The following is a 144,179-nucleotide window of genomic DNA, read 5'->3' on the forward strand; positions in this document are numbered from 1 at the left end:
AATATTTTTAAGGTGGTAATTTAGGCACATTCTTATGAAATAAAAGTGTTTTTAATAAAAGTTTTCAAGGTTCTGTACGCATCAGAATACATTAAAAACAGTGCTGTGAAATCTCTTTATTAAAGGAGAGCAGTAGATTAAAATGCAGAAACAGCTGCTTTTTCGCTTCTGCATCAATGAGTTAAATGATCAGGAGAATAGTGAATGGACCAGTGATGGAGAAGACAAGGTCTTCATTTTCTCAAACAATCCGCATGATTCTTTATCAGCGGCTCACAGAGAGGACGCTCAGCTTGGGTGTGAATGGAAATCAGCATGTTTCATCATTAGGTCTGAACTGAGTGTTCATTCATAAAAGGTCTGTGGTGTGGATAATCTCCTCCATCGCTAAAGTAGGAGGTTCATTGGTTCATGCAGAGCATCCAACCACTGCCTGAGGTCTGGTCTGGAACAACACAGCTGTGCTGCTGCAGGGTCTCCTTGGATAAGGGCCAGTCTAGCCAGGCACTGTGATCGCTGGCCAAAGCCCAGATAGAACTGTTAATCAGAGTGTCTCCAACTCTGCCATCCATCCTTGGAATGGAAGGAGGGATCCCACCACTGCTTTTTCCCTGACTGTTAATTTGTTGCTATTCCTTGCAGAGGTACAGAATCTAGCAAACATTTTGTAATGGAAGTTTCTGATATGGCAACATGAAGCGAGTGCCATTGCAAAAGTCTAATATCTAAATTTACTTTTAAATACCAAACAGCAAAATAATAAAGGTTTGCTTTACAAAATCTCCAAAGAATTCCTGTCTTCTGTGTTAAACAGCTGTTTTATCTACTAATCCTACAAGCAAATTTATAAATTTTTCATGGTCTTCCTAAACGTAAATCTCCACCATTCCTGTTAACTATCTGAAAAACTCCTTAATAAAATGTTTATTACATTTCATAATAAAAATAGTAAATAGTTACCTAAAAAATGCAACATTACTATCATTTTTAGCTTTCTCCTGCTTGTGGCATCAATTAGTTGATGAGTGTTATTAAACTTTCATCCCCTGATCTTTTCTAAAGGTGATTGCGAACAAGCAACAGCCCTAAAAAGCCAAAGTTTCATATCATATAGTATTGTGCGGTATCATATCATTTGACATGGTATTGTTGTATCTTGGTAAGGTATTATGCAGTATCATGAATCATATTGTGTGGTATCATATCGTTTGCAATGCTATCGTATGGTTTTGTAAAGTACTGCTCTGTATAATACTGTATCATGTGGTATCACATAATTTGTTATGATATCTCATGGTTTGGTATCTTTTTACGTGGTAAGGTATTGTGCAGTATGACATCGTATTGTGCATTTGCGTATCATTTGTTATGATCATTTGTTATGGTTTGGTATCATATTGTTTGGTATCTTATGGTTTGGTATCAGATCGATTGGTATCTTTTCATTTGGCGTGGTATTGTGTGATTGAGTACTGTATCATCTGGCATGGCATCGTGCTGTATCGTATGATTGGGTATCGTATTGTGCCATATCGTATGGTTTGGTACCGTATCGTGCCGTGTCGTACAGTTTGGTATCGCATTGTGCCGTGTCGTACAGTTTGGTATCGTATTGTGTCGTATTGTACGGTTTGGTATCGTATCGTGCCGTATCGTACAGTTAGGTATCGTATCGTGCCGTATCGTACGGTTTGGTATCGTATCGTGTCGTATCGTACGGTTTGGTATAGTACTGTGCCGTATTGTACGGTTTGGTATCGTTTCATGCCATATTGTAGGGTTTGGTATCGTATCGTGCCATCTCGTACGCTTTGGTATCGCATCGTGCCGTATCGTACGGTTTGGTGTCGAATCGTGCCGTATCATACGGTTTTGTATCGTATCGTGCCGTATCAGACGGTTTGGTATTGTATCGTGCCATATCGTATGGTTTGGTATCGTATCGTGCCGTATCGTACGGTTTCATATCGTATTATACCATATCGTATGGTTTGGTATCGTATCGTGCCATATTGTATGGTTTGGTATCGTATCGTGCCATATCGTACACTTTGGTATCGCATCGTGCCGTATCGTACGGTTTGCTATCGTATTGAGCCATATCGTACAGTTTGGTATCGTATCATGCCATATCCTATGGTTTGGTATTATATCGTGCCGTATCGTACGGTTTGGTATCATATTGTGCCGTATCGTATGGTTTGGTATTGTATCGTGCCATATCGTACACTTTGGTATCGTATCGTGCCATATCGTATGATTTGGTATTGTATCATGCCGTATCGTATGGTTTGGTATCGCACTGTGTCGTATCATACGGTTTGGTATCGCATTGTGTCGTATCATACGGTTTGGTATCGCTTTGTGTGGTTTCATACGGTTTGGTATCGTATCGTGCCCTATCGTACGGTTAGGTACCGTATCGTGCCGTACCGGATCGTGGCGACGCCTAGTAGCGGATCATCCGCGCGGACGCGTGGGCAGAAAAACACGTCCATGACGTCACCTGGCTCGGTCTGACTGGGTTCGGCTCAGGTTTCCGCGGAGAGTCCGGCGTTTTTTTACAGCAAGACCCGTCCGTTTCCGCAGCCCCGGGTCCGAGCGGCGATGCTGGTTTCGGTTTAACGCCGCGCGCGCGCTCTGCTCTCGGAACCGCCATTGTTGGGCTCGGCGGAGTGATGAGGAGGAGGGCAGGACGGGGCTTCCGGTGTGAGCGCGCTGCTGCTGCTGCTGCCTTCCACAAACCAAAGCGGAGATACGAGCTTCTGCTGCTGCCGCTGCTGCTGCTGCCGCTGGCGGGGAATTTTCGAGGCTCCGTCCGCGTTTAGAGGAGATGGTGAGACGGTGGCGGTCCGAGTGACACACCGGGGACTGTTCAACACAGCGAGCCGAGGAGCCGCGGAGAGAGCCGGGGAGAGAGCCGGGGAGAGAGTCGGGGAGACGGCGAGCTGTGGCCGGGCGGAGAGGCGCGTCGTGTCTGGAGACGGAGGAGAGTTACTCCGGGGGAGAGCGGCGAGCAGCAGGGCCATTCCCGCGGGTTTCTATTTGATGGGGATGTGTTCAAGACAAGAGAGGATTCAGAGAGACATCGACATCGTGATTCAGAGGTGCAAGGCAGAGAAAGACTGCCTGTTCTTCGGTGAGTTTCCCCCCTGAACCCTGTTATTATTAACAATAATAATAATAATAATAATAATAATAATAATAATAATAATAATAATAATAATAATTATTATTATTATTATTATTATTATTATTATTATTATTATTATTAGTGGGAGCTGCTGTTTGCATTTTGTATAAGCTGCTGCTTCTTCACTACACACTCCCAATTACACACACACACAATACTAATAAACACAGCACCTGGCAGAGCTGCACGATATACAGAGTATCATAACAAAAACCTAAGCTATAGCTATAGCTTATATTATATATCATTAAATCATCTCCATCACTGTTCTTCACAAGTCAGTGATCCAACATGTCATGGAATTAGCTAATTTTGCAGCCTGTGTCTCCAGAATTGAAGTACAACAAACAATTTGGTGTAAACATACTCTTTCTCTCTTATGTCTAAAGGTTCATACAGTCACAGGCAAATGAGAACAGTGCTCTGTAAAAATCTGTCAAATTTACAATAAAAAACCCAGAATTTCACTGTTAATGGAATTTACACTGACAGATGTTTAAAAAAATTACAGTATGCTTTTTTTTGGCAATTGTGCATTTCTATTCAATAACTGTTTTGCAGGATAAGCCATATCAACTACGGCACTTATTGTTTTTAAATTGTTTTGTAATAAGTATGTTTTAACATGTCAGAACATGTCTAACTTTTGCTGTTATTTTCCGTTTGATTCCGTATTTACAGTCATATTTTTTTTACAGAAAATGAAAGCAAAGTAAGAATGTTGTCTGTTCTCACATTTTTATTAATACTGGAATAATGCTTATTTTTTTGTGTAAAAAATATTTGTTTTTATTATATATTTCATTGTTACACAGTTTTTTCAGTATAAACTTTTTTTTTTACTGCTGTGGTTTTACACTTTATTTGTATGAATGTTCCTGTTATTAAACAGCAAATAAGTAAAAAAAAAAATAAAATAAAAAACAGATACATATTTTGTGCAGCCATAGTCTATGTAAATATAGCATGTTGCAACAATGATACTAAAACAGTATAAATTGTGCAGCCCTAGTCAAGATATATATATTTAGCAGATGTTTACATTGCGATGATGATACTGAAGCAATCTGTATGGTGCAGCACTATTGTAAATGGCTAGGTTTTGTGTCAGCCGTTGCTCTTTACATCCAGGAAGAAGAAAAATATGGTGAAAAATAACAGTGAGAAAAAGGCAGACAGACTGAGCGATGTGAACAGTGTGAGGTGAGGGGTGGGCGGACAGTTAGCTAGCCTTCATCTCCTCTTATCATATATCTTTTGTCACATATGTTGATGTGTGTGTGTGAGTGTGTGTATGCTCTGCTCCACTACTAGAATAAGGGCCTAAAAATCCCTGTAGTAAAGCGGTTTCTTTCTCCTTTCTGTGGTGTTTAATATCTCCACAGTAAGCAGCATTAATATGCCTGTCGTGTAATTAGCCGGTGCTTGCTCAGCTATCAGAATGGGAAGCTCTTCTTTATATAAGGCAGATAAACACATACTGCTGCCCGTGTGTTATCCCAGGTAAAGCACACACACGAGCTCAGTGTATGCAGAGTGGTTGTGTAAATATTTATTAGCTATCAGTTTGCTCCCAGTATCCAATGTCAGTGGAAATCCCTCTTGATGTTGCCATGGAGACTACACTTGTTGAGAGGGACTTTTCATCGTGGTCCTGTTCCTGGTGAGATGTGCTCCAGGTTCAGGTTTTGTGGATATCTCATCACAGGCAGAGTTTTCCAGATAGATTTCTGATGTGTTTTGATAGAGGTGATACATGATATTGCCTCCTGATATAGCCTGTATTGTTAACAATACACTAACTGATGAAACATATATATATATATATATATATATATATATATATATATATATATATTTCACAATAATTACAATATCGACTTATCGTTCAATAAATGGACATGACCTCAATCATTTGAATAATCTTGATATCGTCCATTGTATTTGCACTTACATATATTGTGACTGTAAGCGTGATCAGGTAGTGCAGAAGCACAGAGAGACACAGACACAGGGAGTGAATGAACTCAAAACGTACCTTTATTAGGAAAAATGGCATCAACACCCAAAACAAACTTAAATAACCATAGTAATGGCACAGTGCGGCTCTAGTCACTTAACTTTTCTCTTAGGTTTGTGTTGCCTCAGCCTTCCACTCACCACCATCAGCGTATCTCTCGAGTGAAGGCTGAGGCAAAGCTGGTCCAATGCCAGCTGGGCCAGCTGGGACAGACTGGGGCTGCATGTCATGGTGTTGGGTGGACCCACAGTTCCCCTGCTTCTGCACTTACTGTAAATATGACTGTAAACTACTTTGGTTCAAGCTGGGAACAAGCTTGATTCAAGTTCCAAAATTAGGTGCATGAACAGAAATGGAAAGTTTATTGTCTTTAAAAGGGTGTAATTCCTTTGTTATGATATTATGTTATCATTATATTAGTGTGATTTAATGGTCTTAAAATGCCAACAATATCGTTTATCGCAATAATTTCTGGGACAGCATATTGTTTGCAAAACATTGTTATTGTGACAGGCCTAATATATATATAGCATATATACAGCTCTGGAAAAAATAAGAGACCACTTAAAAATGTAATATACTTAAAAGGAAGATGGATGATCACAACCATCAAGCCAAGCTGAACTGCTGGAATTTTTGCACCAGAGTGTCATAAAGGTATCCAAAAGCAGTGTGTAAGACTGGTGGAGAGGGACATGCCAATACATGCCAACCAGGGTTATTCCAGAGAAACTGATTCAGAAACTGGAGTGGTCTCTTCATTTTTTCCAGGGCTATGTATACACATATACACATATATGGGAACGCTTTGTAGTTGTATAAATAAAGACTGTATTCCACTTTCAACCTGTTTTCCAATGGTCAAGACCCCACAGGAACACCACAGAGCAAGGATTGTTTTTATGTTATACATCTCGGCAATGCTGTTACGTAGACATTCTGGTGTAACTAGTGGTGGTGTGTGTTGATCAAGTGATACGAGTAGACCAGACAGAGCAGTGCTGCTGGAGTTTTTAAACACTGTGTTCACTCACTGTCACTGTCCACTCTATTAGACATTCCTATCTATAGCTGCTCCACCTTGTAGATGTAGTAAAGTCAGAGACTGAAGCTCACAAGATGATGCCCACAGGACACTGCTCACAATTCTTAGTGCAGTAGTGACACTTGCTCATGTGTTTAAAAACTCCAGCAGCACTGCTGTGTCTGATACTCTTGTACCAGCACAACAAACTACTAACATACCATCACCATGTCAGTGTTAACAGCAGTGCTGAGAATAATAACCCACTATCCAAATAATATTACCTGCCCTAGGTGGTCCTGTGGGAGCAGAAACTAATACAGAACTACATTTTGTAATAATAGAAATACTAAATGCTTCTATATGTTTAGTTGAGGTGGAAAATTTGATAATTGGTGTAGAATAAAGGGGATGTTTAGTTGTGTCTGTAACACAACATGCCAGACGTCTCGGCATGGAGATGTTGAGGTTTCTCATGGTATCCTGCAACACTCTCATGCTGCCTGAAAATGCCTGCAGGATTTGCGGTAGGGCTGGATTGTTAATAGAGTGTCAAATAGCCTCCCACACATTTTCAATTGGGATACATCTAGTGATGTGGCTGTACATGGCATGATATCTGTGTCTTCAATGCAAGCTGTATGAGGACAAGCATTGGCCTGTTGGAACAGGGCACAAAGTAGATACCTATCACAATATTTTAACATGTTTTATATGCTGTAGTTTAAAGATTTATTCATTAAAATTTGACATTCATCTGGGAATCACAGAGCATCTCACGATACCAATATTCTCATGATACATTGGCAACAATAATGATGATATTATATATACTGTGATTCTGGGATATTTAATATATCACAAGACAATTCTCTAGGATATTTCATGGTGTTTGTATTACTGAAGTGCATGAAATACTCCTAAATAAACAAATGCCACAAATTATGTATTTATTGGTGTCAGTTTCACAGATTTTGATACCAATAATCTTCATGGAGTAATGAAACATTAAGTCACATTGAGGGAAGTTTTGATATTGGATGCCACGCATAGAGAATGTATTGCAAAGATATTGTTTATGCTTTTAATAAAAACGTGTCTCTACCCTGTACAGTATGCAGCAGGAAATAAACATGAAGGAGAGCTCAAACACTAACTGTATTAACTGAACAGCATGTGTCAAAGAAATTGCATTGTCCATTGTTTATTAAATTAATCAAATAATCGTTCACTAATTGTAATTGAGGTAAAATGTAAATAAATTGTGATATGGATTTATGTTTTATTGGTTATATATTATATTGTTTCAAGTACTACCAATATCCTACATATGCTCAAAGAAGTGAATGGCTTATTATTATAACAAAACTTACAGTAATAATAACATATGATTATATTGCCACTTCTAATGTGCTGCACTGAATCCAGTATATACAGGGTCACAAAGTCACAGGGCTTCCTTTTATTTCAGAAACTAAATATGGCGGCGTTTAAGATGGCTGCCATGATCCGGACATAGCCGCAAAAATAGGTCTCCTTTTACATTTTCTGCTGTGGTATTTAGATGTGTAATTTTTTCTTTCATTTTATTTCCCTTTCGTTTTGTTTCCCTTTCGTTTCTGAAAAAAATATCATGTGATTTTTGACTCACCCTGTTTATCCCCCCCTTGATCGTTATCACTGCTCTGAATATACTGTGGCTATCACCATCACATGGCTTTATTACAAAAAGAGCATTATTAGTCTGGATTGGGATATCTGCTTTATTCATTGTTTCTTCTAAAATTTTAAAATATTGTATTAGATTCTGCAGGATTGCTTGGGTAATTAGATTAAATTAATTAACAAAAGTGTTTGTGAGGTCAGGAAGTTGGAAGGATGATCATTGCCCCACCTTATCATCAACTTCCCACCTTATCCCAGAAGAACTGAATAGAGAGTCATCATTCCAGAGAACACAGTAATTCTTTTCTACATACTTCGTCAAGCTGTGTGTTCGTGTTTGTACATCTGTGTCTGGGTGCAACTGCTAAATGCGTTCAATAGAAGAGGTGTCCACAAACTTTCAGACTCAATTTATGCGTCCTGTGTATCAGGATTATATCTGGACAAGACCAAAACAAATAAAATCTATACAGTGTATCTGTACAATATAAATTTGCAAGTACACCAACTGGATTTTAGTCTCAGACTAACTGGAATCACATTTGATTACCAAGTGTAAATGCATGTGGTTATGATACAGTCCAGATTAAGTGACCAGGTGCAATCATGGTCATTGTATTTGTTTAAGGACCTTTTTCAGTACTGTATAGAATTTTATGCAGTAATGTGACTTTTTTTCCTTCTTTTTCATTTTCATCCAATGTTCTGGCGTTCTTGCTTGTACTCTTCCATAGTTGGTATCGTAATGCCACCACCTGTTTCTTAAGATTTCATCTTTTTGTAAGGGGTCCTGAATTTCTCTGTTTAGATATTTGCTACACAAGTAACTAGGCCTGTTACAATAGCTATATACGTTTGGTAATAAATAGTAATTAAATTAATTTTAATAAACTACAATTTAAAAAAACCCTGCCATTTCATAGTAAGAGTATCAGTTTTTAATGTAGGAAACTTGTATTCTCACTTTATAAAAAAGCCATTTTTTGTGAATAAGCAAAGTCCCTTCCTTTATCACTGCTTTCTGAGGTAGTAGCTAGTTGGTGAGCTGCACATTTTAAACTCTGTGTTAAAAGTAGCCTAAATATGTCTACATATTATCATTTTACTTATATTTTAGATACCTTACTCAAATAAAAAAATTTAGGAGGTTTCATTACTATTGTAGGTCTAAGGAAAAGGCTAACTAGCTAGTATAGCATAGCTAAGTATACCAGTAGGTATTAAAGTGAGTTAAGTTAGCTAGCTAGCTAGTTTCCAAGCTAATTTAAACTGTAGCTCAAGTTCAAGTATGCTGTTAACAGGCTGTTGGAATTGATAGTATTCAGTTTTTGCCAGATTTTTAAGCAATGAGCAGTTAGCTAGTTAACTTTTTAACCGCTGGGCAGTTAGCTAGTTAGCTTTTTAACCACAGTTATCTGGCTGAGCTGGATAGCTAGCTGAGATGTCTGGGGACCTTATTTCAGCTGTTAGAAGAGTAGCTAAAGTTCAGGTACACTGTGAAATTGTATACTTTTAAGTTTTTCAGGCATATGCAAGCCTAATTAATGTCACTGAAGTAAGTATTTTGGGTCTTTGATAGTCACAATCAAGTTAACAAGCAAGATATGCTTAGCTATGAGCTCACATTAAGCAGCCATTACTTCATTTAATTATATAAAAGAGTAAGAAATTGGTTATATCTACAGTATACATGTGCTTTATTTCATAATTAGCTGTCTAATACAACTTTATGCAGTGGATGTTGCAGTATACATGTATCAAATATGTATCAGTAATGGCTAGATATGTTTAGTCAAATAAATGAAAGAAATTATATTTGAAAAACCTCAGTGTTTTAGGGGAATTTCCAACCTATGTGGTTTTCCGTCTTTAGACAGAATTTATACATTCCTTTGCATGATTACATAGTACATGTTCTGTTTTTTAACAGAATTTCCTCATTTTGTGGTGTTCTGTTTTTAGAGCTTTATATTTACTAAGAAATTATATATTTTAAATAATGGGTCTGATTGTTAAATTAACAAAAATATTCTTAAAATTAAATAATGGTTGTGGTTGGAATTTTTGAGCTATGTGATATTCTGTTTTTACACAGTATTTTTTAAGTAAACTTACATAAAGATATATTTTGTTTATACAGACTGTATTGTAAATTGTAAAATATTTTTTTTTCAGGTAATAAAACTGCCAGTACCTTTTCCTATTCTACAGAAGGATTTTATAAAAATTTCTGTGTATATTATTGTACATTTTTGACCATTTAACGTCACTTAGAAAATGATAAAATAGTAGCATAATAATGCAATTGCACTAGCAATGGAATTTTATTAATAAAAATGTTAATAAATTGGAATAAAAAAAAAAGTCCAAATATACTAAACAAATCTTAAGGCTACAGATCGTTCACATTATTGGGCTAAAAAACAGTAATATTGAGGTTGGCAAAAAGTATTAAAGTATTGTCCATACATTGTGCGATAAGTCAGTGATAAAAAAATGATGGTGATGGACCTATTATTAACTTTTGTGTAATTTTTTCTTTTTTTTTTCAGATTTCCGATTCACCGACGCCACCTTCACGTTCACCTATTCAAAAGGCTCCAAAAGGTAAATCTATTAATAGTGACAGCAGCAGGCTGTTGTCCCTGTGGTACAGAGGTGCAGATCACGTGGTCAGAGGAAAGTGCTGACCACGTGATTTATCTTGAAATGCATCGGCCATCATTTCACACTGCAGCTGACATACATACATACACACGCTGTCTGTGGGCGTACGTGCGCCTGCCTGTTTTGCGTCGTGTGTTCTGTAGTGACTGTTATGATAATTTCTGCCTTCTGTATTTGAAATCCATTCATAAGTATCTGTTCTATATCTATAACTGTATCTCCTGATTGGAGAGTTTACACAGAACCACATTGTTTGCTCTCTGCCCAAAACATTCAGACACTGTACATATCTATATGCAAGTTTTTAGCCCCAGTTCACACTACACGACAATTCATGGTTGCATGCTAAACCACACCACTTTTATACTTTATTTTTACATTAATTAACCCACTTCTAATAGAGGTGCCCTATTTGTATGACACTGTTTAGTGTGCGGCTGGGACACAGCCCCTGTGTTCTGTGGGTGTGGCCATCTTGACATCGCCTTAAGGTAGAGAGGCAGTGTGAAGTAGAGTAAGGTAGATTGAGGTAGAGATAAATGTGATAATTAGGGGTGGGTGTTATGGCACGATATTTCAGGATATAATATCGTTCACGATATTGCAAAATGTTGGTGATATTTTTGCATACGATAAAATATGGCGTCCTTAGTAGTATCTGATTAGCTGCAGTCAAAAATGATTGACTGGTACACCACCCACCTACCCAACTCTGTTTGCTCCAGCCTGAAGCGTTACTTCCGTGAGTACCTGAGCCTGATCAGTGCCTGTGTGACTTTGCATGGAGAGGTGGCGTGTCTGTAGCACTGTAGCGGTTTTGTCTGTATATGTTACAGTGAAGCCAAAATGCTTCCATACATTATTTAAAGGATACAGGATGCTTTTCAGCTCCTTCTACTGTAGCAGCCATCACTGTTGCTGTTAACTTCCTGGAACATGCTTTGTTTATGCGCCAAATATTTTTAGCCTTTTAAACCTAAAGATTATCAGTTCACAGATCACTGGATCATGGATTATCCATGGTCCGTTATAACATACTTGTAGTCATCAATGCTCACATTTTTCTGTTCATCCTTTACTTTGGCCTGGATGTTAAGCAATGCATCCACTTGAAGGGCAATTCAGAGCCATAAGTCTCTGGGAACAACAAACATGGCGACAGTGAACGAGGCATTAGAAGAGACAGTGGAAGAGGCAGTGGAAGAGACAGTGGAAGAGGCAGTAGAGGAGGCAATGGAAAAGACAGTGGAAGAGACAGTGAAAGAGACAGTGGAAGAGGCAGTGAAGGAGGCAGTGGAAGAGTCAGTGGAAGAGGCAGTGGAGGAGGCATTGTAAGAGGCAGTGAAGGAGGCAGTGGAAGAGTCAGGGTAAGAGGCAGTGAAGGAGGCAGTGGAAGAGTCAGTGGAAGAGACAGTGGAAAGAGACAGTGGAAGAGACAGTGGAAGAGGCAGTGGAAAGAGACAGTGGAAGAGACAGTGGAAGAGGCAGTGGAGGAGGCATTGTAAGAGGCAGTGGATGAGGCAGTGGAAAAGGCAGTGGAAGAAACAGTGGAAGAAACAGTGGAAGAGGCAATGGAGGAGGCATTGTAAGAGGCAGTGGAGGAGGCAGTGGAAGAAACAGTGGAAGAGGCAGTGGAAGAGGCAATGGAGGAGGCATTGTAAGAGGCAGTGGAGGAGGCAGTGGAAAAGACAGTGGAAGAGGCAGTGGAATAGGCAGTGAAGGAGGCATTGTAAGAGGCAGTGGAGGAGGCAGTAGAGGAGGCAGTGGAAGAGACAGTGGAAGAAACAGTGGAAGAGGCAGTGGAGGAGGCAGTGGAAGAGGCAGTGGAGGAGGCAGTGGAAGAGACAGTGGAAGAGGCAGTGGAAGAGGCAGTGGAAGAGGCAATTGAGGAGGCATTGTAAGAGGCAGTGGAGGAGGCAGTGGAGGAGGCATTGTAAGAGGCAGTGGAAGAGGCAGTTCGAGGAGGTAGTGGAGGAGGCATTGTAAGAGGCAGTGGAGGAGGCAGTGGAAAAGGCAGTGGAAGAAACAGTGGAGCAGACAGTGGAAGAGGCAGTGGAAAAGGCAGTGGATAATTTTCTTACTATAAAATAGACTAAATAGGCAGTGGGGTACAAAGCATTAAACAGTAAAACAAAATTCCTTTGTAAGCTTATTTTGTACCGGAGATGCTTCTTCCTCATGTGCATATAGCAGTGTTAATGTGTGTCCGGTGGTACAGCTGTGTTTAGTCTGTATTAATATGCTTTCAGATACAGACCATATGAAAGCAGAACACAGACTGAAGGCTCTTTCTGCATCTGCATCTGTATCCATACTTAACATAGAGCAAAAATGAGCCTTTTGTTTGATGTGCATGCTGCTAAACATAGTTTGACCGAACACAATAGTAATGATGAGTGTGATTATAGTTCAGCAGGACAAAGAAAGACTATTAATTACTGTGGTGCATAAATCAGCAAATGATCACAGTGCAGGAATTACGTGCTGACAGGCAGGGCAGGTTAGTGCTGCTTTCCTTTTGTCAATCAGCCTGAAGAGACGAAATATTTTGACATGTAGTTATTAATGAGAATTAATTAATAAATAGCTAATCTCATAATAAATCTAAATAAAAAAACGTATTAAAATCTTTACTACATACTGCAGGAACCGGCTTTTTTTTACCTGTACAATTTAAAATACAGTGTTTTAATCAGACTGAAATAATTTTTTAGTGCCAACAGTGCCAAAAAAGAAATGATGTCATGAGCTTATCCACATACTCTGAGTGGATCAGCAGGCTAAGACCATATCTTGCAATATTGGGAGTGTAGAAAAATGTTGATATTTAATAATTTCATAATACACATATTATTTTGCAATACTGTATTGATTAACAAAACCACAGTATTGGTTTTGGATTATGTATTTAAATGTAGCGGTTAGAGGTTTATTATGTGTTGTGTTTACACCCTGTAACGGTAATGGTTCGTAACACATTTTTTGCTATAATGAACCCCGCCTACACAATGCGGGGAGGGGAACTGTGATGAAGTTGCCTGGGTACAGTTCAGAACAGCTTGAGACGGTTCTCACGCCAGGTCCCCCCGCAGCTAGGTGAGTAAGGAAGATGAGTGATGAAGACGAGGGTGGTGATGGGGTGGAGGTGGGTGCGAGGTCGAAAGTCACGTAGGTGAGCACCTGGAAGGTATATATATAGGACCAGGGGGAGGAGCTCGGGAAATTGAGGCGTGGTTCATATCCCAAAATTTTGTTAATTCTTAACAACACTCAAAAATGTTATAAATAAGCAGGGTACAATCATTTAAGAGTAAATAAATGGTTTTCTAAATCCCAAATTCACCAGAATATACTGAAATGAACACCAATATCTACGACTCAGTCATTGATAAATGCACAAAAAACCCACACACTAATGTGTTCCTCCAGTCTTTTACATTTTTCCAAAAGAATCTTCCAAAAAGAACTGGATAATTCTCACCACGTCTGGTTGAGATAGTCCTTAAAAACATCCACGATACAGGGTAATGTAGTGAAGGAGCGTAGAAATAATGCACCTTTTCTTTGGCCAAAAAGAAGAGGTAAACTTGTTGTTAATATTTGGAATAAGTTGACAGAGTGCAAAGAAGTGAAAAAAAAAGAACAAAACTTCAATATGTACAAACAAGTACCAAGAATTTTCTAACACAAAAATAATTAAACCACTTATGTTGAGTTTTGAACTTCGAGTTCCTTAAACAAAGGTTCATTGGTTAGAGGAATGAAGCAACAGCTTCCTCTGAACCTCCATTGTTACCACATGGCTTCTATCTTTGGCTGGGGTGAAAAAACAGTACTTCCCCCAAAGGTCAGGGTAGAAATTACAACTGTTACATGTTACTACTGTCAGAACCCCACCATATAGACGGCAGGGTTGTTCTTATTGTATAAATAATTAACTTTTATTTTACTCATGTTAGTATTTTGTCTGTCCCACTTCTTGTGCCAAACCCCAGCATCTAGTTTGAAGTGTGCACAATGATTTTGCGAGTAAATGAGTGTCCAAGGGGTTGAAATGTAAATTGGGACACTTACCATCACGTATATATGATACTTCTTTCTGTTTCTGAAGACTTTCAATTTAAGAGTCCATACATTAACTTCAGTCTCCATATAAAACGTGTTTCTTAATCCTGACCATGCGACCAACCCCTGCACTGCACAACATGTTTCTCAATTAAAGGAGGAATATAATAAAGTATCACTACTTTCTGTTGAGTGTCGTTTATAGAAAATGTATTGAAAATTTCACTTAATATATAGAACATGTGCTATATCATGATAAATATTGTTATTGGGATATTAAATGGCCTATATCAGAATATTTATTACACAGCCCTAGGTCAGAGAGACAAATAAAGTTATTCAAAAGCAGTGTGTAAGACTGGTGGAGGAGAACTTGCCAAGATGTGTGAAACCTGTGATTAAAAACCAGGGTTATTCCACCAAATATTGATTTCTGAACTCTTAAAACTTAATGAATATGAACTTGTTTTCATCGCATTATTTGAGGTCTGAAAGGTCTGCATTTTTTATTAAGTTATTTCAGCCAAAATCAGAGCATTATCAGATAAACTGATTCATAAACTATAGGTGGCCTCTTACTTTTTTCCATAGCTGTATATCTTTTGAAAACCCTCCCCTAGTGCCCTAAAATGACCTAATGTCATTTTAAAAAGTAGGGGTTTAATTGCTTCCTGCCATTTTTTTAACCTGTTAACGCTTCCATTTTCAGTGCAGTGGGTAAAAAAGCCCATTTTAATTTGTTTTTTTTTCTGAAAACAAACTCAACTGTATGAAAATGTCTTAGTCATAAACGTCTGTGCTGCACTGTAAATACAGCACAGCAGGAACAGATTGTAAAGAGCATGGAAACAAGAATGAAAAGTGGGTCTGACTCAGCCTGCATTACGTTGTTATCTTGGACATATCCAAGTGAATGGCATCGAGGGTTCATGGACCATTATTTGTTGGGAAAGCACCTCTTTTTTGGAGGCAACCAGGAAACGACCAAGAATTGGACTGCAGCCAGGTGGTTTCAGCTGCTCTGGATATTTTATTGTCTGCCTTGGTGAACAGGAGGATTATGTTTTCAGTTTTTTGTGATATTATCTGGTTGGGACAGCTGATCTGAACAGAAGTTCTATTCTGTATATCTAGATCACACTGTATCTGTTTCAGACTAGCCTGTGTGAAAAAGGATGTAGCATCTTGGGGTTTATGGGTTGGAGACATTTCCGCTTAGAGGAACCTGTGCTTTGTTGTTTTTCACGTAATAGAATTGTTGTGGGCAAGTATTTCCTTTCAATACGTTGCCCAGAAAACAAGGTGTGGTCTACAGCTGAACAGCATGCAGTCGATTCTTGTATGTTTCTCCAGTGGTCTGTGTGTGGACCAAATTGAAAACCTCTGGAATATAATTAAGAGAAAGAAGGATGATCTCAAGCCATCAAACCAAGTTGAACTGCTTGAATGTTTTCACAAGGAGTGCAATAAAGTTATCCAAAATCAGTGTGTAAGACTGGTGGAGGAGAACATGATGCCAAGATGCATAAAAACTGTAATTAAAACCAGAGTTATTCCATCAAATATTGATTTCTGAACTCTTAAAACTTTATTAATATGAACTTGTTTTTTTTTGCATTGTTTGAGGTCTGAAAGCTCTGCACCTTTTTTGTTATTTCTGCCATTTCTCTTTTTATTTGCAAATAAATGCTCTAAATGACAATATTTTTATTTGGAATTTGTGAGAAATGTTGTCCGTAGTTTATAAAATAAAACAACAATGTTCATTTTACTCAAACATATACATATGAATAGCGAAATCAGAGAAACTGATTCAGAAACTGAAGTGGTCTCTTAATTTTTCCAGAGCTGTATTATATGATATTTTCACACAAATATCAAAATATTTAAAGGTGCCAAAGAATTCCCTGTCCAATCTCTCTTCTTGGAATAACCTCGCCCCTTTAAGAAGGTACAGTAACCTTTGATGTCAGTAACAGCACAACCTTCATTCTGTTTTATTTTTAGGGGACTTAAGACACTTGCTACATATTAAGCAATTAATAACAGTTTTATAACATGTTTCTTCATCTTAAAGGCCACAATTTCTTGCCACTGTGTCGCCATAAAATTAGCATTTCTGTGGTGCTGCTCATAAGAGGTGTAGACCTGTTTTTCTCTGTAAAGCTGCTTTGTGACAACCTTTGTTGTAAAAAGCGCTATAGAAATAAAACTGAATTGAATTGAATAATAATTATTTTATTAAAATAAAAAAAATCATATTGTCTCCATACTAAACTAAGATTAAGTTTAAGCTGTCCATCCTGTTGTCTTAAAATATCAAGGTATTATTAAAAAAAACATTGTAATATATCTTTAAAAAAGAATGAGGTCATCATGAGTCATTCAACCACATTTTCATCAGATGCAGTTTTTCTAAAATGTCCAATTGTCTATAGTTTTCCATGACAGGTGAATTCCATGAAATGGTGATTTCTGAGTAGTCTAAGGTCTTCTATGTATGATGAACACTCATAAGAATGAACAATCTCAAGTCATTGTGTAATGGTTTTAATGGCCTAAAAGACACAGTATTTTGATAATGATCCTAATATTAACATTGTAATATTCTCCCCAAAGTCACGTAGCTATGATTACACGTTTATTTGGTCATTAGCCAAGTTTTTGGCTGTAATTTGTAGCCGCCGGTAGCCACAACAACTAGTGCAGTCAGTTCGTCTGCTCTGTTAAATTTGTGGGTTTCGCTTGAGGGCATTTGGATGAACTTGAAGGCTGCCTAAGCCATCGCGCACAAATGAGCTGTGTTCTAGTACTTCCATCCCCATAGTCATGCAAATTCCTCGATAAATATGCTAATTAAAATGGGGGGTGTCCAGGAATGCACTCTTCGCTCACTGGAGCAGCACCAGCGCCGATAAGAAAGTCTTGAGAAAAAGATTTATGCGTGCGGAGTTGGGGGGGGCTCTTATATTTCAATTAATTCTCTTTTAATTAGTGCAGCCCCTGGGCCTTGGCTGCATCCTCTCCAGGCCTACTGACTGATGGCCTTATTCAGAATAAGGCTTGAATTACTGCCAGTGGCTATGGTGGTGGTGTGTATGGTGGAGGAAGTCAGCTGTTGTGTGTTGAGCTTTGGTAAATATCTGTTTTATTATAGTGGTTTGTAAATCATATATTACATCAAATAAAGTGATCTGCGGATTCACATTTTTTTTTTGTTTTCTGTTTTACTGATTCCGATGCAAAACTTCCAAGAGCGATACGTTCTTATACAATGGCTTTTTATATGAATATTCATTTGTTTAACTGATTTAATATGATTATTTTTTCATTATTGTTGCTGTTGTGCTAAAAGTTGCATCATACGCCTGAAATAGAGCACACAGCATGTCCTATTATAAAAACAAAAAGTATACACAAATCCCAATTACTTTATTAAAACATATTATACCTGGGCTGCAAATGCACCAACAGTCTGTGAAAGATTCTGCTAAAAACAAGAATAAATACTTACACCACATGCTTTCTCAGGTTTGATGTGGAAGTTTTGAAAGCTGACAGCTCTGTCCGGCGGGACACATTTTGTATTGCATGAGGATGTTATTGCCTCGTTATTCCACGCGCAAGCATCCACAATTTTATTTTATTTTTTAATTCAGATAATTGTTTTTTTTTTACCAGCATTTTATTTTTTACTCAGTAATTGGGAGTTTTCCAATGTAGCTAAGTAAATTACTTGTGTCAAAATGTACTTGAGTAAAGGTAAAATTACCTATTTTAAAAACTACTTTACAAATTACAAATTACTCATAAAATCTACTTAATAACAGTAACTTGAGTAAATGTAATTCATTACTTTCCACCTCTGGGTGGGCGATATGGCCCGAAAATAATATCATGATATTTCATGGTGTTTTTGTGATAACAATACTCTTGGCGATATGACAAAACATTAAAAACTTAAAAAAAAATATTTCAAGAAGACACTACAGCAACAAAATACAAATTAAATGTTATTACTGCGTAATATACGATAAAGCACACCCCATACTCTCCTTCTCTTTTACTGTTTTATTTCTTCATTTTTCTAAATCAAAACTATGAAGCATACGCTATTATGAAGTAAACAAAAAAAAAGTGTTAATACAAGCTAAAAACATGTTTTATACTTTTGATTCTTCAAAGTAGCACCTTTTTCTTTGATGCCAACTGGTATCTGGAATGGTTCTCCATCTGTTTTAAGGTAGTTCTGGAGGTCCTGAGCTCTTGTTTACGGCTTTTCTTTCACTCTGTGCTCCAACTCGTGATGAACCACCAGGGTTGGGTGTTTTATGTCATGTGATTGTGAATGTGAAACACTTGTTTTGTCTACTACTACTGCCTAACTGCATGTGTGTTCCTGCCTAGTTTTAAAGTCTTTAATATTAAAATACAATCCAGTAAATAATGCAAATAAAGAGCAAACATTATTGAGAATATTTGTCCAAGCGTTTGACTGGTACTGTACTTCTCTGTAATCAAATTTTCAGAATTAACCTCTTGTACACTTGTGTAAAGTCTCTACAGGTATTGATTAATTAAGTTAACTATATCAAAGCCATATCTCCACCCTTTAGTGTGCTGGCTTTACTGTGCAACATTTTCAGACTAAAATATCTCCAAACAAACGACAGTTTACTCAACACAACTTCTAAGTTTCCCACAGGCTGGAGCTGCTGTAGTTAGCTTTGTTAGCTAGCTAACCCGTGATACTCTTCCAAACCTCTGCAGGTTATGATAAACTTGGAAAAACTGTTGATTGAGCCTTACCTCCAGCCCTCAGCACCATAGACTGTGTATAGCTGGACAGAGCATCATCTCTCAAAAGTGAAGCCACCACAGGTCGGGCGCCCCCTGCTGTTCGGTTTCAGAAAGCTGTGTAACCCCACCCATCCCCATAGGTTTCAATGGCAAAACAGAACAACTTTCAATCACGTTTTTTCTAAAATACTGTAATTCTACCTCCATTATTTAAATGCAACAGTTAGTGTAACCCCTGCTTATATTGTCAAATTTATATATCCCCACAGAATTCGTTTTTTAAAACATTATTCAGCTCTATTCAAAACAGGTGTGGTTATTGTAAAAGGGCTGGGTTACACCTAGCCGGGGTGGGACCATAGACTGTGTATAGCTCTGTGGAGGCAGCCCTCAGGGGCGGGTTTATTTAAATGAGTAGGCTGTCTCTCCACAGTCTTTCTCCCTCCTCTGGTCTCTACTGCGCAGACTCGGGTTTCAGGATCGCCAACATGGCGGAAGATTTTGGCTTCATTTTCATTGAATGAATGGGAACGGCGACACGGCGTCCATCTTTTTTACAGTCTCTGCTCAGCACACTGGCTTACTCACATTACACATTAGCAGTCCTGCTTTTTGGTGCTTCAACACAAAAATACAGTTCAAATAAAAATAACTTCTGTTATTTGATGCTGGGTCTGCTGTGGGTGAAGGATGTGGAACTAGAATCTGGTACAATCAGTGATGAGTCAAATGTTTTTTTGCTAGATTGCTTAAGGTTCAGCACAAGCTGCGGACTGGAATCTGGAACAGTGGAATTGGAGCAGCCTTGTTCGTCTGATATCCGATACGTTAATTACGTCGATATCAGACTCCGATGTTTTTGCATGAAAGCTGGTGGTTTAATAAGATCTCTTACATGTTCTTTACTTTTTAATGTCAAAACCAGCAATGTTGACTGTTAATAACATATGTTAGAGCATAGACTGTGTATAGCTGAACAGAGCATCGTCTCTCAAAAATAAAGCCACCACAGGTCGGGCGCCCCCTGCTGTTCGGTTGCAGAAAGCTGTGTAACCCCACCCATCCCCATAGGTTTCAATGGCAAAACAGAAAACTTTCAATCACGTATTTTTCTGATATACTGTAATTCTACCTCCATTATTTAAATGCAGCAGCTAGTGTAACCTCTGCTTATATTGTCAATTTTTATATCCCCACATAATTAATTTTTTAAAGCATTATTCAGCTCTATTCAAAAAAGGTGTGGTTATTGTAAAAGGGCTGGTTATGGGCAGGACCAATAACAGACCGTCAGCTCCGCTCCGCTCCGCAGCCTGTGACCTCGAGGCAGCCCTCAGGGGCGGGGTTATTTAAATGAGTAGGCTGTCTCTCCACAGTCTTTCTCCCTCCTCTGGTCTCTACTGCGCAGAATCGGGTTTCAGGATCGCCAACATGTCGGAAGATTTTGGCTTCATTTTCATTGAATAAATGGGAACGGCGACATGGCGTCCATCTTTTTTACAGTCTATGTGTTAGACAAATACAATGATATACCAAAAGTCATAAGATAGCAGTATTTGAACTGATCATATAGTGTTACTTCAGAGGACGGCTTGGGAACACCCACACGTGTATAGGTAGTGAGGTGTTATCTTGTGAGTGAGGTTAAACACTGGCCACCATGCTCATGCAAAGGCGATACGAATGATCTCTAGCGATTTGAAGTTGATTGAGTTCCAGATGGCTGGGTTATTACATTTCCAAAGTTGTGCAGACGATTAACATTCCTTGATTAGACTTTTCTAAGTGAATGGCACTGGGGGTTAATTTCTTGGGAAAGCACATATTTTTCTTAGAGGCATCCAGGAAGCGGCCAAGGATTGGAACACAGCCAGGTGGTTTCAGCTGCTCTGTGTATTTTATTGTCGGCTGTGGTGAACAAGAGGATTATGTTTTCTATTTTTTTGCGATATGATCTGGTTGGGAGGCTCATAAGTGCCATAACCTACCACACACAGTGGACAGCACAGTTGGTGGTGATGATCATGACCGGCAGCGTGAACAGACAAGCGATTCTGGCAGAAATAACATCTACATTCAGTGCAGGATGGTTACAAAAAGGTGCAGTTAGATTATACACAGTTAAATTATAACATGTGGGGAAACAGAAGTTACTACAATAAAAGAATAGTGTTTATTACAGTAATTAGCAGAAAATGCTACCTGCTAAAGGATGCAAGGATACAATAAGCAAACATCAGAAAATGGTTGCATATTAAAAATATTAACTAGTAAAATTAACAATTAACTAGTTTTTTTTTTCCCTCAACCCCACATATGATTGAATGAAAACACTATTCAATACCCATCTATTTGTGGCTGCTGCTCACCCAGGCTCAAATACTGTAAATACAGTTCAACTTTATCGCCTGCTTTTACCTTTCAGTCAAATTATCTGAGAGAAGCTGTTGAGTGGTGCAGTGGTTATAATACATGCCTCAATATTTAAAAAATTATGAGGGCATTTTCAAATAAGGACAGTATTTCAAAACGATGATGTGTCTGATGTGTGACAATTTTGTTCTGTGGCTAAATATGCTCTTTTCAGTATGCTCAGGCAGATTTTTGTCTAAATAAGGAGCCATTGAGGGGCCACAATATTTATAAAGGGGTTCCAGGTAAGGGCTGGGAAGGTAATTAAATTATTTTGATTAATTGAATTACTGTTTTATTGCAATTTTTTAAAATTGGGATAATGGAGATAGTACATCTTTACATATAGAATCTGCCTGATTGACTCTCATTAAATTTTAGCATCTGTCAGAAACCTGCAATTTTTTTATTATTTTTATTTGGCAGTGTTTTTATATTTTACATTTTTCCTTACTGAAACTGAAAAGGTTATGTTTGCTTCGTGTTTAGGGCAATATGGCCCTAAAATAATTTCACATAATTTCATGGTATTTTCGGGAAAACGGGTTTCTTGGCAATATGACAATAAAAATATTTTAAGAATACACTACTGTAACAAATAAAAAATAAAAAATAAAAAATTCATACGATATGATATGGCACACCCCTAACTAAAATATTAAAAAATACAATAATTTTATCAGATTTGTAACAGAAGTCAATGATCCAGAATGCCATGATACTAATAATAATAATGCACTCCAAATATCTCCATATATCCAGAATTAAAGTTAAATAAATGATACTGCCCAGACATAATCTGTCTCTAGTAGATAAATAATGAGAAATAAGAACAGTGTGATTTTTTCTTTTGCTAAAAACAGCCAAAAATAGTAGCCTGATATATTTCAGGGTATGATAACATTGACAAGTTTCAGAAATGTTGGCGATATTATTCATACGACACGATATGGCACACCCCTACTATGGAGTTCATTGTGTGCCAAAATAATAATAATAATAAAAAAAATCTGCAATTAAAATTTTAAGATTTAAAAGGGAAATTTGTAAATTCAAAACAGAAAAAAACAAATATATTGAACAATATTTGGTTACTTTTTTTCACAGTTTTGTCAGTCTTTTTCTGGATTTCTGTGGATTTTTTTCCGTTATCTCTCGTTTCATTTTTTTGTTAAATGACATAAATAAAGGAGAAAAATAGGGGTGTTCTAAAACTTCTGACCTGTAGTGTACCTGTATTACTGTTCCTATGGTACCCTACCATCCTTCAAACCACAATGGGGGTAATGTGTATGAGATTTCCTTGTACACATGCAAACTAGAAGCCAGTATCACGTTTTCCTTGTGCATTTTTTATAGTAATCACAGGTACTTGGGCTGCTTTCTGTTTCCTTTCTCACTATTACTAAACCTGACACAAAGAGTGACCAGAATGAACCATAAAGTGCAGTGAAATCATACACTTGAGAGCAGGTAGCTTTAACACATTTTTACAAAGCTTTGCAGACACCTGCTGCTTAAAATAGGACTGGGATCAAAATTATGCAGAAAGAATAATTTAATTAAATTACGCATGCAGTAATTTTTTTTCTTGGTGTGTTCTATAATTCTGCAAACTCGTTTTTAGGAGTTATTTTTGCCATGTTGAGCTTGACACTAGTGGGCAAGTTAATAGCGGCTAATATTTATTGTGTGATATTGTGAACATGCAGGTATTTCAAAACAAGAAATGTCACATTAGTGTAAGTACAGACTTGTACAGGAGTAAATACAGGCGTGTAGTTGATTAAACATTGAATCTTCATTGTGAATTAAAAACTTTGCACTCTTTCATATTTGTTGAAATTAAGTGATGTACTCTTGAGAGGGTTATCCAGTTAGTGTTGTTAAAATTCTTAATTAATCTGCAATTATTGTACAATAATAAAAACTATTTTTTCTTTTGCTCATAGTTGATTGTTTGAATAATATGGGACATGTTTCCAACCTTGTGAATGGTAGTGTAACCATTTTATGGCCAACCTTTATATTTTTATATATATTTTTAATTGTATCTGTGGAACCAGTATAACATTAGTATGACTTTCACATTTAATTTAGCTTAAACAATCAGAAGTTATGAGATTTTTAAGATCTCTCAAAAAAAATCTGGTCTATGCATTACTTACTTTCTCCTGCTTCACATAGTGCTAAAAATGGCTGTGTTTACTTCGTCTTAGCTCAGCCGGCTACAGTTGGGCCAGTTTTGGCAGGAAATGGAAATGCTGTACAGAGATTTCACGTGGCAGGTTGCATCTGGGCCACATGTGGCCCATTGTTCAAATACCATGACAAACCTCAAATGTGTCCGGCTACAGCTGGGCCTGTTTTGGCGCAACAGTACACTTTCCATTGCCATTACTGACCTGAAATGCCTTGACTTCACCTTATTTAGCCTGATGTTAAGAAGAATTAAATAATTTGAAAAAAAAAAAACGAACAAATAAAAAAGAACAGCTTGCTTTATTTATGCCACGAAATATACTTTTCACTTTTGCTGATTTAAACCCCCATATATAGCCTAATGATTGAGTAGGATTGTTTTTCTGAAATGCACAAGAATATAAATAAAAAGCCTTCAGGAATTCATGTGTGTGTGTGTGTGTAATAGAACAGATGCCGTTAAAACTGTTGCTTTTAAAACGGATTGAATTAAAGACTTGCCGTCATCTGTTTGAACTAGGTCTGCAAATGTCACACTTGTTTCTGAAGAGGTGCCATGCATCACAATCAGGAAGCTGACGGAGTGTTGTCTATGAAAGTTTGTCGCTGCGGTGTGAGTGTGTGTGTGTGTGAGTGAGGGGAAGTAATGAATTTCCTGTTGTTTTTTTTAGTCGCTGCTCTGCTGCATCTGTTAACTGCCGATCAGGGGAACACGCTGTTCGTGTTGGTGACGTAGATGTAATTAATTCAGCGTTTCTGGGTTGCAAAACTCGACTACCGAACCCCAAATACAAAACACACTTGTCTGTTTGTCATATACAAGCAAGAAAAATCACCTCTCATTATAATCAGGTCTTTTTGCACAAACATTATATAAAAATGAAGTGTTGAGAGCACTGAAGGGCTTGATTAGAAGTGACCTAATTTGGTAATAATTACCTGAAATTAAAATACTCTCAGACCAATTTGAAAGCTAAATGTTCGATGTAGGCCAGGGTGAAATGGCATAACTGCAAGGTGGGAACCCAGCCAACATTCTCATGTTAGGCTCACATGGATGGAACACAGGGAGGGTGGATTTCAGAAGGAGTATTGAGTGGGTTTGTGTGGGGTGTTTCTGGAACCTAGTTGTGCTTTCCAAATCATTATTTCACATCATTATAGCCATGATTATCTTACATGGGTTCCATCTAGGCCCATCTAGTGTACTGCCCTTTGGAACTGGTAACAAAATGGATCACATACAGCAGTACTGCTGGAGTTTTTTTTAGATAATTTTATTTCTAATTTTTATCCCATTTTCTCCTCAATTTACACAGCCAATTATCCAACCCACTCATTAAGACTGCCCCTATTACTAGTAATGCCTCAACACATCCTCAGATACATGTGAAGTCAGTTACCAGCATTGCTGAGTAGCATCATAGCGTGCTCGGAGGAAAGCACAGCAACTGGGTTCTGATATACAACCCCTGGCAAAAAGTATGGAATCACCAGTCTTGGATGAGCACTCCTTCAGACATTTCATTCTGTAAAACAAACTCTGATCAAAAACATGATACAATAATAAGGTCATTCCAAAGTGCAACTTGTTGGCTTTCAGGAACACTTAAAGAAATGAAGAAAAAACATTGTGGAAGTCAGTGAATGTTACTTTTATTGACCAACCACAGGGAAAAAAATATGGAATCACTCAATTCTGAGGAAAAAAGTATGGAATCATGAAAAACAGATAAACGATGATTCAAAATACATCACTAGTATTTAGTTGCACCACCTTTGGCTTTTATAACGGCTTTCAGTCTCTGAGGCATGGACTTGATGAGTGACAAACAGTATTCTGCATCAATTTGGTGCCAACTCTCTTTGATAGCAGTTGCCAGATCAGCTTTGCAGGTCGGAGCCTTCTTGTGGACCATTTTTTTCAATTTCCACCACAGGTTTTCAATTGGGTTGAGATCTGGACTATTTGCAGGCCATGACATCGACTGAATATGTCTTTCTCCAAGGAATGCCTTCACTGTTTTTGCCCTATGGCACGATGCATTGTCATCTTGGAAAATTATTTAATTATCTCCAAACATCTGTTCAATTGAAGGGATGAGAAAACTGTCCAAAATGTCAATGTAAACTTGTGCATTGATAGAAGAATTAACCACAGTCATCTCCCCAGTGCCTTTGCCTGACATGCAGCCCCATATCATCAAGGACTGTGGAAATTTGGTTGTTTTCTTCAGGCAGGCCTCTTCATAAATCTCACTGGAACGGCACCAAACAAAAGTTCCAGCATCATCACCTTGTCCAATGCAGATTCTTGACTCATCACTGAAGATAACTTTCATCCAGTCATCCACAGTCCATGATTGCCTCTCCTTAGCCCACTGCAGTCTTGTTCTTTTATGTTTATGATGGTTTTCTTTTAGCTTTCCTGTATTGAAATCCCATTTCCTTTAGGCGATTTCTTACGGTTCGGTCACATACATTGGCTCCAGCTTCTTCCCATTTATGCTTCACCTGTTTAGATGTACTTTTTCGGTTTTCAAGACAAATGGCCTTAAGTTGCTTGTCTTGACGCTTTGATGTCTTTCTCGGTCTACCAGTACGCTTGGCTTTAACAACCATTCCATGCTGTTTGTATTTGGTCCATATCTTGGATACAGCTGACTGTGAACAGCCCACATCTTTAGCAACCATGCGTGAAGAGTTACCTTCTTCAAGAAGTTTCACAATCCTCTCTTTTGTTTCAAGAGACATTTCTCTTGTTGGAGCCATGGTTCTTGCCACTCTAATTCGTCCAGCAGCCCTCCAAGGTGTCATGACTGCAGGTGTTTTAACTGCAGACTAATGAGCAGATCTAATCTGAGGCAGGTGTCCATTTAGGGAAAGGAAATTGACTGGGTGTGTCCTTATTTTCTACCTTCAATTTGAGTGATTCCATACTTTTTTCCTCAGAATTGAGTGATTCCATATTTTTTTCCCTGTGGTTGGTCAATAAAAGTAACATTCACTGACTTCCACAATGTTTTTTCTTCATTTCTTTGAGTGTTCCTGAAAGCCAACAAGTTGCACTTTGGAATGACCTTATTATTGTATCATGTTTTTGATCAGAGTTTGTTTTACAGAATGAAATGTCTGAAGGAGTGCTCATCCAAGACTGGTGATTCCATACTTTTTGCCAGGGGTTGTATCAGCTCACAGATGGCTTGTGCTGATCGACATCACCCTTTGGAGTGATGTGGAGAGAGCATCATCTACCCACCCAGAGAGAGCAAGGCCAATTGTGCTCTCTCGGGCTCCGGTAGCTGAAGACATAAACAGCTACATAAACAGGATTCAAACGTGGGGTCCTGATCATTGAAGAAAAGGGTGAAAGGAGGATAATACAGTATGCAGAGAAACAAAAGGACTGCTGTTTGTAATTTTAGAACTCAAACTAGATCACAATGCACAGTGGAACAGTGGACGTGAAAGGAAGTGCATACATAGGCCGAAATGGCCAAACTTGAATGCTACTTCTAGCAGTAATTACTATCGAACATGATGATTATTGGTAAAAGTGTTTGTTTATTGTTGATGTAGACCTTCACACAAATGCTGTGTAGCGTTTTTGCTTTTCTGAGTCACAGCAAGTAGGCTTACCTAAAGGTATCTATGGTACTTTATATATCAGCATTTGGGGTGGCTAATATGGTCCTAAAAGATATCACAATATTTTACTTTAAATATAGAACAAATGAGGGTGTTTAGTCGTTTTCACAGCATGACTGACAAAGAAATAAGCCTTCTAAGCCTGAAACGTGACCAGTTTCAAGTTTCTTTGTCAGTCGTGCTGTGAAAAACTACCAAACACCCTCATTTGTTTCATATTTAAAGTCAAATATTGTGATATTTTTTTAGGATCATATTAGCCACCCCAAGTGCTGATATATAAAGTACCATGGGACAGGCAGGGTCAATAACCAAATGGCAGCATAAACAAATAACAAACCAGACTGATCAGGCAAAGAGATCATACACAGGAAATCCACAATAGGAAACGTGAAGTAGAAGAGCTGTCAAGAGTCCAGGTGTGAGCAACGATTAGATGATGGTTAGCCGGAACGCCAATGCATCACGTGATCTGGCATGTCCGGAAGGTTGATGCTGGTGCATACTGGGAAATGGAGTCTTTGACTCCATACACACAGTGTGGACTTAAGTAGGTGAATAAATAAGGATACAATTCCCAAACTAATAAAATGAATAAATGATTATTTAAATTTTTGCTATATATATATATATATATATATATATATATATATATATATATATATATATATATATATATATATATATATATATAATTATAATTACTTGTTTATGCTATTCTGTTATCATATGAAGACCTTCTGATGTTTAGTTTGTTTTGTTGCACTGCAGTGAGTTTATTCACATAACATGTTGGAAATCTTGGTTGGTGATCTTATTAACATATCCTCAGATTTGTTGTTTTGCTGTACATTAAGAACATAATTAGCCATATGATCGTTCATTCAGAATGTATCAAAACTCGATACTGATGATTAAACAGAAAACTTTTTGATTGTGTCGATCAATAAAACTACATCAACAGTGTCTTTTACATGTTGTCCTCTATCAGGTCCTTGAGAAGCTCCTCTCTGTCATCAGATGAGCTTAAAGATCAGCACAACAAAGTTTTCTTTCGCTCAAAACAAGGTCTTCTGGCTTGTTTACAGCTTTATGTGTTGAGCAGGCATGCACTGTCTGTCTGAGAGGGAGAGTTTCTGAGCACTGCTCTTGGATAGCTCGTTGTTTTTGTCGTCTTCCAGTCCTTATTCAGAACAGTAGACGAAACTTCTGTGCCGCTCAGGGTCACTCCTCCACAGCAGTTGTCAACAAAAAACACTCTGATCTTACTGTAATTGTTTGTTTCTAAACTGAAAGCAGAGGCATTTCTGAGTGGAGGAGGGATAAAATATTGTGTTTAATGGTACCAGTGTGCTGTAATGACCATCCCTGCTAAGACTAATATATTTGTAAAAAAAAAAAAAAAAAAAAAAAACTGGGGTCGGGTCACTTTTTGTGGGAGTTCTTTACGTCTTTACGCACGTGCGTCACACGTACAGCCTCTAAAAGAGGGTATGGCTTAGCTTTACTGAACGCTAGCGGCTGGTGGAGCAATGGAGACTTCAGAAGGGGGAACTCAGAGCTTAGTAGCTCATTCACTCAAAGTAAAACCAAAGAAACGAAGGAGTGAAGACTTAGCGCTCTCTCTCTCTCTCTGACTGAACATAACCTGCAATCAGATTCATCCGCTCTGAAAGGAGACTGCATCACACCCGTCCAGTTTAAAATGATTCTTTATGCATGCTTTGCGCAATTACCCATTCTCACCAGAGGGGCCCTCAAATCCCAAAATTTACGGACATAAGCTTTAAGTATGATATTGAAAATAATTATAAATTACATTTTTTAGGGTTGTCTCCAATCATAGCCTATCTATAGTTATCGTTTCATGTTTTTAAAATAACAGAGGGCGATTTTAAGTGTATAAAGCTATTTTTTAATCCCTTTCATAAGCGCAATGCTATGCTGAGGTTAGCTCAGTATGAGCAGTGTCTTATATTCTTTTTAAATTAAAACAACAAAAAAAGGACTATTTTATGTTTATTTCTGATTGTATACCCCATTTTATTCCCAATATGGAAGGCCAAATAACCAATCCCTGTTCATACGAACTCTTCCATCACTAGCAAATCCCTAAACACTAGAAGAATACAAAAAAACACCACTGCTTTTTAAGCAGCCATTGATATTACATTGCTAGCCGTTTTTATTCCCTTTTTCTCTGCTGTATTGAAATTGTGGCAAACCATAGGGTCCAAACCATGATATATACTGAAATGTGACTTTTATGTACTGTGAAACCCATAGTATCTAGTGGTAGTGCTCTGAGGAGGTACATGAAAACGGACAACATGGGTGCTGGGCACCTATGGCTTAATGATATATGAGGGCAACAATGGTTGGAAGGAACAAAAATGTATTAAATAATTGAGAAATGTCTCTGAAATGATTAATGATGTTATGAAATGGAATGAAAGGAATACTATACAACTCATAGTAGCTGCAGACCACCCAGAGTGGACATGCTAACCCCTGTCCACCATACTAAGTGTTTTTTCTTTTTTCTTTCTTATATGTTTTTGAGTTTTTTTTTTTCCAATTTCATCTTTAGTTATTGTTTTTATGCTTTTTAATATAACAGAGGATGATTTTAAGTGGATAAATGTATTTTTTTGTCCTAAAATGTTTTAACTCCTGTTTTTTTACACTTCTTTTATCTTTCGGGAGACCTGGAACACTTTACCTGTGAGAATGTCTTATTGTTAGTTTGGAGGCAATTCCATTCTTTGTTTAGTTTTCTACTTTGTTTTTTGCTTTAGATTATACTTAAAAGATTATACATTTTTTTAAATTATTTTTTTGGGGTTTTCTCCAATTGCAGCCTATCTATAGTTATTGTTTTTATGCCTTTTAATATAACAGAGGACGATTTTAAGTGGATAAAGGTATTTTTTGTCCTAAAATGTTTTAATCCCTCTTTTAAGCATAATGCTATTCTGATGTTAGCTCAGTCTTATAAGAGTCTTAAAAAATGTCATAAAAATAATAAAAAAGGCCTATTTTAAGTTTATTTCTAATTGTATCCCATAATTCCTGTTTTTAACACTTCTTTTATCTTTCGGAAGACCTGGTACACTTTACCTGTGAGAATGTCAGTGTATCTTATTGTTAATTTAGAGGCAATTCAATTCTTTGTTTAGTTTTCTATTTAGTTTTTTGCTTTAGTTTTTTTTTGTTAAGTACCAACTTTAAAAAAAGATTAAATATTTTTTAATTAATTTTTGGGGGTTTCTTTAATTGCTGCCTATCTATATTTTTTTGTTTTATGCATTTTAAGATAACAGAGGATGATTTTAAGTGGATAAAGGTATGTTTTGTCCTAAAGTGTTTTAATCCCTCTCTTAAGCATAATGCTATTCTGAGGTAAGCTCAGTCTGATAAGTGTCTTTAAAAATGAAATAAAAATAATTAGAAAAGGCCTATTTTATGTATATTTCTAATTGTATCCCATAATTCCGTTTTTTAACACTTTCTTTATTTTTCGGAAGACCTGGAACACTTTACCTGTGAGAATATCAGTGTATCTTATTGTTAGTTTGGAGACAATTCAATTCTTTGTTTAGTTTTCTACTTTGTTTTGTGCTTTAGTTTTTTTTGTTAAGTACCAACTTTAAAAAAGGTTATATATTTTTGTCCTGTTTTGTCCAATAAATCTATATATTTATTTAGTTATTGTTTTTATGCCTTTTAATATAACAGAGGATGATTTTAAGTGTATAAAGGTATTTTTTGTCCTAACCTTTTTTAATCCCTCTCTTAAGCATAATGCTTTTCTGAGGTAAGCTCAGTCTGATAAGTGTCTAAAATTGAAATAATTAAAAGAATAAAAAAGGCCTATTTTATGTTTATTTCTAATTGTATCCAATAATTCCTGTTTTTAACACTTTCTTTATCTTTCGGAAGACCTGGTACACTTTACCTGTGAGAATGTCAGTGTATCTTATTGTTAGTTAAGAGGCAATTCAATTCTTTGTTTAGTTTTCTACTTTTTTTTTTTTTTTTACTTTAGTTTTTAAAATGAGTGAATCAGTGACCTCTCAGCAGGTGTTGCTCAATATTTAGCTGTGGTTACTTCCTGTTTCAAAAGAAATATTCTGTAAGTTTGCAGATAAAGTCATAAGTCACATGATCAGTAGCAGTCTGGACAGTTTGGTCTAGAGGTGGGTGATATGGCAAAAATATTGCCTCACAATGCGTGGCAATTTCACAATACACAGTATACACTACAGTACTTTTTTTTTACACAGAAATAAATATGCTATTAGTGCCAGATTTTAAGTAAAGTAAGATTTTCAGTAATTTTCAGTACATGTATTTTTAATCCAATCAAATGCAAATTATTATGTTCTTTTTAAATATATGTTAAATACTTAATATGTTATATTGCCTGGGCCATTATCTGGCACTTACTAGTAGCCCACAAACCACTAGAATGATGGCCTAGATGTGAACCGGATGTAGTTGCTGGAAAAAATCTATTAGTTGAGCATAACTTTTTTATTTCATTTATGCGCATACAGGATTAAGACGTTCATTTAGTATAAATAATTGGTCCATAAAACCACATCCAGTCCACTTCGGGGCCAACATTTAAAGTTGAATGGGCCAATTGTAAATGCTATATCACTGTATCTGAGTATCTAATGTATAACCTGAAAATTGTATTTTACTGTAATGATTGCTTTCCTTTCTGGTAAATACATCAATCCATTATTTTCTCTACCAGTGAAGTATGCACTGTGCCACTCACTGTCTGCCACATAAAACAAAATCACCATTAATACAGCCTCATGCTTAGAAAGGGTATCTTTAAAATTTTTTTTTTTTACCATTTTCTACCTAATTTCCACGGCCAATTACCCAACACGCTTATTAGCACTCCTCCTATCATAGCACATAGTAGCATCATAGCATGCACAGAGGAAAGTGCAACGACTCTGTTTCAATACATCAGCTCACAGACGCCTTGTGTTGATCGACATCACCCTTTGGAGAGATGTGGGGAAAGAGCGTCATCTACCCACTCACTCAGAGAGAGCAAGGCCAGTTGTACTCTTTCAGGGCTCTGGTAGCCGATGGCAAGCTGCATGAACAGGATTCGAACCGGCCTTCCCCTGATCATGGCGGCAGTGCTTATTCTGCTGGACCACTCAGAGTACCAGAAAGGTGATCTTTTAATGAAATTCTGAACCTTTTTCTCCAAACATAACTAGATTCAAGGCAGTCAGCAAGGTATGCTAACACTTGGCTCTATTTAATTGGCTTTTTTGACGTCATTAACACTATGAGGTTTTTATGTTATTTTTAGTAATGATCTTAATTATTTTGTGTTAATATTTAAGGCACATTATATTTGTCAATGCCCTCGACTTGGATAAAGATCAGATCCCTTTGACACCTGTCATTTTAGTGTGGGAGGTTTAATGGCTAAATTGCCATGCCTGGTGGCCAATCTTCATCAATTTCACATTGAGAGCAAAGTGTGATGCTGGCGCATCTGTGACCAAGACAGGACCAACCATACCACCAAGAAGGACCAACCACATCCAACAGGATTAACTGTGGATGCTGTAAGAGGAAGCTGTCTGAAAGGGATGTTCGGGTGCTGACCCGGATTGTATCCAAAAAACATAAAACCACGGCTGCCCAAATCACGGCAGAATTCAATGTGCACCTCAACTCTCCTGTTTCCACCAGAACTGTCCGTCACCACAATAAAACTAGGTTTCATTTTCATTGTCCAACCCCTGTACATACTATAAGACATACCTGCAGAGTTTTGCAGCATTTACAATTTACTAATTGAAAAATAATCGTTAGTTAAGTCGGCCCAACAAGGTTAACTTAGGCATGGACATGGACTTCTTTTAAGGAGAGGCCAAATCACCCCCCCCCCCCCCCCCCCCCTATTTTGTTCCACATAGGACCAAATGTTTAGTATTAAATCAAGCAATACAATCACCAGCGAATTTCCACTCTTTGATTGTCTTGCCAGAATTGCCTACAGGGGCACAGCAAAGCGTCGACAGCTACAAGACATATTTCAGCAATGGATTTTATGGGTCTTACTGAGCACTAATTTCATCAAGTCCAATTCCGGTTGCGATTATGAGCTTGGGATGACACAGGGCTCTGCGTTATGACTTCCACAGAAAGCTACAGGGCTTTTTGCTCGATTGGGCGAGCGGCTGGAAACAGCTTTAAAAGAACTGGCTCTAGGAATAGGATCTTAAAGCACCCCCTGAGTATGATGTGATATGATGGCTGCGTGCAACACTCCTGCCCCCCCCCCCCCCTGCCCCCCCCCCCCCAAACTCACACGCTCACTTCCTAATGGAACGCCATCACACAAACACAGCCTCGTCAGCACGGGCCTGAGAGGTTGCTGGAGCAGGTGAGAAAGTGTAATCAAGCAGGGGAGAATTATATCATAGTTCACAGCTGCCACATTTACCTATTCTCTTTAGCAAAGAAAGCATTTTCTACTGTCTGTCTGCTGGGTTCATTTTGAAAATTGCTTATTAAATTAAGAGTTCAGCAAAAAATCTAATATTGCAGTTGTCCCACTACCCCATATGTACTAGATCAGCCAAGGCAAGTCTGGCAACAATTGGCTGACTCAAACTGTGTTGAGCTGCTGTAGTTGTTAGAATCTCATATAAACTTGCGTTTGTGGTTTTTGACACTGTTTGTGACAAAAAATTGTCAAAATTGCAAAACAAAATCATTATAGAGTATTGGATTCTGTCTGCACTTTTTCTATTTTTTATATAAAGTCATATAGATATGAAATAAGCCATTTCTATTCACTACAGTAAAGTGAAGAATCTGTAGATGAAGTAGGCCATATGTAATATATATATATATATATATATATATATATATATATATATATATATATAATTTACAAGGCCAATTACCCAACCCACTCATTAGAACTTCCCCTATCACTAGTAATGCCCCAACACCAGGAGGGTGAAGACTAACACATGCTTCCTCCGATACATGTAAAGCACAGTGACTCAGTTCCGGTACATCAGCTCACAGACGCCCTGTGCAGCAGACATCACCCTAGGAGTGATGTGGGGAGAGAGCGCCATCTACCCACCCAGGCCAATTGCGCTCCCTCTGCTCCGGCAGCTTGATGGCAAAGCTGCATGAGCGGGGGTTCGAACCTGCAACCTCCTGCTCATAGTGGCAGCGCTTTAGACCACTGGACCACTCGGCAGCCTGTTTTTGACAGTTTGACTCACTGTTTTGCTTTTAAAAGTGACAAAAGTTTGTCAAATTGCAAAAAAATATCTGAATAGAGTATTGGATTCTACCTGCACTTTTTCTATTTTTTACATAAGGTCAATATAAATATGACATAAGCTGTTTCTATTTACTCCAGTAAAGTGAAGAGTCTTTAGATGAAGTAGGCCAGTGTTTTTCAATGTTTGTGGCTACATTTGTAACATTTGTAGTAGAGCTGAGTGGTATAGAAGTTCACCCGGTATAAAACCAGAATGCATTTTTTGAAACTGTTAACAGGAGAAAGAAAGGAATTGTTTTCTTTCTTGTGCAATAGAGCTTTTGAGAAATATGTTATACTTATACTTAAACATTAGTATTTTAGGTCCATTTGTAGTGTTTTGAGATTTTACTAGCTTTATATTCCTGCCAGTTTCAGTCCCTTTTAGAATGAGCCGTTTAAGGGCTCTGTCGCTTTTATGCAAATTTGCTGTTGCTGGCCACAGCATGTGCGAATTTCCCTTGTTTGTAGCCATAGCGCTTGGTATGTCCGTTATAATTCCAACTGACTTGTTCAGAACCACACTGCTGGGGACAATTGGCAGTGTTGTGCGTGAACGAGTTTAAAAGAATGCGTTCATTGAACACGCTAATTTTTTCGTGAAGGTTGAACTGAACGCAACACATTTTTTAAATAAAGACCTTGAACGTGAATTAGTTCACATTATGTGTCATGAACGGCAGATATCACTGTAAATGAACGTTGGCTAGAGAGCGCGGAGGGCAAGAGCGAGAGAGAGAGAGAAAGCGAGAGGGCGAGAGAGAGAGAGAGGCTGACGACGAGAGCTTGGAGAGCGAGGGCAAAAGAGAGAGAGAGATACAGAGAGATACAGAGAGAGAGAGAGATACAGAGAGAGAGAGAGAAAGAGAGAGAGAGAGAGAGACTGACGACGAGAGCGCGAGGGCGCGAGAGAGAGAGAGATACAGAGAGATACCGAGAGAAAGAGAGAGAGAGAGAGAGACTGACGACGAGAGCGCGAGGGCGCGAGAGAGAGAGAGATACAGAGAGATACCGAGAGAGAGAGAGAGAGAGAGAGAGAGAGAGAGAGAGAGAGAAAGTGAGAGAGAGAGAGACTGACGACGAGAGCGCGGAGCGCGAGGGCGAGAGAGAGAGAGATACAGAGAGAGAGAGAGAGAGAGACCGACCAATGACGGGAGTGAGAGAAAGCGCTGCAATTAAAAAAAATGGCTAGTGGAAGTGATGCACGGAGACAGACACCGATTCTCCTTATGAACATTTTCATCACCTGGTATGAAACCCACAATTGCAGCGTCATGAGTAAATGTCTACAATGAGCCGTTTCAAAGAACGTATAGTGATTTCTAGCTTGTAGTGTGAAAAAAAGTATTTATTTGAATTAGGGCTGGGGCGACGCGTCGACATAATCGACGTCATCGATTACGAAAATACATCGATTTGCATAACGTGCGTCGGCGCGTCGTAAATATGATCAGAACTATGTTAATTAACACGGTAACATAGAAGCATAGAACTATTATTTAATTAAAATGATTTTTAAGAACAGCTAAACACAGTTCTGCAAGTCAAACGCGGAGGAGTTCACGTGCGAGAGAGAGAGAGAGACACACACACACACACAGAGAGAGAGAGAGAGAGAGAGAGAGAGAGACACAGAGAGAGAGAGAGAGAGAGAGAGAGAGAGAGAGAGAGACACAGAGAGAGAGAGAGAGAGAGAGAGAGAGAGAGAGATTCGCTTGTTCTGGTGAGAGCGTATTTTAGTCCCATACATAATTATGCAGCTCCCTCAGTGTTTTCTGTCGTATTTTGCGGCTAGCGCGAGCGCTTACAACTGACACCGCGGACCGCGAGGTGCCGCCGCGTTTGTGCCGAATCCGACTCTCTGCTGAATCTGACTCCCGCTTCGCGGACAGAATCGGCACAACACCCCCGCTGTAGAACTGCGGTAGTGAAAACAGCGCTTATAAATAAATTAGTTTAGTTTCACTTTCAGTTTTCGTTATTTTTTTTAAATAAAAATATAATTAAAAAACAGACGCCTACATCTCGGACTATTTTCTGGAGCCCGGGTCGGATTTACGGGCGGGCCTCGGGTCATGTCGGGTTCGGGCAGAGAATCTAAGCTCTAGAGAGCTTGGACTCCGGAGAGCAATCTCCAGCTACAAAAAAACGCCAGCGGGCATCTAAAGTTTGGGAGCATTTCACGCAAAAGGGCAACAATGTGGTCCTCTGCCATTATGTGCAAAAGGAGCACTTGAAGCGCAAACATCCAGGAGCACTATGTCCACAGGGTCACACAGTAAGTTACCGTTTACATCAGGGTCTCCGCGGGTGTCCTTAAAAAGACTTAAGGCTGTCTACCAAAGGTTTTAAACCTGCCACAGGCAGAAATTATACATTTTTGGTTTATATTTGTGCATGGCATTTCGCAGTTTCCAGAAACAGTAGCATTATTCATAAGTTCAGGTGTTTAGCTAAGCTAGCTGCCTTAAGTTATTTTAGCGCTGCGGTGTTACACCGTTTTCTGTCACCGTCGGAATTTTGTGACCAGTGCTCACGGTTATGAGCGTTCATTGGCAAAACGGAAGCTTTCTATACCTACACCTCACCCTCAGCCCTAAACTGAACCGTTTTGGCCAGTCGGGGTAAACATTAGAAACGAACACGTTTCGAATCGGCCAGTGCACCGGTCTGCTGAGAACTAACGTTACTTGCCCGTGGTCACAAAATCTAGCGGTCACAGAAAACAGTGCAACACACGGTTGTGGTGTATGGGAGCTTATTCATTTTTAGCGTTATAGATCTAAACGTGTTGTACATGTAAGTGATTAGAAGTGTGGGGTTTGGTTTAGTAGGCTTGTGTTGTTGTTGTTGTTGTTGTTGTTATTATATATAAATATAGTAATTTATCGTTTGCTTTAAAACGTAAAATAACAATTATTTAAATATGTTTCTCAATAAATAGATTAGTCGACTAATCGAAAAAAATAATCGATAGAATAATCGTTTAAAAAATAATCGTTAGGGACAGCCCTAATTTGAATATCTCACCAAAAAAGTAAAATGAACTGAACTTTGAACTAGTTCAGAATTAAAATTGTGAACTTTGACGTTGAAACTGTTCACTTTCAGCATGTATGAACTGAACTTGAACTAGTTCAGAAAAGCTGTGAACTGGCACATCACTGACAATTGGTGTAGAATGATGCTTTGCTACATGATAATTAATTCGCATAAATGTGAGAAACTTTTAACACTGTTTGTCGCTCTGTCGTTTTGTCACTTACGGCTTGTCGCAGCAACAAATCATGTTCTTCTATAGAAAATTGATGATCGCCTATCAGTTTACATTGGTATGTTCTTAGTAGAACAATCTTTCCAGACATTCACGGTCTTTTTGTATGACTGTCACCAGGATAGTGAGGGCTAAAAACTCAAACCGACTCAAACCAACATCTGGGAGCGCAAACTCACCAGACAGTAACACCAGCCTGATATTTTTAGAGGTGCTGGAGGCATTTACAGCTCGTTTATTAAAAAAATATTAAAAATGTATTTCCTTTTTTGCTTTAGAGATATTTAGGTTTTTCCGTCTTATCCTAGTGTAAAATCTTATTGTGATATTTTGCTCTTTTTTTGCAAAATTTGTTCAAATGTGTCGGAAACCTGTTGTTACGAGGCCTTTTCAGCACTGAAACATTTGTTTATGCATTTAACACAGTAAAACCTTCACATCAAGTCAGTGCAGTGCATTGACTGAGTAGTGATGGAAACATTGTTGTCATTTTCCCTTTAGCCTGTGTGACTCAGGGTCAGACACTGAGTAACAGCACGTTCTGCTAAAAAAAAAACTTCAATAAACAGCACACAGACTTCACCAGCTAGGCTGGTACCCGTTGTACGATAGAAACTAAGCCTATAACTTGGGATGGATGCGTGGGTTATTCTGGAAACAGCCCCGCAAAGACAGTAAACTCAACTCATTTAATCATTTTTAAACACTTTTTATTTGCTAGCTGAACCTGGTCATGTGTATACCAGTCAACCATTACATTAAAACCAGTGACAAGTATAGTAAATTACATGTATTATTTTTGGTTACAGTGGCGCCTGTTAGGAATGATATACTATGCATTCGCATATTATTCAGCAAGTAAATTTAACAAGCTTGTGTAGTTGATGTTATAAGCACAAGAAAACAATTGCAAAATAATCTAAGTTGTTTTTGAAAAGAGCTTACGGCTGGACAAAATGGCCAAAACAATTTAATGCACCCTGCAATGATTGTCAGTCACCAACAGATGCTGTAAATGAACTATATTGTGATATACAGCTCTGAAAAAAATGAGACCGCTTAAAAATTATGAATTTCTTTGATTTTACCAAATTGAAAACATCTGGAATATAATCTAGATAAAGATGGATGATCACGAGCCATCAAACCAATCTGAAATGCCTGAATTTTTGCACCAGGAGTGGAATAAAGTTATCCAAAAGCAGTGTGTAAGACTGGTGGAGGAGAACATGCCAAGGTGCATAAAACTGTAATTAAAAACCAGGGTTATTCCACCAAATATTGATTTCTGAACTCAAAACTTTATCAATATGAACTTGTTTTCTTTGCATCTTTTTTGTTATTTCAGCCATTTATAATTTTCTGCAAATAAATGCTCTAAATGACAATATTTTTTTATTTGGAAATGTCTGAAGTTTATAGAATAAAACAACAATGGTTATTTTATTCAAACATACACTTATAAATAGCAAAATCAGAGAAACTGATTCAGAAACAGAAGTGGTCTCTTAATTTTTACAGAACTGTATACTGATATTGAAATATTGTATAATATCAGGCAGGTCTTGTAGGGGGTTCATAGTAAGCTGTGGCCAGTATCTACCAGCAGTTTTGACCTTGTTGCTCTGCCGACAAGGTCATGGGTGCCCAAGACTAACTGATGTTACGAGATTGATTTATGGAGGTCCCACCTCACTTACAGGATTTGAATGGATCTGCTACTAATGTCTTGGTGCCACACAACACAGGACACCTTCAGACGTCTTATGAAGTCCATAATTTGATGGCTTAGAGCAATTTTGGCAGCACAAGTGGGATCTACGCAATATTTGGCAAGCGGTTTTAAGGTTATAGAGAATGAGAGTTTATTCAGTTTCTACAGGGATTTGCAGAAGTATTCATACCCCTTAAACTTTTTCACCTTTTGTCACATTACAACCCAAAACTTAAATGTATTTAATTGAGATGTTAAGTAATAACCAACTCAAAGTAGCACATAATTGTGAAGTGGAACGAAAATGATTGAAAATGTTTAGGCAATTATCAATGATTTTAGTAATCAAGTACTCTACTGAAAAATTGATTCGATTAAACGGGCAATCGGATAAAAGATATTTCCTTGATTAAAGAGCAATTAATAATACACAAGAAAAAACAAGACATTTCACTTAATAATGAATGACCAATTGGTTTTATTTTTTAATTCACAACATACATTTCCAAATTGCAAATACAACATAAAATAGAAATAAATACCGCAAGTAATAATTTAATAAATTAAGTTAAATTATTTTCAAAAAGGATTTCTTGTAAGTATCAAAAATATATGGGCACAAATCGATAAAAAAGGCATAAACATTGGCTTAATGTTGTGCATCTTAGCTTCTCAACAGCAGAGACATTGCCAGTTCTGCATAAGTGCACTGCATTATTTTCCCACCAAGTCAATGGATTCTTCTTCTTAGGCAGGGGATGTTCTCCGAAATATATTAAGACCTGTGGAACAATTGTGAAAACAAAATAATTAAAAATGTTGCCTTTTTTGTTAATTTACATTTTACACAACTCAGGTCTAATTAATTGACATCACTAAGGTTAAATGCTATAATACAGTTCGTTTATGGCCGTGTGTTTATGAACCCTAAGATATTAAACTGATATTTTATCCATCAACCAAGAGACACACAACTCCCTGTTACACCACACAGTGTCTAAAATTGTCTTTTTTTCTCATTGGCCAAATGCAAAAATAAGCATATTGTTTCTGGCCAAAGTAACTTTAGCTCAGCTAACTTTAACATGATTTCAACATGTTTTTTTTCTTAACTCCACTGCACTGTGTTTACTGATTACATAAATCCTGTATTAAATCCAGAACTTGTCTCCGTTCTAATAAACTAACCACACATTTGACAGTATTATTAATAATCAGCACTCCACAGGAGTGTTAATCTCTTTTATTTGCTAAATTTACCTGGTCTCGGGTCTACTCGAGACCTTTTAATCAAATAAAATTCTTAAAAGTATGACATGCTTCTCTGACTTGTGCTTTTCTTGCTCGATTTCTCAGTTTGAGTGGACATCCATGTCTTGGTAGGTTTGCAGGTGTAGAATACTTTTTCAGGTTAATTTTTGGATGATGGATTAAACAGTGCTTCTTGTGGCGCTCAAAGCTCTGGATAACCTGCTTTAATCTTTTCCACAACTTTATCTCTGACCTGTCTAGTGAGTTCCTTGCTCTTCATGATTCTGTTTGTTCACTAGTGTTCTCCAACAAACCACTGAGGCCTTCACAGAACACTGAGACTAAATTACACACAGCTGGGCTCTATTAACTAATCAAGTGACTACTGAAGGCAACTGATTGCTCTGGATTTTATTTAGGGGTTTCGGTGTGAAGAGGCTGTATACTGTTCCACTTCACAATTATGTTCTACTTTGTGTTTGTCTATCACTTAAAATCTCAAATATATATATAAATATAAAATACAAATACAAGATGACAATATGTGACAAAGTTCAAGGGATATGAATATTTTTGCAAATCACTGTAAACATTTAACTGGTTAAAAATCTGGTCTGGTCACATGACTTGCCATCATCATATCAGGCACATGTGGTGCATCATGCCACAAAAAGGAGATGTGGTTGATGATGGGTTTTTAAACAATGCTAGTGAGCCAAACTGCAAAAAATTCACTATCAATTTACCTGAACCAAGTCTACAATGATTTGCCACAATTTAATAGGACAGGAACTAGTGTCATGTCTCATGACTTTTGTCATGCTTCATGGAAGCTAAAGAACTCTGTAATTACATCTGGGAAAGATGCGTGGGGGCTCCTATATTGAATGTGGATCTGAGTTTTGCCAGAGTTGCTTCTCTGTGCGCATGATGCTGCTGGTTACCACCCACTTCCCTATCTACTGTAATGTCTTTTTTTCAGTTCTTATGAGGTCATGATGCCGCAGCATCTCAATTGGGTTGAGGTCAGGACTGTCCAGAAGGCGTATTTTCTTCTGTTGAAGTCATTCGGTTGTTGATTTACTTCTATGTTTTGGGTCGTTGTCCTGCTGCTGCATCATCCATCCTCTGTTGAGCTTCAGTTGGTGGACAGATGGTCTTAAGTTTTCCTGCAAAATGTCTTGATTAACTTGGGAAATCATTTTTCCGTTGATGACTGCAGCAAAGCAGCCCCAAACCATGATGCTCCCTCCACCATGTTTCACAGTTGGGATGAGGTTTTGATAATGGTGTGCTGTGCCATTTTTCTCCACACATAGCGTTATGTGTTCCTTCTAAACAACTCAATTTTTGGTTTATCTGCCCACAGTACATTTGGCCAGTAGTGCTGTGGAACATTCAGGTGCTTTTTTGCAAACTTCAAACGTGCAGCAATGTTTTTTTCAAACGTGCAGCGGTGGCTTCCTCTGTGGTGTTTCTTGTGTAATGTTTTTCTTATTGTAGATTTGTCAACAAAAATGTTAGCATTTGCCAAAGATTTCTGTAGGTCTTCAGCTGACACTCAAGGATTCTTCCTCACCTCATTGATCATTCTGCGCTATGCTCTTGCAGTCATCTTTACAGGACATCTAGGAAGAGTAGCAACTGTGCTGAACTTTCTCTATTTGTAGACCGTCTGTCTTACCATGGACACATGAACATCAAGGCTTTTAGAGACACTTTTGTAACCCTTTCCAGCTTCAGGCAAGTCAACAATTCTTGAACGTAGGTCTTCTGAGAGCTCTTTTGTGCGAGGCATGATTCACATCAAGCAATGCTTCTTAAGAACAGCAAACTCAAAACTGATGTGTGTTTTTTATAGGGCAGGGCAGCTTTACCAACACATCCAATCTCATCAAATTGATTGGACTCCAGGTTGGCTGACTCCTGGCTCCATTTAGCTCTTAGAAAAGTTATTAGCCGAGGGGTTTACATACTTTTTCCACTCTCACTGTGAGTGTTAACATGTAGTGTTCAATAAAAACATGCAAACATATACATTTTCTGTGTGGTATTAGTTTAAGCAGACTGTGTTTGTCTATTGTTGTGACTTGGGTTAGATGTGACTTCTAATGAAGATCAGAACACATTTAATGACTAATTTATGCAGAAATCCAATTAATCCCAAAGGGTTCACATACTTTTTCTCATAACTGTAGTGCCCAGCAGACAGACAGGTGAAGTGTAGCCTTGAGCAGGAACATGTCACAATTTGGGGGCGGGCCCACTGTTCCATCACCTTGCCTTGTGACAACAGTTACAGTACATACACAGGAGTCTGAAGCGTAATCTGTTACTCCCACACTGCTGCATGAGTCGAATTTTGGCACATCAGTTTTTTTTTATTTTTCCAGTGTTCATTGGGTCACGACAGACTGCCTCAATTTTCTGTAATTGGTCTGAACATTCTAAAAAAAGGGGTTTTACACTTCAAACAAACCAGATCATGGATCAAGTTCCTTAAAAAACTCACAAATGTACTAAGAACATGCTTAATTGCATCTGTTCAATTAAACAAGCCTGTGGTCAGTTAGTTCCAGCATGAGTTTGACTCTTCTGGGGCTGCTTTTCTCTTTGCTCTGCACAAGCGAAGGACACTCTTAAGCAGCTATCCATCCAAGAGCAGAGGTGCCAGACCCTGGCAGCCATTCATTTGTCATTTAGCACCGGGAGAACCGGTGGTCTGTGGAGTACTCACTGAAAATCAGCCACCCCACCATACCTCGCACTTCTAAAAGCTAATAAATAATAAATTTGGTTTTAGCGAGAGTGACACAGATGTGTTGTAAGGCCAGCGTGCAATTTTCTGGCCTGCCCCGCCTTTCTAGCTTTAAGTCTCGCTGGTGTCAGCGTCCTCAGAGATGGGAGTTCAGCAGAAAAAAGTGAATTTTGAAAATTTTGAAGTGTTTAAAACCAACAGAAAGTAGATGCATTGGGTGCCAGCTAGCTTTGGCTAAAGTTGCATTACTACTTTACTACTGGAATGATGGATTAGTGGGCTCTCTGCTGTGGATAATAGGGTGTGTATTAATCCAGGCCAGACGATATGAAGTTTTAGAGCTGTCGCTGTCACAGAACACAGAAAGTTAGAAATGAATGATGTGCAGTATGACACAGCACGGACATTTTTAGCTCTTTCCAGATGCTGCTTTGAATAACGATGGCTGTGAACTGCTCAAGAGCTCAAAACCTCAAGAGCTCTTCTGGGGATTGAGTTTTAACAGTTGTCCTTCTCGTATACGTTGAAAATCTTTCACTTCTCATTTTAAAAGAAAGGTTTTGATTGTGTTTGAGATCATTTATTAATTGAGTGATCCAGGTTCAGTTTTCCAGACAGGTATTAAGCCTAGTCCTGGATTACACAGCATTTGCAGTGGAGACTTTCAATTTAAAGAAAAGTATGATCTATGACGAATAGGGCTGAACGATATGACCAAAATCTATATCACGATATACAGGTGTTGGACAGTGAAAATAAAACACCTGTCATTTTAGTGTGGGAGGTTTCATGGCTAAATTGAAGCAGCCTGGTGGCCAATCGTCATTAATTGCACATTGCACCAGTAAGAGCAGAGTGTGAAGGTTCAATTAGCAGGGTAAGAGCAAAGTTTTGCTCAAATATTGCAATGCACACAACATTATTGGTGACATACCAGAGTTCAAAAGAAGAAAAATTGTTGGTGCACGTCTTGCTGGCGCATCTGTGAACAAGACAGCAAGTCTTTGTGATGCATCAAGAGCCACGGTATCCAGGGTAAGAAGGACCAACCACATCCAACAGGATTAACTGTGGACGCTGTAAGAGGAAGCTGTCTGAAAGGGATGTTCGGGTGCTAACCCGGATTGTATGCAAAAAAACATAAAACCACGGCTGCTCAAATCATGACAGAACTCAATGTGCACCTCAACTCTCCTGTTTCCACCAGAACTGTCCGTCGGGAGAGTAAATTAATGTGGTCTAAAACCAGGTGTTTCAGTTTTATTGTTCAACCCCTGTATTTCTTAATTTTGGTTGATACGATGTAATAACAGTATTGAACACCTATAAAAGCCATTATTTATCTGTATGTAGTCAAGCACTGACAGAGCTGAGCAATATAATAAAAATATTAGATCATGATATTATAACACATTTTCATGATGCACAATTTTTGTAGGCCTTGTGACTGTGGGCGTGGCCACCGTGACCCGGTATTGCGGAAGCACAAAGAGACACAGACACAGGGAGTGAATGAAGTCGAAACGTATCGTTATTAGGAAAAATGCCCTCCATCAACACACAAAACAAACTTAAAGATACATAGTAACAACCCAGTGTGACTCTAGTTGCTTAACTTTAGGGTCTCTTAGTTTCGTGTTGCCTCAGCCTTTCCTCTCACCATCAGCGTATTTCCAGAGTAAAGGCTGAGGCAGGGTCTTTATGCCGGTCCAACGCAGGCCAGCTGGGACAGACCGGGGCTGCACGTCATGGTGTGGGGCGGACACACGGTTCCCCTGCCTCAGCTCTTCACAATGTGTATATGACTATAACCTACTTTGGTTCAAGCTGGGAATTTTTCGGGTTCTAAAATTAGGTGCATGAACAGGAATGGAAAGTTGATTCTCTTTAAAAGGGTGTAATTCCTTTGTTATAATATTATGTTATCATTGTATTAGTGCCATTTAATGCTCTTTAAATTCCAACAACATCGTTTATCATAATAATTTCTGGGGAACCATATTGCTCATAAAAAAAACTGTTAACATGACTGGCCTAATGCACAATATTTATCATAATATAATTGGAATGCAGACAAAATCTGTTTTTCAAATTCACATCTTTCATGCATTGTACAGTGATTTTTACTATTTTTCTTTGTTTACGCTCTCTGTAATGCAGTGTACAGTTGGGTCAGTGTTCTTTAAGTACTGATAATATTCTTTATAGGCTTAATCCTTGCCCAGGACAATGACCCCTAATGTATAGAGTGATATATCAGGTCCATTTATGGTCATTATTGTCTTACATGTTGTCTTCCAAAAAAATTAAATATAGAAGATAAAAAATGAGGATAAAACTCTTATAAAGAAATAGCTCCTTAAAATCAGTAGTTCAGTGGTTATCAGCCTATTATAGCTCTAGACCCTCATATCACACATAGGGTGTTTTCACACTTTGGCAGTTTCAGCCTCAGAAGTGGAGCTGAGTCATGGTTTCTTTTGCATTTGTGAACATATGCTAACTCTGCAGAGGTGCTTGTGTTATATAGCTGGTGTTTGCATTTTAAATGAGCTAAATAAGTGGCCCGACCTCTCATCAGGGCAAAAATGGGCCAGAAAAAGATCTCAGTTTCTTTTTAAAGGATTATAAACTTCACTCATAAAGGGAACACAAAATTGGGTGTTTTGTATACTGTTCACAAGAAGTCTGCATCTTAGCATTAATCTTTCTTAGTTAAATAAAGATGAACTTATTGTATTGTCTGTATCATCAGACTTAAAATATCTGCACAAATTATAATAATATAAGCTTTGCATATTAGGAGGTTTTGGTAATTTTCTTTTTTAGATTAGCTCCAAAATTAGTTTTTTCTTTGTCTGGTTATCACAAGCAAGCTGTGTTGTATTGTAAGACTTTCAGTCAAGCTATATGCAGCTCTGGAAAAAAAAATCCTGATTTTACCAAACTGAAAACCTCTGGAATATAATCAAGAGGAAGATGGATAATCACAAGCCATCAAACCAAGCTGAACTGCTTGAATTTTTGCAATAGGAGTGGACCAGGAGTGGCCATGTGACCTCTTCAGTTATTTAAACATTGTTTAAACATGACTTTTGCAAGTAAATCTAGGAGAGACTTCATACATTTGGAAAGTCTTTCCCTTTTACCAGCCTCTCTATTATTCTGAATATGAATCCATATACAGAATGCAGGAACTCTTATGATACCATTTACCTACCCATCATTCCAACACAATAGAGCACAGACTGGCTTCTTCTTTTCAGCTGATGAGTCTATTTGCTCTTCCAGAGATTGCTGCTTAAAGCATAATAGTTCTCGTAGCACACTGACTAGCGGTGATTATGCACACTCAAACATTTACTCGCAAGACGTCTAGCCTGAATTATTAATAACAGTGGCAGACACTGAAAATCCCGGGGAAATCTTAATTAGTGCACCTCTAATAAACCACTATGAGAGTTCACTTCAGAAAATGGCATTTATTTGGCTGCTTTCAGCACTCCAGGTTGTAGTTGTTATATTAACTCTATCAAACAACTAATGACCACTTGGTTTAGTAATTTTATAAGATTGGAGACATCTTGACAGTTCTTTCATGGTTCTGCATAATCCCTACTGTGGAGCTTCTGCAGAAAAATCTCAGCCTTATGTTTGTACCTCATTTATATGAGCTGCTTCTTTGAAACTGTGAAATTAGAAAAGTCTAGACTGCTGTGTTCCACTTTTTATGTCGAAATTTGATTACTTTTGTTTCACTGTAATGAAACACTCCAGTGAGGTAATGAGGTAAACTTCTAAGGTCTTTCAATCATATCGTTTCTGCACAAAGCAAAACAAGAACAACCAGGAAAGCCTAGTGTTGCTGGATCTCTACTGGCTAGGCTAGAACTGTTCATTTAAAAAAAGATTTAAAAAAAAAAAAGTGAGGCTCTTTATTTTGAAAAAGGTGCTGTGGCAAAAAATATGATATGAAAATATTTATTATGTTTCAAGTGGTAAAAAAATTCAATCCTGCCTCTTAGAGTATTAACCTGTACACTACTGATAAAAAATCCCCTTACTTTTTCCAATCAAGCTTACTGTCTAGTCAATAATGTCAATATGAAAATGTTACAAAATCCAGTGCACAAAATTGTGTATAAAACTGCTGTACAGCACTGCTACTGAACAATTAAAAATAGGAGTGGTATAAAACTTTTGCAGTGTAGATGTTGTAGTGTAGATGATATATTCACTAATTCTTAAATAATGTGAAGGGCCCTGATAAACATAGTTTTTGACTAACTCTGGAGTAGCGCAAGTACTAATTTGAGTATGCTAGGCAAGGCCAATGCTATGATAGCGATGCTAATAAAACTGTATTGATGTTAATATAGTCGCTAAAAGTCGCTAAATGTTTTTGAAGCTGTAAAGGATTAACCTTGTGGGAGAGAAAAAAGTGAGTAAAAAACACCCTAAATATGTTAGAAATGTTACATATGAACTCTAACAAATGAACAACTTCTGTAGCTTTTTAAATAGGCAGTCACTCTTAAAATAACTTTTACATTTTTATGTAAATTACATAATATGTTTTTTGCTGTGTTGTTAAATGTTATTATAAGAGCAGCAGTTAGCCGGAACGGTTGTTCTACGTTTTTTTTTTTGTTTTGTTTTTTTCTGTGTTTTTTTTGGTTGTTTGTTTTATTTTATTTTAATTTTTTTAAGTTTTCTTAAGTTTTCTTTATTTTCAAACCTATCAAATTGTTTAATGATGAGCTAGCTAGTTAGATTTTTAGCTTTTTAAAAAGAGGCAGACACTCTCAGAGTCGCCAAAAGTCTCCAATAACGCCACAAAAACTCGCTAGATTTGTCGCTAGTCGCTTTTTTGCAAAAAAAAGTCGCTAGAGGGTCTGAAAAGTCGCTAAGTTGGCAACACTGCACCAGAGCACTTTTTTTATACAAAAACCAGCTCACATAGCATTCATTCATACTAGAGATCACAACTAGACATTTTAAAATGAATGAAAAAACGATGGAAAGAGACCTTTAAGAAAAGCAATTATCAGTGAGGCTAATCAGCAAAACAGCTTCAGTCTGATAGGAAGGATAAAGATTGGACTCTGGAGCAACAGAAGAAGGTCATGTGATCTGATGAGAGGAAGAGAGTCAGCTGAAGTGATGCACTCGTCATGCCTAGTGCCTGCTAGACATGTACAAGCCTGTGGGGGCTAGGGGTGGGCGATATGGCTCTAAAATAATATCACGATATTTCATGGTATTTCACGATAACGATACTTTTGGCGATATTACAAAACACTGAACTCGAAAAATTATTTAGAATTTTATTGTTGCATGCAATATGATATGGCTAACTGAGATATTAAAAAAAATAATTTTATCAGATTTGTAACAGACGTCAATGATCCAGAATCTTAATAAAAACGGTGAAACTAATATTGAAACTAATAATGCACTCCAAATATCTATTTATATCCAGGATTAAAGTAAAATAAATGATATCGGACAGATATAATTTGTGATAATTAGGGGTGGGTGATATGGCGCGATATTTCCGGGTATAATATCGTTCATGATATTCAAAATTTTTGGCGATATTATCACGTACGATATGATATGGCACACCCCTAGTGGAGGCCATACTGAAGTTGGTCTGCAGGTCTAGGTTCAGCAACAGTATGTGCTGAAAGAATGAGGTCAGCTGACTACCTGAATATACTGAATATAGACCAGGTTATTCCATCAATGGATTTTTTCTTCCCTGATGATCACGAGCATATTCCAAGATAACAATGTCAGAATTCTTGGGGAAACACAAATACAAATCTGTACAGAAATAAATCATGTGACATGGCAGAAGCTTGTGGAAGTGAAGCCACACTTAATGAGTGCTGTAATCATAGATAAAGATGGTCCAACTAAATATTAGAGTGTGTAATCTTTTTGGCCAGGCAGTGTAGAAAATAAATAGAAAATTTTCTGAGAAACACTTAATTTTTGTTTAATTTGTGTTTGTCTGTTTTGTGTGTAATTTATCTGCGTGGTAGGTCCGTACATTTCAGACTTCACTTTGAGCCACTGTCGGGTCACAGTGTGGGAAGAAGTCGGTTGTGAAGAAGCTGCATGCGAGAGTAGAGCTTAATGAAGTGTGTTTAATATCTGATGGGGTAACCATTCTGTTCCTGCCCTGCAGGGGGGATAGAAATGTTTTTATAACATTATAACACATACAAAACAAATAAGTGTGGAATTTTATGCTGTTCTTTATTCCATTTTATTTTATCATGATGTGCTATTATGTTAAATGGCTACTGAAAACGTCTATACTTTTTATTTCACAAAATACACAGTATGGTGGGTTGTGAAACTAAAACCACCTCAAACATGTGGGTTCTGGAAACTACCTTCTGTACAGCCCACATCCTGATACTGAAACACAGAACACTACCGGAGCTTGTGGAGTGAGACAGTATTAGTAGTTTGATGTATCACAATATTTTGCAATACTGTATTGATTCCAAAAAACACAGTATTGATTTAAAATAAATAGTTTACATAGAAAAGATTGGTTGTGGTTCAATCCCAGCTAACAATTTTCTGAACATAATGTTTAACAATCAATCTGGATGTTTCTAGAATGGTTTTACTTGACGTTTTGAACATTCTGGTAACGTTTGTAAATGTTTTTATTTTTAGTTTTGGGAAAATTACTTTTAACATTTCCATAATGTTAGAATTAATCTAATTATGAATGTTATGTAAGAAATGTTCTAATAATGTTGTGATTCTAACCAATATTATGTCGCACATTTTTAGAACGTTCCTGGAACATAGTTCTATAATCTACAGAACATATAAACATTTCTCCCAAATTCCAAATAAAAATATTTTTATTTAGAGCATTTATTTGCAGAAAATGAGAAATGGCTGAAATTACAAAAAAAGATGTAAAGAAAACAAGTTCATATTCATAAAGTTTTAAAAGTTCAGAAATAAATATTTGGTGGAATAACCCTGTTTTTTTAATCACAGCTTAAATGCATCTTGGCATGTTCTCCTCCACCAGTCTTACACACTGCTTTTGGATAACTTTATGCCACTCCTGGTGCAAAACTTCAAGCAGTTCAGCTTCATTAGCAGAAAAACAGCTGAAAAATGCAAACAATAGACCTTAAAAAGAGATACCTAACAACTTTAACACTGCTTCCTCTACAAAATTAAATATTTATGTTAAATAGTAAGAGCAAGATGAGCATTTGACTCCACACGGCTGAGCTACTGTTACTCCTGTGTATTAGCTTGTTATGCTAACTGGCTGGCATTAGTTAGTGAGCTGTATCTGCTTCTTTGGTGGTGCTGTCCTACACAGCCCTTCGCAGCGCCGGTGTGGCAGTATTTGTTTTTAAAAAGCAATGGTTCTTGTGAATATATTTATGCTGATGGGCATAGTGGTCTCCAAATAAGGTGTGTCCAGGTAAATTTCTGGCATATTGCTATCTTGGCAACGGAAACACAGGTGCACCACTGTCATACAATGTAGACAGATGTCAGCAGTCAGGTGTTTATTGCTATCTTGGCAATGCAGGCACACGGCATGCAACCCAACACGCATATAAAACCCCACTTGTTACACACAAAAGGACATGCAGCAGCTCACAAACCCAACTTTTACATAAAAAATAAACAGAATACACAATAAAATAACATTGGTGTTCCACAGCGTGAACGAGCAGATCATTTTCCTCTGCTGAGGAGTGCAGAAGTGCTACGCCGTTAAAATACCAATCCGCCAACGTAAAAGTGTTTCTGGCTCTTAAAGGGAATTTCAAGTAACACACAATAATTGGTTTATTTTTTTATGTTACGCCAAAAACACCCCCATGATTAATTACAAGAATTAGTACATGCCTTTTGCATATTCGCGCCACACCAGGCGTAAGACACGCTGACATGCCCTAAACCAAGTCACACGGTGTGTGGTTAACAACTTTCATATAGATGTCTAAAATAGGGCCCTGAAAGTTTCAGAACAGCAGGAAAAGTAGAAAGTAAGATCTGTTTGTTTCCAATAATATCACACACATTGGAAATATGTAAAATGGCAGTGCTTCTGCTGAGGGTGAACGCGGCAGTGCTGGGCAGTGAGGTTTAGTAGAAGGATGTGTGTTGGTACACTTGGCTGATTTCACTGATGATCCATTAAGCAGCAGCATCAGTGATAAACCATGCTGAGTCATGCAGAAGCACATCAGTGATGGGATGATTTCATTACAATTAGACCTTAGATGGTTATTTAAAAAGTATAAAAAAAAATGTATTTGTGCATGATATTGCAAACATTTGACATTGCATTTAATTAAAAATGTACAGAATGTATATATTTATATATATGCAGCTCTGGAAAAAATTAAGAAACCACTTCAGTCTCTGAATCAGTTTCTCTGATTTTGCTATTTATAGGTTTATGTTTGACTAAAATGAGCATTGTTGTTTTATTCTATAAACTACAGACAACATTCCAAATGAATATATTGTCATTTAGAGCATTTATTTGCAGAAAATGAGAAATGGCTGAAATAATAGAAAAGAAGCAGAGCTTTCCGACCTCAAATAATGCAAGGAAAACAAGTTCATATTCATAAAGGTTTAAGAATTTAGAAATCAATATTTGGTGGAATAATCCTGTTTTTTAATCACAGTTTTTATGCATATTGGCATGTTCTCCTCCACCAGTCTTACACACTGCTTTTGGATAACTACTGGTGCAAAGATTCAAGCAGTTCAGCTTGGTTTGATGGCTTGTGATATAATTATCTTCATCTTGATTATATTACAGAAATTTTCAATCATTTTTAAGTGGTCTCTTATTTTTTCCAGAGCTAGCTATATATATATATATATATATTTATTTTGTTCATGATTAGCTTATATTTGATAGGCCATCATAACCGGCTGGCTGGGCAATATGTCTTTATCTGATCCTGCTCTTAAAATGTTTCTTTCTTTAATCCTCTTTGTTTTTGATCTAATTCTGCTGTGTTTTTGTTTCTGCAGGGTGTCCTACTCCGTCCACGTCTCTGATGATTACCCAGGTACAGTAAACCTTTTTAACATTGCATGGCATTTTATTATAGCGACAATAAAATTATAGCAAAATGGAATTAGGACTGCCATCGGGAATTGTATTACCAATTGCAATATATTAAAATGGATTGTTAGGGAGTAATAAGAGTTTAAAAAGGGAACAAATACTTTACTACAATATTCTGAAGCTGAAGCTTGACTAGAATGCGAGAGAGCACACTTTAGACCAATGGTGGACAATATTTGTTTTTAGAATTTGGTAGAAATGTTGTCTGTAGTTTATAGAATAAAACAACAATGTTCATTTTATTCAAACATAAATCTATAAAAAGCAAAATCAGAGAAACTGATTCAGAAACTGAAGTGGTCTCTTAATTTTTTTTCCAGAGCTGTATATACACTCTAAAAAGTGATTTTGTGTTTTAGTCAGAAGAACTAATATTATCAAGTTGAGTGAACTTACCGACTTACTCAATAAAATGAGTTCAGAGAACTTTAACCTGAAAAAATGTGATTTGAACCAACTACACTACACGTCAATGCTCTTTCCACAGTGTTGGTTCATACAGCTTTCCCATAATGCTCCTGGCACCATATATTTGCATAATATTTGCTTATCCTAGTCATGCTTTAGTCATGCTTTAAATGTGATGGTTGTCAGGTCTTAGTGTTGTAGGCTTTAAGAGCAAGTTACAATAATTCTGTGTTTGTATATATATATTAGGGGTGTCACGATTCTCTAAATCCTCGATTCGATTTTATCTCCGATTTTAGGGTCACGATTCAATTTGATTCTCTATTTTCTTTTTTCATTTTTTTTTACAGCAGAGAGGCCTATGCCAGTTTTAGATTAGTCTATGGTCATTCATTGGTTTGATTAATCAAATTTACAATATCTTATTTCAAAAGGTGGGCTTGATATAAGTGATGCAAAGTGATACAAGTGATCTGTAATACACCACATTAGGCACTAGTGTTCAAATTTAAATAATTTAATTAAGATATATAGGTAATGCCATCTAGTGGATTTTTTTGGTAGCAGCAGTGTGCACATAACAAAATAAATAATAAAAAAATACAGGAACAGTCATGTAAAAAATAATAGAACAATAAGAGCCATAACAAACTGAACTCTATCCTACTATAACAGTTAAACATGAAAAATAAGACTTTAAGACTTTTTCAGTCCCTGAGAATGACGAGTTTTTTCATTAACAAAGATATATTATTAACTTTATCTGAGAGAAAGATGCTCCTTAAAGTACCTTAACATAATAGGTAACTATTAACATATTTGAAGCTAGACAAAACTGTTATTTTTATATTTTCAAGTTTTTCTTTAAGAAGATGAGAATGTCCACTTTCTTGCGTAGCGCGCTGCGCCATTTGCTCGAGACCATGACATAATTTCGATCGATTTCGATGAAATACTGAAATCGTGACACCCCTAATGTATATATTAAAAAAACTTAATTCTTTAAGCCCTCAAAACTTGAAAAAAAAAAACCTGTTAATTAAACTATTGTTGTGCGAACTTAACTGATTCAAGTTATCATCTAGCTTTGGCTAAGTTAAGTTGAATAAACTTAAAATTGTATATATTTAGAGCTTATCTGAGTCAAATGCAAGTTACAGCTTGACTGAATTAAGTTGAATCAACTTAAAATGTCATATATTTACAACTTAACTGAGTCAAAGCAAAATGGTAGCTTGACTGAGTTAGGTTGAGCAAATGAATTATTTTTTTACAGTGTATTTGAATCTCTTTGATTGCTATGGTTAAGTTAAATTGGAAGGCTAAACAATGACCATTTAAAAAAAGTTACACCTTCATTAAACTCTGTCATCTACAGCAAAATGTCTTTTTCTCCATTTTTATTCATCATAACATATTAAAAAGCACGTTTGGACAGTGAAGTTTAATGAAAAGAGTTATGTTCCACCGCTATGACAGGAATCTAGAGTCGTTTATACATGCTTTTAATTCAGTCAGTGAACTATAATTGGCCTGACAGGAAGGCTGCTCCAGGACATGTCAACTAAAGGGACAGTTAATGTAGCTATGCCAGACTACCCACTGCTCCACAATCAGGGAGCACTTTAGTGCTCCTTTTACCAAGGGGGAGGTCTTAAAATAGTACTTGATTTTCTCTAACCCTGCCTAATTCCACTGCTATGTCATTTTTGAGTGATTTCTAATGCAGTTCTCTTAAGAAAGAAGTGAGCTAAGTGAGCATGCTCAGTGGATGTTGGTATTCTGGATATATATTATCAAAATTATCAGTTTTTTCTAATGTGTTTTAATGTGTATAATTAGTATTTCTACCTTTCTTTCTTCAATAATTAGAAAATCAGCATTTTAAACTTTAAGCATGTAGAAAGGAAACTGTGCAGCATGTGGGAAATGTTGATATCTGATTGTTCAGATACTTATTTGCCATTTCCATTATCTAAACATGCATAACATGTTAAAATTAGTTCCTGACGTGCTTCTGCAGAGCTGAGATGCATTATAAGTGAGGAGACCGATCACTGGTTGAAATATGAATGGGAGTTTTTGAAATGCTAAAGATGGCATCTGTTCTCAAATAAAGTCCTACACTCAAAAAAGGAGCCAATCATATTGCTGTTTTAATTCACTGTAATTTAAGGAGGGTCTATGAGAGTATGAAGAACCAGTGTAAAAAACTAAAGTCCTTATCCACCTTATTCTGCCACGCCCAATTTCAAGGGATCCTTTCTTCTGCATGTGGGTTAGAAATGAATGTCCTGTCAGTTCATATTTAATGAAGGCAATAAATCTTATTTATTCTCTGATAACAATATTTGTCTTACTAAACATTGTGTAAGTGTAAGATTATTTAGCTTATTTTAGAAATAAGGTTCTTAATCAGAATAACATAGTTTTCACCTTATTTTAAGTAATTTGAACTCAAATATTTCCGATTCTTGTGTCCACATTTTAGCCAAGAAAAAAAAAAAATTTTTGCTTGATTTAAGTCTTACTTCTCTCATTTTGAGACTTTGAGATTGCTTATTTTACGAAATCTTACCAAGAAATATTTAGTATTTAATAAAAGCATATATGTCTCAATTTACTTTTTTTTGTCTGTTTTTTTCACAGTGGATTTTTTGCAGTGATGAAGTAGCTACTGCTGTGGACACAGATCATAAATTAGCTAACCTAGCTATGCTAACCCAGCATTCCAACAGGCAATTTGACCTTATTTAGGCAAAAGAGGTCATGTACAAGGAAACCCAACATAAGAAAGGAAAAAGAAAAGAAAAGAAAAGGGCTAGGCAAAGTGATGGTTGGTAAACTGAAAAAGGGTCTTTAACAAGAGAGAACTAACAATAAACAAATGGCTAGGCAAGAGTGTGGTCAAAAAAGACCAAGGCTTTGAAGAAACATATTACAAAAGAAACGTGAGGTAGAAGAGCTATACAGGATAGATTCAATACCGGGCAGGGGCTATTTATACTACAGAGACCAGGTGATAGCAATCTCAGTAACAAGGTGAATCTGAACATCGATGTGTCACTTGATCCGGCAGGTCCGGAGGACTGAGCGCAGACGCAATCTGGAACTGGAGTCTTTCTCAAGAGAACTAGAGTCATTGGCAGGCAGAACTTTAGCTTGTTCTGGCTGCTGCGCTTGCATATATCTCCAAATCAGGAGTGTGGAGGTTCCCACATATTATTATAGTTCCACAGTACTGTTGGCCCTACTCCACTCACAGTGTAACCAGAGAGCTGACTGGCAATTTTTGTTGATGGGTGTGACTTTATCTGTAAACAGATACCATGTTGAGCATCACAAATATTCCCAGTTATAGTTCAACCAGTGACCAGTCTCCTCATTTACGATATCTGGGAATTCTATATACAGTTCTGGGAAAAATAACGAGACCGTTTCAGCTTCTGAATCAGATTCTCTGATTTTATAATTTATAAGTTTATGTTTGAGTAAAATGAACATTGTTGTTTTATTTTATAAACTAAATACAACAATTCTTTCAATTTTCCAAATAAAAATATTGTCATTGAGAGCATTTATTTGCAGAAAATGAGAAATGGCTGAAATAACAAAAAACGATGCAGAGCTTTCAAACCTCAAATAATGCAAAGAAAACAAGTTCATATTCATAAAGTTTTAAGAGTTCAGATAGCAATATTTGGTGGAATAACTCTGGTTTTTAATCCCAGTTTTCATAAATCTTGGCATGATCTCCTCCACCAGTCTTACACACTGCTTTTGGATAACTTTATGCCTTTACTCCTGGTGCAAAAATTCAAGCAGTTCAGCTTGGTTTGATGGCTTGTAATAATCCACACATGTCTGTGTGGGTCAGAATTGATGTTTTCGTTGTTTTTCTTTCCTAAGACCCACAGTTTGTTTGAGATCTCTTAAACAGAGGACCTTGTCATGTAAAAAAAAAGACTTGTGAAAGCTTTAAAGCTGTGGGCCAGAGTGTTTTCTCAGTCTGAGAATGACCCTGATACTCTGATCCAATACACGTCTGCGACGAACAAGAGCTTTTTCTCCGAATCAAAGGCCAGAGGATGCAGCTTCTCTTTTAGCCCAGTATGCCGGGGCTTAATCCACAGCCCAGTGGCAGACAGAATCAGCTTTGCATAAGAATTTCCTGGCTTGGATTTGGACATTATTCATAAAGTCAGTGCAGTGTGCAAGGATAACTTCAGAAATGGTGGATTTAAAAAAAATAAAAAACTGAATTGTGGGTATTGTCATTTGATGTTGGGCTAGTTCAACAGGAAAATTGCTTGTGCTAAAGAACATCATATACTGAGATTTATAACTTCTTCAAAATTCTTCTGCCTGCCAGTCTCAAATAGTGTCACAAATAGTGATTCACAGCTAAATCAATAAAAAAAAGAATTCCATATTACAGAGGGATTGACATGGCATGGTCTCCCGTGTGGGTGTACATATGTGTATATATATATACCTTTCCAGACAGGTATTAAGCCTAGTTCTGCACTACAGAGCATGTTGAGTGGAGATTTTCAAGTAAAAGAAAAGTATGATCTATGACTAATAGGGCTGAATGATATGACCAAAATCTATATCATAATATACAGGTGTTGGACAATGAAACTGAAACACCTGTCATTTTAGTGTCGGAGCAGCCTGGTGGCCAATCTTCATTAATTGCACATTGCACCAGTAAGAGCAGAATATGAAGGTTTAATTAGCAGGGTAAGAGCACAGTTTTGCTCAAAATATTGCAATGCACACAACATTATGAGTAACATACCAGAGTTCAAAAGGGGACAAATTGTTGGTGCACGTCTTGCTGGCGCATCTGTGACCGAGACAGCAAGTATTTGTGATGTATCAAGAGCCACGGTATCCAGGGTAATATCATCATACCACCAAGAAGGACCAACCACATCCAACAGGATTAACTGTGGACTCAAGAGGAAGCTGTCTGAAATGGATGTTCGGGTGCTAACCCGGATTGTATCCAAAAAACATAAAACCACGGCTGATCAAATCACGGCAGAATTCAATGTGCAGCTCAACTCTCCTGTTTCCACCAGAACTGTCCGTCACCACAATAAATTATTGTGGTCTAAAACCAGGTGTTTCAGTTTCATTGTCCAACCTCTGTATATGTATGTATATGTTCAGTTCCGTCAGCAGCTTACCTGATTAACCAAATCTACCAATTTTCCAAACCAGGTGTTGATTAATATGATGAGAACTAGAAATAACTCTATTATTAAACTCAGATGAGGAGAGATTAGGAGATGTTTTAAGGTAAACAGGGCTGTAAAAGCTGCACTGCTTTTTGTAAAATTGCTGTTTGCATTTATTGTAATGCTGTAATGTGTTTTACTGAGCTAATAAACACTTACTTCACAGATAAGAAGCTTTTTCTTTACTGAAATTCCCACTGGTACCTAAAACATTTGCACAATACTATAAATATACTGTATTCTAACATGCTTCTTTTTTCTTTTTCAGACAACACGTATGTCTCCAACTCTGAGAACGACGATGAAGTATTAGTCACAAGAGATCCTATTCCAGTGATTTTCCACAGAATAGCAACAGGTAAAGCCTCTGCAGAAATGAGATGTATGTATTTTTAATCATAGGAAATGGATTCTGTCATGAAATATATTTTGCATTATGCTTATGTCAAAACGTTAAATTGACTGACTAATGCAAGAAACAGAGAAATTCCAATACTGGAGCTGAATTTCGATTTACTGTAAACTGTGCTGATTAGAAAATATTAGGCTTGTGTTCAGCAACCTTCCACTCCTCAAGGACGTCTGCAGATACCATTATTTTATATTATTTATAACTCCCCAAACGGAGGACCCCTGTTTGATTTTACAGCTCAGAACATCTTACAATATTTTAAGCGACTCCTTTCTTAAGTGGTTCAAAGTAAAAGAAAGGTTTAGAGTCAGGAATACTGATGTAATGTACTGAATATATTAAATATTTATATTTATTTGTCAAATAAAAGCATAAGTAAAGCTCCAGTTTACATGGATATCTGCAGAGATACCTCATTAAATGTTCTTAAATATAAGATAATTTTTTTATTACCGATTTGTATTTAAAAATATATATTTTTTCAGTTGCTAGTATGAAAGAGTTTTTTAATACAGTAAATTCTAGTCAACGATGCACATTTACTTCATGTACAATATACATACATATACATATTTTACACAATACTAAAATACTACATCAACTAACATATACGGCTTTTCTCACACGTTGATGTGAAATATTTTATTATGTGAATTAAGGCTGCATGATATGGATATGAAATGTGATTTAAGAGGTTTTCCAGTAAGAAAAGCTATTTTATAAATGAAAAATTTGTTTCCAATTGTTTTTGACTGTGTGCAACAAGTACTTTTTTTGCTGCTGTTAAATATTAAGCTGAGTAACTGCTCCTTTGAGCAGTTGTATAAATTCCACTTTAATATAAAACATCATTTATTATTATTTAAACCAAAATGTGACCAAAAATACCCTGTTCCAACTTCAAGCACTGCAGTTCTGTTGTGCTTTCTGTCTTGTGTTCTGTCTGATCTGTGTGTTTTATTGCCATGTGCTTCTAATCACATGACTCTGTTTGTGTTTGTTTTTGTCTTGTGCACTTTAACACATGGCTCAGTTTCTGTTTGTTCTTTGTCTCAGCCCTTGTCCCATTTCCAGCTTTACCAGCTTTTCCCAGTTTTAGCTCTGGCCATCGACACTGGTTGATAAAAATTGTGATATATTGTAAAAGATTACAATAACAGACCAAAAGGTTAAGTTTATTGGCTATCATATTTAACTATAACTATAAGGAGCACCCAAAATACTTTAATTTTCCCCAAAATAGTTAGTGTGCCTTACCAGTCAGGTTGTAAGAAGCAGTAAAGCCACTTCACTGAAGTACAGCGTTATACAGGAGTTTCAGTTTAGTTCTCCAGCAGCATTAGCATTAGCCACTAACCGCGCTAAGTGCTAGCTCTTTCGCCCTTCAGAGGTGATTATATCGGCCTGTAGCCTGCTGCTAACCCCGACTAGCACTACAGGAGCAGCATTAGCATTACCCGCTAACTGCGCAAAATTTGCTAGCTCTTAGGCTGTTCAGAGTTGAGTATTATCAGTCTATAGCTTGCTGCTAACCCCGACTAGCACTACAGGAGCAGTATCAGCATTAGCCACTAACCGTGCTAGGCTAAGCTAGCTCTTTGGCTTTTCAGAGGTGAATATTACCTGCCTGTAGCATGCTGCTAACCCCAGCTAGCACTGCTGGGGCAGCATTAGCATTACTACTAGTGCTAATGCTCCAGCTTTAGTGGAAATCTGAAAATTTAAGCTTGCTGTAACGAAATAAAGTGCTTAACTCACACAAGTGAACAGTTTTCAGGAGAGAAATCTGTGTAGATTAACATCCAGCACTTGTTTGACTTGTGTGACACGTCTGAAATGTTTTTTTTTAAGAATTGCAGTTTTGTTTACTTAGCTTAGCTCACCTTTACAGATCTTGAGACCTGCTGAATTAGAAGGCAAACATTGCGACACCATAAAAAGTGCCTTATAATCCAGTACGCAGTGTTGGGCACATTACTTTGAAAAAGTAATTAGTTATAGTTACTAGTTACTTCTCCAAAAAAGTAACTGAGTTAGTAACTGGGTTACTCCACTATAAAAGTAACTAGTTACCAGTAAAAGTCACTATTGCGTTACTTTTGCATACCTGTCAAGTTTTGAATTAAAAAATAAGGGAAAATTTCCGCCACCCGCTTTAAACCAACCCACCAGCCCAACTGAGGTTCAGTATCCCTTACATTTTAAGACAGATTTACAAGAAATCTAAAATGACCACCTGTGAACCACCATCCTCTACATCCAGCTTCTAGAAAACTAGTTAGCTAAATTAATTTTTTTTTACAGTAAGTCCTGCAATCCTAAATCAGTAAATACAAGTAAAAACAAATAATTAGTTACTGGCTGATCAGGTACATCAGGGCAGGTTGAACATTATATATATATATGGGTTTGATCTGTCTGTTTTGATTTGGGATATGAGTCTTTTTAACCTGCAGAAACAGCTCCAGAAACAGTGTAATCACAGTTTACATGGTTAGCTCCGTTACCTTTCTTTTAGAAAAATCGCTGTGCATCCAGATCTGATTTAATGTCAGCTGCTCTGACTAGCTGCCTGAACTCACAGCGACGGGGGGCTTTTTCCACACTGACCCTCCTCTGCGCTCCGCAAAACCAGCAAGCTGATTGGCTGTTTCTCCTGAAAGGTGGGACTTTCTCCTTGAACTAGCACCATGATTGATGTTAAGAGATTTTAAAATCTCTCATTAATACGTTTTTTTATTTTTTTTATAATACAGGGAATTTACGGGAAAATAATAATACGGGAGGACGGTGGGAAAGAGGGGTAAAATACGGTAGTTTCCGGGCCAAAACAGGAGACTTGACAGGTATGCTTTTGAAAAAAAAAAAAAAAAGTTAATTGAGCGGCTAAAGTAACGTCCAGTAACGGGGTGTCTGAAATGGTAACGGCGTCATAGTTACAGTCAGAGTAATTAGTTAGATTACTCGTTACTGAAAAAAGTAGCGGCGTTAGTAACGCTGTTTATTTCAACAATTACTGTAGCTACATTCTATAAATGAGATCAAAAACACACATTCACTCACTGTCCTGAGACTTAAAGAGTTAAAGTGAGAAACTTTTGAGAAAGTGCTGTACTTGCGGTTAATAGATTCACTTATTTTATTGTTATATTGTCGCTACATATTTTCCTTTCTGACCTGTTCCTGCTTTAACACTGGCTATATGTTTCTCACTGTGGGACTAAACAGATGATCTGATATTAATGAGTGAGTTAATCTGTACACAGTCAAGTTAAACTGCTAGTCTGTCCTCCCGGGTTTGTATTTGAGCGCACCACGCTGCTTCAGGAGAGGCGGGTACTGATTGGTCTCCACCTTCGCTAAAGTAGTAGTGATTGGATCTCTTCCTAACTGGTCCCTACCTTTTACAGAACTAGATCAGTTCTGATTGGATTTCGTCCCTGCCAAACATTTTCGTCTCGTTTTTATTCGTTGACGAAAATGTCAGTTAATTTCGTCACGTTTTTATTTTTTTAATACTGTTTTTATTTAATTATCGTCTCGTTTTCGCCTTGAAAAAAAGCTTTGTTTACAAAAACTATGACGAAAAATTATTCATCAACAAAATTAACACTGCATAGAAGCATGTCCAGCAGCCAGCGATCTCTCATTAAGAGGTACACTACCCAAAAGTAGCCTCTGAGAGCCTTGTTGTAGGGCAGCAGTGAAAGCACTTTTACACCCTCTTGTGGTAAGACCCAGTGCCTAATCAGACCACACATGTAACTATACAGTAGATCTATGTTTGTGCTGTCTCTTCTCTTGTTTTGTGCGTGGTACACAACATTTCTTTCTAGTAGTAGTTTTGTTTTCTGTTTGCCTCACTTTGTTTTTTTAATGAACATGAATTACTGTTAAACCTGTCTTTGACTCAAAGCTTTCAGGCATACCATTGGTGTGTTATCCATGCTGCTGAAATCTCACTTTTAGAACAATTTAGATGTTTCAATTTAGATCAGAATTGTCTTCAGTGATTCGGTCACATCTCAACCCTTTTGCTGCAGTAGTCGGCCACAGCCACCAGGCTTTTGTTCTGACTCTGAGTTATTGGCAGTGGTCCCATCAGATCTGCTCGCAGCATATGTCTTGGTTCCAGTGCTGAGGTATGCTGGAGGTGACCTGGCAGCTTGGTGAAATGAGGCTTATACCTCTGACAGGTTCCACACTCTCTGCAGAATCCCCAGGCATGCCTCCTGATGAACAGCCTGTTTAATAGGCTGCAGAGGCTTTTCATCTGGACCAAACGCTTCTGATGGAAATCGTTTCTTTATTCGGTTGGGGCACACACTTGGTGATGTTGATGGGGCGCAGATCAAAAAGAAAGGCAGACAGAGAGAAAGACAAACAGACAGACAGACAGACACTTTATTGATAATGAAGGAAATGTAGGAAAAAAAGCTGCTGGTGGGACTTTAATGCAGATAATGCAAATACAACCAAAATACAGTGTTTTTTAAGGGTTACTTTGAATCATATTTCATTGCAGAGAGTATGAACCTGAGATGTTTTATCTTTGTCCAAACAGTACAGAACAGCACAGTAATGATTTCTAGAAGTGATCCTGAACCCATGCAGTGATTTCCAGTACAGATTCAGTACAGCCTGTTATTAATGCATTCAGTACTGACCATCAGCTTTGTCCCTTGTTCACGTGGATTTCTCCAGATTCTCTGAATCTTTTGATGATATTATTTACTGTAGATGGTGGGATATCCAAAGGGTAACACTTTACTTGGATGGTCCATTTGATGGCCTCTTTGATGCTCAACTGACCTTTTATGTTTTCTAAAATGGTTCCATTATATTTAGATGTAGTTTTTTTTTTTTATTATTACCAATTGTTAAACCATGTCATCTGCTGGTGTTGGTCCACTGTGTTATAGCAAGTCTAAAGTTAGTGCTGTTTTTTTCCTGCAAAATCTTACAGCACTTCATGCTTCCCTCAATTTTTGAGATTCTAACTTTTGGGTTTTAATTGGCTGTAAGCCATAATCATCAACAATAAAATAAATAAACGCTTAAAATAGATCACTCTGTGTGTAGTACACTTTTTGCACCTGTAAATGCATCTTGTGTGTGTTTACACCTGCTTATGGATGTGGATTAAATATAACCCAACCTCCAGATATAATCCTGATACACCAGACATTTGAAGTGACCTAGTACAAATGTGTAACATAGACTAGGACCGGGGGAGACAAACGCTGGTTAGAAGTGGGCGCCGAGTGGTCCAGCGGTCTAAAGCGCTGCCACCATGAGCGGGAGGTCGCAGGTTCGCAGGTTTTCCCCACATCACTCATAGGGTGATGTCTGCAGCACAGAGCATCTGTGAGCTGATGTATCAGAACAGAGTCGCTGCGCTGTCCTCCGAGCGCACTGTGATGCTGCTCGGCAATACTGCATCAGCAGCAGCTCGAAAAGAAGCGGTGGCTGACTTTACATGTATCGGAGGAGGCATGTGCTAGTCTTTGTCCTCCTGGTGTGTTGGGGCATTACTAGTGATAGAGGGAGTCCTAATGAGTGGGTTGGGTAATTGGCTATGCAAAATTGGGGAGAAAATTGGAAAAAATTGAAATAAAATAATAATAATTATAAAAAAGTAAGAATAGTCAATAACAGGCAGAGTGATAACCAGAAGGGCAGCAGTAAATAATAACATAAATAAGAGTAGTCAGACAGCAAGCTGAGTTCGGTACACAGAGAATCCAGTTAGCAGGGAGCAGGCAAGAAAGTAGTCGAAGAGGAGAAATGGGTCGATAACAGTAAATCAAGCAATACAAACGGGATAAGGCTAAAGAGTAAACGATTTTACAATTTTCCACTAAAGAATATTTTCTAAAAATGTCATATTATTGCAAAACAAGGTCAGAAAACAGAGAATCAAAGACAGGATAGAACGTTTTGTACAGAGCTAGAAAACTAGGTAAGAAGCAGCAACTAGAGAGTTGCACCAAGGGACTATTTATACCGGCTAGACCAGGTGTAAACGATTAGCCATCAGTCAGTAGCTGGGTGACGTAGAACGCTTGAGAGTCACGTGACTCTCAATGAGAGTCATTGTAGTTCTGAGCCAGAGGCTGCTGGGAAACTGAGTCTTTAGGCAGAGCGCCTTCAGGAGCAGGCAGATTGACAGAGTCAGGTGTGACACAAAGGTGGTGCAGTTGTTGCTGGTTCTTAACTGGTTTATTGAGTTGTTTTACCAGCCATGTATGATTGTTAGGTGATGTATAGTCACACAAATCCCTTTTCTTTAATTGGATCTTCCTTTTCTCGACATTGTCTAAACATAAAATTAGACCAAAACTGCATCCTCTCTCATTTAAACTGCAACAGTTCAGTTTTTTTCCACAGTGAAGGATGCAATTAAATGTGTTGACATTTTCTTATATAGTGTGTGTCATAGCTAATGAGCATGTGCACATAATTGGCATGCATTGATGACCTGTCAGTCATAATCCTGACTTCTCCAGTTTTGCAGAGCTCTCTCTGAAACAGGAGTTCCAATTGTTCACAGATGTTTCAGCCTCAGAGCTGTTTGTCAGCATAATTTTGTCTAGACAAAAGCTATTCCCTCAGCAGTGCCATTTTTACTTGGTGTGACAGATATAGAGGAGGCACTAGGCTGGGGTAATTATTAGTAGCATAGCTAGCCGAACAGTAGGACATGACAGCAGCACAGAGTTCTACATTCTGAAGCTACAGTATATTGTTTATTCATCCTTAGGGTAATATTGGCCTTTGCGATGCTGAAATCACAGAAGTCTGCAGTGTGTAAAATGAACCTGAGCACTAAACTTGTTTTCAGTAATTTATTTTGGAGAAATCATAGTTCCAGAAGCACTTTCACTCTGTTTCTGCATGCACAGAACCAGTCATGGTTTGGATACACCTTAAATTCAGTGTTATTCCAGTATTATATATTTTAAAATGCTCTGCATTAGTCCTGTCACAATAATTGCAATATCGATTTATCGTACAATAAATGAACATGAGCTTAATAATTTTTAATTATTGTGATATCGACTATTGTGTTTATTTGTGTGTTTTTTCACATATATAACAGTAAACTGTATTTTAGCCAGTCATTATATCAATATCTGTGACTCCATACACACAGTGTGGACTGCAGTAGGTGAAGAAATAAGTATATAATTTCCAAATTAATTATAATTCATTATTAATTCAAATCGTGTTGTCTTTAAAAAGGGTATAATTGCTTTTTTTGCTATTCTTTTATCATTATGTCACTGGCATTTAATAGTCTTAAAATGAAAAAAATATTGTGTATCGCAATAATTTCTGGGACGATATATCATTCACAAAAAAATCTTATTGTGACAGGCCTACTCTGCATTGCAGATTAATACTTAATAAATCATCTAATCTATGAATAAAACATATGGAATTATTTAGTAAACAAAAAAGTGTTAAACCAAAATATGTTTAATATTTTAGATTCTTCAAAGTAGCACCTCTTGCTTAGATAGAGACAGTTTTGCACATCTTGGCTGGATTTTCTCAGTCAACTATATGAGATAGAGTCTCCTGAAATGATCAGCTTTCAGTTAACAGCTGTGCTGAACTCGTCAAGAGTTAATTACTTGAATTTCTTGTCTCTTAATGTGTTTGAGAGCATCAGTTGTAAAGTTGTGAAGAGGTAGAGTTAAAGGTATACAGTTAATAGCCCTGTTTGAATAATGTTCTAATTCATATTATGGTGAGAAATACTCAAATAAGTCATGAAACAAAATACTAAGAAATAAGGATCAGTCAATTCCAAAAAGTTTAAGAACTTAGAAAGTATCCTTGACTGCAGTTGCAAAGATCTTCGAAAACATTATAATGAAACTGGCTCTCATCAGGACAGTCCCAGGAAAGGAAGAGCAAACGATTCCTCTGTTGTACAGAATAAGGTTATCAGAGTCTCCAGCCTCAGAAACTGCAAGTTAACAGCTCCCCAGATAAGAGCACTTAAATACTTCACAGAATATATATTGGTTTGTTTAACACTTTTACTTTGTTGCTACATGATTCCTTATGTGTTCCTCCATAGTCTGGAGGACTTCAGTATCAATTTACAATTTAGAAAGGTAAAAAAGGAAAGCGCAGGGACTCGGTTCCGATACATCAGCTCACAGACGCCTTGTGCTGATCAACATCACCCTTTGATGTCTGAGTAATGTGGTGAAAGAGCGCCATCTACCCTCCCAGAGTGAACAAGGCCAATTGTGTTCTCTCAGGGCTCTGGCAGCTGTTGGCAAGCTGCATGAATGGGATTCAAACTAGCGATCTCCTGATCTGTTCTGCAGCCCTAATTACAAACCCATTTAAATGATTTGCTATACTAAGTAGTAATGTAAATAGCTTGGATTACTTTTCTTATTTGTCTAGCCATATATAAGTACCTTCACACAACAGTGCATTTACATCAATTAATCCTCTGTCCAGACAAAGTAAAGTAAAATGAATTTAAATGAAAAAATTAGGTTTTATTATGTCTTTCCCCTATAGTTCCCCTAGACCATCTTCATACCCCAGTAGCAGGCAAGTTGAACCAGAAATACTTTTTATCACATCTAAATTAACTTGTTGTGAATCTAAAACTTGCATTATAATAACAGTATTGTGTGTGTGTAGTGTGCAGTTTTGGAACTTGTCTAATGCAACCTCAAAACAGATTTTTTAAACAAAACACTTAACTGGACGTTGGGCGGTGTGAATGTGTTTCTGTGGGCGTTTTGACGAATGAACGTTTTCATGTGTTCCAACAGCAAACTGGTCAAACACACACAGGCCAGTTTTCAGCCATGATTCATCCGTTTGTTTTTACTCAAACACTCCAACACTATTGATTCACCTCTGTGTTTTATATTACATTGCAAGACACACAGTCACAATCCATAACGGTATAATTACAATATTAAACCTTTATCCATATCACGCAGCTCTAGACTTTGATCTGTTTCAGTTTGCCACGTCTGTGCAGTCTCTTCAATTATGCTTAGCGCTGGAACTGCCTTTGACGGGCTGACAAATATGTGGAATATGTGGCAGAGAACATTCTGTGCTAAATTAGATCACTGGCTCATTGTGTTGAGATTATCATCATTGGTTTCGTACTCTTCCACCCTTTCTCTACAGAGATAAGGATCAATAATGATGCCACCAGCTGTCTTTCCATCAAGTCGAAGCTTCAGATCGACAAAAACCCGGTAAGAGAGACGCCGAAGATCTTTTTCTCTCTTTTTTTTCTATCTTCATTCATTCATATGAATTTCACATGCTGTAATAGATTGTCTGATGAATAATACAAGCGCAGAGAAATGCCCCCGAAAAACGTCTTTTTATTCATGTCTTGCAGTGCCATTATGCCATAGAGGAGGACTCGGAGGGCGATAATGACTCTGAAGAGTTCTACTATGGTGGTCAGGCAAGTGCAGCCCATTCTCAAGGGATTTTTTTTTTATATGTGTCTAATTGGAAACACATTAAGAAATGAGATTTTCAAGCACCTGCACTGTTTGCTTGGAAGGTCAAGGATGAACCGTTCCAGGCAAAGCCATTGAACCTAGTAGCTCTTGACTAATAATGGTGCAGAGCGAGAGTTGGAGTGCGAGTCAGGTAAAGAAAGACTAATGATGGGTCACTCATACTTGCCACCTGTAAATGTGTGAACTTTAGCTTAAATGAAAGTTCCTATCCGTGTCGGTACTCAACGGCGTGAAAGTAAGACGCCAAAATGGATTTGGGCTCCAACCCGGGCCAAGGACACTTTCGTGAATTTCATGCTAGATTTCCCCTCAACGGCTCATATAAAAGAACTTTTGGCTTTCTTTAGCTTGAGTGGTCTATTGGTCCATTCATCAAACAAGGTGAGAGGAGGTTTCACTCATATGAATAAATGTCTGCACAAACGACTCGCTCTTAAATGACTCATATGTCAGCTCGTCGGAGGAGATCCATTATGGCAGAGCCGCGAAGACTGAACTCGATTTGCCCTCGGTGGGCCGGACTTGTGGCAGGCTTTTGTGACTGATTAGCAGACTGCCGTTCGGATGGAGACGCGTACTCTAATGCCCTCGGCGGCTGTGAATGCACACTGGCACTCGCTCACCGTAATGTGGCCCCATTACAGCTCTGACATCCTCGCTGCTTCAGAGAGCGTTCAATCTCCGGAGCTGCGTCATCTGCAGCCTGCGTAGCAGAGCCTCCGGGCAGCAGAGGAGAAGGTGCTTCGGGGGTGAAATAAGGAGATTGACTTATCGTGTACACTTTAGGAGATGGACCTTGTTCGTGTTGGTAAACAAAGAATCAGTGCCAGTTCCTCCAGGGGCTGCTGGGTCATCCCCAACAATGTTAGGCCAGCGTGAGCTCGGGCATTAGATACACAGCAACAAGCTGCAGTATCCACTCAGTGCCTAGATCGCTAGACTCAGTACTTATTGCATTTGTTTGGTCTGTGACAGATTCCTGATATTCCCGATATGCCTTCTTGGTTCGGTACCTTTTCTGATTTAATTTGAATTGGGCCTTATTTACTTACGAAGAGAATCTGTTCCTAAACCCCATGTAAGCACTTTTTACGAAGAATCTGACATTCACTCATTTTTTTACATCTGGAATCTGTTCTTAACTAAGTACAGAATGTACAAACACACCAGACCAGCTAAATGCACACGCAAACAATCAAATATAGCAGTTTTGTTAGATAAAATTATAGAATTTCAATTGTAATGTACTGTTTTTTTTAAGTAACCCATTCCACTGAATGGGTGCCATTTACTTGTTGTAACTCTTCCAAATTAAACTTATTTTTGATCTTTTTTTTTTTTTGTGAATCTAATAACACATGTATTAGATTAGTTTGAAGTAACAGGAACGAAAGTAACAGGAATGAGTTTTTAGTATAGAATTAGCAAAAACATAAAAAATAGCTAAATGGCAGCTATGCTGATAGCATGATGACACTGAGCCCATTCTAGTGCTTTTCCCCAAATTTGTATTTTAAAAATAATCAAATAAGATCTAAGAATTAATTTAGGTAACAGGAAAGAGTGTTGATTGACCTCCTCAGTCAGTTACAATAAAATCAAATATACAGTTAATTTTGGTCCTTTCATGATCTTTAGAAGAACCCACTGATGTCACTTCCTGTTGTAGATGTGACTGGTTGTAGAATGTTCCAGAAATTTCAGATGGGGTAATGTGTTACAGTAACAGGAGTGAGGGAAACCCAGGGACACAACTAAAATGCGTATTTTAACTTAAATATTACTGATTTATTATGAAAAAACTATTTTTAAAGCATAGATGAGATTTGGAGTCACACAACAATGCAAAAAATACATCTCTGAAGGATTTTAATAATTATATTTCATGGCAAAGTTTATTGTTAGAGAGTGGGGACAGGTAACAAATGCTATTTCTTCAGTGTTCTAAGTAGTTTTTTATTAATTTATTTAATTACATATCTTTCTTTTGCAATTAGGTTAATGTACAAGACACTATGCTTAATAATAAAATGTATTTTAAAGTTATTTTGTGTGCACATTTGTACATGTAATGTCCTGGGAACAGAAGTGGCACCTATTCGGTGGAATGGCCCAAATACACGTTTAATTATTTTTTTTTATTAGCAATAATGGTTGACAAATCCAGCCTCGTTCAGTGACTGATGGCTCTATCAATCCCTACAGGCCCTTATTTTCATGTTGTTCCTGCTTCTTATAAAAATAACATATCTGTAACTTCTTGAACTTCTGAAGATCATTTCGATTTATTCTCAGAATATTATGAATACCAAATATATCAAGGTTTAGGAGATTAAGACTGGTGTTGATGGAATTATGTGACATTTTAGAACATGCACTGTGAAGCTGTATCCAACGTTTAAATCCAGCACCCCCACGTGTAAAAGTATTTTCCCCGTTGGGCTTTTTAAGCTGTTATTTAGCTCTAATATCTTATGACCATTTATGGAAAATTGCAGGGCGTTCCTATGTTAATTTAAAAAAAAAAAAAAATTAAGATGCTTTCAATTAAGACAGAAGATTCACCATACTTAAAAACATAAGTACTAACAGAGTGAAACTACATTTCAATGATGTGAAATGAAGGAAAAAAATATAGTACTAAGGCCTTAAAACCTTTATTAAGGCATTTATTCACCCTAAACTATTTATTTTGTGCAGTTTATTTGAATGTTAGTAAGTATATCTAATCACATATAGTGTCCTGTATGTTTTATTATCAAGATTATGAACTACATAAAAAAAAAATCTACAAAAAAGTCCAAGAATGTATTTACAAATTATGAAAAATAAAATTGCCTATGTAATGTACCTTGTATTTGAGCTTGGATCGGTTCCAAAAAATCCAGTATGACCCTACCCGAGCCCATGAACCTTTGTCTGAGCCAGGTTTAAATCTGTAATATTTTTAGAAAGTGGCCTGTAGTTAAAACTCTCCTTTTAACCCTTGTGTGGTGTTCGGGTCTGTGGGACCCGTTTTCATTTTTCATCAAATGATACAAAAAAAATATTTTTTCTAACTCAAACTCATTGGCATTGGCTCATTTTTTGTGAAAAACATATATCAAAACACACACTGTACACCCCCCCAACAAACACACACATTTATATTACATACAGTATGTTTGGCCAAGGGCTAATAAACATTGCTTCATTTGTAAATTTAAAACTAAACAAATTTTCTACTCATATCTTGAGTTTAATTCATTTTCTTTTACACTTTATTAAAAAACTAATAAAAAAAGAGTAGCACTTTTTAAAGAAATGTAACATAAGAAAGGTAAAGGGCAAATATTAACCATGTAAGCTGTTTATATTGCTTGCAATTTAGGTGAAGCAAGCATGTGTAAAGCATTTTAATGTAAAATTGCTTAATTTTGCTGAATTAAATACAAGTAACAAAGTAAACCAGTAACAAAAATATGAACACCACACAAGGGTTAACCACAGTTCTAAGCTTTTTGAATGCCCAAAATTTGAACATTGCAGCACAGAAGAAGCATAGGACTATTATTTAAGAAAATTGTTATTTTTAAGAATGGAACTCCATTATCCATTATACCATCCATCTCCATTATACCATTACCATGGTATAGCTTATATATATAAAATAAAAAATATCCAGTGGATCAAAATTCTTCTTTCTTGTCTAGCCAGAGAATGCATTCTTAGTTAGTACAAATAGCATAGAATTTAAAATACCCTTGAGCTATGATGCTGCCAGAAATATGAGTCAATACTGGTACCAGGATAAAAAGTTACACAGTGCAGACATGCAGACATTAAACAAAAAGTCAATACAGGACATTTTAGTGTGAGTATGAGTGTTCCTTCATCATTTTTATCTCTTATTTTAAAGGGCTGTAGGTATGGATTGTGTTTTAAACATTGCCTTCAGGTAGGAAGGTGCAGGTCCACTGTTTCTCTGTAGGCCAGGTTCAGGGTTTTAAATCTGATGAGGGCAGCTACAGGAAGCCAGTGAGAGAATGCAGCAGAGGAGTGACATGACTGAAGACTCGTCATGCTTCTGCATTCTGGATCAGGTTCAGGGATACACATAGGAACAGCAGCCAGGGGACAGGTGCAGTACTCAAGCGTCAGGATAACAAGACACTGGACTGTACAGATTTTCAGTCACCTGGCAGGTTTGTTTAAGCTGATATGAGAGACCATCGTTCCAATTTAATGTTTAAATCTCTTCTTTAGATTTAGACTATTTTGCTGACTGTGCCTTTAACACTGATATATGAAAATGATTCTAATTAGAACCCATGTATTGAGCCTTATACAAAAGCTGTCTAAACCAGAGACTGTAAAAAAGATGGACGCCATGTCGCCATTCCCATTCACTCAATGTGTTTTGTCCATGTCCAGCTCTGCAAACGTTCCTGCGCTTGCCTTGCGGCTCCTGTAGCTCTTCTCCTATTGGTTGTTGAGATTGTTCACGTCACTATTTGTGTGAGCCAAGTCTCAAGACGTACAATTATATTAAATACAGTTAATTTTATCTGAATTTCAGAACGAGAAAAAGATTGACTTAAACCACCTTACACTGAACGATCGTGATGACACGACTGTAACTCGACTCAAAACTAGCAAGACTCTCATGATTTTATCCTGACACTGGAAATATAACTGTAACAGTGAAATTAATTGAAAATCGTTTGGTGTAAAGTCGAGACTGAAATGAAGCCCTTCTCTCTCTCTGGAGGCTGATGAGTTAATTTGCTGCAGCTGAGGGTCGTTAGGCTGCTCCCTATGAACCGGTTCTGGGGGTGTTTTATTATGTTTCCAGCCTCCACTGCTGTCTGCTGGTAGAATGGTGGAATGGACACTAGAAGGAGCTCACAACTCACAACTCACAGTGCTGTCTGGAGCGAGCGGTGCTTTAATGCAATAATTATTAAATGTTTTCCTTGTGCATGCAGGTATCAGCAGATGCCGATTTTATAGCAAAAATGGCAATAATCGGCACGATTAATCGGCAAGCTGATACAACTGTGGAAAAAATGAAGAGACCACTTCAGTTTCTGAATCAATTTCTCTTAATTTGCTATTTATAAGTATATATTTGAGTAAAAGGAGCATTTATGTTTAATCTATGAACTACTGTAATGAGGGAGCAGACTGGAGGCGGACATAAAAGCGGGAAGACCAACAAGATTTATTAAATAACAAATAAATAAACAAACAAAGAAGGAACTAACGAGAAAATGTGTAAACATAAACAAACAGGGAAAAAACAAGGAACTAAACTAGACAGATAATAACTAAACAGGACTAGGGATATATACAAGGAAGTAGAAATAAACAAGAGATAAACAGAGCGCAAGTAAACCGTGGATAAAACAAACGTAAACGTGGAAAGACAGACAACGGAGGAAGGTGCAAAGACAGACAGCAAACACTGACACAGGAGGACTATTTAACACACATGGGAAGTGGAAACACTTGGGGCTAGGGGGTGGAGCTACAGATTGACACAGGTGGAAAACTACTGACACAGAAACACAGGAGCACAGGTCACGTGGACAGACAGGAAACAGGGCCAGGACGGGACAACTACAGACACAATTGCTCGCAAATTCCAAATAAAAATATTATCATTTAGAGCATTTATATGCAAAAAATGAGAAATGGCTGAAATAAAGGAAAAAGATGCAGAGCTTTCAGATCTCAAATAATAAAAAGAAAACAAGTTTATATTCATATTTAAGTTTTACGGGTTCAGAAATCAACATTTGGTGGAATAATCCTGGTTTTTAATCATAGTTTTCATGCATCTTGGCATCATGTTCTCCTCCACCAGTCTTACACACTGCTTTTGGATAACTTTATTCTTGCACTCCTGGTGCAAAAATTCAAGCAGTTCAGTTTGGTTTGATGGCTTGTTATCATCCATCTTCCTCTTGATTATATTCCAGAGGTTTTAAATTTGGTAAAAGCACAGAAACTCATAATTTTTAACTGGTCTCTTATTTTTTTTTCCAGAGCTGTTTATCAGACGATCAATAATGTCCACCATTCTGAGCAATTTAAAAAGCACTGAAAATGTGGGCCACATTTAAAGTGGAAATAGAAAGTTATGAGTGGAGAGACATTATTAATGTTTTAATCATTACAGGACAGTTCTGTGCTGTATTAACTGAGCCTCTTAATTAAACAGAACAAAACCTGAATGTTTGACATTCTGCAGGAGAATTACTGCAAGAGATAAATCCCTCATTCTTCAGAAAGCACTGTATCTGTGCTTGTGCCTTGTGGACTATTGTTTGGAAGGGGAACGTGTTCAGTATTCATCAGGAGTCCAACTAGTTTTTGCTTTCTCAGTCGTTTTTAGTTCATGCGCAGAGCTTACTTTACATTTATATATTCAAACCGTTTCAGAGAATCGGCTTTTAATAAGACATTCAATTCAGCTGGACACTGAGAATGTAATAACTATAATATAAATAATAATAAGTGTTTCAGCATTCGCTCAGTTTTGATTCTTGGAGTTGTGTTCTTCTAACTGTTGAAAACATCTGATTATATTGTTTTTATTCAACAGTAAATTTGTAAGAACTCCAGTTATTCATTCACTGCTTGATATATAATGTCTGTACAAAAAAAAAAATCATGACTTTTATGATTTATCAACACATTCATAACACAATACAATGCAGTCATAATGCTGTATAGACATGGCTATACATATCTGTAAAATAGCATAACACATCATAGCAGTAGTTAGTATACTATAATATGTGACTAACAAATAGCTTGTTGTAATAGCTTAAAGTCACTCCTAGACTTTCATCATGGGAATGGATTATTATTAATTAATAATTAATTATCTTAGTTAAATATATAATTTATATAGGCTTTTATAAAAACAGCTTGTGATGCAGTAAAATCACAAAATGAACCGCCATCAAACCAAGAAGAACTGCTTGAATTTTTGCACCAGGAGTAAAGGCATAAAATGATCCAAAAGCAGTGTGTAAGACTGGTGGAGGAGAACATGCAAAGATGCATGAAAACTGTAATTAAAAACCAGAGTTATTCCACCAAATATTAATTTCTGAACTCATATTCATAAAGTTTTAAGACTTCAGAAATCAATATTTGGTGGAATAATCCTGTTTTTGCATGCATCTTGGCCTGTTCTCCTCCTCTAGTCTTACACACTGCTTTTGGGTAACTTTATGCCTTTACTCTTGGTGGTCTTGATTATATTCCAGAGGTTTTCAATTTGGAAAATCAAAGAAACTCATCATTTCTAAGTGGTTTCTTTTTTTTTCAGAGCTGTATACTTATACATACAAATATAAAGAATACTGATGGATCTTAATGGGAATTTTAAACATATTCTCCATAATTTCTTTCTGCTCCTTAAATAAAAACAGTTTTCTTGATCCCACTGTGGTAGTAAAAAAAACGTCCTCAAGATATTGAATTATTTCAAGACATATTCTGTGACTCAATCTATGGTCTGAACATGTTGGTTCTTACTTCTGGCAGCTTCTAGTCCCCAGGTTTCTTGGCTAAAGCTGAATAAATGCTCTGCTGCCTCTGTGCATTAACATCTCTGACTTGGCATCTGCCCCCTAACCTCTGTGTTTGTGTGTGTGTGTGTGGGTGTGTGGTTTGGCTCTGATAGGTGAATTATGATGGCGAGCTTCACAAACACCCCCAGCTGGAGGCTGACCTGGCAGCCGTGAGGGACTTATACGGCCATCATGCAGTATCGCTCAGGTACGAGGCCATTCTCTTCAGCCAAACTGTGGAACGTTTCCTTCATTAAAAGAAACATACTTTTCAACATTTCAACCCAAGCTTTCTCAATCTTTATTAAATGTTTGATTACCACAAGCTGTAATTTTAATGTGTTTCCCTGTGGTTTAAAATAACGGAAAAACCTGTTGATTTTAACACACATTTATAATTAGTGTATATTGTATGTAGGGGACCAGTCACAATTTGGACACATCTTATATTCAGTGTTTTTTCAGTATTTTAAAATGTTCTGCATTGGAGATTAATACTAATGTCATCCAAACTGTGCAGAAAAACAAGCCAGAATATGTTTATATATTTTAGATTCTTCAAAGTAGCACCTCTTCCTTAGATGCCAGCTTTGCACATCTTGGCTGGATTTTCTCAGTCAGTTTTATGAGGTAGAGTCACCAGGAATGATCAGCTATCAGTTAACAGCTGTGCTGAACTCGTCAAGAGTTATTTACTTTAATATCTTGTCTCTTAAAGTGTTTGAGATCATCAGTTGTAAAGTTGTGAAGAGGTAGAGTTACAGGTATACAGTGAATAGCTCTATGTAAGTAATGTTCTGATTTATGTTATGTAAAGAACTACTCAACTAAGCGAAGAAAAAAATGATTTAAGAAATGAAGGTCAGTCAATCTAAAAAAAAAAATTAGAACTTTAAGAGTATCCTCAAGTGCAGTTACAAAGACCATCAAAACATTATGAGGAAACTGGCTCTCATCAGGACAGTTCCAGGAAAGGAAGACCAGGAGTTACCTTTCACTATGTCTCTGTGCTTTGTGTTTATTTTTCTGGGACATTGGAATATTTCTGGGATATGGCATGTGACTTGCTGGGGTTTTGAAGTCACATTAAAAAAGCAGGAGAATCATGGTAGTTTCTTGAGAGGTGGGATGTCTGCAACTCTCTCAATGCTGGCAGCATTGTGTGATATGATCCGATTATCCTTAATAGTAAATGTGTGAAGAATCTCCCCCAACATGCAGCCTCAAAAGGGTAGAGAGTACTGGAAGGCAGTACAGTGCTGTCTATAAAAATGCTATGAACAGTTAAAGCACAAGAACCACAGGTTAAAAAAAAATCCATTTCTTCCAATTTACACAGCCAATTACCCAACCCACTTATTAGAACTCCCCCTATCACTAGTGATGCCCCAACACAAGGAGGGTGAAGACTAACACATGCCTCCTCAGATACATGTAAAGTCAGGCTCCGCCTCTTTTTGAACATTACCGAGTAAAATCACAGTGCACTCTGAGGAAAGCGCAGCGACTCGGTTCCGATACATCAGCTCACAGACGCCTTGTGCTGATCAACATCACCCTTTGGAGTGATGTGGGGAAAGAGCGTGGCCATTTGTGCTCTCTCAGGGCTCCGGCAGCTGATGGCAAGCTGCATGACCAGGATTCGAACTGACAATCTCCTGAACATAGTGGCAGCGCCTTAGTCCGCTCGACCCTTCAGAGCCCCTGGCTCTAAACTTTTTTGTTAAATTCTATGACGTTCCTTTCTGTACATGCTGAGTTTAAGCACTGACAGCCCTTGGGATTTAGCTTCCAAATCTGCCCCCGCCACTCCCCAGTACCATTTTCACACTTCAGGTTGCCAGGTTTAGACAACAGCATGTAAACAGTGTGCTGAAACCATAGAAATGGGTGAGCTGGCTATTTTTATGCTGAACTGGTAATCACTGAGCTTCAATAAGGTTCTCTAACCATAGCTAGGTAATTAAACACCACCACTAACATTGTAGACATGGGGAAACTATATATTCACCGATTAGCTACAGAGTAAGACTCGTTGTCAGTCAAGCAACCCGCGTGAGTTTTGTGTCTGGGGAGAAGTGGGTGGGGCAGTAAACTTTATCCAGTGTTTTGGAAATTGGATTCTTGTAGCCATTTACCTCACTCACTGGCATTTATCACTAATTGTTTCTTTAATTTGTAAGTTAACAAAATATGCATAAAATGTGGCATGTAAAAGGTGAAAAGAAAAATTTGAAAGCTATAAAATAAATCATTATGTAATAATACTCTTTACATAACTTTAAGACAAAGCAATTATATTTTTGTATTTTGGGGTTCGTATGATTATGAAAAACCTGGAAAAGTCATGGAATTTGAACTGGTACATTTTGGAGAAATAAAAACACCCATAAAGTTTTAAAAAGTCATACAATTTTTTTTTTTCGTTAATCAACTGAGAAAAGATATTTTGATAAAAAAAAATATTGTTCTCTTTTGTGGGTCCCACTTACTGGAGTTTTAGCTGCTCTATAACTGTAACTTCATGCAGAGAGAAAAATGATAATTTAATCCTGTCTATCTTCATTCAGATAGAAATAAGGCAAAATATGCAGAAATGTTATTCAGCTAGTAAAATGTGTGATTTTTTTTCATACGTTTTTGGTAAGATATTCCTTAATCATCTTTTATATGGATTTTTTTGGTTTTATTGTCCATATCTGTACTGATGTTTTATAGATTGTATGGTCATGAGAGTTTGCCACAAAGGCATGAAAAAGTCATAAAAAAGTTGATTGAGAAATTTATTGTTTAAAAATTTTAACGAACCCTGGTATTTATGTTGTTTTTTTTGTGCTTTTATATTTTTAATTAAAAAGAAAAGCCTTTGTTTGAAAGTTTTCAGCACAAGTAAATCGAATAAATCCTGAAAAAAGTGTAAAAACATATTAACATCATTTTAAGGAAAGTCCTGAAACAGCTTCCTTTGCCAGCTTAAGCGTAGCTCTGGGGCAGCTGCTTAAATATTCAAATCATGCAAAATGAAAAGCTCTAAAACATGTTACTTATCGCTAATGCCTTCAGGGAGCTGCTCACTCAAAAGCCCATTTGTTTATTTAAGTGTGTTAACTCAATCAGCTTTCTTCGCTGGCCCCAGCTGTGTGTGTTGAGCAGTCTGGAATGAGGAAACGATCGTCTGCTGGAGCCGCCGTCATCCTGCCCTGTCACAACCACCTGCCCTTGCTATATGTCACTTAGACAAATGCGCAGGGTCTGTAGATCCTCCTCATGCATTTCCGCACCTAGCCCCCATGGGGTATGATTTATGGGTTATGACGCTCAGAGCTGTGCCCTGCTCCTCCTCCCCGCCAACCTTCTGGCACGGTTGCCCCACTCAAGGTCATGATGGTTATGGTGTTCTTTAGCTATTCTAGCTCCGCTATCTGTCTGTCAGAAGTAATGGGTGATCTGATGTACTGCTATCAGTACAATGCTAGTATTTTTTAAGCATTGTGACACTGATGAGCAAATTGGTGAGTTCCATATGTCATCGACAAGTCGACTCAAGTTACAGCTAATGATCAACAGATCACTGCAATATATGGGAGGAAGTTTACTAACTATGCACTTCTCCAAAATCTGTGCTCAAGTTTTAGGCTTTTGGTGGAAAGTTTTATAGTCAGATATAAAAAAGAATTGTTTTGCTACAATGAAATAACAAAAATACTGTACGTCTGGAAGAGTGAAAGTAAGGCCTTCAATCACCAAGATTATTAAATCACCAGCTATTAAAGATGTATGTCTATGGAACACCACCAGCAAAGTACAAATTAAATAGGTAGGTGTGTATATTTAAAACAGTTCTGTTTACACTAGTTAAAAGTAAAAATCCACCCTAGGGTTTTGTCTCAAAAACGGGGTGGATTTTTATTTTCTGGACCTGGACTACCCACCTCTGTGTCTAACTATAGGTTTACATAGGATCTCCGGTGGATTTTGTGTTTTACAGAGACTCTAAGAGTAGGTCAGTGGCTGAACTGCCCTTAGCAGGGCATTACACATGTTGTATTCATTCATACCAGAGACCACAACTAGACATTTTCAAACGAAGGAAAAAACGATGTAATGTGACCTTGAAGCATGGTGGTGGTAGCATCATGCTCTGGGGTGGTTTTGTCTGATGGAAGCTAAAGAAAGCTGCCCTGACCTGCAAGGTATGTTGACTGACATTCGTGCACATGGCAAATCAGAGTCCTAAATTGGACACATATCTGATTCATGAACATGCATCATGATTGTGAATCATCAGATCAGATTTTATATGACTTTTTATCGGTATGCATGTGCTGACTTACTGCTACCCTCATCAGCCAACCTACAGGAAAGTGTTGTGCCAAATTCTGACTCCCTACCAGAATCTGAATCATCTTTACATGCCTTCTTGTTACACAGCAGTTTAGGTACAACCGATTAAGTATATTAATATTATAAATAATATCTGGGACCCTATTTTAGGGATTTCTAGGTGAACCATCAACTGTGCATCGCACGTGTCCAGCACTTGTTAGCAGAGGAGACTGACCTGCTCGTTCACACTGTGAAGGTGTGCAAGTAGGTCATTTACAGGAACAGCAATGTTATCTTAATTTATATTTGGTTTATTGCTGATGTTGGATAGCTGCGTTTGTCATGCCTGTGTTGCCAAGATAGCAATGAGCATCTGACGGTTGACTGTTGTCTAGGTTGCTTTTAGACACTGGCGCACCTGTGTTGTCTGTTGCCAAGATAGCAATAGGCCATAAATTTACCTGAACACACCTAATTTTGAGACCACAACGCCCATTGGAGTAGATATACTCACAAGCACCGTTGCTGTTTAAAAGATGCAGGTTCAAGGGTTGAAAATAGAATGTTGGCGGGGTGTGAGATAGCAATGAGCATTGCAATGTGCCCTGCGCAGGGTGTAAAGCATAAATATATGAAAGTGCGTAAGTGTCGTGTTTTAGAAACAGATTCGTTTACATTACAGACATAAACATATACAATTTGAGACCAAATCGGATTTTAGCTAAGAATCTGAATTGATTAGTGAGGTTTTTTATGTGAACACAGCCTTAAATCACTAAATGGTGCAATTTATCGTTCATTGACAGATTCTTCACATTAGAGATACAGATACAGATTACTTAACAGGGTTTGGACAATGAAACTGAAACACCTGGTTTTAGACCACAATAATTTATTGTCCTGACGGACAGTTCTGATGGAAACAGGAGAGTTGAGGTGCACACTGAATTCTGCCGTGATTTGAGCAGCTGTGGTTTTATGTTTTTTGGATACAATCCGCGTTAGCACCCGAACATCCCTTTTAGACAGCTTCCTCTTACAGCATCCACAGTTAATCCTTTTGGATGTGGTTGGTCCTTCTTGGTGGTATGCTGACATTACCCTGGATACCGTGGCTCTTGATGCATCACAAAGACTTGCTGTCTTGGTCACAGATGCGCCAGCAAGACGTGCACCAACAAATTGTTCTCTTTTAAACTCTGGTATGTCATCCATAATGTTGTGTGCATTGCAATATTTTGAGCAGAACTGTGCTCTTAACCTGCTAATTGAACCTTCACACTCTGCTCTTACTGGTGCAATGTGCAATTAATGAAGATTGGCCACCAGGCTGCTCCAGTTTAGCCATGAAACCTCCCACACTAAAATGACAGTTGTTTCAGTTTCATTGTCCAACCCCTGTACATTTATGAATGTGAACTGTAAAGAAAGTCAAATCTGAGATAAGCTAAAATTCAGAATTGATTAATAATGAGTATAATGTGAATGTAACTGTAAATTTGCAAAATAAAGAAAAAAACCTGACATACCAAAAGAACGAAAGACTATATTGATAGAGCAAAAACACAGTAGAGATGGAAACGCAGACTCCGCCCCTCCCTCAGCACTGGCCCTCTCAGCTCCACCACTGTGATCTGATTATGATGACATGATGATCCGTGGCTGATTGCTGTCGCGTCAGTTTGACACTGAGAAGCTCTTATGTCCTACAATCAACCGCCACCGAATGCTACTGCGGCGCGGTGATGGGGATTTCATTGCCAGGCTCTACTGGTACCATTGATTTGATTGCAAACCTTTTTGGAGTCGACCTGGTTGTTAGCGCGGCGTATCATAACAGCAGCTGTCCTCACAATCCCGGGGAAAATGTGAGCGCTTGACAACATAAAGCAGAAAGAAACGCGTGCAAGCTGTTGCTAAGAAAATGATTCATCTTGAAAATCTGGCACTCTGAAATCTGCTGTCATTCTGCCTTCGTGATAAAACAGCTCCTAACAGCGAGATCCTTTGAATTCAGGCCTGCAGGCATCCTGATGCACAAATATAGAGTTCAGCGCATAGCTTCAGACACCTCACTGCCTGCTTGCTGTGTGCTTGTTGTGTGTGATTGACCTTTACACCGCAGGCCTGTGTGTCTCCTGTGTGTTGTTGTGTGTTGTGACTGAAGCGAATGCACGGAAACCTGATGTACTTGAATTGTTCCACTCTTTGTCCTCAGGTGACTTCTGTAAGGTGAGGAAATGAAGCACATACCTTTGTGTTGTGTCTTTCTGTAATAATGAGGATGTAATGGAAGATACCTGGAATGAAAAACCTGAGCTGATGCTCATATATTAATTCGCTGACATGCCACGTCATGAAACAATAACTACCGTACTTGTCGCACAATAAGTCGCAGTTAAAATCCTTAGATTTTTCCAAAAATCGACGCTCTACTGAAGTTATACAGCAGTTTCAGTTTAGTTCGCCAGCACCAGGGCTGAAGTAGCATTAGTATTAGCCGTTAACAGCTATTTCCCCGTTCATAGGTGAGTATTATTAGCCTGTAGCCTGCTGCTAACCCCGGCTAGCACTGCTGGAGCAGCATTAGCATTACCCGCTAACCGCAGCGCTAGCTCTTTTGTGGTTCAGAGGTGAGTATATTGGACTGTAGTTTGCGTTTACTATGTTAAAATAACAGACATCCCAAGTTGCAAAAGTTGATTTCAGGGAGGTTACTTTCTGTAAATAAACTGAAGCACTTTACTCACCTAAATAAACAGTTTTCAGTAGAGAAATCTGTGTAGATTAACATCCAGGGCTCGTTTACTTTAAAAGAAAGAAAGTCTTTTTTAATTACGGTTTTGTTTACTTAACCGAATATTTTTGGTTGCCACATATTTACTGCATTCAAAGGATTTTGACTGTATCTTAATTATCTCTTTAAGCCCCACTTTACATAAAGTATGCCGTGATTCTTAGTGCCTCGTGGACTAATGCATGTGTACAATTTCTGATAATGTCACAACAATTTCGTAATGATGCACCTTCCCCTAGCATGACTGTCAGAATCCTAATAAAATTAATAATCAAATGATGCAAGAGGCTGCGTGCAGTCAGTTCTCTGATGAACAGTACCGCAGCAGTGTTGGTTTAGAGGTGTCTGGAAAAGTCTTTCTCACTTATAGACTGCTGTCTCATAATCAGCCTGTGGCAGTGCCGTTTTCACTTATGTTTACGGTGGTCCGCCACCAAAAATAATGAGCTTAATGCTGAGAAAGTGGTAATGTATTCCTGCTGGTCTGTCTCCAGTGAGTGCAGGCCTACTCTATTTCTGTTAGTCTCGCTGCTAATTAGGGGTGTGAATCCCTGGCATCAGTGACTCTTTAGGAGATGATTTAGTGTATCATGAAAGTTCAAGTTTCGTTATTTTATATGATGCAGGGAAATGTTTAAACTCTCCTTGTTTTTCATGTGATAAAATACTTAGCCTAGTTTACCATAGATTACTAACAAAAAATTGATTCATTTAGATTTAGTTATGAGTTGATGTGATTCAGTTCAGTGCTGATATGATTCAGTTTAAACCTAATTAACTGTTTTATGTTATTTGTTGCTTTTTGCTAAACTGCTTTTTTAAAATAATTTTATTTCTAATTTTTCCCATTTTCTGCCCAATTTACACGGCCAATTACCCAACCCACTCATTAGGACTCCCCTATCACTAGTAATGCCCCAACACACCAGGAGGGTGAAGACTAACACATGCTTTCTCCGATACATGTGAAGTCAGCCACCACTTCTTTTCGAGCTGCTGCTGATGCAGTATTGCCGAGCAGCATCACAGCGCGCTCAGAGGAAAGCGCAGTGTCTCGGTTCTGATACATCAGCTCACAGACGCCCTGTGCTGCAAACATCACCGTAGGAGTGATGTGGGGAGAGAGCGCCATCTACCCACCCGGAGGGAGCAGGGCCAATTTTGCTCCCTCTGAGCGCCAGCAGCTTGATGGCAAAGCTGCATCAGCGGGGGTTCGAACCTGCAACCTCCTGCTCATAGTGGCAGCGCTTTAGAGCGCTGGACCACTCAGCACCCCCGCTAAACTGCTTTTAAAACCCCAAACCGGAAAAGTTAAAAAACGAATGGAAAATGCAAATAAGTACAAATATATATTTACATATAAATTGTGGTTATCTATACTTAACTGGAATTATTATTTTTCAGATTACTTTTTACTTCTACTTCTTACATTTTCACACAGCTATCTGAACTTTCTACTGCTTAAGTTTTAATAAATAGCCTCGTAACTCCTATTTTATTTCAGCTTCATTTCATTTTCTTTCCGGTTTCTCGTCATTCAAAAATATAAAGCCTATCCAGATAAATCTCTCCATCCAGATCTGATTGTGATTGGATGAGAAGTATAAACACCCTATTTGTTTGTACCGTGATCCATCACTCCTGCACATATGAAGATGATCCGTGCAGAGACTCGAGAGAACTCAAGCCAAATGTCCCAACCAAGCTTCTTTTGTAATATACAGTATTTAGACTGTGCTTAAAAACATTATTTTTTTGTATGTGACTATATGCAGCTGAAACAGGGAGCCTAGTGCATTATAGTCATTATGGCTTTTAGAAAATGTGTTTTTAGGGGTGTGGGAAAGTAGTAGTAGTAGCACATTATAGGCTCCTGTGGTGCATCCTAAGCTTTTATTCTTTAATGGGATTTTTCCCCCTTACATTACTTTTACTTTTATACTTTAAATAGTTTTGAAACCAGTACTTTTACACTTTTACTTAAAGAGTACAAAGTTTGAGTTGATGCTTCACCTTTTACAGAAGTATTTTAAACCCTAGTATCTACACTTGAATGTGAACATTTTTGATACTTTTGCTCAATACAAGGTTTAAAAAATTAGCCCTATCTCAGATTATTTAAAAAATATATATGTTGTATATTTACAAAGAACAAAGAAATGTGGGTGCCAAAAATATAAAATATCATGGGTTTATACTGTCTACAATTAAATAACTATTTATTTATTATTTTTATTATTATTGTTTTATTTTATTTTTATTTTTTTTGCGTTTTCCAAACTTTTCTGATTTGTGGTTATAAAAATTCCTTCTGACCAAAACGTTTTAGGCACCAAAGCAAATTACACTAATCCATTTATCTCAGCAATATGAATGTTTTTATCTGAGAAAAGCGCCACAGAAAATACACTTTCTTCACTGAAATTCCCACAGGTGCCTTAAACATTTGTACAACACTATAACACAAAACACTTATATATATTATATAAGTGGGAATTTATTTCAGTAAAGAATAAGTGTTTTTTCTGTGGTGTGTTTTTTAGGTAAAAACACTCATATTGCTGAGATAAATGCATTAGTCTAATTTGTTGCCTTTGGTGCCTAAAACTTTTGCACAGTACCGTGTATATGTATATATATATATATAGGACTGAAAGGGGGTTATTCAGTCATAACAGTACAGGCTGAGTGTGCAGTGCAGTCAATCAAGCACTCATTCTCAAATACCGCCGAGTCAGTTGTGTGTATTTTGTGTTTCACAGTTATTGTCTTTCACTGTCGAGAGGTTTGGGATAGCAAGCTCTGCGAGTAACTGCGAACACTGGCTCTATGTGTGCTTTTATACCTGTCTCTCTCTCTCTCTCTCTCTCTGTTTTTCTCTCGTATTCTCTGTCTCTCTCATTCTTTCAACCACACACCTCTTCTAGTGAAGTAGTACTGGAATGAAATGATGCAGCACTGTTGTGTTCTCTCGCCCTGCACTTCCACCAAATATAGCGAAGCTTACTGTTCTCTGGAAAGAGTAAAATCATAAGCACACTGCACACATTCTGCAAGCACGCACTGTTAAAAATAACGGTGCTACAGAGGGTTTCCGTCAGCGATGGCATACAAAAAATATATTTTACTGTCCTGAAGAGAGAGCTATGTGTGTGAAGAATCTTCCCAAGAACCTTCTTCACTCACAGATAGGGCTGATATTATTTTTAAATTAATAAATGCACATTTCTAGTATTTTAATAAGCATTATTTACAGTATCTGTCACAGACTGATGTTCATTACAGGAAGCGTTACATAAACTGGAAATTTTTTAATTCAGATTTTAAGTCAGTTTTAAGTCATTCATTGTTATACTAAATGTCAGAATTATATATTTTATCGACCAAAATTAATAACGTATTGTAATTAGGGCTGTCAATGCCAAAGCATTAACGTGGGCTCTGAGTGGTCCAGTAGGCTAAGCACTGCCACTTGGAGAACAGGAGATCGCTGGTTCAAATCCTGTTCATGCAGCTTGCCATCGGCTACTGGAGCCCTGAGAGAGCACAATTGTCCTTGCTCTTTCTCCGGGTGGCTAGATGGCGCTCTCTCCCCTCATCACTCTAAAGAATGATGTTGATCAGCACAAGGCGTCTGTGAGCTGATGTATCAGAACAGAGTCGCTGCGCTCTCCTCCGAGTGCACTGTAATGCTACTCGACAATGCTGCACCAGCAGCTTAAAAAGAGTTCACATGTATTAGAGGAGGCATGTGCAAGACTTTAACCTCCTGGTGTGTTGGGGCATCACTAGTGATAAGGGGAGTCTTAATGAGTGGGTTGGGTAATTGTCTGTGTAAAATTGGGGAGAAAATGGGAAAAAAGTATATAAAATACATAAATAAAATAAATAGGTACATTAAAAAACTTTAACACATTTAATTTGGAATCAGTATCGTGTTATTATTATTTTTTTTTAACGCAGGTTAATTATATCTTCACGTTTGCCCCGCCCCTGCCCAACACGCAGTGCTAGAAAATAGAGGTGGCCACAAAAAATTTTGACACAATTTGAATGTGCTCACTTTTGTTGCCAGTGTTTTAAACATTAATGGCTTAGTGTGTTGAGTTATTTTGAGGCCACAGCAAATTTATATTGTAATACAATACATATCTTCAGTGTTGTCCCATGAATATATACAGCTCTGGAAAGAATTAAGAGGCCACTTCAGTTGATATTTATAGGTTTATGTTTGAGTAAAATGAACAATGTTGTTTTATTCTATAAACTACGGACAACTTTCCCCCAAATTCCAAATAAAAATATCGTCATTTAGAGCATTTATTTGCAGAAAATCAGAAATGGCTGAAATAATAAAAAAAAGATGCAGAGCTTTCAGATCTCAAATAATGTAAAAAAAAAAAACAAGTTCATATTCATTAAGTTTTAAGATTTCAGAAATCAATATTTGGTGGAATAACCCTGGTTTTAATGACAGTTTTTATGCATCATGGCACGTTCTCCTCCACCAGTCTTACACACTGCTTTTGGATAACTTTATGCCTTTACTCCTGGTGCAACAATTCAAGCAGTTCAGTTTGGTTTGATGGTTTGTGATCATCCTTCTTCCTCTTGATTATATTCCAGAGGTTTTCAATTTGGTAAAATCAAAGAAACTAATCATTTTTAAGTGGTCTCTTATTTTTTTTCAAGAGCTGTATATATAATAAAATATTTACAGAAATGTGTGGGGTGTACTCATGTTTGTGAGATACTGTATATTACTTATATAACAGTTTATATATCAGTTTTTAGTGTTACAGATATAATGATATTTTGCAGTTAAATGCTGTGTTTCCATTCTGTAGTTAACGCCCCGTTTTCCTGCTGTAGGAAGTTGGTAGCTCTATTCATTTGTGTTCCAATCCGCTGGGGAGGGGTATTTGGAAAGCTGCCAACGGGCTGAATAGTCATGTCATCAGTTTTGGTGTTGCTTCACACATCTCTGTGTGAGCTGCTGCTGCTGCTGCTGCTGCTGCTGCTGCTGGAAACAAAGATATGGGTTCTGTACTGAAAGTCAGACTGGGAGCACGGTCGTCTAAAGGAAATGGTATTATTCCACATTAGCTTTGAGAATGAGTGAATAATATGTCATATAACAGACTGATAATGGTGTTCTGTCAGCTTGTATTTATTGTGTTAGTGTAAGGTTTACATGAACCATGTGTTTTTTTTTATTTAAATTTTATCAGTGGTGTGCAGTGAGGCCCTTCTAACCCTTCAGAGAAGGGGTGACAATAAGTGCATGTAAATAATTACATAGTTTTTAATCAGGAAATATATATCATAGCTATTGTAAGTGTATGGTATGGAAGCCCATTCCCACCACCTAAAAAATAAAAATACTCCAGCAATTTTTTTATATTATTATTAAGTAAATTGCTATCTCAATATTTTGAGATACTAAGTCAATATTTTGAGATACTAAGTCAATATTTTGAGATATTATCTCAATATTTTGAGATACTAAGTCAATATTTTGAGATACTAAGTCAATATTTTGAGATACTAAGTCAATATTTTGAGATACTAAGTCAATATTTTGCAGTAGGGGTACCCATTGTATTCACTGCACGCCACTGGATTTTATATATCACAACATCTTACAGACAAAGTGAAATAAACAAGACAAAACAAAAAAAAAGGGTAACAGTCTAGCACACATATCATCGCTGTCCAATAAGAAAACACCCTTATCTCCAAAATAGCAACTTTACAGGAGAGAAAAAAAACCTTGTAAACTTTCAGTGGAAGTCAATCTAAAAAGAGTCTATTTCTGGTCATTTTGAAGAGTTTCTATTGGTCCGTTCATCAAGGAATTTTGGCACAGTGTAAGAGACAGTTTGTCTGTTCAAATTATGTAGTAAACCAAAAATCGACAAAAATGGAGATACTGTTTTTCATTGGACAGCGACGATATATATTAGGGCTATTTACATTAAATTAAACATTAATTTGGAACGCTCCGGTTTACATGTGCCACGCCCGCCCAACCACCCAGATTGTGTGCATGTTACACAAGGGGCTCGCCCGTATATGTGTGTGCGTGCGACTTTTGGTATCTTGCCAGACACAGTGAAACAGGGTTCCTTTGGACTCCCAATATGAGGTATATTTTTATTATACAAATTTAATTTCACAGGAGTCTATAAGTTAGCATGAACCATTTATATTGTATTAATCTAAGGTATGTATTTATCGTCTGGCTAATTTCCAGTTTGCTGGACATCAGTTCTCTGATGTCCATCCAGTGGAGATCAACAGTGAATGCACCCTGCAGCCATTTATACTGTAAATGATGTATAACGACTACATATTTGCTATGGGCTTAAATAAGGATTTTATCAACCTATGACTGAATACACTTCACATTCTTTCACACACAGAATACAATACAATGCACAAATCATTCAGATTCTGAACTAAGTGAACTAAATACCAATAAATTATGTTTTATTTTGTTTCAGGGAATATGGTGCAATTGATGATGTAGACATCGATCTACACATTGATGTCAGTTTCCTAGATGTAAGTATTTATGTAATTGTATAGGAACATGATAATTTATCATTCTAAATATTAATTATTAGTTAAATTAACTAAAGTTAATAGTAATAAATAGTTTATAATGTATTAATATATTTTCTTTGGTCTGCAGGAGGAAATTGCCCTCGCCTGGGATGTGATCCGGACGGAACCTGTTATCGTGCGTCTTCACTGCTCCCTCACGCAGTACCTAAATGGACCAGGTCAGATCTCTCTCTTTCTCTCTCTCTGTCACACACACACACACACACACACACACACACACACGCACACAGTGCCATTAGATCTCTTAGTAGCAGATCTAATGTAAATATTGTAATCTCACTGCTTTAAAGCAAGGTCAACTGATTGATTAATATTTTTTATTACATAAAATGTATTAGTAACTGAAAAAATATATGCAAGTAAAGATCTTATACATTAATCAGCAATAATATTCTAACCATTGATCATCTGGTGACAATGGCACCTATTAAAGAATAGGATAAACATTATATGGACAAAAGTATTGGGACACTTGCTTTCTTCTGATCTCAATGCTCAATAATCTGATGTTTGATGGAGGACTTTATACTAAATCTTAGAGCATTGCTATGAGGATTTGATTGCATTCATTGACAAGAGCATTAGTGTGGTCCAGATCTTGGAAAGTCACCAGCCCACCTAGCATCCTAACTTATCCTAGAAGTATTGGATGGAGCTCCACCATTCCAGAGAACACAGTTCCACTGCTCTACAGCTCAATACTCAACACCAGTCTTTATGTTTATCTCCTCTAGTGGAGTGTGGAGGGTGTATGTATTTGCATATCTGTATCAGCAATGGGTGCAACATCAAAAAAGTGTGTCCAAACACTTATAAACACTTTTTTGCCTTCATTTTGTTTGGTGATTGTAAGGCTTGGATGAAGCTGCTTGGCCATGGAAACTTCCATAAAGCTCTTTATGCTCTACTGTTATTGAGATGATCTGAAGGGCACATGAAGTTTGGAGGTGTGTAGGGATGTAGTGACTCTCTGAGCACTATGCTCCTCAGCAAATGGCTCAGCATGCATATATATCTTAATTAAATTATTTTAATTTGACCATTAGTGCCTAATGTGGTGTATTACAGATCACTTGTATCACTTTGCATTACTTATATGAAGCCCACCTTTTGAAATAAGATATTGTAAATTTGATAAATCAAACCAATGACTGACCAAAGACTAATCTAAAACTGGCATAGGCCTCTCTGCTGTAAAAAAAAATGAAAAAAGAAAATCGAGAATCGAATCGCATTGTGACCCTAAAATCTGAAATAAAATCGAATCGAGGATTTAGAGAATCGTGACATATATATTTATTAGAGACAGATTTAACTGTCCAATATTTATTTTACTCTAATCCTGGATATATGAAATGCATTATCTTGACTATTGTAAGTCGCTTTGGACAAAAGCGTCTGCCAAATATAATGTAATGTAATTATTAGTATCTTGACATTGTCGGTCATTCTGTTACAAATCTGACTGTCATAGAATAGAAGCTGACAGTGCATGAAGAGCAGTGTGTTTAACTCAGTTTTAATGCTGTTTAAACTGTGATATTGATTCTGTTCTGTACTTTTCCTGCAGTTCCCACCGTAGATGTATTTCAAGTGTCCACAAAAGACAGGTTCGGCCTGGGACATCAGCTGAAAAAGTATATATATTTATATATATATTTATGTACTACTTTTTTTCATAACATTCTCATTCTTCTTCATTGGGCCTCATTTTTCAAGCATCTTAGAGGACACATACTGATCTAAGATCAGCTCACAATAGTTATCTAATTCGTACACCCTGCACAAGATATGCTGTGAGGCTCTTTGCTGTCTGACACCCTGTAAACAGTCTATTTTTACACCTTGCGCCTGCGCCGTTTAAATCTACACCGAAGGCAAGGGGGTCTGGAAGTGAGGTGTGTTCAGGTAAATTTCTGGCGGTGGAAAACACTGCTAGTGGTGCTCCACTGACTGATTTGAACCCTGACAACAGTCAACGATCTTCACAAGGTTCATGAGGTTCATTGCTATCTTGGCTACGCGGGTGTGCCGCGCACACAGCAGTGCACAGACCCAACTTTTACATCAACAAAAAACAGAATACAAATTAAAATAACATTGCTGTTCTTGTAAATTAGCTGCTAGCGCATCTTCATAGCATGAAGCGCAGAAGCGCTGCACCGTTAATGAATGAATAAATAAATGAATGAAGTTACACTTATATAGCGCCTTTCTAGAAACCCAAGAGCGCTTTACAATTTACACATTTTACACACGCCATTTATACTCAGCACTCATTCACACACCGGTGAGAAGCGGTAGCCAAGAGCGCACATCGTACTCTCAACCGGAAACAACCGTCCACCTGGAGGACTGCATCGGGCAGGGTAACATTTACCCAGGACAGAGTGCCAATCCATATCTGGGCACAGTCATACATATATTTTATACACACAAAATCCTGTACAATACACATACATATACATACATATAAAAGTTAATTTAGAGGAAATACATATTTCTGGGCTTGTTAGAGTATCCAATTGACCTGATCTACATGTTTTTGGACTGTGGGAGAAAACCAGAGTCCCCGGAGAAAACCAACGCAGACATCCAGGGAGAACATGGAAACTCCACCCAGATAGGGACTTGAAACCAAGACCCCAGTGCTGGGCCACTGTGCTAGTTAAAATCCCGATCCGCCAAAGTCAGGGCACACCTGGCTCTTAAAGGGAGTGGCAAGTAACACACTGATTTATTTATCTATTTTATGTTACGCCCAAAACACACCCATGATTAATTAAGAGAATTGGTACATTCCTTTTGAGCATCTTAAGCTGCACAAGGCATAATGACTTCCCGTCATTATGATAGCAAAGACACACTGACGCCCTAAATAAATCATTATTCTTACTATGAGAAACTTGATAAATATGGCCTAGTGTAGCTTGAGACACTTTTGACTTAATAGTTAATAGTAATAGTGGATATTCTCTATAGCCACTATAGCTCATTTGTTATATTCCTTTTTGTTTTTTGAATAGAATAATGCAGACCTTTGTCACACAGCAGTGGAAGCATCATACTAAAGATAAGATCAACTGCCCACATAGCAAAAAGCAGACGGACAAGAAGGTGAAGTCTCCTCTGCACATCTTCTCCACTCTCCGCAGGTAAGAGCAATACTACTCCACCACTGCACAATCAGTTTCATTTCAGATTTCAGACACAGTTCACTATGTGACCACCTCTATGTTTCTACACCTATTCTCCATCTTTTTAGCTTCACTACGCTCTATATAGGAGCACTTCGTAGATCTATAATTATAGACTTTATTCCTGTATGTGTTTCTCTGCACACTTTATCTATATTAGCCTGTTTTTTAGTGGTAAGGACCACCACAGAGCAGCTATTATTATTATTATTTGGGTGGGGGGTTATTCAGCACTGATCAGCATGGTGGTTGTGTATTAGTAGTGTGTTTTGTGCTGGTACAAGTTGATTAGACAGCAGTGCTGCTGGAGTTTTTAAACACCACAGTATTACTTCTGGACTGAGAATTGTCCACCAGCAGCATTAAAGTTTAGATCGGGCCCAAAAAATGGGACCCGGCCCAAGCCCGCCCACGTTCTGCCCAAGCCCGCCCTGCCCCGCTGTCATTATGAGACATATTTATGAGCTTTTTAAACACATTTTTGGGCTGTTTTATTGAGCGTAATATGTTCAAAATAATGATAATTAACACTGCAACACCGAAGAAGCATAGACCTATTATTTAATTTTAAAAGAATTCTGTTTTGGAAAATAAAGCATAAAGGGATGAGGTGCTACAGACTAGTAGCTCTCCAGCCCAGAGGGTTGTTGAACCCAATTATTGCAGAACAGCTGATCTCAAAGCAGATAACCTCAGGAGGAAAGAAAGGAATTAATTAATTAATTAATTAAAAATAATAATAATAAATAAATAAATAAACTGCCCTGGCTAGTGAATTGGGAAATGCCCGGGAAAAAAATGCACTTATAAGGAGATAGGGAGCCCAAAAACAGGCAGAAAAACAAGAACAAGTGGAAACTAATGTCACGCTGAGCGCGACAGAGAGACAGGGGAGGAATGTAAACAAAAGCTCGCTAGGAAAACATTTTATTTATTTTTTTTCCATTAACGTTCATTATAGTTAAAACAACCTCACTGGCCAGATCTGGTCCCCGGGCCGCCTATTGCCGACCCTTGGACTAGAGGATGACCAGCACAAATTGTGGAGCAACAGATTCAGAGCTTCTGTCTACAAGGTCTATGAACTAGATAAATGCATCTATTAGAGTGGACAGTGAGTGGACACAGTGTTTAAAAACTCCAGCAGAAAAAAAAAAAAACATCTGTTCCTTTGTTAGAGGAAACATTGAAATAGAACTAATTACATGCACTAAAATTACATGCCAAAAATTTGGCGCATTCCTATAATTGACACCTGTGGTTTGACCACTTCTCTTCTCAAATTAAACAGTCTAAACATGTATTTTTCCTTGTGATTTTTACTGATAAGCTGAAATAGTTTTGCGTGGTGTGTGAAGATTCTCATCAGTCATTAACATTCATATCTTGTTGCTTTGGTTCAATCTTATTTTGATATCTTTTAAAAAATCAGTTGATCTTTAATGAATGCAAAATTGAAGACGGTTTAGATCTAAAAATGGAAAACATAATTATCATATAAAGCTGAAATTAAAGGGCACTTCTTTGAGCCACATTTTGCTTAACTTCACAACTTATACTCTCATAGTTGGTTTTAAATACTGTTAATTTTTAAAGATCCACACTCTACATTTGGGTTTGTTTTTGCACAAAAATGTGCATTATAACAGTGTATTTTTACTTCAGATAAAAAAAGACTATTATTAATACTGCTGTTTTTTAAAAGTCTCACTTCTGATTGTCTTATTCAATAAGCAGTATGGACTAAAGCATTTTTGAGTTAATCAAGATCATCATACGCGTCTACATCTGAACTGCTGTAGCTTGAATAGGTGGATATACAATGGCATGTCAAAAGTCATGGTATAGCAGTATGTTAATTGATCATTGATCAATGAGCGAGGCTTAATTCTGAATATTTCTGAAGTTCTATTGGTGTTTAACATTCCTCAATTCACAGTGTCACATGTTTACTGGGAATCTGTCTAGACAACAACATTTAAAATTGTTTCCATATCGGATATTGCAGCCAACATGCTCCTATGGGGCACACACAAGTAAAATGTGGACTAGGTGGGTTTTAGGTGGGAATGGGCTCTAAGTGGGTTTAAACATGTTTTTTTTTTTGACTGGGACCCAGTTGGACTTTAAATGGGCCTGTTATTACAGTCAGCCTTAATGTCACATGGGTCCACTCTAGTACCTATGTTTAACCCCACCTGATGTAGAGTTTTGATACTCTGCCCTAACCCGATCCAAGGCCTGACCCGGGTCGGGTCGAGATTTCCCACCATTTTTGTCGGGTCAGGCTCAAGAAAATAGTCTGTGATGTAGGCATCTATTTTTTAATGTTATTTTTATTTTATATTAAGATATGACGTGATAATCACAATAAAGCAAAGGAACAAATCAAACTGTGTTTTGAGTGCACAGTGCACACACCACTTTCTTGCACTTGACTTGCAGCGCTGTGCAGTGCAGTGCATAGCCTTATTACTGTTTTTTGTGTTTTTGCACATTGTTCGCGTTGTTTGTTTTAATCTATCCGAGATCTGTTTTTAATAAACATTTTTCTTAAATAATAGGTCTATGCTTCTTCAGTGTTGCCATGTTACTTAACATCATTTCAAACAGATTTTGCTCATTCTCTCTAACATGATGAATGACCAACATAAACTGTGCAGCAACAGATTCAGAGCCTCTGTCTCTGACTTTGCATCTACAAAGTGGAGCAGCTAAGTAGAAACAGCTAATAGAGTTTACAGTGAGTGGACGCAGTGTTTAAAAACTCTAAAACTTTAAAAAGTAGGGCTCAAAATAAATGAGCCATTGTTTGGTAAATTATCCTGTTTTTGCACATTTTTTTGACTGAAAGAATTGGTAGTGAATCTCTAAAAGTGACATTTGGTCCAGATGAATGTAACAATAATCCGGTTCGTTTGCAGTGCGAAAGCACTTTTTTAGATGGTTTGGATATCCCGTTCTCATGCATGTGCATCATACAGCAGTATGGGCAGAAACGTTTATGTTTGTGATTACTGTATCTACTGTAACTGTAAAACAGCCTTTATTTCAAAACAGAAATAAAATAAATTTGTGTTGCTCAAGAGAGAGATGCAATAATCAAAACAACACTTGAGCAAGCAACTCGCCAAATTTTACAGCATTCTGCTAACCAATCATTTTTCAGTATAGGGAGATGCTGCTCACTTTATGAGGCGATGATGCCAGGATAGGGCTTGTTAAGCTCCTCACTAAACTTCAGTGGGAAATAAAACTAACTAGGCAAAATGAGTACAATTTTTGCTTTTGATTTCACTTCCAGCGTTTGAACTCATCATTTCTTTCTTCTCTTTTAATGTGAGGTCCCCCAGCTACCCTCCTCCCGGGTGTGTGAAGAACAAGAAGAAGCTGAAGCCCGAGCAGGACGGCTGCGTATCCAAGTCGCACCGGCTCCTGCGCCGGACCTGCTCCAGCTCCGTGAAGCCGGAAGTGGATGGCTGTGCCGGAAAATCGCACAAGCTGCTCGGCCACTCGCTGTCGGGCGAGCCACGCCTGGAGCTGCCGCCTGTCCTCAAGCCTCAGCCCCACCGGCTGCTGCCACGGGCCACGGTGAAGCCTGAGGAGTGTGGGGCCGGCCTGCGGCCTCACCGGCTGCTGCCCCGCTCGGGCGAGCCTCGCTGCGATCACGGCGGCGGAGGCGGTGGTGGTAGTGGTACTGGTGGGAGTAGTGATTGTGGCGGTGCTCTGAAGCCCCACCGGCTCCTGAGCCGCTCGTGCTCAGGCAGTGTGCGCACCGAGGAGCTGGACGGCCTCAAGCACCACCACCGGCTGCTCAGCAGGTCCTACTCCAGCAGCACTAAGATGGGTAAGGGCGAACTGCCCAAGGAGCCGGCCGGTGAGAGCCGCCGCCTCTCGCTTACCTCAGGGCTCATCGGCATCCTGGCCCCGGCGCTCTCTTCCACACCACCGGTAAGAAGCAGATTTGGTTAAATTAGTCAAACAGGGTTTGAGCCTAGTCTCAGCATTTTAGAGATGAAGATGGAGATTTCTAATTGAAATAAAAAATTTAGTCTAGGACTAGGCTTAATCTCTGTCTGGGAAAATTTGTCTAGATACAGTGGCTTGCAAAAGTATTTATGCTCAAATTCACAAACATAAATGTATTTTACTGAGATCTTAGGTAACAGACCAACACAAAGTGAAAATGATACGTGTTTTAAAATTTGAATCGAATATAAATCTGAAAATAATGACGTGCAAAAGTATATCAATACTTAGTAGAGCCACCTTACAGCTGCACGTCTTTTAGGGTTTGCTTCTACCAGAGACTGAGGTTTTTGCCCTATTCTTCTTTGCAAAACAGCTTAAGCTCAGCCAGGTTGGATGGACAGCGTCTCTGAATCCCAGCAATTTTCATGTCTTTCCACAGATGCTCAAAGGGATTTAGACCAGGACTTTGACTGGGCCATTCTAACACATGAATATTATTTGATCTAAAACATTTCAATGTAGCTCTGGCTGTATGTTTAGGGTCATTGTCTTGCTGGAAGGTGAATCTCCTTCTCAGTCTCAACTCTTTTGCAGTCTCCAACAGGGTTTCTTCCAGGATTTCCCTGTTTTTAGTTCTGACCAGTTTACCATCAACTCTGACCAGCTTCCCTGTTCCTGCTAAAGAAAAGCATCCCCACAGCATGATGCTGCCACCACCATGTTTTACAGTGGGGATGGTGTGTTCAGAGTGATGCGCAGTGTTACTTTTCTGCCATACATACTGTAGCGCTTTGCTTTAGATTTGTGGAGGGCACATCTTTTAGCTGTGGAGAGATTCTTCCACCTGAGGTGTGGATTTCTGCAGCTCCTCCAGAGTGACCATGGGCCTCATGGCTGCTTCTCTGACCAGTTCTCTCATTGCTCCATCTGTCAGTTTGGGTAGACAGCCATGTCTTGGTAGGTTTGCAGCTGTAGAATACTTTTTCAGGTTCATTTTTGGATGATGGATTGAACAGTGCTTTTTGGGATGCTAAAAGCTTGGGATACGTTTTTATGAACTAACCCTGCTTTAAACGTCTTCTTTACAACTTTATCTCTCACCTGTCTGGTGAGTCCCTTGGTCTTCATGATTCTGAAGGCAATTGATTGAACTGGCTTTTATTTAGGAGTTTCAGAGTAAAAGGGGCTGAGTACTTTTGCACGTTACACTTTGTTAGATTTTTATTGGATTAAAATTATGAAAATTGTGTCCGCTTCACAATTATGCACTACTTTGTGTTGGTGTATAATTTTAAACCTCAATAAAATACATATAGGTTTGTGGGTATAAGGTGACAAAATGTAAATACGTTTAAGGGGTATAAATATTTTTGCAAGCCACTGTATTCCTGTTAATTACAGCCTTACTGAAAAACATGAATTGTGACATGTTGCACAGTACTGTATCCAAATAGAGTATTATTTAGTGATGCACCTGAATATTTTTGGGGACAAAATTTAAATGGAACAAAATGAACCATTTGGCTGAAGACCAAAAACTGAGCACTTGCATTTGGTCTATTTTTTTAATATTGAATAAATTAAATAACCTAAATGTATTTTGTCTTCATTATTAAATAAATTTTGAACCCCAAACATGTTAAAGTACCAGCTTGCATGCCTACAAAGAACAATACAGTCTTTCTAATGCATGTGTTGCACTTTGCAGTGTAGTATCTGTCCTTTCGGAGGTTTTTTATATTCATTTGGACATATTAAGTACTTTTATTTTATATATATATATATATATATGTTGAAAAAGTGCATTCCAGTTGTAGAGCAGTTTATTTTTCTCTCCTTATTTGACCTGGAGTTGAATCAAATACTTTAGGACAGTGTATTCATAGTTAAACAATCCAGAAATTAGGATTTTTTTTATAACAGTAATGAAGGTTAATTGCAGTAAAGTTTATTACTCTTTTCTGCAGGGGTTCTTAATCTTTTTAACTGTGCGAACCCCTTGTAGGCTCCAGACAAATTCACGAAAATCATCTTCCACGTTCAGACTCTGTATTGTTTTTTTAATCATGTGAAGTGAAGTGAAGAAAATTCAGATTCGTAGAGAAATGTTGATCCAAAAGGGAGGAGTTTTTTCAACGCCAGTGCTGGGAACTCCGTTAACAGTGAAATCCAGAACTGAGGCAGAGAGCGTTCTGCAAAACTCAAAAGCTGTTTCAAAGCTGCGTCAGGGCTGCGAAAATACATATTCCATGTAATTTTCATCGAATCCCCTCGCTTTCTTCGTTTTTTAAGTTTTTGGAAACATCTTCACTTCCAATTCCGCCTACTAAAAATGCTCAATTTTAATCCAGCCTGGAGAGAGACGAGTAGAACAGCGAATGAGTCAGTTTGAATCATTGAAAAGAAAGCTTTATAAAAAAGCCACTTAATTTAAACATGCAGTACCGTGAATGAAGCCTGAGAATGAGTGGGTTTGATTCAGTTAAGAACCCCTGCTCCAAGTGGTCCAGCGGGCTAAGCGCTGCCACTATGATCAGGAGATCCCTGGTTCGAATCCTATTTATGTTGCTTGCCATCAGTTGCCAGAGCCCTGAGAGAGCACTTTGAGAGAGCGCTTTCTCCCTAGATCACTTTAAAGGGTGATGTCGATCAACACAGGGCGTCTGTGAGCTGAAGTATCAGAACCGAGTTGATGTGCTTTCCTCAGAGCGCGCTGTGATGCTACTCGGTAATTCTGCATCGGCAGCAGCTCGATAAGAGCCATGTATCGGAGGAAGCATGTGTTAGTCTTCACCCTCCTGGTGTGTTGGGGCATCATTAGTGATAGGGGGAGTCCTAATAAGTGGATTGGGCAATTAGCCGTGTAAATTAGGAAGAAAATGGGAAAAAACTTAGGAAAAAGAACCCCTGCTCTACTGCATTAATATTGTAGACTTGTTTATGGTTTGCATAAAAGTGATGTGTGGAATTATTACATTACATTATTTATTATCTCGTTTACTAGCCAAACAACGGAGCAAAGTCTATACCAGTCAGAGACCGTGGCTTTCTCGTCCAAGTGAGTACTGCCCTACTGCACACAATGCTAATGTAGTAATGTGCTTGTACAACACACAAAAGTAAGTGTTTCTGCCTTTTATATTAATGTTTGATTTGTAGTGTTGCATTTATTTAATATATATAGAATTGTTGCAGTGCTTGTATAAATCTTGTGTAATTTATTATTGTTCAGATTAATTAATTTTATATGGCCAGCACAGACATAGATGAGTCATCAGGTTTGCCAAGGTTGTTCTGACAGTGTGTGTGTGTGTGTGTGTGTGTGTGTGTGTGTGTGTGTGTGTGTTATTTATGACGCAATTCCAGACGATGGAGTATGCAGAGCAGAGGATCCCGGTTCTGAATGAGTTCTGTGTGGTCTGTGATGAACCTCATGTGTTCCAAAATGGACCAATGCTCAGAGTAAGTATATTCGGTATATACAGACCTGCCAACATGCAACTACGCTTTTTGCAAAACGACCTTCTAAAATATGCATATCACTTTTCCCTCTTGTTGTTCCTCATTTTTGAGTGTGTTCACTGTTACTTGTGCTGTTTATCAACAATAATTTATGTCCGGTTAGTACGGACGCTAATCATGCAAGCTACCTCTTAAACCATCCGCTGCTTTCTTCCGCTTCATTTTCTTCCAAACTGTCAACACACAGTCACTGTGCTGAAGACTCTCAGGGACTCGTTCTCTCACCCACTTTCTCTCTAACTCTCTCTATTTCTTTCTCTCTGTATCTCAATCTCTTTCTCTTTCTTAAGCTCTATCAGGATGTGATTAGTTTCTAAGGGGGTCCTGGGGTCATTTTCTCTTTTATCACAGAGTCCTCTGTGATTTTATTCCTGTCCAGAGAAACCATGAATGCGTTTTTCTCAGACGTCCTCTGAGAAAATTACAGGCTGAATTACCTACTGTTTTTCAATGAACACTGTGGTCCTCCGGTAACTTAAGTTCCATCCAAACGCACGTCTCTGAGTTTCATCACCTCGCGTTTATTAAAATACCTATTTGGATACTGCTACGCACCGCAATTAAACTTTGGGCGATCGTTTCCATAGAGATCCATGTAAACACAACAGTGAGTGGAAATGGAGGAGCTACTGAACGCAACGTCACATGACCCTGAAAGCCAAAAAACTCCTCCTGTTTTTTCAATTGCAGTCTGGATCCAAGAGTTTTATCACTGAGTGGAAGTGTGAAATATCTTTCACGGACGTCTCCCTGAAAAACTAATCCCGTCCAGATAGGGCTTTAGTCTCTCTCTCTCTCTCTCTCTCTCTCTCTTTCTCGCTCTGTCTTTCTGTCTCATCCACTCAATCTCTGGTGGTAAATTCTTTTAATGGTAGAGATGCTGTCGTAAAAAAAAAACAATTGTTTAATCACTGCTGCTATTCTTTACATCATGTTAAGATAAAAGGACCAACTGAAATGCTTTAAAATTACTTGCAATTAAATGTCTTTACATCGTTGTCAATTCCAATTTCACTGATTCACAGTTTAATTTGTTTTAAAGGGGTGTCCACAAACATGCAGACATATAGGGCCCTATTTTTTTCTATTTTATTTCTATATGCATTCCCTCAACTGCGCACCATATAGCTTGATTTAAGGTGATTGATTGTGCCTTTGCTATCGTAATGGCGGGAAAAGTATGCATTTTGCGGCTTAAAATGTGCTAAAGGCATGTACTAATTTTCTTAATCAATCATGGGTTTGTTTTGGGCATAGCGTGCAATAAACCAATCTGCTTGTGACTTGTCACATTCCCTTTAAGAGCCAGGTGCTCTCTGACTTTGGCGGTCTGCTATTTAAACAGAGCACTGCTGTATGTAGAAACTGACTGCGCTGTTCCTACCAAGATAGCAATAATCATCTCACTGATGACTGTTGTCTAGGTTGTTTTCAGTCAGTGGCACACCTGTGTTTTCTGTTGCCAAGATAGCAATACACCAGAAATTTACCTGAACACACCTTACTACCAGACCACAATATTCACAAGCGCTGTTGCTATTTAAATGGCGCAGGAACAAGGCGTAAAATAGGCTGTTATTTTGTATTGTTTCGACATACTAGTGTTTGTAGGGACAACAAAAAAAAATTAAATTTTCTTCAGTTTCAGTCCTGGCTGATCTCTTTTGCTAATCAGATTTGTCTGTGTGTTTCCACAGCCCACAGTGTGTGAGAGAGAGCTCTGTGTCTTTGCCTTCCAAACACTAGGGGTCATGAATGAGGCTGCTGATGAGATCGCCACAGGTGCCCAGGTACTCACACACACACACACACACACACACACACTCAGATCATTTTTAGCTGTTACTTCACCTTCTGTCAAGCTCTCAGGAATCTTATGACTCTTGTGAATTATTAACTCACTGCAGGTTGTGGACTTGCTGGTCTCCATGTGTCGCTCTGCACTGGAATCTCCGAGGAAAGTTGTCATTTTTGAGCCATATCCCTCCGTAGTGGATCCTAATGACTCTCAGACCCTGGCCTTCAATCCAAGGGTACACTTAACATTTGATCCTATACATTATAGCATATAATGAGAAAAAATATACATACATGCATGCAAAAAAGGTAAGATTCCCCACCAACAAGCTCATATGGGGCTCAGATGGGTGAAACATTGGCTATAGGTGGGGTTCAGAGTGAATTTGGACAGTATGTAGGTTGGTACTTGGAGCCTTTTGTGCTTCTAAAATGGGCACCATCATTACAGCCCTCTTTAATTTTACATGGGTCCCATCTAGGCCTCATATGCAGTGTAAAACCCAGATGGGGCCATGTTTAACCCCTCCTGGTCCAATCACTGACATCCATATCTGAGGCCAACATGGAACCTGTGTGCAAAACCATAAACAGTGGTGTGAAAAAGTATTTGCTCGCATTACCGATTTCTTTGTTTTTGCTTTTTTGTCATACTTACATTTTTCAAATGATAAAACAAAATTTAACATCAGATAAACCTAAGTAAATAGAAAAAGCCCTTTTTTAAATTAGATTTAATTTTTTTAAGGGAAAAAGGACAATCTAATCCAACTTGGCCCAATGTGAAAAGTAATTGGAATCAAGAAATTACTTAAATAGAACCTGTCTGACAACATAAAGCAGCTAAAGAAAGGATCTCAAAAAGCACCACATCACGCATCAATCTGAATAAATTCAAGAACAGGTGAGAAAAGTCATTGATCATCTATCAGTCTTAAAAAAGGTCACAAAGTCATTTCTAAGGCTTTCGACACTGGTGAACCTTGCCAGGAGTGACGTGCCTATCGAAATTACTCTAAAAGTGCATGGACAGCTCATCCAGGAGGTCACAAAATAACTCAGAACAGCATCAAAAGAACTGCAGGCCTCACTTGCATCAGTTAAGGTATATGTTCATGATACAGAAAGAAAGAGATTGGGTGAAAATTTCTCAATAGAAAAATACACTGCTGGCCAAAAAGATCACAACGGCCCGTCTCACATTCACCAGCAAACATCTTGATGATCCCCAGGACTTTGGGAAAATAGTTTTTGGACTGACGAGAAAAAAAGTGGACCTTTTTGGAGGATGTGAGTCCTGTTACATCTGGTGTAAAACTAACACATAATCTTAGAAAAATAGAACATCATACTGAATGTAAAACATGGTGGTGGTAGTGTGATGATCTGGAGCTGCTTTAGGACCTGGACAGTATGCTGTAACCCATGAATTTTGCTCTCTACCAACAGAAAATCCTGAAGGAGAATGTTCGGCCATCTGTTTGTGACTTTTGACAATGATCTGAAGCACACCGGCAAGTTCACCTCAGAATGACTCAGAAACAAATGAAGGTTTTGGAGTGGTCTAGTCAAAGTCTGATTAAGGAGATGCTGATCTTAAACTGCTCATGCTTGAAAACCCTCCAACGTGGCTGAATTAAAACAATTACGTAAAGAAGAATGGAACAAAATGCTTGATTGCAGTTGTTTCCACCAAGGGTGGCACAAGTTATTAGATTTAGGGGCAATTTTTTTATACAGAGCCAGGTTGATTTGGATGGATTTTTCCCTTAATAAATAAAATTATCATTAATTTAAAATCTGCTTTTTATATTTACTCAGGTTATATTTTTCTGATCTAAAAAATGTAAGTATGATATAAAAGTAGAAACAAAGTGTTGTCCACTGGTTCCATGTTGGCCCCACATAGGGATATCAGTGATGGCTCCAGCAGGGTTTTGGGACTAGGAGGGAAAAACATGAGCCCATCTTGTTTGGGACCCAATAAGTATTACGTTGGGCTGTAATGATGTTGCCAATCTCAGTAAAAAACACACCTACAATCCCACTTAAGAGCCCCTTCCCACCTGGAATTAACCAAGCCCACTGTCCACCCATGTCAGTCTCGTATGAGAATGTAGTCTGAGAGTTTATATAAACCCTGTGCTTCTCCTCTCCTCAATAAGTTCATTGATAGAAGTAGCACTGACCCACTGCTCACTAATGCTGTAAAAACCTTATGCTTTCTCACAGAAAAAGGACTATGATCGAGTAATGAGAGCTCTCGATAGCCTCACATCCATCAGAGAAATGACCCAGGTACGTCTAAAGCGCTTCTTACCAAACTCCCACTGTTACTGTTTGTCAGTATTCATCTGTTTTGCTATTCATGAGTCTCAAGCCAACATTTTCTTAGCAGTTTACTGACTCATCTGTTTCTGTGGGAAGAGCACTTGGTCTAAGGTTTATTTGTGCCAAGCAGGCTCCGTATCTGGAGATAAAGAAACAGATGGACAGAGTTGACCCACTGGCTCACCCGCTGCTGCAGTGGTAATGTGCTTCTTTGTGTCTTTTTTCATTCTCTATCTCTATTATAGACTTTATATAAATGTGAGAAATAGCTTTAGTCTGAATTATTTGAGCTGCTTTATTGATATGGTCGACATCAATGTCTTAGCAGTGTTTCCTCTAGGATTTTTGTAGCTGTGGCAGCAGGTCCACTGTAGCATAGCGTCATGTATCTGGGTGCTGTTATATCCAAATCCAATATGGAAAGGCAATAAATGACAGGTTTAAGTTCATTTTTATGCTGTACTCGCATATATTAAATGAAATAAAGCTTTCAGCCTAAAGTTTAGGGGTGAAACGATTACTTGAGTTATTTGAGTTACTTGACTTAAAAAAATTATAAAGTCATTTGCTGTGCCTCGAGTAATTGTTTATTTAATTATAACGTGCGGTAATTTGCGTTTTTAATGTGACAACGCGCTCAGCATTACGTCACCCATCGGAGGAAGAAAAGACCACTAAAGTCGTGCGTCATTCTGTAGTCCTCGTACGGCTTCCGTGTCTAAGCGGTTTTTCCCTATGAGAAAAATGAATAGGGTTTTTAAAAACCCGCCTCTATCACATTCTGTGGTAAATAAATCTGATTAGATCCCTGTACGTTTTATTCTGTGTATATTTACCTCCTGAATATCACTGGATCCTCTGAATTATGAGATCGTTTAAGGGTCATAATGAGAAAAATTAATTGAATTAATAATGAATAATTGATTAATAATGAATTATTAATCAAATCGATTTTTCAGTAGAGTACTCGATTACTAAAATAATCGATAGCTGCAGCCCTACTGAAGTTTATTACATTTTAACAAACGGACTGTTTTTTAGCTGAAATATACAAGCAGTACAGGGATAGGATAGTAATGATAACCATGGTAAATTAACCTTAGCAAAAATCCTTGGGACTTCTGAAATTAATGATGGGACAATTTTGCGTGATTGAGGAGTACAAATCATAGGGTCTATAAACAGGACAGAGGGTCTGCCATGACAGTTGTCAAAGAAAAAAGCACACTGATGATACAATTTTCCAAAATGAGTGGGCCGCCACTTCAAAATAGATAAACAAAAATAGTACACTGAAAAAAAGATGAGTGAAATTTACTTAAAAAAAAGTTTCGCAACTTTCTGCATTTGCTTTTTTTAAAGTAAATTTAATTTCAGATAAATTTAAGTAACTTAAACTCGGTTTCAAGACTTAAATATTGCATAGAGTAAATAAGTGAACTGAACTTCAGTCAATCCTTTCTTTTTTTTTTACAATTTCACCGCTAGCGTTTACGATGGCAATGGAGGTGATTATTAGGGCTTCTAAGTGGGTCGTAGGCGGGGAGAGGCTGCATGATGGCACCCGGCTCCCACCAGTTAGGGCGTTTATGGACGATATGACAACATTAACGACCACGGTGCCATGTACCCGGCGACTGCTAGGGAAGTTAAATGAGAATTTTAGGCTGGCTAGGATGAAAGTTAAACCGAGCAAGTCTAGGAGTGTATCAATCGTTAAAGGGAAATTGATACAAGAAAGGTTTATGATGGAGGGAGAAGTCATACCATCTATATTGGAAAAGCCAGTTAAGAGTTTAGGTAGGTGGTATACTGCAGCACTGAATGATAAAGAGCAGGTGGAAGGGTTGAGGACAGAAATGGTGGAGGCCATTAATAGAATTGATAAGTCTTTTCTGCCAGGTAAATTAAAATTGTGGTGTCTGCAGTTTGGTTTGTTGCCTCGTCTAAGGTGGCCACTTACAGTTTATGATATTCCGATTTCTGAGGTTGAGAGGTTAGAAAGGGTTATGAGCAAGGCTATAAGGACATGGTTGGGGGTGCCGCGTTGCCTTAGTAGTGTGGCGTGGTGTGGGAGAGGGATGCTGGAACTGCCGTTGACGAGCTTGGTTGAGGAGTTCAAATGTGCTAAGGTAGGACGTGAAATGCAGTTGTTAGGGTCAAAAGACGGGCTGGTTAAAGCAACAGCACCAGTGACTAGGTCTGGGAGAAAGTGGAATGCTCGAGAAGCTACTCAAGCCGCAAGGAGGGCACTGGAGCACAGGGATGTTGTGGGGCAGGTACAAAATGGGAGGGCAGGATTAGGTTTAGGTGATTCTTGGAAAGCATTCGGCAAGGCCACATCACCTGAGAAAAGGCGTATGGTTACAGGGTTTATTCGTGAGCAGGAGGAGGAAGCAAGGAGGGCAAAAGCAGCAGGGCAGAGTAAACAGGGGCAGTGGATGAGATGGGAAAGTGTAGAGAAGCGGAGAATCACCTGGCGAGAGTTATGGGGATTGGATACAGGCCGTATAAAGTTTCTTTTGGGAGCTACATATGATGTTCTGCCAACGCCACAAAACCTTGCTCAGTGGGTGGGTGAGGATCCAAGTTGTAAGCTATGTGCAGGAAGTGGCACGCTGAAGCACATTTTGTCGGCATGTAAGGTGAGTCTATCCCAGGGGCGCTACACATGGAGGCATAATCAGGTACTTAGATCTCTTGCAGGTGCACTTGATAAGAAACGGTTAGAAGTTAATAACATGCCCGTGGTAGGTTGCAGTAGGGTAATAACGTTTGTGCGTGAGGGGCAGCATAGTGGAGAAACAGCACAGTGCTTGAAAACTGCTGGTAAGTGGGCCAATGCACGAGATTGGAAGTTATTAGTGGATGTAGGTAGTAAACTGCAGATCCCAGAGTGCATTCTGGTTACAACCTTGAGGCCGGATGTAGTGTTGTACTCTGAAAGTAAGCGGATAGTGTATTTTATAGAGCTGACTGTTCCGTTTGAAGACGAGGTAGATGGAGCTTATGAAAGGAAAAGGCTGAAGTATACAGACTTGGTGGCTGAGGTGAGAGAGCGTGGGTGGCAAGCGTATATTAGACCGGTAGAGGTAGGTACTAGAGGCTTTGTTGCGAAGTCTGCCACAAGACTGCTGTCTGAATTCGGAATTAGAGGTCGTGTGCTAAGGACTGTAGTGAAGGAGTTGTCAGATGTAGCTGAAAGATCTAGTCAGTGGTTGTGGTTCAGAAGGGCTGAGGCTGTGTGGGGAAGGGAGTGAGTTTGTGCTTCTACAGCAAGCTTGGAGGGGGGTGGGTTTGGGACGCCAGACTTCACTGTTGAGCCTTCTGGAGGTGTCGTGGGCCTAATTCAGCGAAACACTGACGAAGGAAGGTGCCTACCTGATGACCCCTGAGAAGAGCTTGCACTGAAGTTTGTGTTGGAGTTGTTAGATGTAGCTGAAAGATCTAGTCAGTGGTTGTGGTTTAGAAGGGCTGAGGCTGTGTGGGGAAGGGAGTGAGTTTGTGCTTCTACAGCAAGCTTGGAGGGGGGTGGGTCTGGGACGCCAGACTTCACTGTTGAGCCTTCTGAAGGTGTCGTGGGCCTAATTCAGCGAAACACTGACGAAGGAAGGTGCCTGCCTGATGACCCCTGAGAAGAGCTTGCACTGAAGTTTGTGTTTAAGTTTGGATGAAGGGGATTGGTGTGGTCCTGCTCTTGTAATAATTTGTCTCATGAGTTTTTGTAGACGTCTGAGTACTTGGCAGTTGAGGCACGGACCATGAACATAGTTCGCTATGCTTCTGGATTCTTGTCGAGCCAGTATCAGATGGTAGTGGTTGCTGTGTTCTGCTCACGCAACTTATAATGTGATTTATTGTGTGTGATTGTGCTTAGGTAAGTGTGTTGTTGCCATAGTTAAAGGAAGTGAGCTTAGATTAAGGAGGGATTCTATGTGTTCATAGGTTATTTTTTGGTAGGTCTGTTACTTGGCAGTTGAGGCAATGGACCATGAACATAGTGTTAGGCTGTGCTTCTGGATTCTTGTCGAGCCAGTATCAGATTGTGGTGGTTTTGCTATTGTTGTTAGTTGAGTGAGTATTAGATCCTGGCTGAGCCCTATGCATAACCCCAGCTGTTAGGTGCAGGATTTGTCAATTTCCTGTATTATATTACTAGTAAACTTTAACGTCTATTTTTATACACGACACTCACCGGATCATAATGCACATTAAGCAACACTAGGAACAGGAACAGGGGCGCCGCCATGTTTTCCTACCAATTCTACTAATAAGTCTCTCCACAAAGAAAAAAAAATATTTTAAAGTTAAACGAGCGCTAAATGTTATCTACACAGATTTCTCTCCTGAAAACTGTTAGTTGGGATGAGTAAAGAGCTTTTGTTTATTTACAGTAAGCTTAAATTTCCAGATTTCTACTAAGGCTGGGTGCAGCACCATTAGCAGATAACCGCTAGCCTAAGTGTTCCGGAAAGCCAGGGCCACATTCATCTTACGTAGCTTGTTTTAACAGGATAAACGCTCAGACTACATGCAAATAATACTCTAGCAAATAATAATCTAGCGCTTAGCGCAGTTAGCGGCTAATGCTAATACTGCTTCAATCTCAGTGCTGGAGAACTAAATTGAAACTCCTTTATAACTCTGCACTTCAGCAGAGTGGCTTTACTGCTCCTTAATACCTGACTGGTAGAATTTATACATAAAGCAGACTGAAAAATAAGGTGCACAGACGATTTTAGGAAAAAATTAAGGATTTTAAGCTTTTTTTTTTTTTAAGATTTTAAACTTACAGTGTGAAAAATGTGATACTGTAGAGGAAACACTGTTCAGAGATTTGAAGAATGGCTGCTCTTTTATATAAATGATTGCAATTGAGTCACACATGCTGATGATATCCTAAAACAAACAAAAAAACACATTAAAAAGCTAAGAAATGTGTTGTTCACAGGGTCATATCCAGTAACAGGTCTCACATAGTGAAGTTACCAGTAACCAGAGTAAGTCTTCTTTTTTTTTCATTTCTCAACTGATATTACATGTGCAGTCTACTGAAATACATACATGACACGCTGTTTTAAGCATGATAAACAGATTACAGACATGTTTCTTAAATAATTACTGATTGTGAAGGGCTCTTAGATCTCAAGTTTTATGTTCTAACTAAGTTAGAAACTTTTTAAGTTAAAAATATGCTGCTAATTAATATTTTATTCTAGAACATCACTGCTTTGCCTTTATATAAAGGGGAAGGTATGAGTCAGCAAGAGCGTAAATCACAACTTTAACTGCCTCTATATTTTCTCCTGCTCATTTTAAATTCACACACACTGTGTTCCACTTGCTTTGAAATGCTGCTTCGGACAAGGCTATGAGTAAAACTGCGTAACCATAAGTGCAGAAGAAAAGATGAAGGCATGATATCTTCAGTTAAAGCTCTTACACCATCTTTCTGTCACAACAGCAACTGAAGTTTATGCACACCCCCCACCAGTTCCTTCTACTTAGCAGCCCACCGGCCAAAGAATCCAACTTCAGAGCTGCCAAAGGCCTCTTTGGAAGTACCTTCGCTTTCCAGTGAGTTTCACTCAACACTCAATAATACAATACTGTATACAATAAAGCGCAGCGACTCAGTTTTGATACATCAGCTCACAGACGCCTTATGTCGAGTGACATCACCCTTTAGAGTGATGTGGGGATGAGGGGAGAGAGCGCCATCTACCCACCCAGAGAGAGCAACACACGTTGTGCTCTCTCAGGGCTCTGGCAGCTGATGGCAAGCTACATGAAAAGGATTTAAAACAGCGATCTCTAGTTTATAGTGGCAGTTTATAGTGTATTATTATCATCTTTAATCCTAAACTGTAATTAATTTGGGCAGAATCAGAATAGAATAGTCTGAGTCTGTGGTGACTGTGGCCAGTTAGGCACATTATAATTTAGGTAGCGTTTTGTACTGGCATGATACTGCATGGAAAATAAGAGGGAATTGTTTTTTGTTTATTTTAGAATTAAAAAATTAATAAATAAAATAAATAATTTGAATAACAAATCAAATCAGATTTATTGTCTCATCACATTAATACAGGTGTACAGATAAGTGAAAAACTGTTCCGTCTTAATATTAAAAAACACAATTTATACTAAGTCAAACCATAAAATCTTAAACTTATATTTTAAGGTCCATATTACTGGCTATCCAAATCTAATTTGAACTGTAAAGGAATGTCAGGTTAAGTAGAGTGCAGTGTGTAATGATATATCTGTATATCTTGATCTCTTTCAGTGGATCACACATAGAGAACTGGCACTCCATTTTGAGGAATGGTTTGGTCGTGGCATCGAACACAAGACTGCAGGTAAACAACATTAATAAAGTGGAATTATGTTATCGCATCCCAACAACTGACAAGATACAGAGAATCTTCATTATAATGAAGTCATGTTGGATCACTTTGTTTGACTGCAGCTCCATGGCGCCATCTATGGGAGTGGAATTTATCTCAGCCCATTGTCAAGCATATCCTTTGGCTACTCAGGTTAGACATTATTTTTACATTGTTTCCTAGTACTTACTAAATGTCTGTGCAAATAGTTGGAATGTATTTTTAAACTTTCTACAAAAGTTCATTTTGAGTTTTCTTATCCAAGGGATGAATAAAAAACAACAGAAAATTGCATCAAAAGATGAGACTGCTACAAACAAGACCAACATTCATCTGCAGGTGAGTGTAGTCTGCTTTTTTTCATTTAAGATCCTACAAAAACACTGGGTCTCGTTTATCAATATATTCTCAGTCATCTTCTTTAATTTGTTCTTGAGAAATATCCTAACAAAACATCTAAACATGTGAGATGCATAATGTGTTTTAAACTGTAGAATTGTTCCTACTGTTCTTGTAGAACCCCAAACCAGAAAATGCTGAGACAGTATGGAGGGTGTAAATCTACAACAGTACACAGTGTTTCCTACATCTTATTTGATTGCAGACAGTATGCTATACTATATTTATAATATATTATAATTAATATATTTTGTCTTTTGTCTGCTTAACATTTTAATGTATTTATGTAAATCCATTCCTGCATTTTAGGGCTGCAACACAACATGTTAAAATATTTACAGTCTTCTAATGTTGCCATTTCGTCTCAATGCTTGGCAGTGAACCTTTTTGCAAGATCTCAGTGTAATTATATGTATTAATGCTGCAATCTGAGAAGTGTGCTGACACAACCCCATACTAAGACAGACCCTTCCAAAAAAAGGTCCTGAAATACTTACTGTATTTTTCGCACTACACAGGAAATTTGGCAGTGTTAAATCAACACTTTTAGTGTTAAATTAACACTGAGAGTGTAAAGTTTAACACTAATAAGTGTTAATTTAACACTAAAAGTGTTGCAGTGTGGCGGTGGTGGGGGGTGGCTTAACTATGATAAGTAAAGCTAAGCTACGTAAACAAAACTGTTTGATTTTTTAAATCAAATGAGCGCTGGGTGTTTATCTAAATAGATTTCTTTCCTGAAAAACATTAATTTGGGTGAATAAGGTGCTTCCGTTTATTTGTAGTATACTCAGATTTCCACTAAGGCTGGGTGCAGCAGCATTAGTAAATGCCGTCCAACAGCACTTCACTGAGGAACCCTAGAGATTCTTCCTAAGTAGCTTGTTTTAACACGGTAAACATGAAAGATATAGTCTGATATACTCTCCTCTGAACGGTGAAAGGGCTAGCACTTAGTGCGGTTAGCGGCTAATGCTAATGCTGCTCTAGCAGTGCTTCAGTCCAAAATGCTCACCTTTGAACAGCAAAAGAGCTAGCGCTTAGCGCGGTTAGCAGCTAATGCTCATACTGCTTCAGCCCCGCAGCACTTACAACCTGACTGGTAAAATTCATACATGCACTGGATTAAAAGGCGCACCGATGATTTTGGGGAAAATAAAAGGCTTTTAAGTGCGCCTTAAAGTGCGAAAAATACTGTATTTGTTTACCCATAATACATGTTTCCACAATTCCAGATGCATTAGAGCCCAAAGAAGTCTGAACATAAGGGAACACTTGGGAACATAAGGCTTCTATTACACAATTACAAAATTTTGAATGGTGGGGCGCCGAGTGGTCCAGCGGTCTAAAGCGCTGCCACTATGAGCAGGAGATCGCAGGTTCAAACCCCCACTCATGCAGCTTTGCCATCAATCTGCCGGTGCTCAGAGGGAGCACAATTGGCTCTGCTCCCTCCAGGTGGGTAGATGGTGCTCTCTCCCCACATCACTCCAAGGGTGATGTCTGCAGCACAGGGCGTCTGTGAGCTGATGTATCAGAACCGAGCCGCTGCGCTTTCCTCTATCATCAGCAGCAGCTCGAAAAGAAGCGGTGGCTGGCTTCACATGTATCGGAGGAAGCATGTGTTAGTCCTCACCCTCCTGGTGTGTTGGGCATCACTAGTGATAGGGGGAGTCCTAATGAGTGGGTTGGGTAATTGGCTGTGTAAATTGGGGAGAAAATGGGATAAAAATTTGAAATAAAATAAATAAAAAAATAAATATTTGTATGGTATTGCAAATAAAACACTGTATTGTTGATGCATAATTCAAAACACTCATTTTCTAAACTGTAAAAACATTTTCTGATTTGAGATTCTTAATTAAACTTTTATTAATGTTAGAAACTTTGAAAAAACTGTGATTTTTAAGACAAATTCGAAGACAAATTCTTATGATTCGATGAATGGTTGGTAAATGAAGCCCAACCTTGTTATGAAAATGACTCATGTATCAGTTTGCATGGTATTATTATTTATAGCGGCGTTTCATACCCTTGATATCTTTGTTTGCTGCAGTCACAGAAGAAAGGTCAGCAGCCGCAGTTCCTGCAGAGTCGCAATCTGAAATGCATAGCCTTATGTGAAGGTACAGTATCCAGCTTCTGTTGACCTTCACAGCAGTATCTTCTAGCTTGTTTCCTTAACAATGGAAATGTTTACTGTGTTGCAGTCATTACTTCCCCGGATCTGCACAAGCATGGCGACATCTGGGTAGTTCCAAACACAGATCATGTCTGTACACGATTTTTCTTTGTGTAAGTAAATTCAGCAGGCCTGCTTTGTTTTGCTTGGAAAATTAGATTATATATGGTGACACTCTGTCTTGAATGTCAGCTGTGTTTAAAGCCCCAGGGAACCTAAATAGGTATTTTCTTTGTAATTACATTAATCTTGCTCCTGTGGACATTTATTATACACAGCATACTGTATACCCCATGTTTAATGCTGCAGAACTCACAAAAAAAAAATCTTATTTCAGTGTAAACTGGAAGGTTGTTCTCCCAAACCTTTGTTTATACATTCATCAGTTCAGTCCAGTTTGGTGCGTGTAGTTGTTGGATGCACACGCAGCAATTAGGTGAATCAGAATTAATAGGTGATTTTGGAGGAACAAATAGGGAAGGCCAAAAAACAATAAATATCCAACTGAATCGTTCCCTCCCTTTAAATATGTCCCTTCTTACAAGGCCGTGCCCTAAAACCCAGGTCCCATACATTCATCCTTCCAACATGTGGAAGTAGAAGAATCACAACTACAAATAATAATTTATAATGTCCTGTTCAAATTTTATACGATATGTACTCAAAACTGCACACAGATACAGTTGAGGCCCTGCTTTTTTTTTCATCTGCATTTCTAAAAAATCTCTCCAAACCCCTAATAGTGGAAGCTTACAGGGGAAGCCTCACAAGGTATTATGTCAAGAATAAAAAAACACAAACTTTACTAGTAGCTTCCAGAAGCAGCTAGAATCCTCTCTATACATTTTCGAGCATGTTATATTTATAATTATATTATATTCATTATATTATGTATATTAATATTAGTATATATCAATACACAGTTTGAGTTATACCAGAAAAAATCTTTACAATAGATAAATAATTAACTAAATAATTCAGAAAAGTAATAGATGTAATAGATGACGCCATGAACAAGACAAAAATGGTAATACTCTGCTCATCAGCATCACTTTCCAGACTACAGGTCACTCCTGCCTTTAACTTTTTTTTCTTTTTTTGTCTTCATATATATATATATATATATGTATGTGTGTGTGTGTGTGTGTGTGTGTGTGTGTGTTTCTTTGATTTTACCAAATTGAAAACCTCTGGAATATAATCAAGAGGAAGATGGATGATCACAAGCCATCAAACCAAGCTGAACTTCTTGAATTTGTGCACCAGGAGTAAAGGCATAAAGTTATCCAAAAGCAGTGTGTAAGACTGGTGGAGGAGAACATGCCAAGATGCATGAAAACTGTGATTAAAAACCAGAGTTATTCCACCAAATACTGATTTCTGAACTCTTAGAACTTCATGAATATGAACTTGTTTTCTTTGCATTATTTGAGGTCTGAAAGCTCTGCATCTTTTTTCTTACTTCAGCCATTTCTCATTTTCTGTAAATAAATGCTCTAAATGACAATATTTTTATTTGGAATTTGGGAGAAATGTTGTGTGTAGTTTATAGAATAAAACATTAATGTTCATTTTACTCAAACATCCTCATTATATTAGACTACAAAAATAGGAGTAATTCCTGTGACAATTTTCCCTATAAATTTCCTGTAAAAAATGTATTGTGACGGGCCTAAAAACCCAAAAACTATTTCAGACAAATCACTCATCAAGGACATCAATCTGGCATGCTTCTTAGGATATTTTAGCCACGCCCAGTTCTCAGATCGGTCTGATCAGCAGTTCTTAAGCACTATTTATATATATTTTACAGTCTTAGTTTCCTGTGACTTTAATCAGCTCAGTTTAATAGCTACACTAGACTACAGCAAGAAAAGTGTTCCAGTGTTTTCTGCTGCTCTTGTTTTCTGAAATCTTGTGTTTCTTCACTCGTTAGTTACGAGGACGGACAGGTGGGCGACACGAGCATCAACACACAGGAGCCCAGCATCCACCGGGAAATCTTACGAGTCATTGGCAATCAAACCGCCACTGGATGAAAGAATACAAAACGCAATACTGCTGCCTTCACCTGTCCTCCTGTCTCAAAGCTGGATATTTGAGCGTGGGAGGTCGCACCATAGGTATTTTTGGTATCCACAAGAAAACAGTGTAGAGAAACAGATTATTTCCGACGTATGGAATTAGCTACAGTATTTATACCCCACAGACACCCCTGTGTATTTACACTGGCTAAGCAAACTCTTACCGTTTTGCTGAGTTTATAAATAAATTGTACATTTTCAAAGGACACGGTACGTCTTTCAGCTCAACTGATGGACAGCCTATTTTTTTGTAAAGAAAAAGAGAAAAAAAGAAACTTCTTTGAGTAATATTTTGAGACTTCTACCAGATGTTATTTGGCCTTTTTGGGGAAAACAAGATATTCCTTTGTGGTAATTCGCCATCCTGCATTGTTTACTGAGAGTTGTACTTTTAGAAGTATGATACTTTGTGTATACATAAGATGTTGATATGCACTTTATTTTTCTTATTGTGAAGTATAAGTTCTAACTTCATCATCTTAAAATGCCTTTTGAAGAAGGAGTCGATTTCACACGGTTTGATTTGGCGAGTGTTTCCCAGTGTTGCGGAAATGAAGAGCTGAAAGGTTGATGTGTTTACAGTTCACATGTTCCTGAGCTACATGAGTTCCATGCTACTCGGGAGTAGCTGTGGGTTTACAGTTCCCAAAAAAGAAGTCACAGTTACGAGTTTATCCATACCGATTCCACTACAACCATATTTGCTCTATTGTTTCAACCAGACTACTGTGACTTTAAGTTGCCGTTTTGGTAGAATTGTCAACAAAAAAAAAGGAAAAAAAGAAAAAAAAAAAAGAATCAGTACTTATCATGTATTTGGGCAACACTGGAAGAAAATAAAATGCATGTGGCTTTCCTTAAAATTTCAGTCGAGTTGTGTTCCTAGATATGTTAATAGCATTTTTGATAGAAGAAAAACTGGCGCCCGGTTGTAAAATGTCTTTAAATATTTCAGTATAAATCTTTTTGTAAAGGTGATTTTGAGGCAGAATAAGTGTTTGCAGCTTGTTTTTACATTGCCATGTTTGCGGGCCAGTCTAAATGTGAGAATACACCCCCCTCTTTACTGTCATACTTTTGCGGACGTGTTAGAATTTGCTTTCGAGACGAGAATGATCCACAAAAATGTACTCAAAAATTAAAAAGAGAAAAAACTCAGAGCACTAGTGTTTCTCACCCACTGACAAAGTTCAGAATGATGATGACTTTGATGTACTTTGTAATCACCACATGTAATCACCACAGAGCTGAGCAGTGCATTATTCTATTCTCTCTTAGTTGGAAAATGCTAAGAATCTTTTGAGGTTTTTTTTATATTTTAGTTTTTTTTTTGTTTTGGTTTTGAGAGTGATGTTATTAATATGTTACGATCAGGTCACGATACTACACATCTCCCCTACATAACTTTTCCAAAGCTATATTCAGTTTCTACACAACCTATTCATTGGTTCATTGTTCATTAGGATGTAAAAACTGATGTCTGACGTTTGACTGAACAGAGTTCAAAGTTAAAAGTTAAATCTCTGAATTCTGCAGAAGATTATTAAAAAAAAGACTATTTCAGACTCATTTATTTTTCATCCTCCATATTAAATCATCTTTAAATTCTAAAGGACATATATTTTGAGGCACAAATAATAGTCAGAACCATTAATGCTCAACCCCACAACCTCACAAAAAGCAGTTATTCTCACACACACACAGTAATATCCGATGACTTTGAACAGCAAACATCATGTTTAAGTTAACTGTGATGAGTGTTAATGTTTGTATGGTTTTGTATATTGTAGTGACACGTTTCATGCTACTTAGCATTTGGTGCCTTACAGAGAAGGAGTACTGGCAAATATATAACAACACCACTGTACATACTGTAAATACTGCCAGGACAACACGGAGTCCAAATATTTTCTGTATTCAGTTTTTACTTTTTTCTTTACTTTGCGAACAGAGCAAGCTTTTTGGCTTTTTACAAGTTATGGAAATAGTAGCTTATGTACCTGTTTATGTTCATTAAATTAGAATTTGCCTATAAATCACAAACATTTGTCACATTTTTTGTTCTTTATAAAGATATACAGCTATGAATAAGATAAAATAAGAGATCACTTAAAAATGATGAGCTTCTTTGATTTTACCAAATTGAAAACCTCTGAAATATAATCAAGAGGAAGATGGATGATCACAAGCCATCAAACCAAGCTGAAATGCATGAATTTCTGCACCAGGAGTGTAAAGCATACAGTTATCCAAAAGCAGTGTGCAAGACTGGTGGAGGAGAAAAAGCCATGATGCATAAAAACTATGATTAAAATTATATAGATAGATAGATAGATAGATAGATAGATAGATAGATAGATAGATAGATAGATAGATAGATAGATAGATAGATAGATAGATAGATAGATAGATAGATAGATAGATAGATAGATAGATAGATAGATAGATAGATAGATAGATAGATAGATAGATAGATAGATAGATAGATAGATAGATAGATAGATAGATAGATAGATACTTTATTTACCCCGAAGGAAATTTAGGGATTATTTTAAGGGTTTATTAAGGGTTATTCCACCAAATATTGATTTCTGTACTCTTAAAACTGAATATGAACTATTTTTTTTTATTACTTGAGGTCTGATAGTTCTGCATCTTTTTGTTATTTCAGACATTTCTCCTTTTTTTTCAAATAAATGCTCTAAATGACAATATTTTTATTTGGAATTTGGGAGAAATGTTGTTCATATTTTATAGAATAAAACAACAATAATTATTTTACTCAAACATATACCTACAAATAGCAAAATCAGAGAAACTGATTCAGAAACTGAAGTGGTCTCTTAATTTTTTTTCCAGAGCTGTATAAATAGACCACTCCCTATTAGACCTGAACGAGTCTAAAGCAGGGTGGGACTGGAGTCCAGCAGAACTGCACTGGCGTAACAATAGCAAGAAAACCTCACAAAATCGGACTTTCTTTCGACTTTATTCAAGTCTGGTCATATGACTTGATTTAAGCTGTCAGACTTTATATTGTTACTCTTTTCTGTATTTACATTTTTATAGTACCATCTTCAGCAAAGATTTACATTTTAAACATGTCTCAGAATAAATCCTGAAGAGCCCTTTAGCCTAGTCTACATGAACTTCATTATCTGCTAACTTGTAAATAAGGATAGATTTTTGAAATGTAAAATGTTGTGAAACATTGTTTAGTATACATATTGTATAATAAATAATCAGTTTGTTTTATACAACTTTGTTAAGGAATGCAAAATAATTGTAGCCCCACATATTTCAATATTTCTGCCAAAAAACAGCTTGCTTTTAGAACCTCTTCATTTTTGGTGAAGTCCCACAGAGTTAAATTTTAGGGCCTTTGTTTTTCTCTTTGAAAAAATTTACTTCTACGCAGGACTTTTCTCCACTTCTGTAACGCTGAGTGTGAAGGCAGGACGAGGAGAGCGGACGTTAATGCAAGTAATATTTATTATAGAACAGAAAACAAAACATATACCAAACAGAAACTCAGAGACCGGGAGACTAAATAACAGACGGGATATACACAGCCGTGACAGACGTACAAACGCACAAGAACCGACAAACTAACACTAATGACAGAGACGCTTAAATACACACACAAGGCGGGAAAGAGAACAGGTAACACCTGGGGACTGACTAATGAGGGGCGGAGCTACAAATGGACACAGGTGAGTGGAAAAACACCAGGGGAGAAACACAGAGAAGCCGGGTCACGTGAGAATAACAGACATGAGAATAGACAGAAAACAGGCAAAAGATGTGACAACTTCCTTGGAAGTGCCTTGGACTTCTCACAAACTGCTGGTACGTATAAATAAATGTGTATTCCCAATATCCAGTTGGAATATCACTATTTATACCACTATTGGTCTACATTTATTTATTATTATCTACATCGGGCGGGACAATACATGCAGAGAATTGAAGATCTCAGATGAAGAAACAATCATAGTTTCTATTTTAGCTGGAAGCAGAACAATAGAGAGTCAAACTTCCAGACAGAACCATCCAGAATCTCTATTTTAGCTAGTGTAGGACAACAGAGAATTTTAATTTAGATGCAAAATCTCTATTAGTTGGGGGCAGGACAACAGACAATTACACTCAAAGCAGTGCTAATCTAAATCTACGTATTTAGCTGGAGATGGGTACACAGACAGTTGAACTCTATTTCAGTTGGAGGCGGAACAACAGAAAGACAGATTAAGAGACAGTTATAATCTTTATTTTGGCTGAGGGCAAAACAACAGAGACTCAAACTCAAAAGTCAAACTAAGAACCAAAACCATTCAAAATCTCTATTTAAGCTAGGGACAGGGCAATAGAGAATCAAGTACATACTCAAATAGTGTGTCAAAGTCATAGCAGTACTGACCAGAATCTCTTTTTTAGCAGCAGGACAACAAAGAGTCAAACCCCAGGACAGAACCGATCAGAAACTATTTCAGCTTGGGATCATAAAACAGAATGTTTAACAGAGGCAGAACCAATAAAAAGCTCAATTTTAACTGGGGGCCAAACTGAGAGAAAGAAATAATCACAATCTCTATTTTAACTATCGGTGGGACAACAGTGTTATAATCTGAGAAGAGGAACCAATCAGAATCTCAAATCAGTCAAAATCAGAAATAAAATAAATGAAATAAATTTAGGTAACTCAAATTTGACATGTCAAATTCACTGCTAAAATTTTATGTTCAAAATTCAGTGTAAACATCTGGGACAGGCAGGATGAGCAATCGATCAGTCTTCAATTGAACCAAGAACCAGCCAATCACATCACGCTCCAGAGATCATGCGACAGGCAGCGCTTTATGGCCAGTCACAGTAATGATGTTGGATGCCACCGATTTCCTTTCCGATCCGATACTGAGTAAAATTCGGGCTGGTATCAGCGATACCGATACAATACTGATACTTTGTGCAAATACACTCAATGTGTCTAATAATTCTTAAAATTTAGTGTATTTCAAATCATAGCTTCATAAAAAATGCAAGATATCCAAATTATTTATTAATTTATTTTAAACTTATAGATTTAACTATGCATGTAGTAAGGGAATTCAAACACTTGCTGTTTTATAATACTGGGAGACTCAAATTGAAATTGCCAGTAAAATTAAAATTAAATAAATAAAGAAATACCACAATAATAGTTGAATAATTTGAATATGTTCATTTATAACATTTAAAGCAAATTAGACTGATTGCACATAAAAATAGACATATTTTATAAATATACCAAAAGTTCACTGTGGCTGTTTTATCACAATTACTATAATTTAATTACACCTAGTATATGTAATCTACTTTAGATTATCAACTTAACGATCAATTCTTTAGGAATCTCCACCTGAATAAATCATCTCAGTAATAGGGTTGCAGCGGTAACCGGTTTCACGGTATACCATGGTATTAAAATGCACGGTTATCATACCGTGTGTGTTTGCTTATTACCGGTAAAAGGCAAGCCAGCGGAGAAACTCACCCGCGCATGCGCAACTCTGCTCCGCTTCAGCTACTCAGCACACAGCGGTGAGAACGGCAGAACGTGCATCAGACTAAACAAATCTCCGTCCGCCTAAAAAAAGGCTAAACTAAAATCAGCAGTGTGGGACTATTTCAGATACCCGCCGAACGCACCCGAGGATGGTTATCCGATTTGTAATCAATGTGGCCGCACATCACAGCTAAAGGTGGACATACGTCAAACCTGTTCTCCCATCTCCGAGAACACCACCCCGCTCTGCAGCGCAAAGTATGTGTTTAGTTTATTATTTTAATCTGAACCTAAATAAAACCTCTTTGTAGTCGTGCACAACCCAAAAGCGCTGAGTTATCCGAAATTTGGGCACGTGGGTACAGGCGTGAAGTGCGTGCTACGATGGATTCACGTGTCCGTGTAAAGGTCCTGGCCGGACTGGATGTGAAAGACGCCATTCATTTACATGCGTTCATTTTTAAATTCTGACGTGCCTGTTGTTCATATGTTAAAACCAGACTCGCTGTGAAAGCCTTAAAATAGAAATCTCTATTGTGAGGATCATGTCAGAAATAAATCCCCTCTTTCTGCAGCATCTGGTTATATACCAACTCGGCAGTAAAATGGACGTTTACAATAGTAGTTGATCAGACACTGACCCAGGCTCAGTTTATCAGATATAATAATTTAAACTTAAATAATTGTACTGAATATTTTAAATACAGGATCTTTACTTTTTAGAGCACATGTAATGTGTGACACGTGTGTGTGTGTGTATGTGTGTGTGTATATATATATATATATATATACATATATATATATATATTTTTATATACACGCTTAATGCCCTTAAGAGTAGTGGGAAAACCTGGTTTCCTTTACCTAATGGTGTACAGCTTATTTTTTTTAAGGAGACATTGTCTATATTATTGTTCCAGGTTTCTACAATAAATAGCTAATTGAACAAAAAACCTTTGTTGTAATTTCTTTAAGGGTCAGTTTAATAATATATGTAACAAACTGTGATACCGTGATAACCGTGATACCGCGGTATTTTCTGAGACGGTTATCATACCGTGAAAATCTCATACCGTTGCAACCCTACTCAGTAATACACATATTTTCACTCTAAGCTGCAGTATCACGTACAGACCGAGTGAGTGACTGAGCAGCCTGCCGCAGTGCTTACGCATTATGCACTGACCCAGGCGGAAGAAAAAGTAGTTCCCACCAAGCGCATATTATTTAAACAAGATCGCAATAGATTTGTTTCTTTCCACTGTGTTTCTGTTAGTGATATGTATTGCCTCAACTGACTGAAGTATCAAAAGTATCGATATTTTGATTTGAAAATCGATTTTAGAGCATAAAGATCTGGTATTGGCGGTATCGATATTTCAGTATTGATCCACTCATCACTAACAGATGGAGCCCGAGATATTTTAGTACCATGAGCATGTGTTGACCGCATGTCTGTGCGTTTCAGGCAAAATATGGAAAACAGTCACCAATTTTTAAAGTCCTGAAAAGACATTTCAGTTCGTACCTTTTTGTATCCTCATTTGTCTTTCTCTATAATTGAGCAGGTCAATCTCAAAGCTCTTCATAAATATAAATGATAAATTACATGATTGTAAATTTAAGCAATTTTAGGTTTGAGTCTTCTTAATAATATAAAAATAGCTTTGCATATTTTAGAATAATACATTGTGCATGCATATAATTTGGTCACAAATATAAATTATTTGAACATGCAGTCAACCATTTCTGTAAAATAAAGTCTTTCTTTAAAGAAAATCAAATTAATTAGTGGACTTAGTGGGCTTTTAAACTTAAACATGCTTCTTAAATGTCACATGAGTTTTGGTAACAGGACTGAGAAAAATGAAACCATATTTGGCTTATAAACCTTGTAAAACATTAAGTAAAGCTGCCTGAGCTTGACCACTACATGTTTTGAATACTTACATGTATGTTATTAGATTCAGAGTTGAAAAAAGATGAAAAGTTGGGTTTAATTTGGAAAAGTTACAATAAGTATATGGTACCCATTTACAGAGCTGCAACTAATGACTATTTTTGTAGTCAACTATTCTGCCAATTATTTGTTCAATTAGTCACAATATTTTTTGTCATGCCTTCCATTTGTATTTCTTACTGGTGAGGACAGCTAAACGTTTAGGCCCCAAAACCAGTTTTGCAGTCTATTTTGATAGTTTGGCGTACCTAGATTAAACTAAAAATTACAACGTATATTATAGGAAACATTCACACAGGCTGTATGTTATTTTCAGGAGATTCTAGGATACTTGTATGTATTTTTTCTTACTTTTTTTCCAAGGAGAAACCTTCCTAAAATTGTCTGTCATTAAGAAAATACAGTTTTTTTTAAAATAAAGTCTGTAGTTACTATAAAATATAACTTAATTTTAGTGAAGAGGACAGAGTACAGTATCTCCCCAACACTTATCCAGCTAACGTTAATTTATCTAATGTTATTAATGTTAATAAAAGGAGTAAATCCTGTTTAAACTTACCTCAGCAGCTCTCTGCAGTAATTTAACTCTCCGCGGGTAATATAGAAATAAGTGTTTAAACTGTACAGAACTAGTAAAGACAGACGTATAGAGTATTTTTGTGGAGTTAAATATGTTTGTGTTTAATGGACACAGCGCTGATATTACACTGCACGCGCGTCTCTACCTCTCTTTCTCTCTCGCGCGCTGCAAGTCCCTCCCACACTAAAACCTCATTGGCTAACTAAGCATGAGGAGAGGCCAATCAGGATGATCACTCTCTCACTAGGTGTGTGTCTTCCTCTCTCGCCCCCCTTTTTTTTTTTTATCTCGCGCGCGCTCTCTCTCGCTACATCACACTTTAACGACGCGTCGACAGTGACATTTCGCGTCGACTATTTTTTATAGTCGATGTTGTCGATTACGATTAATCGTTGCAGCCCTACTGAAATGGCCCTTATACTGTTGGTCACGTGATTTAGACTGATAATTCTACTGAACTCCGTTTGGAGAAGAAGAAGAAGGAGCAGCGCACAAAACCTAAATTAATTCATCAGGATAAGGATGCGCTTCCCACTTAATACCCTCCCTACCCCCCCTTAATACCCTCCCCACTCCCCCTTAATACCCTCCCCACCCCTCCTTAATACCCTCCCCACCCCTATTCAGCTAAAATTCCCCATTTTTATTTGGCTTCTCCCAATTAATAAAATAATTTCATTAAATCCCCCTACCCCCCTTAATTATTAATGATATGATCTGGTCAGCGCAATCCATATTACTCTATTGTACTGTATAAAATTGTCAAAATTTAATTTGGCTAGTACATTTAATATCATGCAGGTAATTTCTCGTTGTCTGCTCAGTATTTACCGATTATCTCGGCTCCATCAATATAGATGCTGAGCTTTTTGTATGTCAGGATATTTGTGCAGCACACTGAGCAGCAGATTTCCCACTTCTCCCCTCAATTTGATGATTTTAGTGCATATTGATAGCGGCCCCCTGATGCCTCCAATCATCTACAATTGAAGATTGCAGTGACGCTGCAGCAAAAGTAAGACTGAGAGTGCATCCTGATTGGTCCCTGCTTGTGCTTAGATCTGTCAGTGAGCACTGTGGGAGAGATTTAGGCTTCACAGCTCTTCTTCTAGGCTAGAATATTCATTTAGTTTAGTTTCTGCAACATAAAGGTAGAGAATTTGGCCACAGAGTATATTAAAATATTAACTGATTAATTAATTGATTGATGTTAAAGTAAATTTATTACAGGGGATATTTGTGCACAGGTATATATCCATTGTATATTGTATAGGTATTATAGATGATTTGCAGGCATCAGGGAGCAAGTATATACAAAACTGTTTATATGGTCTTAAAGTCACGTGGTATCATGTATTAGTCATGTGGTTTAGACAAGAGGAGGATGGGTCCCCCTTGTGAAGCCTGGTTCCTCCTGAGGTTTCTTCCCACAGGGGAGTTTTTCCTCACCACTGTCGCTTCAGACTTGCTCACGTGGGGTTACGTTTTGTAAAAATCACTATACTAATAAACGTGGTGTGACGTGACTTTAAAGAAATCACATAACAGAGATCTCAGCCTTGACCAAATAATATCATTACCAGACATCCCAAGTTGCAAAAGTTGGAACAAAGTTATATTAATATATTATGCAAAAGTTATATTAATAATTTTTTTTTTTTTAATTTAGAGTATTCAGAGGTGAAATGAGTTTTATTTTTTTTCTTTTTGGAAGGCCCTGCCTCTGCTTTCCTTTTTTTTTTTTGGAAAAAAAGCCTTTATTTTATTGACAGCTACAATATCACAAAAAATTGCACAACATCAAAAACATTTCATATCATATTACAATAATTATTAATATTGCCTCCGCCATGATCTGCTTTCTCTCACTTACTCAACAAATCCCGTCCGGGAGGGGGGAAAAACACTGCCCGCCCACACTAGAAACACAGACTCTTTGCAGAGAACAGGCCAATCAGAACCCTCTCTGTTTTCTCTCTCTCCTTAGAGATTAGAGAAAAAAAGTCTGTCGCCTGTGTGTGCATTTGTGCGCAGTGCGCTCTTGGGGCACTCGTTCTGAATTCCGGGAGATTATATGTGACTCACGGGCATCAGGGAGCCGCTACCCCAACAACAAAAAAAGCAAAACAAAATAAAAAATATAAAAAATATATTAAAGCTTGCTGTGATTATTTTTACACTACAATATCGTTCCATTTGAAAACATCACATCTAGACCGTCTTTGACATTGATCAGATGTGGGAAGTAATGTGGTTTAAGTAGTTAGTTACTGTAACTTTTCAGGCAGTAGGAAGAGTTTAAGAGGGGCACATCTTAGTCCTGGGGTTAGGGTTGGCCTTGTGGAGTTTCATAGGGTTCTAGTGTAGGATCCATAAAACTGATGTCAATAATTTATATTTATGGCATTTAGGTAACACTCTTATCCACAATCAGTTTCTAAAAAGCTAACCACCAAACAAAAAACAATTATAAATTTTATTTATTAATATTATTGTGCATGCAGTAAACTGTCTGAGGTCAGTTTTAGCAACACCAATTTTAACCCAGAATATAAATTCTACTATGAAATGTGGGACAAGGCAGTAAAATATTTCAATCTGATTGACTTGAAGCTGTGTAACATTTCTTACACTTCTTTATATATTGCTTTATTTATTTAATACAATCTTTAATTGATTAAAACACTGGTCTTCATTATCTTTGGTGTGTTACCAATTGGCTGGGAACCGTTTAAAAGGTTTCTCAAACGGTACTTTTTTCGGTACCTTTTTCTAAGTTCCCAAAAATTCAAAAAGCAATAATTATTCTCACAAAACATATTTATTTACAGCCGATAGCAATACTTTGTGCAAATACACCTAATGTGTCTGGTAATTCTTAAAATGTAGTGTATTTCAAATCATAGCTTCATAAAAAACACAAGATACTTAAATTATTTATTGATTTAAATTAAACTTAGAAGTATGGTTGGGGTTTTCTGCATTGAATGCTTAACCCTATTTAGATTAAACTATGCATGTAGTCTCTTCTAATAGCCTATGATAAGAGAATACAAACACCTGCTGTTTTATAATACTGGGAGACTCAAATTAAAATTGCCAGTAAAATTTTAATTAAATAAATAAAGAAATGCCACAATAATAGTTCACAATTTGAATATGTTCATTAATAACAGTTAAAGCAAATTAAACTGATTTTACATAATAATAGACATATTTTATGAACACCAAAAGTTCACCGTGGCTGTTTTATCACAATTACTATAATTAAATAACACCTAGTATATGTAATATACTTTATCAATATATTATCAACTAAACGTTCAATTCTTTAGGAAACCTTACCTGAATAAGTAATCTCAATGATACACATATTTTTACTCTAAGCTGAACTTTTGCAGGTTTTTGTTAAAAGCATGTATTTATTTCATAACCATATTTATTCATTTAAATAGCTCTAACAGATTGCTCATCGCCGCCTAAAGTCCAACTACTACTGATACCTTAAATTCTGAATTCTGAATATATCAAAGAAACCCTCATAGAAAATGAATGCAGGTAATTTTTGACTCATGTTGCGCATTAGAGGGGTAAGGATACAAACAGGACTTTTTATCAGAAAGTAAAAAGGTAAAAATAAAATAAGAATGCATGACAAATGTAAAAACAATTTAATTTAGTTATATCTCAAATTCTTAATGTCTGAATTAATTTATTGCTAAAATATATCATAGAAACCCTTATAGAAAATTAATGTGGCTGATTTTTGACCCATGTTGCGCATTAGAGGTATAGGGATATAAAAAAGGCTGTTTAATCAAAAAGGAAAAAATGAAAGTATATAAGGTATTTGAGGAACACCTAAAATTCATTGTATTGCTAAAATATATCATAGAAACATATATATATTGTTTATTAGAAAATGAATGCGGGTCATTTTTGACCCATGTTGCGCATTAGAGGTGTAGGGATATAAAAAGGATGTTTAATCAAAAAGTAAAAAATTAAATGAAATAAGGATGTATCTGAGGAATACCTAAAATTCTCAATGACTGAAATGTATTGCTAAAATATATCATGGAAACATATATATATATATAGTTTATTAGAAAATGAATGCGGGTCATTTTTGACCCATGTTGTGCATTAGAGGTATAGGGATAAAAAAGGATGTTTAATCAAAAAGTAAAAAATTAAAAAGTAAATAAGGATGTATGTGAGGAAAACCTAAAATTCTCAATGACTGAAATTTATAGCTAAAATATATCATAGAAACATATATAGTTTATTTATATATATATAGTTTATTAGAAAATGCATTAGAGAGGTAGTGATACAAAATAAGTAAAGTAAATGTAAAAATAAAATAAGAATGTATGATATTCAAAAATACGTTAACTAATAGAGTAATACCTGGATTAATGACTATTGATAAAATATATCATTTAAACATAAGCCATACATGAAGTTACAAAAAAAGGTGAATCTGCAGTGCAGGTCAACAGAAGGGGCTGAGGCCCCGCCCCTCTGTGTGGGCGTGGCCTGCATGCGCTGTGTCTCCCTCCTCTTCCTGTTTTATTAAAAGTGAAAGTAAAGAGTGTGAGCAGCTCGGACTGTGTTTATTCTGTATTAAAGCTGCTCTGAGCTCATCGGTTTTCTGAGTTTACTCTCTGGAGGTAGACAGGCCGGGTTCACCGCGCTGTGTCCCGGGTTTGGACCCTGAGGAGCGGCTGTGTGGAGCAGCAGGGCGGGCCAGAGGGTCGCTGTGTTCCGGTGTTTGGTTGGAAACGCGATAGATACACCATGGCGTTATCAGCGTTACCTGAGGTGAGTCTGAGTGACTGTGTGTTAGACAGATTTTACACATGATTATAACTGTTATTACAGTTCATTAACACTAACTGACTGTTACAACAACTACTACTGACTACCCTCTGTTACACTAGTACTAGTCTTTTTTCAGCTAACTACTGATTTACTCACTGTTAACCAGCTGCTGTGTGATTTATAAACTCCTCAGAGCTTTCTTCAGACGAGTCCTGAGTCGTTTTTAACTCGTTACAGTAGCTAATAAACCAGTATTCGGGTGATTTTGCTCAAAACCAAATGAACTTCCTGGGTAAAGTCGTCTGCTCTTGTTTCTATTGAGCGAAATAAAGAGCAGCGTTCAGTGTTCACTGTGATTTTATTAAGTTATAAACTCTGAATCCCTCAGTAAACGCTCTTATCTCACAGAGACACGACTCATTTAACGAGTCAGATGAATCAACTCACTTTGGGCTGTGGGAATCGACTCCTTCAGCTCCCAAAATGACTCATCACCAGCATTATCAGTTTCCCACCAAAAACAGTGGTTAGCTAGCCAAGTTTGGGATACTATACTTTCAGTTCAAGCTAATAGTCAGCATATAATAAATCACTATTCTGTGTGTGATTTTATTTTCTACAAATCAAGCAATTATTTAACACAATAATTTAAAGAAATAAGTAATAGTTGAAGGAAACCAAAAAGAAAGAGTGAAAAAAAGAAAACAAAAATTAACCTCCATTACCTCCCTGTCCCCAAACCCACTGCTCCATCCATCAATCCATCAATTGGGCAGTAAAGGGAGTATAATGTAGTATAGGGAGTATTCGGTAGTGAAGGGAGTATAATGTAGTATAGAAAGTGGTGCTGCTCATAAGAGGCGTGGACCTGTTTTTCTCTGTAAAGTTGCTTTGTGACAACCTTTGTTGTAAAAAGCGCTATACAAATAAAATTGAATTTAATTGAATTGAAAGTATTTGGTAGTAAAGGGAGCATAATGTAGTATAGGGTAGTATAGAGAGTATTGGGTTATAAAGATAGTATAATATAGTATAGGGAGTATAGGGGAGTATTGGGTAGTAAAGGGAGTATAATGTAGTATAGGGAATATTGGGTAGTAAAGGAAGTATAATGTAATATATGTAGTATTGGTAGTAAAGAGTATATTGTAGTATGGGGTAGTATAGGGAGTAATGTGTAGTAAAGGCAGTATAGGGTAGTATAGGGAGTACAATGTATAGGGAGTTTTGGGTAGTAAAAAGAGTATAATGTATATGTAGTATTGGGTAGTAAAGAGAGTATAATATAGTATGGGGTAGTATAGGGAGTAATGTGTAGTAAAGGGAGCATAGGGTAGTATAGGGAGTATTGGGTAGTAAAGGGAGTATAATGTAGTATAGGGAGTATAGAGTAGTAAGGGAGTATAATGTAGTATAGGTATTATTTGGTAGTAAAGGGAGTATAATGTAGTATATGTAGTATTAGGTAGTAAAGGGAGTATAATGTAGTATATGTAGTATTGGGTAGTAAAGAGAGTATAATGAAGTATGGGGTAGTATAGGGAGTAATGTGTAGTAAAGGGAGCATAGGGTAGTATAGGGAGTATTGGGTAGTAAAGGTATAGGGTAGTCTAGAGTAGGGCTGTCCCTAACGATTATTTTTTAAACGATTATTCTAACGATTATTTTTTTCGATTAGTCGACTAATCTATTTATTGAGAAACATATTTAAATAACTATTATTTTACGTTTTAAAGCAAACGATAAATTACTATATTTATATATAATAACAACAACAACAACAACACAAGCCTACTAAACCAAACCCCACACTTATAATCACTTACATGTACAACACCTTGTTTAGATCTATTACGCTAAAAATGGATAAGCTCCCATACACCACCTCCGTGTGTTGCACTGTTTTCTGTGACCGCTAGATTTTGTGACCACTGGCAAGTAGTTCTCAGCAGACCGGTGCACTGGCCGATTCGAAACGTGTTCGTTTCTAATGTTTACCCCGACTGGCCAAAACAGTTAAGTTTAGGGCTGAGGGTAAGGTGTAGGTATAGAAAGCTTCTGTTTTGCCAATGAACGCTCATAACCGTGAGCACTGGTCACAAAATTCCGACGGTGACAGAAAACGGTGTAACACCGCAGCGCCGACGGCTCTAGCTAAAATAACTTAAGGCAACTAGCTTAGCTAAACACCTGAACTTATGAATAATGCTACTGTTTCTGGAAACTGCGAAATGCCATGCACAAATATAAACCAAAACTGTATAATTTCTGCCTGTGGCAGGTTTAAAACCTTTGGTAGACAGCCTTAAGTCTTTTTAAGGACACCCGCGGAGACCCTGATGTAAACGGTAACTTACTGTGTGACTCTGTTGACATAGTGCTCCTGGATGTTTGCGCTTCAAGTTCTCCTGCATAGCAGTTGTGCTACTGTGATAGACCATCCCCATTTTGCACATATGGCAGAGGACCACATTGTTGCCCTTTTGCGTGAAATGCTCCCAAACTTTAGATGCCCGCTGGCGTTTTTTTGTAGCTGGAGATCGCTCTCCGGAGTCCATGCTCTCCACAGGCACCGCCATGTTTACGACGCGCCGACGCGCGTTATGCAAATCGATGTATTTTCGTAATCGATGACGTCGATTATGTCGACGCGTCGCCCCAGCCCTAGTCTAGAGAGTAGCACCAGATTAAAAGGCGCACTGTCGATTTTTGAGAAAATTAAAGCATCACCCATAAAGTGCACTTTCTAGTCTGAAAAATACGGTACCTGGACTTTTCTCTATCCAATTACACTTCTCCTCAAATGCATTGTTGTAAAATAATATAAAAAATTAGAAGTTTGAGAGTTTACATGGTTCTACAACACAGTATTTCATTTTCACTACTTTAATATTAATTTTTTTATTTTCAGGTATTTAATGAAGTAGAACTTGTCATTAACCTAAAAGAATTTGCGGATCGAAAGAGTGTGGAAGCAGAAATAAAAAAGTTGTGCTTAAGCGCAAAACCCAGAGGTTCAGCTATGGTGGTTACAGGACGTTACATGAGGATAGAGGATCTTCACAAGAGCTTATCAAGATTGCAGAAGGGGAAAAGCCAAAGTGTGGGACGTACAGAAATAAATCCTGTGAATCAAGACAGCTCACGCAGACGACCGGCCACTCCCATTCCACCAGCAGAACCTGTCGACGTTGATCCTCTTGTTATGGATTACATCAGCAAGAAACATTCTCAGAAACTTGACAGCATGAAAAAAACTGGAGTTTCTATTGATAAAAACAGGCGTGTACATTTTCGTTCACTGTATCCAGGAGAACAGGGCAATGTTCATGCTCAGTTCACCAGAGAGCGCTTTATTACATTCTACCAGAAGATTGCCACAGGACTGGAAACTAAGGCTTGTCAGTTAAACACAAGTCAAATGCAGGTGTTGGACACGTTTCCAGAGCTGCTAGTGACGTGCAATTCACATAATAGACAGATATATCAGCTCACCGGGAGCTTCCTTAGCCTAGAAGGTTTTGAGCAGTCTTTACGCAGCTCTCCTAAAAGGTATTCTCAAAAATACTCTCAAATCAGTCAGGTGGGCACTGCCCGTGCCTCCGCATCCAGCCCACCGGTGCAGCAAAATCAACCAAACGACAAAGAGGAAATTTGTTGTATTTGTTTGGATACGTTGGATAAGTCCAAAAGTAAAACTCTGGACAAATGTAAGCACACCTTCTGTAGAGACTGCTTGAAGAGGGCGTTCGAAATTAAGCCAGTTTGTCCCACATGCGGAGTGATATACGGTGCTTTAAAAGGCACCCAACCTGACGGAGGCAGTATGCGAATCACAGTGGAGCCATCCTTCCTACCAGGCTATGAACGCTACGGAACCATTGTCATTCATTATTACATCCCAGATGGCACACAGGGGGTGAGTACGCTTTATATGTTCCCTCAAAAAAAGGCTTGTCAAATAATGAAAGAAGTATTAGAGGGTACCTAGAATGCTGTTCCTTTGTATTACACAGTTCAGGAATATTCTCCTTTATTATCATTTTTCTGGAATGCTTATCCCACTGTTTTAGATTTTGTATGATTTTAGCAGGGCCCCAAGATTCTGTTTTTTTTTATTTATTTTGGTTTTAATTTGTTCAATTTCTTTTAGCAAAATGGAATTTTGTTTATCGAATTTGATTTGTATTGTAATGATGCACTCTGCTCATGATTCGATTCAATTCACGATTTTGGATTCACATTTAAATTTTCTCATAATATTTGGAACAAATTTTAAATGACAAAAAATAAGGAGACTTTTTCTTCATTGTCTTATTGGACAGTAACAAAGGAAATAGGGGTGTGACGAGACGGTAATATCACGAGACGAGACGAGACACGATACTGGGTTCACGAGAACGAGACGAGATTTAAAAATAACATTTTAAAGAAAACTTCAAAAAAAAAAAGAAAAAAGGCTTGAAAACTAGAGTTTTATTTGACAATATCATAAAATGCAAACTTAACAGACTGGTTTCTCTCACACATTTTATAAGAAATAGAAATAAGAATAAGAATAAAAAATTAAAATAAAACTTATCTAGGTCTTATATAGTGCAAACAATAAGTGCAAACCACAACCAGTCATATTAAGACTATGCTTGAAGTGCATAGGGGCGCTGCACTACAGGGGGCGCCAAATGAATGCCCCAAATAAATTTTCTCTCAGGAGAAACAGCCAATCAGCTTGCTGGTTTTGCGGAGCGCGGTGGGCTAGTAATGACAGGACGTATCTCCCCCTCCCCCTTCCCCCGGACTTGCACTCCTGCTGTGTTGCCAGATCCCGCTTAAAAGGTCCACACTAAACTATTTTTTTCCCTGCGAGACAGGTTAAAGCTTGACGAGAAATATCGTCACGTTAATCTCGCGAGATCTCGTACCACGACATCTCGTCACACCCCTAAAAGGAAATATAAATTCAAACATCAAATTTTTTACTCCACTACATCATTGAAAATCTGAACGTTCCTATTGGCTTGTGAGGGCTGGGTGGAGGATCTGTCGTCTCTCCCGGCCAACGAGAGTCAAAACCTGGCGAGCCGAAACTCATGCAGCGGCCATTTTATGTCATATTACATAGCCCTGCTTGTGAGGAAGCAGATGCATGTGTGCTGCCCGTAAAAGGTCTTTCATGAACTACATGCATGTGTTCTAAAACACAGACGATGAGAGCCCGACAATGTATCTTAATCTTTTCAAGTGCTAAGTCTGATTCTGCACAAACCGTAAAAATACCCTCCACAAAGTTTTGCTTGCATCCAATTATGTTTTAATTTGGTAGGCCAAATGCTCAGATTAATTAACATACACTTATCATTTAATGTAGTTGTTATACAGTAAGTGTCTTTTTATGTCTTGCCTGTAGTTTGTCATTAAAACTTGCAGAAAAGCTGCTGCCAAGATTCCTAAAAAAACGGGGTACTGTCATGTTCAGAACTCTGCAGTTAATGCTTCACACACATATATGAATTTATATATACATATTATACAGCTTATAATATGGAAGTCACACACACATCACAAAAATAACAGTGACTTTTAAATATAAACAGATACAGTCATATAAAAAGGTTTGGAAACGCCTATTAATCTTAATCATTTTTAGTTCTAAATATTTGGGTGTTTGCAACAGCCATTTCAGTTTGATATTGTATTAACAGAAAATGTGCAATATTCATTAAAACCAAAATTTGACCGGTGCAAAAGTATGGACACCCTTATCATTTTATTGATTTGAATACTCCTAACTACTTTTTACTGAATTACTGAAGCACAAAATTGGTTTGTTAACCTCATTGAGCTTTAAACATCATAGCCAGGTGTATCCAATCATGAGAAAAGGAAGTCAGTAAAAATAGTTAGGAGTATTCGAATCAATAAAATGATAAGGGTGCCCATACTTTTGCACCGGTCAAATTTTGGTTTAATGCATATTGCACATTTTCTGTTAGTACAATAAACCTCATTTCAATCCTGAAATATTACTGTGTCCATCAGTTATTAGATATATCAAACTGAAATGGCTGTTGCAAACACCCAAATATTTAGAACTAAAAATGATTAAGATTAATAGGCGTTTCCAAACCTTTTTATATGACTGTATCTGTTTATATTTAAAAGTCACTGTAATTTTTGTGATGTGTGTTTCTGTACAATAAACCTCATTTCAATCCTGAAATATTACTGTGTTCATCAGTTATTAGATATATCAAACTGAAATGGCTGTTGCAAACACCCAAATATTTAGAACTAAAAATGATTAAGATTAATAGGGGTGCCCAAACTTTTTCATATGACTGTATCTTGTTTACTTTTGCTTGTGTAGGATGAGCACCCAAATCCAGGTAAACCATACGATGGTGCAGCTCGCACAGCCTACCTGCCAGACTCCAAAGAGGGGAAGAAAGTTTGTAGTCTCCTTAAGCAAGCCTTTGACCAAAGGCTCATCTTCACCATTGGGATCTCATCCACCACTGGCAGGAGCAATGTGGTGACCTGGAATGACATTCATCATAAGACATCTCGCACTGGTGGGCCAACTGGGTAAGTTTATATACAGAGGCAGGTCTCATATTTTATTTATTATTTCATATACTGTATAAGTCATTCTAATATCTCATTTTTAAATGCATCATCTACATAGTTTCTTCTTATAGGTACTGTAGAATGTAGTCTTAAATAGTAAAAATACATCCCACATGTTAGTTGTTACACAAGAATCCGTACAAACACACAGAAAGATCCAGGCGAACAAGGCAGAACATTAATTAATTTAAAAAATCTGTTAAAATTTGTTATACTATTAATGCAAGTGTGTTATCAAGCACTATCAAAAATGGTTAGAAGATGAGAAGTAAAAAAAAAAGCATACGTATATCTCAGATTCAGGATTCAAAGAGTCATGTGCACAGTAAGTTTCCTCGTACAATGAAATTCTTTCTTTGCCCCTCGCTAAGTATGCCGCATAAAGATAAAAATAGAAAATATACAATAAAGAAAGAAATAAACTAACTAAATATGAATAACAATTTGGTGTTAAATTTACATCCAGGATGGAAATATATACATGAAAACAGTAATGGGGTATAGATATTATTTACAAGTAAGTACATGTTATCTACAGCAGTGGAATATGAAAAAAGTGCAAAAAGTTCAGTAGTGCAATTATAAACTTTTGCAGTAAAGTGAGCATGTGCCTCTGAGAAATGTCCTTGACATGTAAACGTGTAGAGAGTAATGTGAATGGTTATTTCTGAGGTAGGTTCAAGAGTCTGGTAGCAGTGGGGAAGAAGGAGTTCTTTAGCCTGGTGGTTTTGCATTTCACACTTCTGTACCTCCGGCCTGAAGGCAGAAGAGTGAACAGTCCATGCTGGGGGTGGGTAGAGTCTTTGAGGATGGAGGCAGCTCTCCTGAGGACTCTCTGGTGGTAGATGCTCTGCAGAGAGGGCAGTGGAGTCCTGATGATCTTCTCTGCAGTCTTTACCACTCTCTGCAGGCGTGTACGGTCCGTCACAGTAGTGTTGCCGTACCACACAGTGATACAGTTGGTCAAAAGGCTCTCAATGACACAGCTGTAGAAGTTGCAGAGTATCTTGGGAGACATCCTGAACTTCCTCAGCATCCTCAGGAAGTACAGCCGCTGTTGAGCCTTTTTAACCAGCTGTGTGGTGTTCAATGTCCAAGTGAAGTCCTCACTGATGTGGATGCCCACATATTTAAAACTGTTCACCCTCTCCACTTCAAGATCCAGGATGAACAGTGGCTGATGTGGTCTCCTCTCCCTCTTCATGTCCACTATCAGCTCCTTTGTCTTGTCTGTGTTCTCCTGATAGAACGCCTTGACAGCGTTCTATATAGACTGAGTTGGTGTGTTAAATGATTTATTAAATGCAAAGTAAAGACTGTAGACTGTAGCTATTTTTGGCAAGACCTTCTTTAAAGTCTTAGGGCCCTATTTTAACAATCTATAGAAGAGCCATGAATAATGAATCTTGCAGCCGTGCTACTTGATTTAGGGCATGTTTGGTGTGTACTTGGTATCACGAGAAAGCAAAAAAATACACCTTGCGCAGCTCGAAACGCACAAAAGGCATTGGGCGTAATGTGAAATTAACCGGACAGCAGGTCACTTGCCATTCCATTTAAGAGCCAGGTGCGCTGGGCTTCTCAGCAGAGGAAACTGACCTGCTTGTTATTTTAATTTGTAATAAGTTTGACTGTTATCAGGGTTTAAATTATGCAGTGGTGCACCTGTGTTTTCCACTGTCAAGATATCAATACACCAGAAATTTACCTGAACACACCTCACTTCCAGACCACCACGGCCATCGACGTTGATATATTCGAAAACTCCATCGCTATTTAAACAACACAGGCGCAAGGCGTGAAAATACACTGTTGATAGGATGTAAGTTAGCAATGAGCATTGTAATGTGCCTTGCGCAGGGTGTGAGATAGAGCCCTTAGTATTTTTTTCAGTACTGGATACTGTAGAAAGTTTAATTAAAGGTTATGTATGTGATTTCAATGCAATTTATTTTTTGTAAAATTCAGTCCAGTGTTTGTATTCAGCTTGGCCATGACAAAAAAACAAATTGTGGGCAAACAAGGAATCACTACATTTTTCACTAATGGCAAATGTTAGGTAAAAGTATAGACTAATGTGCAACTAATGTGCAGGAGTTGGCAGCCCTGGTTACTGATGATTTTTGGTCTTAAAGTCACAAGTCTGTCTGTGTGTTTAATAGATAACTGTTTTTTTTCTCTTTTCCCAGCTACGGTTATCCAGATCCTGACTACCTGAAACGAGTGCAAGACGAGCTGAAAGCCAAAGGTATCTGCTGATAATTCCAGTGCTGTTAATGAATTTTCCTGATGTATAAAAGTAGCTATAGGGACACCATAAAATAGCCAGCTGCTATACATACACATTTATAATTAAGCTGTTCATTTAGAGAATATTGTCTAACAATACATGTTCAGTTATGCTTTGTAATTAAGTATTACAATGCTAATGTGCTAATGTTTAATTTAAGAACTGTTTTCCATACTCAACAGTATCATATTATAAAGGGTAATAACTAATGCTGTAACTAGTCACAGTTATACCTGCTGCTTTATATAGCCATTATAATAGATTGAGCACTGAATCTACTTTGTCAAATTGCCCTCCTTCATTAAAATGAGAAAAAAGTAGAGCGTTGATTACATCTATCGCATGGCTTGAAGTTAGAGACCCTTTTTTCTGATTAGGTGCAGTAGTATCAACTGACGTTATTGTGGAGGAGAACATGGACAGGCTTAGATTATTTTTGAAGGCTTTGCTTTTGCAGAGTTACATTTTCTGTTAGCTTTGCTAGCTAAGTATATCTTTTGAGGGAGGGGCTTACTATCATTGGTTTATATTTACGCACAAGAACTTTTATCCTCCGATAGAATGATTAAGTAATTCCATGTGTCACTTTTCCACTTGTAAGTCAGACAATCAGATTGCATTTTGAGCCAAACCTGTGGAGCAGACGCTGCCAAGTCCAGAAAAAAAAGCTAGTGAGAAAACGCACTTGATTCCAGGGTCTTGGATTTAGGCCCCATGTTGGGCGTCAGTGATTAGGGCCAGTGGTGACCTCCTAGGTCCTTAACCCTCACTTTTCCCCAGGTGTTGCAGCGATGGCTGCCCACCAGTCCAGGAACATGTGCTCACTATAGGTCACTATGTTAAAGGCGGCAGCTGCATTTCATCTGTGCTTCTAGCACAAGTATGGTAAATATGGGTGTCTTAGTCTTGATCTTGAATTTAATTTCACCAAATGACATCAAGTGACATTTTTTTGTTGCTTTTTTTTACTGTCCATCCAATCTGTACCAGTAGTCCACTAAACACATAGGAAAGTAGGTGGTAGTAAGTGCTACTGTAGCTGAATTAAAAAACAAAAATAATGCTTAATACAAAAATCTGTAATCAGCCAGAATAATCAGAAACATTTTACTGTGATGCACAGCTTTACATGTGGTGGAACAACCTGACTGACCTTGGTTTCTTTTTTTTTTTTAGACTTATTTAACATTTTTACACGTTTTCTCCCAATTAGGCTAGGCCAATTGTCCCACCCATTCAGCTGCTACTCAGCTGTATATCTTCCATCACAAATGATGTTACAACACAAGGGTAAAGGTTAGCACATGCCTCCTCCAACACATGTGAAGTCAGCCATCTCAGCTCTTTTTGAACTGCGGCTGATGTAACATTGCCGAGTAGCATCACAGCGCACTCGGAAGACAAGCGCAGCGACTCAGTTCTGATATATCAGCTCACAGATGACTCGTGCTAATCGACATCACCCTTTGGAGTAGTAAGGGGAAAGAGCACCATCTACCCACACAGAGAAAGCAAGGCCAATTTTGCTCTCTCTGGCCTTTGGCAGCTGATGGCAAGCTGCATGACTGGGATTCGAATCAGCAATATTCCGATCGTAGTGGCAGCACTTTAGACCTCTAAAGTTTCTGACCTTAGTTTCAAAGTAGTGAGCTTATTACTTGGGTGTATAGCTACAAGCCAATTAGATAGGAACTACATGATCTAATTTCTCTCCCATGACTTTTGGCATGTCAGTTTTATTTTAATGAAGGTGTTAGGATTTCCTTTTACCGCTTTAGGTAAATTATTGAATGGTTATAAACGACTACACAACATGCAAGTTTGTTTATTGTTAAGCAGTTTGTTTTTGTGGTAAGCAGATCGCAACCACAATGTCATTGATCTTACACACTTTGCTTAAAGATTTTAAGCATTTAAACATTTAAGGCAACTTTACTATTTTTAAATTGCTTTTTTTATTTGAACAAAACTGTGAAAAAAGAGGAAAATGGCCAGAAGCAAATATGTGGGCATCTTTCTTGATCAGCACTCAGTAACAATCTTTTGAACAATCCCCTGAACACACAACCCCCTAATTGACAGTTGAAGAGGTGTTCTCTTCATGAAAACTTGTGAAGCTGCAAGCAACTTATTGTGTATTAATTGCATTGGATTTTTTGTGTGTTTTCTGGATTTCTTGAACTTTTTGTTTATTATGAAAAATCATTAGTAAGGCAGTACTATTTGTTGATTTAGAAACATATGATTATTTTCTTAGTTGAAATAGTGTTTTTGCAGTCAACACTATCATTTACAGTATAATTTTATGAATGTCTGTGAATGTAACTGTTCCATCTGTTTTCCTTTTTATATTGTGTATATAGTTTATAGTTTTGCAAAAAATAACCATTATGACAATATATAGATGAATGTTGTTTTGTGATATTTGCTTAATATTAATATTAGGGCCATATGCATTTACTGACAAGTGAAGTAAAAAGCATATTTTACATAAACTGAGGAGCCAATAAAGGGACAAACAACACTGTTAGATTCATGCTAACCAAAATGTGTAGAGGGGCCTTTAGAAATTACCATTATTATATTTAATTTAATTTTCATGAAACACTAATATTTTATTTTGTGCATGTTATTCCTGCAGCTATTTAAAACTGTTCTTTTTTTAACTATTCACACAGTTTTTAGACAAATTGTGCACAAATCTGGACAGTTTTGCACCTTGCTCATGATTTAAATAAAAACCATCAAACCATGGGATCTCTGCGTGTTTTATTATTTATTTATTTTTTTGAATTATTGATTATCCATGATCAACCATTTACAACAGCACAATAAAGACACAAAACCTTTCTCTATTATGGCCTGGCATGGGACCAAGCTGCCTCTATCCACCAAAGGGAGGCACAGAACCTGCTAACACCTACTCAGGAGTAACCACCTCTGACTGCATTGGTATTCCTTTTTAACCAAACCTTGGACCCATTCTGGTGTGAGGTCTTTAAAAAATAGAGGTAAGTAATCGCTACACACTGATAGTGAGTGTCTATAACTGGAGGTCTTAGACACCCAGTATGCAAATAGATTGTGCCAAAAGCCAGTAGAAAAGAAATGGCAATGGCAACAGACTAAACCCCTTAACAGGCTACAATTTCTGTCAATTTTCTGCCTGACATTACACCCCTAAATCTTGAGGATTTCTATTCAAGCATTACATAATAAAAAAGGGTTCATATTTGATAATGGACTTTACATAAAATCATAATTGTAACTGTAATAGAAAGTATAGAAAAATAGTCAAGTAAATCTGCACTTGTCAAAATATAATGAATAAAACCATAAAATTGGCTCTTTCCTGAACTTCGTTTTTAAATCAATAAAAATCCTGAATACAAATAAAACAGTCCATGGCCTCCAAACCTTTAGTTTTGTTATGTTTGTCTAATTTTTACATCTATTATCAAACATAAAAAATTCGTGTTGATTCCTGTTACTGATCTGGAATTATTTTGTAAAGTAGAGAGAAAACAGGCAGCGTTTCTAAGTGTTCTGTAGAAGATTTCAAGGCTCTCAAAATTTCACAGTGTAAATAATTTAATTTACTTCAGAGAACAAGGGTTTTGTATATTTAGCCCATATCTGGTCAAGGCATGTTAATAGGTTAACAGTTGTTTAGAATTAAAGATCTCCACGTGCTTCACACTGCACAACTGTTTTTAGCCTTTACTAATTGTGCTGTTCACACTACAGGGCTGGAGCCTTTAAGGTGTTGTGGCTTTAATAGTACTGACTGTGACACAGGTTCACAAATTACACTGACTCACCTGCCTGCTCTCCAGAAACATGTTTTTTATGAGAACATGCCAGAACTAAACACCCGTGAAAACTAGCGATGCCAGGCCAGAGATTCTCTAGAGAGGAGAATACCCACTTAAAGTGAGTACAAAATAACTGGGTTCATAAGATTCAACTGAGTAAAATCAGAATTTATAAATGTTTGATCATTTTATATTAAAATATGTAATACCTATCTCAATACAGAGCAATATGATATGTTTCAGCAATGCAGATATAATTTGTAATATTTTAAATTCCAGTTATACAGCTTGTGCATGTAAACATGCTTCGACTGCATCAGCTCACCAACCAGTCGGCAAACAGTAGCTCAATTGCTACTAACATTACAACCTAAAACCTGTTTGCTGTAGAAAAAAGCAAAATTATACAGGTGTGCTTATTTTGCTTTATAAGTAAAACTCATTATTGTACTTCTATTTTTAGCTAGAGCTATAGCTCCCTCTAGAGTTTAACACTCAGTTTACAGTCGTTTAGTGTTGCCCTCTTATGTGGAAGTTTTATGAGGACTGATTTATTTAGAGACATACAATAATACAAATATTTACATTCGTTTTTAAGGCAGTCTGTTTCATTCTGTTTTAGGAATAAACAGGGTGGAAGGTGTGCATGGATAATTATGACGTTTTTGTGTACATAAACCCAGCAAATATCATACGATGATAGCAGGATCTCTGCTCTGTTTACAAGCAGTCATGTGAGGTAGTTGCAAATTGCCCCTATTGTAGCTGTGTTTAATTAGTAATACTATCATTTCCAGCTTTTTGTTGCCCCATCTGAGCTGTTTTGAGATGCTGCCATCTAGTACTACATTAGTTTATATTTAATCATGAAATGGCAAAATATCTCAATATGTTGTAATAAAATATGAATTAATGGAAAATCTATGAAAATCATTACATTATATTACATTATGTTTTTTTTTTTATTTTTGATCTATTTTACACATTGTCCCAACTTTTTTGGAATGTGGCTTATATTGTGTGTAGCATTTAAATGTAATTTCCTACCAATTAAAAACTTTATTTTTAAACGATTCCTATGATATGGGTAATATTGTTGCTGTTAATGTTGATTTCTAGCTTTAAAATGTTGTTTATGTTTCAATCACCTTTTAACACATTAGAGACCAGACCCTTTTTGAACACATGAGGTAAGACAAATGATAAAAAGTTATACATTTGTTTATGTATCGTTATGTTCTAGAAATTGAAACCTAAAACATTTAATAAAAGAAATTTACTTGCTAAAATAGTTGGAACAGAAATGTAGAGGCAAAAATATGTTCTTTTATCTGCAGCGCTAACACAGTAAATGTAAATACGGACACATTAATGAACACAGATTCACTAGCTGTCCTGTGATGAACTCACCATATTTAGTGTATGCAATTAAGGGAATTTATGATATAAAGTGTAGGACAGTGTTGTATGGAACTTTACACAGCTTTTAAAGTATCGGTGACACACATATGACAGCATGGGCTCTCTGGGTTAATTCACCCTACGCATGATCCATACTTTATACAACAGTGTCAAACATATAATTTTTATATGTTTATCTCAATTTTTGCCCACTTTTAGATTACTACATATTTTAACATACAAACTGTACCTTACACTGTCACAATTTATTGATGAATGGACCAGTAGAAATTCTTCAAATTTTGTCTTAAATAAACTCTTTTTTAAACTCTTCTGCGATATTTGCCTTTCATTGGACAAATCTGGGCCAATTCAATGGGTGTCATTTTCTTGTTGTTAACTAGACAAAACATGTACTGGTCAATCTCAGGTAGCTTTACTTCATGTTCTACAAGGTTTCTAAGCTGAAGATGGTTCCATTTTTCTTTTTTGTTACAAAACCCATGTGACATTTAAAAAGCATGTGTAAAAGCAAAATCACTGATTCCTTTGATGCACAGTGTATTTTTCTTAAATATGCAAAGTCTTTTTAATCTTTTCAAGAAGACCCAAACCCGACATTGATCAAATTTATTATCATGCAATTTATTAAACAAATGGATAAATGATAAATTAAACAGAATTGGAAAATAGTTGGAATATTAAACTGATATTCACATTAATAAATCAATAAACCAGGGGAAAATACTCATTCCTGGTACTGGAACTCACTCCTATTACTGGCACTCATTCCTGTTACTTACTTTTTATGTCATAAGTAACAGGACAGAAAGTAACAGGAATTAGTTTTTAGTATAGGACTAGCAAAAACATGAAAAATAGCTAAATGGCGGCTATGCTAATAGCATGAGGACACTGAGCACATTCTAGTGATTTTCCCAAAATTTGTATTTTAAAAATAAACAAATAAGATCTATGAATTAATTTAGGTAACAGGACAGAGTGTTAAGATTGACCTCCTCAGTCATTACAGTTACAATAAGCTCAAATATACAGAAAAACTTAATTTTGGTCTGTCCATGATCTTCAGAAGAACCAGCTGATGTCACTTCCTGTTGTATATGTTTCAGATGGGGTAATGTGTTACAGTAACAGGACTGA

General features: G+C 37.5%; 2 protein-coding genes across 2 annotated transcripts; both read left to right on the plus strand.

Annotated features, from left to right (window-relative positions):
• Positions 1-2,496: 2,496 nt before the first annotated feature.
• On the plus strand, positions 2,497-118,016 carry parp8 (poly (ADP-ribose) polymerase family, member 8). The gene is made up of 26 exons (XM_022664905.2): positions 2,497-3,139; positions 10,455-10,509; positions 53,084-53,121; positions 59,106-59,195; positions 68,430-68,500; positions 68,650-68,718; positions 76,461-76,555; positions 89,977-90,037; positions 90,168-90,258; positions 91,671-91,737; positions 93,127-93,255; positions 96,642-97,248; positions 100,274-100,327; positions 100,636-100,731; positions 102,489-102,581; positions 102,699-102,824; positions 104,821-104,886; positions 105,050-105,117; positions 109,871-109,919; positions 110,384-110,496; positions 111,209-111,281; positions 111,392-111,461; positions 111,574-111,647; positions 113,764-113,833; positions 113,918-114,002; positions 115,826-118,016. The coding sequence occupies exons 1-26, from the start codon at positions 3,049-3,051 to the stop codon at positions 115,926-115,928; spliced, it is 2,604 nt and encodes an 867-aa protein (XP_022520626.2). The 5' UTR covers positions 2,497-3,048; the 3' UTR covers positions 115,929-118,016.
• A 10,605-nt stretch (positions 118,017-128,621) lies between these two features.
• Positions 128,622-140,554, plus strand: si:dkey-3h3.3 (RING_Ubox and Deltex_C domain-containing protein). Its single transcript, XM_007250473.4, has 4 exons — positions 128,622-128,885; positions 131,797-132,804; positions 135,253-135,470; positions 137,702-140,554. The coding sequence occupies exons 1-4, from the start codon at positions 128,862-128,864 to the stop codon at positions 137,769-137,771; spliced, it is 1,320 nt and encodes a 439-aa protein (XP_007250535.3). The 5' UTR covers positions 128,622-128,861; the 3' UTR covers positions 137,772-140,554.
• The last annotated feature ends 3,625 nt before the right edge of the window (positions 140,555-144,179 follow it).

Source organism: Astyanax mexicanus, chromosome 22 (genome assembly GCF_023375975.1).
Source record: "Astyanax mexicanus isolate ESR-SI-001 chromosome 22, AstMex3_surface, whole genome shotgun sequence".
Taxonomy (NCBI): domain Eukaryota; kingdom Metazoa; phylum Chordata; class Actinopteri; order Characiformes; family Acestrorhamphidae; genus Astyanax; species Astyanax mexicanus.

Coding starts and splice junctions, on each gene's coding strand:
- parp8 (XM_022664905.2), top strand. CDS start 3,049: ATGGGGATGTGTTCAAGACAAGAGAGGATTCAGAGAGACATCGACATC. Junction 10,510..53,083: donor TATTCAAAAGGCTCCAAAAG/GTAAATCTATTA, acceptor TTGTTTCTGCAG/GGTGTCCTACTCCGTCCACG. Junction 102,582..102,698: donor AGATCGCCACAGGTGCCCAG/GTACTCACACAC, acceptor AACTCACTGCAG/GTTGTGGACTTGCTGGTCTC.
- si:dkey-3h3.3 (XM_007250473.4), top strand. CDS start 128,862: ATGGCGTTATCAGCGTTACCTGAG. Junction 132,805..135,252: donor TCCCAGATGGCACACAGGGG/GTGAGTACGCTT, acceptor TTGCTTGTGTAG/GATGAGCACCCAAATCCAGG. Junction 135,471..137,701: donor CGCACTGGTGGGCCAACTGG/GTAAGTTTATAT, acceptor CTCTTTTCCCAG/CTACGGTTATCCAGATCCTG.